Below are 131,515 nucleotides of genomic sequence, written 5' to 3'. Positions count from 1 at the left end.
GCTGTCCATGATCCTACCAGAGCAGGTCTGCTAGTGTCATATAGTTACCTTTTTATGTGCTAATAATTCCATTACGTTTGACAAAATGGAAAAAATGCACACAAGGACATAGAGTGAGAGACAAAGGAAAAAAGTCATATATTCTGGGCTAGCGGCTTGTTCTTTGTGAGTGCCTCCTTTTGATTTGATTGGCACTTCAAAGTAACTCTGTGACTAGAAGGGAGGGACACCGTGGTGGGAACAAAAGACACCTGAGGGGTGGGAGTGCAGAGATCTAGACTATAGACTGCTCCAGCATCCGGGAGACCATATGGGCAGATCAGTTCGGTCCGTTATGCTTCATGATGCATAGACACACACACACACACCAGCCAGGGTGTTTTCAGAGAGATTTAAGAGCTGTTCTGTTGACACATCAAAGGACTCGCGGTCTTGTTCATCTCTCTCAATGGAATATCTGTAACTGTACCATGTTAACATGTGCTTCTCTGATCTGTCATTAAATCACATACTAAAACCATTTCTACGCCATTTGCACTCCTCTTCTATCATTTATGTCCGAAACGCTGCATCCATAACATTGTCTAACTGCCGGTAAGCCTTGCATGAAAATAATGCACTTAAGTGTTTCCAGCCTTTTTGACCATTGACTTTTCCCTGACTTTGCGATTGTCTTTCTGGGAATTTGCGAAATGTTTATTTAAATAATTAAAAATCAAGATTTGGTTTGCTAATGAATCATTTAGATGGATTTGTGAACTGGCTCAACAGAACCAATCTTTTCAGTTAATCTGCTGAATCACTTAAGAAATCATTCTAAATGATTCACAAAACAAATCCGACATCACTTTACTCTGCATGAGTGATTTATGCAATTTAGAGCAGAGTTGCAAATAGAAAAATGTATATCATCACAAATTTGTTTATCATTTCATTTATTCAACAAATCCTGGAAAACAATTTATAATTCCCTGATATTTCAAGGTTTTAATGACAGTGGTAATCCTGATGACTTGTAAATGACCTTACACTTTTTAAAATATTATCTACAGCTTTTTCATATCCTGTCTTGATCATTTTCCTTCATTATCTCAAATGCAAATGTTTTCAACGTAATGTTCCTCTGACATCTAAGGCAATTTAAATGTTTAATTTACCCATTTGTATCAGTAAATTCTTACAGCATTATGAGTGACTCGGATAACAGATGACAGCAAAGCAGTCTGTGCCCTCATTAGCTGCTGTCTTCAGCAGGAGCACAAACAGCACAACAGGAAGAGCAGATTCCAGTGACGCTAATGATAGGCTCATTAACTATGCAGAAAAGCAGATCAACACACTGCTCAGGGTCCTTAAGTCACGCTCCAGAGTAATTTGCTCAGGCTAAGACTGTTTTAAATGTCTATAAATTCTCACCAGCCTACTGAACTTCTGTCTTATCTCCTTCTCTGAGGTCCAAGTCTGCATGGATTTCAGGGCATTATCCTTTAGAGACAGCTTTATTCAGCTATTCTGTCCTTCTGTTGCCACTGGCAAATGTTATAAAGCAAAAGGCCACTTAATCATTTAAGCTTAGAGGCTCTTCAGCAGGATTGTGTGTTCAGTGTCTTTGACCTCTGACTTCTGCCCCAGTTCTCTTTCTCAGAGACTTAACGACGACTCTATCAGCCCTAACGACCCACGTCTCCATGAACTTTATAATGCAAAACATTGATACCACAAATAGATAGACAGACAGACAGACAGACAGACAAAGACAGATCGATAGATGGAGACAGACAGAGCGATAGAGCGATAGATAGATAGTGAGAGATAGACAGACAGAGCAACAGATTGACACAAACAGACAGAGCGATGTATAGACAGGCAGACAGACAGACAGAGCAATAGATAGAGTGAGAGATAGACAGAGTAACAGATTGACACACAGACAGAGAGCGATCTACAGATAGAGTTATCTATAGACAGACATACAGAGCAATAGATAGATATATAGATAGACAAACAAAGTGGTTGATATATAGATAAACAGGAAGACAGAGTGATATATAGAGAGACAGACACACAGATAGACAGAGCGATAGATAGATAGACAGACAGATAGACAGCAGTAGAGCAACAGACAGACAGATAGACAAACAGACAGAGCAGTAGACAGACAGAGTGATAGATAGAGACAGACAGAGCGATCTACAGATAGAGCGATCTATAGACAGGCAGACAGACAGAGCAATAGATAGAGTGAGAGTACAGAGACAGAGAGACAGAGTAACAGACTAACACACAGACAGAGAGCGATCTACAGATAGAGCGATCTATAGACAGACAGACAGAGTGATAGATAGACAGTGATAGACAGACAGAACAACAGACAGACAGAGCGATAGATAGACAGACAGACAGACAGACAGACAGACAGAGTGATAGATAGACAGTGATAGACAGACAGAACAACAGACAGACAGAGTGATAGATAGACAGACAGACAGACAGACAGACAGACAGAGTGATAGACAGATAGACAGATAGATAGAGCGACAGACAGAGTGATAGATAGAGACAGACAGAATGACAGAGATAGACAGAGCGAGAGCAACAGACAGACAAACAGACAGAGCAGTAGACAGACAGAGCGATAGATAGATAGAGACAGACAGACAGAGAACGATGGAGCGACAGATAGACAGTGATAGACAGACAGAGCAACAGACTGACACAAAGACAGACAGAGCGATCTACAGACAGAGCAATCTATAGACAGACAGACAGACAGAGCAATAGATAGAGTGAGAGTTAGACAGAATAACAGATTGACACAGACAGAGAGCGATCTAAAGATAGAGTGATCTATAGACAGACAGAGTGATAGATAGACAGTGATAGACAGACATAACAGACAGATAGAGAGACAGAGTGATAGATAGACAGATAGAGCGACAGACAGACAGAGCGATTGACAGTGATAGACAGACAGAGCAACAAATAGACAGACAGACAGACAGAGCGATAGATAGATAGATAGATAGATAGATAGATAGATAGATAGATAGATAGATAGATAGATAGATAGATAGAGATAGATATAGATAGATAGTTGAGTGGAGTTTTTTCAGTCAACTTCCAGTTTACAATGAACCACAATCAGTCTCAATAACCATTGTGAAGAAGTCCAGATGTAATTCATCTACTTGATGTGACAGGGTTGATTTAGCAACACAGGCTAAATACAGAACCCAAACACGTCTCAAAACCGATGTTTTTATGCACTTTAGGGTTGCAAGTAAACATTATTTTATCAAGGCATTTATATTCAAACAACATGTCTGGATAGCTTGATATTATTTGTTTAATGTCATATTTTTCCCAAATAAGGGAAAATTAACAGTAACCGACTGTGGGGATCTTTTTAAAAACATTATTTCTGTAAAGCTTCCTTGGAATAAAAAGGCATTTGCTTCACTAATGAGGGTTAATGACCAATTCCTTTATACAAAAAAAAGCCATTAAAATGCTGTAGTTTAAAACACAGAAACTGATCAGTGATCTTATCCAACTCTTAATGCTGTACAGATCTTACAGTATTCAAACAAAGCCCTAAATAACTTCAAACTCTGAGGCGTTTTCAGAACTTTCAGACAATTCTTTGCCAAGCCAGCATTATAGTTTGTCTTGGCACACCTTACTTTTTTAGTTTTCATTGGTTGTTTTGCAACTGTTCTCTGTTCGCTAAGACTGCGATGAATCCTGGGATGAGTTTGACTGTTTTGGAAATGTTGTTGAGAAATAGCTCAGCAAAAGTTGTGCCAAACTGCTTCAGGAAACTGATCAGGATGTAGAGCATAATTTTGATGTTGAACAGCCTGTCTGCACAAGAGACATTCCCTGCCAGGAAATTAGGCATCTGGGTGAAAGATACTGAGGGGCTGGGGTGAAGGGGTTGGGGGAAGGGGACCCTAAACGGCCCACATTATGCAAGTTACATTATCATACCTATAATGAACTGGTGAAATGTTCAAATGCAAAAATATAGGTGTCTTCAGTGCGTGGAGTTTCCGGTGAGTTCCCTCACAGTCGTGACCCACCAACAGCAATCAATAGAGCGGAATAATATTGTTCCAAAATAATCAGTGTTGAAGTCTGGCATCAGAATCACAGTGCATTTCCAATTCCAATGATTATGACTGATTGCATTAATTATTCAAACTCTTCCAGGATTCTTTACTGACTTTCTTTCTGTGACTTTACTTTTTTCAGACGAATACAATCGGAGTTATATTAAAAATGTCCTGGCTCTTCTTTATAATGGCAGTGAATGGCTGTTGAGATTTTGAAGCCCAAAAAGTGCGTCCATCCATCATAAAAAGTACTCCACGTGGCTCTGCGGGGTTAATAAAAACCTTCTGAGGTGAATCCATACATTTGTGTAAGACAAATATCCATAACTAAAACTTTATAAACCATAATTTCTAGCTTCCGCTAACTGTCATATGCACTTTCTAAAAACAAGGATTTGATTTAAAAAATGATATGAGCCAAGAGGAGACTGGTTTTCCACTATTTATGATGGATGCACTTTTTCGTGCTTCAAAATCTCCAATTTACTGCCATTATAAAGCTTGGAAGAGCCAGGACATTTTTTATTATAACTCAGATTGTATTCGTCTGAAAGAAGAGACTCATAAACGCCTAGGATGGCTTGAGGTTGAGTAAATCATGGAGTAATTTTCATTTTTGGGTGAACTATCCCTTTAACTTCACCAGAGGCTAAGACTATTGTTCTCTTTGATCTGGACGGAGAAGAGAATCCTGTGAGGTCCCTCACCTTAAGCACTCAGCTGTCCCCAGTCAAAACATGACGAAAGTGAGGCTGAGGGACACATACAGATACATAAAACCTCTCTTCTTCCAGGACCGTCAAATATAGACATCTGTTTAAAGACATCTGCCATCGATTTCCATTGCAAACATGATATTAGACTCAGTTCACAGTGTTCTCTTTAGCATTTACCCCTGCTGACATATCATAGCCTGAAGTTTGTGACTGTCAGTGAACCGTATGTCCCCTCAGGTCGGAAAGAGAGAGAAATGATAAGAGGCTTCCTTAAATTACAGACTGCAGTCTCATCTAAATGGAGTTCAACCAGAGGCTGAGGGAAACAAGGTCATCCATTAAAGCAACGCAATTAAGCTGCAGCCTGCATTCTTCATGACAAATTTCTGCATGAATAAAGCCAGATTATTACTAGCATTCAAGAGCCTTCCAGCAGGAGATCTTTCATCTTGAGGTTTTTTTTAAAAAAGACGCTTTGAGTAGGTACAGCAGAGCTGGGTTATTGTGGTAAGTAATATTTCTGGTATACTGTAAAGCTGAAGGATTCAGTCCAAACATCACCTGGAGTCAACAATGACCTTTTTAACCGTAAACAGAATATTAGAAGAGAGAAGCAAACAGAAGTCTCTAAAATGCACATTTTACTTTGATGAAATTAAATGTATACACTGTCACATATGGTTTGGACACATCTACCTATTCTTAAAGGGATAGCTCACCTAAAAATGAAAATTCTGTGCACAGTGACTGTAAAATATGTCTTTTAAGTATGGGAGTGGCGTATTTTTGATATAGGGTCATTATTTTGATTGGCTGCTGGACTAGTTTTGTTTGCAGATCTGGCAACACTGGTCCACTGTAGAATAAAAAAAACTGGCTTATGCTCTGTTCTAGGGGTGAAACTTGCATTTGGATCTTCACAGTGACCTTGGCAAATTTGTTTCCATAGTTTAGTCTAAACACTGAGCCTGACCGTTACTAGTGAGTGTAGGCCAGGGTTGCCAGATTTGCATAACAAAACCAGCCTAATCACATTTAGGGGAAAATGGCTATCAAAATGGCTTCAAAATTGCATTCTGGGGGTCAAAACCTTCTTCCAGGTGGTTTTGGAGAGGCGTGTTCACTTCAACCAGCACACTAAAAGTAGCCCAACCTGGCAACTCTGGTGTAGGCATTCATTTTATGAAAAAAAAAAATAAATAATAATAAAATAAATAAATAAATAAAAATAAATCATTTTTTTAAGTATGGGAGTGGCATATTTTTGATGTAGGGTCACTAGTTTTGATTGACCACTGCAGGCTAGTTTTGTTTAAAAGTAGCCCAACTGGGCAACACTGTTGTAGGCTTTCATTTTATGAAAAATAAAAAAATAAAAAAATAAATTGTTTTAAGTATGGGAGTGGCATATTTTTGATATAGGGTCACTATTTTGATTGGCCACTGCAGGCTAGTTTTGTTTGCTATCAAAATTGCTGGGGGGGGTCAAAACCTTCTTCCAGGTGGTTTTGGAGAGGCGGTTTTACTTCAACCAGCAGACTAAACGTAGCCCAACTTGGGAACACTGGTGTAGGCTTTCATGAAAAAAAACAAAACAAAACAAAAACAAAAAAAAAACGTTACCAGTTACTAGTGAGTGTAGGCTGGGGTTGCCAGACTTGCACAGCAAAATCAGCCAAACTGGTACTCAAAACTAGCCCAATTGCATTTTAGGGGAAAATGGCTAAAAATAGCTCAAAAATTGCATTCAGAGGGTGGTCAAAATCTTCTTCCAGGTAGTTCCACCTCGGTCGAAATCACGTTTTGCGTCAACCTGTGGCAACAGTTTAAAAGTAGCCCCACTTGGCAACACTGGTATTTGCTTTCATTTTATGAAAAAAAAAAAAAAAGAGAAAAAAATCTTGTTTCAGTCTAAATCTTGTTTAAAATATCTTTATAGGCAGTACCTGTCCATCTATCATCAGTGTGGCCAGGATATGCTTCATAAATTCATCTTTTGTCTACCATAGAAGAAAAAAGGTAAGTGAATGTTAATTTTTTGAGACTATACCTTTAAAATGCAGATCTAAGAAAGCTCCAGATACACTGGAAAAGCTATCAAATCACTTCATCCATCTTTCGTTCATCTAATCAAGCATGATCCGAACACCTCTTTAATCTGTCAAGCCAAAAGCAGAGCAGATGTCTGGCACCCATCATTGGTACTGTGGTCAATCTGGTCTCAAACTATCTTATGTAGTTTAATGAATAGCCTCAGTTAATGTCATCATTAAACAGCCAAACAAAGAGGGCTTTACTTTGGTTTTCGTTTGCTCTCCTCTATGTCAACATGACGCTAATGTTTTCTCCTGAGCAGCTGCCCTATGTCACTGTTTTACACTTACAAACCACACACACACACACACACACAGTGCCGTACACCTTTGGTCATTTCTCCTCAGGTGTGTGTTAAGGTGTGCTCTAGACACTGCTAATTTAAGACAATGTTAAACTGCATGGGTGGGCCTTGCCTGAGGATAGTACTTGTCACCTACAACCTGACTTTGGCAGCCTCAGACGGTTTAAATTGCTTCTCAGGAGGCCTAAGTGACAACAGTGTTAAATGTCTGAAATAGATAAATAGAGACGTCACGATAATATCTTTCTTTGTCTGAGAACTCAAGGTTAGTGATTCATTTGACTGCAGGCATGCAGTATTTTGGTAAATATTTTGTGGCATGAACTGTAACCATAAAGAGATTGATTTTTCTTCCTGACCTGAGCTAAGATAGATTACTCAAATATAAAAAGGGTGTTACTTACCCTCAAACCCATATGATTTTTCTTCTTTCAATAACAACAAAAAAAGATATTTTAAAGAATGTCCCAGCTGCACTTTTCTTATACTGTAGCATCCTATAACTTTTCCTATAATCTGCTGCAGCTCTCAGACATAATATTCATTCTCATATTTTGAGTTTCCTTGTCAGATGAGACGTTTTTGTCTTAGTTTTGCATATTCACCCCCACAGATATTCTGTGCTCATTACAAGCAGAAAAAGCTGATAAATATATGTCTAGAGAGACACCAAAAGCAAATGAAGAGGTCACTTGTCTCGCTGGCTTATCAGGTCCATCGTCCTGCCCTGCATTTAGCGTCTCAAAGCAGTGGAGATAGCCATCATTTTCTGTCACCCAATCCGTCTAGAAACAACCTTTCCAGTTTAGACTTGCAAATTCTTAACGCTTCTAATTTCACAGCGTTTTCATTAGCCAAGGTGTGAGGGATAGTCATGACCCCAGCAACCTTTAAAGATTGGTCTCTGCACTTCTCTGGAAGACTGGAAGAGCATTTTAACCCTAGTATTCTTGTTTAAAAGCATGTTTTGTGCACAGACAGGTTGGTAATAACAGTGCTTTTGGCCTCTAACATTACTAGCTTTAGAAGTCAGTCTATGAAGCAACACACTGTTAATGAAGTTCTTAATTGACGGTAAAAGGCGCAGCTTCAAACACAACCTCTTTTCAATAGAGGGTAAAATGACACTCTTTGTGAAGAAGTCTTGGTCTAGGCTGATCACACATGTTGTGTATAAACTTCCCCTGCAGACAGTAGGAGGGTGCAGCTACAGGTCACAACCTGGACTTGATACCTTTAACATCAACTGTGCCTGTTAGCCCCAGTTAGCTTTGTTCTTAACCAATCCTAACAGAATGAAAAGGGTTTCAGATAACAACATTTGCATTTCAAAAAGCCACTTCATAAAGAGAAGTGGTGATTTATGGTGTAAATACGAGGATTAAAGACTTTTCAGTTAAGTATTTTGCATTCCCTCCCACCTGTGCTTTACTGTATTGAAGGTCCACTTTAACTATAGAGGGTTTGCACTTACGTCACGGTTTAGTCAGTTAGCCAGATGTGCTGCCATTTTGGCGATACTCGGATGTCTAAACCATGCTAAAAACAAGTGGAAGCTGCTAAATCATATAGAGAAAGACTTAGTAAGCAGGTAAGGGCAAAATATTTTGACAAACTAAAGTTAACAGGTGGTAAAGATACATACGAGTGGTATTAATTAAGATATTAGCCTAACATTTCACCTACCTGACTGGAAATGATAAAAACAAACACGAATGTTGTCAAAATTCTTGCCCTGAAAATCCTGGTTCAGTTTGGCCAACCACAAACACCTTTTGTTCCTCAGTTTTTTGCACTCTTCTTTTTGATTTGTTATAACTTTTGTCAGTCTATAGTACTCCAAATGTTTTTCCCGGTCCAACCGATTATTACAGCCCAAAACATAACAATAATTGACCATTTTCAGCAGCAATAACCAGCTAAATATGTGAGTTTTATTTATTTAACCCTCTATACTTGCAGATAATATATTAATGAAATAAAGGACACTTTCATGACATTCTTAAACACTTACAAATTGCACTGTAATAATGCAGACTTAGAAGTTTTTTTATCTATAATTCATTTTCATTTGTGACCCTGGACCACAAAACCAGTCATAAGTATTTGTAGCAATAGCCAATAATACATTGTATGGGTCAAAATTATAGATTTTTCTTTTCATTAGGATATCATTAGGATATTAAGGAAAGATCATGTTGCATGAGGATTTTTTTTTTTTTTTTTTTTTTTTTGTGACAGGACAGATCAGAGTTGACAGGGAATGAGTTGACAGAGTTGACAGATCAGAGTTGACAAGAGGGGGGTGGGATCAGGAAAGGTCTTTAAGTCAGGATTGAAACATGGGACGCCCGAAGCGCAACGGCGCTGTATGACAGTGCGCTGCCCACAAGGCTGTCGGTGCCATCCGTGAAGATATTTTGTAAATTTGCTACTGTAAATATATGAAAACTTAATTTTTGATTAATAATATGCATTGCTAAGAACTTCATTTGGACAACATTAAAGACAATTTTCTCATTATTTTGATGTTCTTGTTTTTTTGCACCCTCAGATTCCAGATTTTTAAATGGTTGTATCTCAGCCAAATATTGTCCAATCCTAACAAACCATTCATCAATGGAAAGCTTATTTATTACATTATCAGATGAATCTCAATTTCAAAAAAATTACCCTTATGACTGGTTTTGTGGTCCAGGATCACATTTATACTATGGTCTGTCTGAATACTTGATTCTGATTGGCTGGCAGATATGCATTAAAACCGTTTAATGTACAGTATATTAATGCGCTGGTATTGTCAATGCTGCCCTGTGTCTTTTATTAATAAAATAGCTTAGATACTGGATCGCTACATTATATTCCTCAGCAACGAGAAAGTAAAACCACTGTTTTTGAAGTAACCAAACTCACAGCTTCATTGTTTATAAAAAGGGAGATGCACAGACGCAGGTAATTTTCTCCTTTTCTCTCTCTCTCCTCCTCAATCGATAAAATTCTAAAATTTTAAACAAATGTTAGAATACATTCATTCAAATAAATGCAATCTTACCGCACTATTTCATCTGGCAGCTCTAACCAGTCGTAACTGACAAAAATAACTGCCATTTTTATCCTTCCAATCAAAATGCGCTGCAAACATCATTAACAGCTTTAACTTATCAGTGCTGGCAAATGACTATGATATAAACACGGCTAGCTGCAAATTAAATGATTTTAATGCACTCTGCTGAGGCAAACGCTTCATATCAGGTGTTTTTTTTTGCCTTCACTCCATGCATTAAAATTCACAGCTAGCCACACATTATCCCTTACTAAATAATGTTTTCACAACGCATCATCAAACTTGCATATTTTGCTGATTACTGCAGCAGAAAATGGTCAATTTATTGTCATGTTTTAGACTGTACTAATCGCTCGGACTGGGAAAAACATTTGGAGCACTATAGACTGCCAAATGTTATAACAAATCAAGGAGAAGAGTGCAAAAAACTGTCTGAGGAATAAAATGCATTTGTGGCTGGCCAAACTGAAGTAGGATTTCCAAGAATCTTGACAACATTTGTGTTTGTTCTTATCATTTCCAATCAGGTAGGTGAAATATTATATATATATAAAAGGATAATATCTTAATGAATACACTGTAAAAAATAAAAAACACAATTTGTTGAGTCAGCTTAAAATAATTTGTTACCCTGCTGCCTTAAAATTTTAAGTTCAGTCAACTAAAATAAGTTTATTCAACTTGAAATGTTAAGTTGTACTAAGTAACAACTTAGATATTTGTGTTTGCTAAACTTAACAGATGGGTAAGTAACCCAGCTGCCTTAAAACTTTAAGTTGATTCAATTCAAATATCTAAGTTGTCACTTAGTATAATTGAACATTTCAAGTTGAATAAACTTTTTTTGAGTTGACTGAACTTAAAATTTTAAGGCAGCCAGGTTACAAATTATTTTAAGTTGACTCAACAAATTGTTTTTTACAGTGTACTGCTGGTATGTATCTTTACCACCTATTAATTTTAGTTTGTCAAAATATAGTGCCTTTTCCTGCTTACTAAGTTCTTCTCTATATGATTTAGCAGCTGCCACATGTTTTTTTTTTCGTAGTTTAGACAACATAAATTAGCAGAACAACATATTCAGTAGTACATTAACCATGCAATCCATGCTGTTGTTTACATTCGAGTAACTCCAGTATAGCCACGCATCTAGGTAACTGACCAAATCTTGACATTAGTGCAAAACATATAGCAATTAACATGCAAATAAATGTCCAAAAACATCATCATAGTCAACATAGTTACATCATCTTTTTAATGTCAGGAACACCTTTTTGTGGTTAGAAGTCGGCAGTATATTAATATATTGTACATGGAAGATCAAATGGAAAGCAGAACATCGTAGTACAATTAACAGCAAAGGTCAGAAGCACTATAGGTCATGAACTTTGTGGAAACAGCTTTATTAGCTCAATAACACCTGTGCTTTTAAGACAATCACTAGTCACCAGATAGCAAAGTCAAATGAAGACACAACAACTTGATTTTAAGGTTTTTATTTACGTGCAAATGAAATTTTAATTGTGTTGTTTTAATGAGCTTCATGATTTTAGTAACATCTTCACTATGCCTTTTCTCCTTCGACCTTTTCCCCTCTTACATTCTTGTCTCTTCTCAGTATGACAAGAGCATGATGAAGTGAGCTTCGGAAGGAAATTCAGAGGCAGGGGTCTTTTTGGGGAATGTACATGCTTGGAAGCCCCTTTCATATTGATTTAAGATAGCCAGGAGAGCATCCAAAGCGGCTTGTTGACTTGTTGGCTGGTCCACGGTTCCCGCTCAGGTCTGGCAGCACTAAAAGATTCGTCAATGCTTAGATGTGATTAACATTTGACTCCAGACTAATAAAAACAAATGACAGAGTTGGGGTCAGAGGGTCGAGATCAAGGCTCATAGGATGTCCTCTCAATTTCCAGCCATCCAGATTAATGGGGCCCCTGTGGTAGGAGCAGCGAGTGGCTATTTTTCAGTATCACTTACTCAGTGAGGCCTCTGAACCCTTAGGCCTCCGTGCACTGCCCACCTGTTGCCCCATTAACTACTAATGGACTGCACAACCGCCGGTTTGCAGAGGAGGGGTGACGCAGGGGTGAGTTCATTTTGTAGGTTCTTTGAAAACTTTGATTGTTCTATTTGTAGTTGACAAATAACATGATAAATGTTCATGAGCCTTCTTCAACATGGAGATTTTAGGCTAAAATGGGTATGAGTTGTATCTGGAAAATTTTAATAACCTTTTAGTTGTTTTGCAGTTTATTCAAGCAGGCCTGTAGTATGATCAATGCATTGTTAAAAGTGCACATATATTGTTTCTAAATTTGAGAGGTCAATTTTAAAAAAATTTGGCCAAACACTGAGGAGTTACATATCACAATTTTTGCACTTAAACATGTACAATAAACCGAATTTGTAGTTTTGTGGCTTCTAATAATCTAAAATGGTAACACTTTACAATAAGCTTTCATTTGTTAACATTAGATAACTACAACTACTTCTAAAGCATGTTGATTCCAACATTTGCTATTACATTTTCATATAAAGGTGTATCTGTTAATGGTATTTAATGGACCTAAGCTAACATGGACTAACAATGAATAGTTTTATTTTTATTAAATAATGTTTACAAAGATTAATAAATACTCTAACAAATGTATTGTTCATTAGTTAATGTTAATGCATTAAATATGTGATCCTGGACCACAAAACCAGTCTTGAGTAGCACGGTCATATTTGTAGCAATAGTCAACAATACATTGTATGGGTCAAGATTATCGATTTTTTTTTTATGCCAAAAATCATTAGAATATTAGGAAAAAATCATGTTCCATGAAGATATTTTGTTAATTTCCTACTGTAAATATATCAAAAATTATTTTTTGGTTTAGTAATATGCATTGCTAAGAACTTAATTTGACAACTTTAACCCTTTAACCCTCCCTCTGTGGGGCGCCCAAGATTACTTCACCATATTACAAATAAATCCTAATCTAATCATGACAAACTATACATCGTTGGAAAGGTCTAAGACATAGATATTATACAATATTATATTAAATATAGATATTTTACAATATTTTTGTGTTAGAAATTATGTAGGAAAAGTAATAGATTAATATATGTCAAGAGTGCAACTTAAAAAATCTACATCATAACATGAGTTCTGACATGAGTTTTAGAAATCGTAAGAAATTTATCAGTACAAAACTTCAAAAATCTCAAAATTCATCCTTTGAAAGGCATTTTAAAATCAGACATCAGACAAAATTCTATTACAAAATAGTTTCATTCATGAATTATAAAAATTTAAGTCTGGATAGTGCATTTTTATGTCTGTGTTCAAAAATGGGAGTGACAGTTAAAGGGTTAAAGGCAATTTTCTTAATATTTTTATGTATTTTATTTATTTATTATTATTTATTTATTTATTTTTTTTGCACCTTCAGATTCCAGATTTTCAAATAGTTGTATCTTGACCAAATATTGTCCAATACATCCGTACATCAAAGGAAAGATCTTCTTATTAGAGATATTTCCTGCAATCAATAAGGAATAGAAAGTGAAAAAAAATGGCTTTGGCTGTTTCTTTTTTTTTTTTTTTTTTAGTAAAAGCTATTTCACAAAAAGAGACAAGCCTTTTTATGTGTGCTGCACAACCTTCCTGTTTCTATAATCATTTTCTGTTTTTAACTGTCTTAAATTTATTTTAAATCAATTTTTAAATCATTTTTAAATCATTATATCAATCAGTTTTTTACATTTTACATTTTTTGTTTTATTGTTGTGATCATTGTTTTTATGATTGTTCTACTTCCTTTTTTGTGATTATTGTTTTTATGATTATTCTACTTCCTTTTATGTAAACCACTTTGAATTACCTCTGTGTATGAAATGTGCTATATAAATAAACTTGCCTTGCCTTGCCTTTCTACAGACTGCATGTTAAAGCAGGAAAGAAAATTGTCAAACCGTTTCAGTTTTGTTGACCTTATGCTGCTGTAGGTGCTGTTGGATTATTTCATTTGTTTCATCAAATAACAAACACTATGCTGCTGTTTCAGATGTGTGAATCACAATCATCTTAGCCTTTAGTACATTGTTAAAATGATACCATATGGTAGCCTGTCATCACCATTTCAACCGCTTTCTATTTTTAAACTAGTATTTTCAGAATCTAGCAAGTTTGATTTCTCATCTCCCCCATCTTCATATTGTGTTACGCAGCTCATGAACAGTTTAATTGTTTTCATGTTTAATTGAATTCATCTTAGAATCAAAAAAAGTCAAAATGATGTACGTTTTTTTGGAAGGACAAATTAATATGAACAGTTCATTATTATGTATTACTCAAAATTCACAAGATCAAAGAACTAGGGCCTACATATTCTTACTCTCATAACAAATGCTTTTTGTTTGTTTGTTTTTGTTTCACAGCATCTTTTTATTGTACTGTGTGAAAATATTTCGCTGTTCAGTTGCAACAAAGTTGCCAAAAGATTTATGAATATAAATCACACCAAGCTTTTAAAAAAATCACTGAAATTTACCTAAGATTAAATCTGTTGTCTCAATGGACAATAATACAAGTGCTGACTGTCAGGAGTCTGTGGAAATCCTTTCAGTACAGGTCAAACTACATGAAAACGGCCACAAGATGGCAGTGTCTTCTTCACAAAGCCCCAGATTTAATCTCGTGTTCGGTTCCCAGTGGAAATAAAAAGGCTAAGATTCGCAAAACTGTGGCTGGTGTTTGTTCAGTTCCCAGTGGAAATAACCTTCGTAAAACTAATATCTGGTGTGTTTTTTTCGCCTGGCACCCTAATATTATGATTTTACAGCATCTAACTGACGTGGTTACTACTATGGTCATTTTGAGTGGCATTTTGGAGAACAGGGTTTTGGTAATTAGGTTATCTGTTACATGTTTCATAAAGCTAATACTTTTTCCTGGGTTAGTAATTAATTAGCCTAATCCTTGTTACTGTGTTTACATTCTCGTTTTTTATATAGAGGGTTTGCACTTACCTTACGGTTTGGTCAGTTACCCAGACTGACTATATGCTAGATCATATAGAGAAGGACTAGTAAGCAGGAAATAATGCATTATTAAGATCATACTGCATACAGGCAGTATTAATTACTAAAAGGTGCTAAAAGATATTAGCCTAATATTTCACTTACCTGACCAGAAATGATAAGAACAATCACAAATGTTGTCAAGATTCTTGCCCTGGAAATCCTGCTTCAGTTTGACTAATTACAAACGCCTTTTGTTCCTCAAACAGTTTTTTGCACTCTTCTCCAAATGTTTTTCTCCGATTAATACAGCCCTAAACAAGACAATAATTGATCATTTTCAGCAGCAATAATCAACAAAATATGCGAGTTTTTTTTCGGTTCAGTGGCATTGTTTACAATCAGTGCCGCCAATATGGCCGATTGATGGTGCCTCGTGAAAACACTCTATTTATAATGTCATCGTCACTGATTGGAGACATCCAGCATCCGACTTGTTATAATAACTGCCATCCACATTATTGCAGGCACCTAAACTGGAAAAAAAGCATAAAATGATGCTTCCTAGTTTGATACTTATGCACTACTCCATTTTTAGCTATAAATAGTGTGATGAGCGTATTCACCACAATTCCTTAAAGGGGTCATGGGATGCAAAGTTCACTTTTTCATGTTGTTTGAACATTAATGTGTGTTGGCAGTGTATGTACAAATCTACCCTATAATGATAAAAATCCATGCAGTGGTTTTTAATTAATCTGTAAAAATAATATCCCCTTTTTCAAATCGAGCCATTCTCAGGCCGCTCCCGTGATAGTTGATTGACATGAGCGTCTTACCTCAGACCCGCCTTACATCACCTGTAACAGTCCGACCTCCATTGTTTCGATGCCGGAGCAGGGATGTAAGTTAGACAAGAATATCTCCGATTGCGCGATTGAGGTGTTCTGTTGCTGAATGTAATAATGAACATAGTGGTTGTCATTTACTCCCGACATCTGAGCCGCTGAAGTGCAGTGGATTACGTTTGTATGTGAAGAGAATGCGCCTCCTGATCTACATATATCCGTCTATGTTGGCGCAAATCATTCGTGATCCAGCTTCACTTACAGCAGAAGTGAGTATAAGGGTTTTTTTATGAATCTTTGCGATCGCCTTTCCTAATAACGAGCTAGTTAGCAAGTTTAGCGGCTAAACATGGCTAAATGTGGCTAAAGTAAACAGGCTCGTCACTCAACAGAGAGAAGAGAGGGGCGGGGCGAGCAGAGCTCATTAACATTTAAAGCAACCTTGACCAGAATGAGATGATTCTTGCAGAGCTGATTTTGGCAAGGTAAAAAGTGTGTTGTTTTACACTACCACTGAGAATTTTTAACCAAAGTATATTATAGACTTTTCATTAAGACCCTAAAGAATCATATCAACTTGTGGAAAATGGGCATCCGATGACCCCTTTAAAGAAAAAGTGCAATTCACATGCCTGGATGATGGAGGGGGATGGGCAATTAGCCACCAATGTTGGATGACAAAACAATCTTATATAATAATTCCACTATGGCTGAGTGCATAGTAAGGGCACAGCATAGTACGTCATTAGGGACACTGTCACTTAGTCACTGAGCGCATTAAGGTGTGTTTTCACGCAATATTTTTCACCAGTTGTGCTTAACTCATAGACTATGTCATATAAAAGGATTCAACTGTGTGTGTTTAGTCTGAGAAGGTCAAAATCTGAATACCACTACTAATGATAATAATTAAAACAATATTTTTTGTCCATTAACCTGCATTCACTCTGCATGTGGGCTTCTCAAAAATGGAAAAATAAGCTTAATTTTAAATTTCATGTAAGCACAGTTTTCTTGCCTTGTGCTAATTTTTAAGTTATTATTGTGCATGTCAACGCACCTACTCTTTTACAGTTTCCCTCAGATACCGCGGCAAACTTGCTGCTAGTGTACAAAGTCATGAATATTTAATAAGGTGAGAACCCAGGCTGTTTATGATTGGTCTGTTGCTAAACAACTGTGCATCCTTGGGGTTAACTCCGATAAAAGCGTTCTTTATGCAACGCGTGAACTGCACTGCAGTGCAAACTAAACGCCACCCGCTCCACTGCATACCAGTCTGTCCACCGAACTAAATAAAAAGCGCTCAGCACATGGATCGCATGTAATAAGACTACACTTCCCATGCTGCACCGCGGCCGCGTCGTTCCGCTGCTGTCACTTTGCCGATGTGAGAATCGCCCAGCAGCATCTCAGCCGAGCAGCAGCGCAAAAATGCACTGAAATACGCATCTTAGGACATTTCCACCCTCTTTCGTTTTGCAATGAGGGCGTGTGATGGGAATAACGGGGATGTTCGCACCGGATTACGTCCCTTTATTTTGAGAGAAATGCGGATTGTTTTGCGCTCGAGGTGTTAACGCAGAAAAAAAGAAATATACAAAAATGAAGAAGCAATTCAATCGGATGCGACAGCTCGCCAACCAGACTGTTGGCAGGTGAGCGGCTATGATCTTAAACACGATCGTTTTACACCATGACGAAGTTTATTTATTATTTATTTACTGATTTATTTGCAGGAAACAATCCCTAACTGCAGTACCAGTTCACATGTATTTTCCCATTCAAACTTTCGCTGTTTTCGAAATATATGAATGCATATTTAAACATTTTTTAGTGGGCATTACTATTCATAATGATTGCGCAATGCATCTTAAAATAGCGTTATGCATTATCACACCCATGCAATATTAGCCAGTATTATAAAGGCATAATTGAAGGTTGTGCATCCGTGTGTTGTGCGTAACGGGTTCACTGCAGAGGCATTTCTTCTAGCAAAATGCCTTTCGGAGGTTCCCCATGCCATGGCACTGACACTACACCCCCTGCACAAGCCTCCCGGATGCATTTCCATCAAATGTAGCACTGCTGTATCAGCTCACGTTGATTTGAATGAGAGGTGTGAGAATGACATGTATCCAGTGCCAGCTGATGCAGATGGATGCGGTGGATGGATGCGGATGAGAGGAAAATGGCAAAGGCGCAATGTTTTCATCGCACACTGATCTCTGGAAAAAAAAAAAAAGAGGAGGAGTTGGGTGCAGTACATCAGCAAGAACTGTCAGTGATGGAGAAGGTCATCATTTCTTCAGAAAGCACAGCTTCAAATTTCTAAACCCAGTGCATTATAGTGCGGATTGCGAAAAAGTTGCTGCATTTTTTTTTTTTTTTTTATGCTTGCCCCATTTATCTTGTTTATGCTGGAGTGGGTGTGTGATGCTTGACCTTTCACATGTTTGGATTGTTCTTTACGTTCTTCGCTCACCCATCTCTCTTTTCAGGAGGGCTAGCTTGTCATGCACAGGGCGTTGTGAAAGGCCAGAAGGTGTGTGTCGCTATCTGGCAGCTACTTGCTGGGTGATTATGCCACAGCGTTGTGGGTCATCATTTCAAATACATTCTCTGTGGGTGGTTGGACGGGAAGCTTCTCTTTTACCGCCTCTGGCTGGCATCAGCAGGCCAGTGGAAAATGGCAAGCCAAGCTCCTCCAACCCGGTTCCAGCATTGCTCAGGCCATGAGATTGTGTGTGTATGTGTGTTTGTGCGTAAGCCCTGCATTAGTATTCTCTACCTTTCCCTGGTAATGTCCAGGGAACTGTGGCAGCGGCCCACTGTGGCATTCTGTCTGTAGCTGTGCAGTAATGAGAAACAACATGTTTCCTAAACAACATAGTGTCCTGACTCATTAATAATATGTTCCAGGGTCTGGGAGGGCACGCTGGACTGATGTTTGCTTTAGAAAATAGATTTACATGTTCCTGTCATGTACTATTAGAAGTGCAGAGACTCATCTCACAATATCAACTGAGAGTTGCACTTAGACACCGTTTTCATGACCTTGACAGGCTTGTGCAGAGGAAATGCAGTGTAAGAGATGATCCATGACTCTTGTTACGTCACTGACTTGTTATCCATTATTAACATCATTTTTCTTTTCTTTGCGATTATTTAGAGTCAGCATGAAATCAAAATAGACTTTTCTTAATGTGTTACTGATCTTATTGTAAACTGTTTTTAACACATACTTTAACCATATTTGAATCCAGTTGTGTATGCACTCAAGCCAATCACATTCAGATCTGTCTTCATTTCTGCTAATAATTATGATCTATGGAAATTATAATTGTTGTTCCTTCCGTATTGTTATGCGTTTTTAGCCATTTGATTCTTTTTGTTTATGTATGCACTCAAGCCAATCACATTCAGATCATTTTGGGCTAGTTTTGAGTAGCAGTTGGATGGGTTTTGTTGTGAAAACCTGGCAACCCTGGCCGAGATACAGTACAGCTAATTGAAAATCTGGAATCTGAGGGTGCAAAATATTGAGAAAATCGCCTTTAAAGTTATCCAAATGAAGTTCTTAGTAATGCATATCACTATTAAAAAATTAAGTTTTAATATATTTATGGTAGGAAATTTACAAAATATCTGCATGGAACATGATCTTTACTTAATATCCTAATGATTTTTGGCATAAAAGAAAAATCGATACTTTTGACCCATACAATGTATTTTTGGCTACATACCCGTGCTACTTATGACTGGTTTTGTGGTCCAGGGTCACATATGAATGATAAGTCTTTCATTATATAACAGCAGACTCAGACTAAAAATAAAAACCAACATTTAAACAAATAGCTTACCATTCAGAAGTTTGGTGGTGGTTAGTATTTTTATTAAGCGATTACACATCAAATGAGTCAAAAAAGTAACAGTAAAGACATTTATAATGTTACAAATGATTTCTATTTAAATAAATGCTGTTTTTAAACTTTATGTTCATCAAAGAATCCTAAAAAATATGAAACTCTTTTCAATATAAAAAGAAATACGCAGCAAATCAACATTTGAATGATTTCTGAAGGATCATGTGACACTAAAAAATCCTGAAAGTTCAACTTTGCATCAAAGGAATTAATGAGATTTTAAAATATATTTAAATAGAAGCCAGTTATTTGTAATACTATTGTAATTCTACTGTATTTTTGATCAAATAAATGCACTGTAAAAAAAAAATTGTGGCTTCAATTTAAAATAATTTGTTACCTGTCTGCCTTAAAATTGTAAGTTTAGTCACTAAGTTGTCACTTAGTACAACTTAACATTTCAAGCTGACTAAACTTAAAATTTTAAGGCAGCCAGGTAACAAATTATTTTAAGTTGACTCCATTTTTTTTTTTTTAACAGTGGCATGCAGCTTTGGAGATACTTTCAAAAACATTACAAAATCTTACTGAACCCAAACGTTTAAATGAGTGTTATTCAAACCAAATTTAGTCTGGACGAGCCATGTTTAAAACGATTGTGAAACAGCTCATACACAAACTAGTTGATAATCTAAATAAATGGGTAGCAGCCATAAACAACTAAACTCTTCACGTTGTATCTAACAAACATTTCTATAATTAATCTATGCACTGCAATACAGCACAGCCCTAGTCTATATATTTATATTGATGCATTTGACATTTGTCCAGATGCTTTTATAGCTGTGTCACCCAGCCTCCCCGCTGTTTTAATTTCTCATCATTTGTAAATCACATTTCCTCTTGCCCACTGTGATGAAAATGACAACCCCCTGCTCTGTGTTTATGTGTGTTTGTGTTTGTCTAGCTCAGGGGCCAGTATTTGTGCTCTTTCTCCATGTTCTCTTTGTGACTATATTTATAGTCTTCTCATTCATGTTTTTGTGGCAGTGAGTGTTTGTGAGGGTTTTGGTGGGGTTGTGCACTGCCTGTAGTGTTTTCTCTCTCTCAGGAAGTATGGCAGCCTCCCTCTTCCTTCAGAACTGCCAGCTCGTTGTTACTGGGAACAGTACGTCGTACTAGCTTATAGAGTTGCGTGTGTTTTTCGCCGTCAGCAGAGAGGTTGGAAACAGTGTATATGTTGATTAATGGCCCTGCGTAATAAACGTGCTCCCACAACAGGGAGTGCCCACATGTTGCAGGGGAATCCTTTCCTATATATACACAACAAACACTTATGTTATATATATATATATATATATATATATATGGTATATATAACCACTTACTGATGGTCGCATTCTTAAAATAAAGGTGCTTCACGATGCCATAGAAGAACCTTTTTTGTCTAAATGATTCCATAAATAACTTTCAACACTTTTCTGTTTCACAAAAGGTTCTTTGTGGCGAAAGAAGGTTTCTTTAAAGAAACCAAAAATGGTTCTTCTATGGCATCGCTGTAAAGAACAAAGCACCTTTATTTTTATGACTGTATTTATACAACAGTTCCTTCTGGTCCTTGAATCTGATTGGCTGATAGGGGTGTGATATTCTAGTGATATCGGAACTCCAACTGTTTCACCATTTTTATCACTCCGCTTGTGGGATTTCTCACAGTGAGTGTCATAGCGCACACAAATCCACTATAATTTTATAAATAATATTGTTTGTGTGTCACGGAATGTTGTTTTAAGAATTTTTAGGTGAGGATGTGCTTGTTTAGACTTCAAATATGTGGTTTGTTAATAAAGATAAACGTAAATTTGAAAATTTGCTTCGATGTTTTTGGAGATGTGAGCTCCAGGGCATCAGCAGCCATTTAGCACTCATGAACCTGCCGAAAGCATCCTTACCTCGGCCCGATCTTCTGGAATTTGCCACTGGTTCTGATGTCTCTGTAGTGGTTAAACATGAGATATAATTCATTTTGGGTAAATCTAATGGGCAATCTTTGGTCTCATTAATCGATTATTTGTTCCAAAACAAACACTTTTGGCAGAGGGCAAAATCTATATATAGTTTATGCAACACCATTTTCAACTAAAAGCTTTTTAACTAACATTTTCACCTAAACTTTTAATGCTTTTTGATAGTTCCTTCACACAGATACAGTGTTTTGGGGGACTGAAAATGCAAACTTTCGAAAACGGGTTTTGAAGTGCAAGTTTTTGAAAATGATACTGCTATCGTTTCTGTGTAAACTACAAAAACGAATTTGTGAAAACGGTGTGTATTATGTGTTCGTTTAATGTTTCTTTACAAAGTTACATTGCCAGCTAATGCATATTGCCATGTACGTATTGCTAATGCATGTGGCCTGGCATGCATAATACAGTGTCTGCAGGCCGAAGTATACTTTATTTTTACGCGAAGATCCTTATACAGTTCATGTGATGTATGCGCACTCTCCGTTTTGCACTAATCATTTGTTCCTGAAGGTGGCAGCACTGACCTGAGCCGTTGTTTAACAATAGAAAATGAAACTAAAGAGACAGAACAACAACAACAAAATAGCGGAGACTGCAACAACAACAAACAACTGTAGCTTCAAAGAGTCCAAAAACATTTTTATTGGTTATAACTTCTGGAGAAACATAGCGCAGATGCTGGACAAAGATGAAGCTTTCTGGAATACATGTGTTGACTGCCTGTGTTCGTGTACACTTAAAATAGACCATATTTTAAAAGGCTACACTGTGCACGTATGCTTGCATATGTGTAAAAAAGTTTTTACTATACTTGGGCCTTGAATCCATGTGAATGTTGATAGTTTTGACAACATTATCTGTATGTGAAAAACGCAAAGTAAAACCTTTTCTGTTTTTTTAGTAATGTGTTGTCGTGTAAATGTACCCTTAGTTGACCACACTGGAGTAAACCGAGGTCTGAAGTGTAGTTCGAAGGCTAGAGTTTGAAGGCTAGAATCATTACCTTGTGGTAAACAGATGTCACTAGTAGTACTCATGGTGGTTCTTTTGTTGATCATTTAAACATACTGCAGTTTGGAGGCAAATAATATGTCAAGGCCTGTGAGGACATAGTGAGGAGTTTAAACAAAGCAATCAAACAGGGCTTCCCTGTAGCATACAGAAAAGCAAACTAGGTAGTAAAATCTTGTGATCAGATTGAGACTTGGATTCATTATTCATACTAAAGTTTTCATTATTTGTTAGCTTCTGGATTCTGCTGAATTGTCTCTGCAGAGAACGTAGGCATTTTCCACTGTGGCTTAATATGCATCATGCACAAAAGTGTAATTGATTTAAAATTTGAACAGTTTGAAACAGATAAACCTAAATCTGACAATGTTTTGTTATGTGCTGTGTGTGCTGAGGCAGAAAATGAAAAGGTCCGGTGAGTGACGCTAAAAGGTTAATGCTCTTCATCTGCCAATGTAATTATGATTTCTGTAAAAAAAAAACAACAAAAAAAAAACAATGAAAGTTGCCGGTGTTTAACTGCCACTAGAGTCAAGCTGGCAGAGGCATGTTTTTTGTTTGTTTGTTTTTTTTCCAGTGAGCCTGAGCATGCAACCAAAAATTCCAAGCTACAAAAATGTTTAAAAAGCCATAGTCAAAGTAATTAATATGATTCAAGCTTAATACGTATATATATATGATTCGTTTAATCCATTTCTTCTGTAGAAACATGATTGCTTTATATGACAAACTGAATGATCAATTTACATCAAACAGCCACTGAAAAAAAGAATTGTGTAGAAACAATTTTAAGCAATTTTAAACAAATCTGTTTAAAAAACAAGCACAACTAGTGCTGGGCAACGATTAATTGCATACAAAATAAAAGTTTTTGTTTATATATGTGTGTGTACTTTGTATATTTATATATTTGTATATTTATTATGCATATATAAAGCAAATCCATATATATATATTTTGTAATTACATGTATATATTTATATTAATATAATTTATATATAAATATATTTAATATATAAACATTTATATATTAATATATAAACTGTAACGAAGCGGAGATGAGACGAGGATCTATGTGCAGGAGTTTATTGAACATCCAAGGAAAACAACAAATAATCCAGAACGGGGAACACTGAGAAACCAGGCAAGAACAGGGAGCAACCATCACAGACATTAAACAACTGACAAAATACAGGGGAAAGACAAGGACTATTTATACACAGGGTGAGGTAATGATCTAATTGGTAACCGGGGTAACTGATGAGGGAGTGGGTGTGGTTCAATGAAGATCCATGGCAACAAACAAGGGAACAGAGGTACAGGGAAGCAGGGAACAATAAGACACAAAAACTACAAAATAAAAGTCCTTAAACACGAATACAGAAGACAAAGACCAGGCACATGACATAACCCCCCCTCAAAAGAGTGGCTTCCAGACGCTCCAAACAGAAATACCAGTCCAGGAAGGGGAGGAGCTCAGGCAGAACTGGGGAAGGGATGGAGGGCCAGGTCCATGTAAGGGGAGATAAACAAGGGACTGAAGCAGAGCAAGAGGCCAGGGTGGAGTCGGCCAGATGGGAGGAGCTGAGGACCACCAGATCATGAGAGAAGACCTCCACGGCGGAGCAGGCGGTACCCAGCAGGGCGGAGCAGGAGGCTCAGGAGCCCTCCAGGGCGGAGCCGGAGGCAGAGCAGGTGGCACTAGAGCCCTCCAGGGTGGAGCCGGAGGCAGAGCAGGCGGCGCTAGAGCCCTCCAGGGCGGAGCCGGAGGCAGAACAGGTGGCACTAGAGCCCTCCAGGGCGGAGCCGGAGGCAGAACAGACGGCGCTACAGCCCTCCAGGTCGGAGCCGGAGGCAGAGCCAGCGACACTAGAGCCCCCAAGGGCAGAGCCGGAGGCACAACAGCCCTCCCAGGCGGAACAGGAGGCGGAACAGGAGGCGGAGCAGGAGGCGGGAGGCGGAGCAGGTTTAATCCATTTCTTCTGGAGGCGCAGCAGCCCTGCGGGGCGGAACAGGAATCTGCATCACGCTCTGGGACCTGGGGAGAGCAGGGACAGAGGAGGCAGACAGAATAGAGGGAGAAGGCGCAGCAGCCCTCCAGGGCGGAACAGGAGGCGGAGCAACCCTCCGGGGCGGAACAGGAGGCGGAGCAGCCCGGAGCCGGGGCGGAACAGGAGGCGGAGCAGCCTCCGGGGCGGAACAGGAGGCGGAGCAGCCCTCCGGGCGGAACAGGAGGCGGAGCAGCCCTCCGGGCGGAACAGGAGGCTGCGTCATCGACTGGGACCTGGGGAGAACAGTGACAGAGGATGTAGACAGGGAAAAGGGAGAAGCAGAGAGTTTGGTGGTTAACGCCCCCTCCGTAAGAGGTTCTACGGCTGGCGCCGACACCTCTGGAGGCATTGGCGCAGCTTCTCCGACGGGGAAGGCCTCTGGAGCAGACTTGAGACCAGACGGGGCCTCTGGGGCAGACTTGAGACCAGACGAGAGCTCTGGTGCAGGCTTGTGATCAGACGAGAGCTCAGAGGCTGACCTGTGAACAGGCGTGACCTCAGGAGCACAGTGTGTAGCCCACACACACCACATGGCCACTGCCATTAAGGGAAGAGCAGCAGCGATAACGTCACTTGGCTTGTGAAGATCTGCTGTAACGTGGCTTGACTCGGGAACAACATGGCTTGACTTGACTCGGAACAACATGGCTTGACTCGGGAACAACATGGCTTGACTCGGGAACAGCATTGACTTGGCTTGACTCGTGGGGAACAGCTGCTGTAGCTTGACTCGGCCCTGTAGCTTGACTTGAATCAGGGGTAGCTGCCGCAACAAGAGGGAGCGCCATCTTAGCTGTCCGTACAGCCATTAGGGGTGAGTCCAACACGTGGGTCATCATGTGGCGTGACTTGGAGACAGCGACCATCTTGTGGACTGGCTTTGGCGTGGCGGCCATCTTTGCGACAGGCTCTGGCGTGGCGGCCATCTTTGCGACAGGCTCTGGCGTGGCGGCCATCTTTGCGACAGGCTCTGGCGTGGCGGCCATCTTTGCGACAGGCTCTGGCGTGGCGGCCATCTTTGCGACAGGCTCTGGCGTGGCGGCCATCTTTGCGACAGGCTCTGGCGTGGCGGCCATCTTTGCGACTGGCTCTGGCGTGGCGGCCATCTTTGCGACTGGCTCTGGCGTGGCGGCCATCTTTGCGACAGGCTCTGGCGTGGCGGCCATCTTTGCGACAGGCTCTGGCGTGGCGGCCATCTTTGCGACTGGCTCTGGCGTGGCGGCCATCTTTGCGACTGGCTCTGGCGTGGCGGCCATCTTGTGCAGTGGGTCTGGGCTGGCGGCCATCTTGCAAGGAGACTCAGGAGTGGCGACCATGCTGTGAATTACCCTTTCTACTTCCTTAACAGAAAAAGGGGATTCACAGAACAGCAAAACAAAGTCTATATACTGTGACAGGGTCCAGCTGGGGTCCTCATCCGGTAAGTTTAAACTAACCTCTGGATCGAGTCCACTCCAGAAACAGTCCTTTATTTTGGTGTCATCTCCAGGCACTAGCTGGCTGTAATAAAGGAACTCCTCCACATAATATTCGATCGGTCGGCCGTTTTGAAAAATTGAGCAAAGAGTGCTCAGAGGGTCGCGATAAACTCCTGCTAGATCCATAGTTGGTCAGTTGTTCTGTAACGAAGCGGAGATGAGACGAGGATCTATGTGCAGGAGTTTATTGAACATCCAAGGAAAACAACAAATAATCCAGAACGGGGAACACTGAGAAACCAGGCAAGAACAGGGAGCAACCATCACAGACATTAAACAACTGACAAAATACAGGGGAAAGACAAGGACTATTTATACACAGGGTGAGGTAATGATCTAATTGGTAACCGGGGTAACTGATGAGGGAGTGGGTGTGGTTCAATGAAGATCCATGGCAACAAACAAGGGAACAGAGGTACAGGGAAGCAGGGAACAATAAGACACAAAAACTACAAAATAAAAGTCCTTAAACACGAATACAGAAGACAAAGACCAGGCACATGACATAAACATTTTTCTTAATAAAATAAAATTATATATATATATATATATATACAAAAGAAATGTACACAGTACACACAAATATATAATGTACACAAAATAATTTATTTTGGATGCGATTAATCACAATTAATCATTGCCCAGCACCAATTGAAACATTACATTTTTTTTAAGTATTTTTTTAAAAAAGTATTCAAAAATAATATTCTTGTACAATTACTGTATTTTTTAGCAAAACGTACTGTAGCATCACATTCTTTTGAAAAAAAAATGTGGGCGGAGTTGAGAAACTAATTAATAAAAAAAATTCATTCAATACAGACAAGTGACCAAAAGGACATTATACTGTATCTAATTGAAAAGTAGTTGTTTCACCCAAGTATATTTATGATAATCATAGTTTTATGTATTATTTTCCATTCGGTTAGGATGCTGAATTAGAATTAGGCGGTAGACCAGAAGGCAGCTCACTAACAGAGCAATTATCTTCTTCTAGGATTGACGGCTAGTTGGATGAACATTGTTCTATACCAACATAGTCTCTTTCCAATATATTTCTCATCTCTATAGTACAGTGAATAAGTTTATATACTCCTTGACGTCATCATTCTTTGCATTGAAGACAATGTGACGCCTCCTTGAAAGTATTTCCAGTTTCAAAACTTGTCCTAAAACACAGGCAGGGTCAGTGTGTGCCAGCCTGGGCTCAGAAGCTGAGTCTTTAGCCCCGCTACTGTAGCTCTATCATTAGCCTAGCCTATATTTGATGTAAGTCACAGGGACAGTGTCTTTTTTCAGACATCATGGCGTCTCTTCGTCTATGTATCCGCAGTGGCCTAGTTTTTAATTAGATGGGAAACGCTTCTATAAAGAGGTCCTCCTGCCTTCTCTTCTCTCCTCCAGCCTCCACTCCAGTGTCTCTGGGGGCGTGCAGGTGTGCAATGTCAGCAGCAGTGAGACTAAACTTACGTTAGCTTCTGGTGTGTGTTCACTGGTTACTAGTGATCACTCCCTGCAGTGAGAGAGAGTGGATGACTGATAGGAGCTTTCACTGCCAATAAAGCACAGCAGCCTTTTGGTCTTCCGGAATTTTTTATTTTATTTCATTTTATATTGGAATTTCAAAAACACACTATAAAGTTTCAGGCCTTTAATTTGAACCTGCTCCAACCAAGATGACATTAATGTATGTTGTTTGAGATGTACTGCAGAGTTACTCATATAACTACTTATTTGAGTCAGACCTTCCGAATGATTCCTGTCATGATGTCAGAAAGCAATTTTGAAGTAAATACAGCACATCATGATTCTTTCTACAGATTCCAGAACATTCCAGAACAGAATATATTAGCTGAGACCTCTAGTGTCAGATCCTTGTAGCCACCAGCACACTTTCCACTTATGTCTTTCTCTCTCTTGCCCATTTTTCACTCTCTCTCCCTGCTCTTATTCCAAAGCCCAGGCCTTTTGAAATAATACTCGTTGCTGTGCAGTAATAGATGTCTGTAGAGCAATTAAGGGCAGGCGGCCCCTCTCTAATGCACGGTCCAATTACCCGAACAATCCACTGTTTGGAATGGACAGTCCTCTTTCGCACTCATTGTCTCTGTCAATCTGTCTCGCCCCTCTGCCTGGCTCAGAAAACACACACTCTCAAGCCGGAATACATTACCGCTGAGTTGGCACATGGGCTTCTCATGACGTCCTTCTGACCACAAGCAGGCATTTGCAGTCGCAAATCGAACCCAGATTGACTAGGGTTACTGAGTAGAGACTGTTGCTTTCTGTGATGGGTTTGTTCATGGGAATGTGTGACTTCTCAAAGCTGTGTGTCAGAATGCATGCCCTTTGAAAGAGAACTACTGAAACGAGGTAAAACTAAAGACAGTATAATGAAGATTGGACAGAGCACTTGGATAAAAGATGATTGGGAAAAAGGGCAACATTCAGTATGGCAGCCGTAAGAAAGATTAATGCCCATTTCTGTCATGAAAATCTAGATGGCGCAAGCTGATGGGTCGTTAAAGGAGAACTCCACTTCCAGAACAACAATTTACAAATAATGTACTCACCCCCTTGTCATCCAAGATGGTCATGTCTTTCTGTCTTCAGTCGTGAAGAAATTATGGTTTTTGAGGAAAGTGTTTCAGGATTTTTCTCCGTATAATGGACTTCATTGGTGCCCCGATTTTGAACTTCCAAAATGCAGTTTAAATGCAGCTTCAAAAGGCTCTAAATGATCCCAGCCGAGGAAGAAGGGTCTTATCTAGCGAAACGATCGGTCAGTTTTTTAGAAAAATAACATATTTTATACTTTTTAAGCCCAAAAGCTTGTGTAGCACAGGCTCTGGGATGTGTTTTCACGATGCTACAAATTAGTGATGGGTCGTTCTTAACGATTCGTTCATTTTGAAGGAATCTTTAATGTGACTCGGGAAGAACGAGTCGTCTCGGGAAGTGATTTGTTCAGTCGTGAATGCGCAACATCCTGTTAGGTTCTGTACTGGAATTAGTTCACCTGTTTTGAGTCTTTGGGTTTTTCGAGTCATTCGTCATGAAGGAACGACTCAAACCTGAAGACTTGAGAGATGAACTAATCAATTCTCTTTCCGGCTCGCACTGCTTTGGTTGAGCTTATGGGGCTGTCACGTGATGAACGAATGACTCAAACCCGAAAACTTGTCAGATAATAGGTGAGGTGAGCTAATCATAGTCTAAAGACCGGTAAAGACAGGTAAACAATGAATTAATCTCTTCTGTTTCTTATAGCGTTATAGTTTTGTCTTGTTTGTAGTGTAATCAACATTTGTGTAAGCAGTAGTGTTTAGCATTTTGTTCAAATGAACGAAATGAGCAAAATTACTCGAAAAAAGCTTGGTAGCTCACCTGGTATAGCATTGTACTAGTGAAGCTCCTGTGAATCACGACATAAGAGCTTGTAGAAGCAAGCTACAATGGCATGGTTGATGCAGTAAATGCATTTATTTATGTTTTGATTTTGTTAACAATATCAAACGTAATAGATAGTTAACTTTCAGTGCCACTTAGCAGATATTTCTATGCCAAACTGCCACGATACATACAACAACAAACATTGAGATTGATAGTTTCTCGTTCGTCTGTTTCAGTTAAAGCTGAACACATTTTTGGCACCACTCACTGAACATTTTACTTTCAAAGTGTCATAAAAAGCAAGCAAGAAACAAAGTAATACCATTTTGAAGAAATGTCAACATAGGCACTTTTTTTTTTGTTGCCAATGAACCTGGGTTGTTTAAATTAGCTTTTTACCTGACTTCAGCTAGAACTACAGGTTATGTTACCATCATTTTCAAATGTGATGTTATTGTAAGCTTAATCAGTATTTTGTGAGCATCTACCCCATTCAGATTGACAGGGGTTGTAGGCTGATACCTAATACCTACAGTATATAGAAAATAGCTGCTAAGGGAGTTTCCAAAGGGGACGCAAAATGGACTAACATTAAAGGGACTTTGGTTGTACCGTCTTGTGGTATTAAATATTTTAAATCAGTTCTGCTGAAAAATGATCATAGCTGGTCACCAGTGTATGTTGTGTTTTAGATGCTGGTCCCCAGTATGAGAAACTAAAGTACTGGCTTAAAGGCATGGTAGATGATTTGTTTCAATAGCATTTTATGTTACTGGCTGAAAGTCCGTTCACATCCCAATAGAAATCACTAAGTCAAGTGGTCTAAATGTATTTATGTCATCTGTGGAAGGCGTAGTTCAATTCAGAAACACTCATAGGGAAAGTGAACAATTGCATGGTGTTTATTCCGTAAAGTATTAACAGATGGTAGTGAGTTACAATGATTTATGTGTAGTTGTATAGAAAAGTTCTTTGGCATAGACCTGCAGCAGATTCGGCAGATCCTGCCTGAAAATGAAGTCAGGGGCGGAGCCTACCCCCTTATGGATGGACAGGGGCCAACCTGGTGAGGTGGGGAGAATATAGACGAATTCAGTGTTTGCAAACAGTGATAATATTTTTGTGGAGGCAGAAAATAACAGTTTTCAGGAAGCTTATGGAAACCATGGAATAAAAGGCAAATTTGAGTTTATATTTAAAAAATCTTACTTTATTCTTGCAATTGTATCTCACAAAAATTATATCTCACAATTCTAATAAGAAAAATCAATTTTAAGTTTTTATCCCACATTTCTGCCATTTTTCCCCCTCAGAATTGTGTTATAATGTCTAAAGTACGAGATATAAACTTACATTTGTGAGACAAAAAAGTCAGAATTGTGAGATAAAATAACTGTAGAGCTGATGTAATATGTTTCCTATGTATATATTATGTAGACCTATTGTTTAAATCAAAATTATGCTTTAAAAGTAAAGTAATCATAGGGTTCATCTATTAATCTGTCCATTTAAACATCTGTGTTTAGCTTCAAAAGGCATTTTTGACGTTGGTATTTTATAAAAATTATGGCACAACAATACATTTTATCTCTTATTCAGTGGATTTTTCCTGTTTCAGTGGATTTTTCCTGTGTTCATCATGCTATTGCAGACCGAGCGAGAATGGAAGGCGTTTTTATTGTAATATTATGCGCTTTGTTTTCTCACCGGTGAATGAGACATGAGGTAATCTGACAGTGTTGCATTCGTCCCTCCACCAACGCCGTCTCTCATCGTGTCACTGGTTAGTCTTCTCGCTTAGTCGTGGCTTTTCAGAGTGATTATGCAGGAGGGTTGGATCTTATGTTTTCAAAGCTAGCTTTCTATTGCTAGCCTCTGCGAAATCCAACACTACCTTGGACGACCAGCATCACCAGAGAGACTATGTCTTTTGTCCATCTTTACCATCCAAGCTGTGAATGTGATTACAGATTACAGATTATCCAATGATTCAGTGTATCATCAGCAGCATAGCAGTGCAAAGCTTTTGCGATTAGACATGCAATATACCTAGTAATTCACATGCTTAGATCTTTTCTGGTTGGCAGCTCCAACAACAGGATGTTGTTCCTAAAGCTCCGGGTGGATGCATCCAATTTGATCTGGAATGTTAAACCGGCTTTGGTTTGCCAGTTTAAGGTGGATCAGTGCCACCTCCATATTGTAAAGATGTGTTCCTAAAGACTAACAACGTCAAGTAAATGGGTTTGATCCCCAGAGAATGCATGAACTGAACTGAAAATTGTTTTCACTTCTCATTTTCATGGCCATGCGTAAGAAGTTTGTTCAACTTTGTGCATTGACTTTGAGCATGTGATTCATTTTTTTCTTGTGGTGATGAGCTGTGTAGAAACAGCAAAGGTGAGATCACTCGGTTCTTGAGACTTAACAAGGCTTCCTCAGGACGTCTTGCATGATTGGTTGAATCAGGGAGATTACTGCTCAAAACTCTGCAGGACTTTTCTTACCTGCATTAAGCAGCGCTCATTATTAGACTGACTCATACATTTCTCATTCACTCATTCGGACCACTTACAAAGCATATGATTTAGATAACTGCAAAATTGCCCTCCTCCGGTAGCTAACTGGTCCTGAGGGCTTCAGGATCATGCAGGCCACTATGGGGGCAGTTTTTGTCAGTAATAAAATTGTTCACAAGGTTGAACCTCATCCATTAAAGTCCCCATGAAATCAAACGTTTTTTGGCTTTTAGTATGAATCAAATTCCCTCTAGAATCCGAAGCAATTCTTACATATTTTACAAGGTGGCTAATTTAAATTGCATGTATTTTAAGAGGTGGCAAATTCATAGGAATTCCTATGAATGACCACCCCAACCACTCCCCTACAAACGTACAAAATAAAGTTGTACAAATTTGTACAAATTCATATGAACTAGCCACCTCATAACATACGTACCTATACGTAACCTATGAGATAGTGTTGGTCTGCTCCGGGCTAGAGACACAATAGCATGTAGCAGATCGTATGCATGAATTTATTTCAAAATTCGTACTTTATTCTCGCAATTCTGAGATTATATCTCACAATTCTAATAAGGAAGATCAAGTCCTCATTCTCTGTTTTGAATTTATATCCCACACTTCTGGTATTTTTTTTCCTCAAAATGGACAAACCTGCTATTGTTGCATTAAATCGAGTTATAAGGTCCAAAATATGAGATATAAACTTGCGTTTGTGCGAAAAAAAGCGCCTTTGACATCAGTATTTTATAAAAATGATTTGCATTCCGATTCTAACATTTAAAAGCACAACAATACATTTTATCTCTTATTTGGTGGATTTTTCCTGCTTCACTCCATTTGTTACCAGTGTTTTTCTGCCACCGCAATGTACGTGCAGCTGCAAATGAGGTGACTGTGACGTCTACTACAAATTGGTCTATAGGGGATCGTCAGCATCATCGACTGTAAAATATATAACAGATTTCAGTGCTTATATACTCCAGGTATTCTTACATTCTTGCAATTCTTACGTATTTTACAACGTGGCTAATTTGTATGAATCTGTATGACATGGCTCGTAGGAATGCATACATTTTGTGAAAAATCGCATGTATTTTAAGAGGTGGCAAATTCATAGGAATATGTATGAATGACCACCCCAACAACTCCCCTACACCTACCCCTCACAGAAAATGTACAAAATCGTACAAGTTGTACAAATTCATATAAATTGGCCACCTCGTAATATACGTACAAATTGGTTGTGAGATAGAGTTGGTCTGCTCCGGGCTAGAGACACAATGGCACGTAGAATATCGTATGCATGAATCGGCGTAGACCACAAAACATATCAGACCCATTTGAATTCTACACAGAATGCTATATTTTCTAGAGATGTGGATGAGATTGTGGCTTAAATACACTGCCAAATGTGGCTTTAGTGAGACTGATGGCTCTGGCCCAAGCTGTGATATAATCATAACAGCTATTGGCTATTTTAAAAAGGGGGTGGGACTGCTTGATATCCCTCGCCCTGTCTTCTTGTTTCAGTTGAAATTACAATAACACACAGATTAACTCCACGTGTTTCAAAGCACTTCAGTGGACCATTAACCTTAGTGTAGTTTACATGCCTCAAGTTGCATGTACACAAATTGGATTTATTTGCATCACAGTAAATTTTGAGAAGGGAAAAGCATGCATACAATTTCTTTGTGTTTTTGAACATGCACAAGCATTTTGGAAACACCTTGGTTTCCTGAAGTGACCGTGAATGGTTTTTAAGATGGCGTTTTAAATTATTAACGTTCTTATATGCATAAAACATGGCCATGTTTTTCAATGAGCAGATATAGAAGCAATGGACGAACCAAGAAGAAAGGCAAAGTAAAAACTTTGCATACTGCAGAATCGAGGTATTACCTACTCATAGATGTAAAGGCTTGATAAAAGTGTTCTTTTTGCTGGTCTTTGCAGGGGTTTCTAATAAAAGGTATATTGCTGAGTGGCAGAAAGTTACAGTGGCTGTCAGTGTAGCTGCTTCAGTATATTATACAGTTACTGAAATGGAAATAGTTCATTTGTACAGCTGCTGGCTGATTAGTGCTGCCAATACAAAAAGATTTTACCATCTTGCAATTACAAACGTTTATCCAAAGTAGACCAAGTTTAAATGATCTTAGTTTCACAATCCACACTCATTTTAAAGACTCTATATCCCTACAATATTTACTTTTTTGACAGTTCTTGTTTTATTTGGCCTGAAATAGAGGTTTATCTACTGTATAATTCAGCAATAAGTTAGTCTGTTTCCTCCTGGCTTGTTAAATGCTAGAGATCTGGCTAATCCTTCTTCATTTAGAGCTCCATTTTGTTTATTCCTCGGGCCAGATTCCCCCTCCAGATCTGTATTCATCTCAGTCACTGTCCATTTTTTTTCAGAACTTCGTCTTGGCTGTTAATGATATAGGAATCTCACATTTGGTTGCCTAGTAACCATGCATCTCGGTTTTTAAAGCCTGCTCATCTAAAGCATGCTGCCTACTTGATATTGGTAATTACATCCTGTTATTTCAGGAAGGTGAAAAGACAAAGCAGAGCCCTGTGCTTCTAGCATTCGAGGTCCAAATGCACTCCACAGAAATATGCTGTAATTAAATAGCCGCATATTATTTGTTAGGGGACTTAATTTGTATAATGTGCAGCTTGGCGTTCTAATCAACTTGTACAGTTGTGTTACCCACAGGAAAGAAAAGTCACTTAGAAGATGTTTTTTAATGTCTCAGTAGTTGTTTTTCTTTCTTTATTTGAAATGATATTAAGGTTTTTGAGGAAAATATTCCAGGACTTTTCTCTATATAGTGGACTTCAATGGGGATCAATGGGTTGAAGGTTTCAATGCAGCTTCAGAGGGCTCTACATGATCCCAGCCAAGGAATAATGGTCTTGTCTAGCGAAACGCTCAGCCTTCTTATAAATATTAATTAACATTTATATGCTTTTTAACCACAAATGCTCATCTTGCACTAGCTCTGCGATGCGTGTCTACAATTCCACGCATTAAGTGTTCACATAAGGAAAGGGCACTCATGGTTAGTTCTTCATCTGTGTACTTCGGTTCAAAAAGGTAGGGTGAAAAACCATCTTATTTTCTCTTCCAACTTCAAAATCCCACAACATCGTTGTATTACCTTTTTGGAAATATGCTGTAATTAGATGGCCACATATTATTTGTTAGGGGACTTAATTTGTTTATAACGTGCAGCATGGCCTCATAATCTACTTTTATAGTTGTGTGACCCACAGGATTGAAAAGTCACTTAGATGATTTTTTAATGTCTGAATTGTTTAAACATTTATTCATGCAAAAGTTTAATTTGTCAAAAAATTGACTTTGTAATGTTTAATCAACATAACTCATAACTGGATCTTCCAGTTTAAAGTTCACCCAAAAAAGAAAATTCTGTCATCATTTACCCTCAAGTTTTACAAAATAAGATATTTTGAAGAAAGTTGGTAAACAGTTGACGGTACCCATTGACATCCATAGTATTTTTTTTTTTTTTTCCATACTATGGAAGTCAATGGCTACCAGCATTCTTCCCACATTCTTTGAAACATCTTTTGTGTTCAGCAGAATATAGAAACCTATACAGGTTTGGAACAACTTGAGGATGAATAAATGATGACGGAATTTTCATTTTTGGATGAACTATTCCTTTAAACTCTACCAATTATCATATAATCAACCACAAAGTCGAATTAAGATCTCCAATGAATTGGACCAAGTCCTTGTACTTTTTTTTTCAATAAGCCATTCTGCTTAGATGTACGGAATCATAATACGAAAGAAAATATCTGTTATTTTTTAGAAACATCAATGAGATTGAATGGAATTCTTGTTTGTTTCCTTTGGAAAATCAGAAGATATCTCAGAACTTCTGAAATGGTGCTCAGATACAAAATGATTTCAATATGAACTCAACTCAGATTCTTCTAAATTTAAATGATCTGCGTTACGCTATTCCTATTGATTTTATAGCTCTGTATCCCTGTAATATTGCCTTTGTGTCTTTTTTTCATAAAGAATTTTAGGACAAACATCTAAGATTAAGATGATGCTTAAACGTAAAATGATGCTTAGTTCACTTCCAGAATTAAAATTTCCTGATAATTTTTTTACACTCTTAAAAATAAAGGTGCTTTAAAAGGTTCTTCACAGCAATGCAATAGAAGAACCATTTTTCGTTCCACAAAGAGCCATTCAGCCAAAGGTTCTTCAAAGAACCATCTCTTTCTTACCTTTTTATAATCTGAAGAATCTTCTTTCGCCACAAAGAAAATTTTGTAGATCAGAAAGGTTCTTCAGATATTAAAGGTTCTGTATGGAACCATTTAGACAAAAAAGGTTCTTCTATGGCATCGTGAAGCACCTTTATTTTTAAGAGTGTACTCCCATGTCATCCAACATGTTAATGCCTTTCTGACTTCAATTGAAAAAAAATTAAGGTTTTTGAGGAAAACATTCCAGGATTTTTCTCCATATAGTGAACTTCAATGTATTGAAGGTCCAAATAGTAGTTTCAGTGCAGCTTCAAAGGTCTCTACATAATCCCAGATGAGGAATAAGGGTTTTATTTAGCGATGCGATCAGTCATTTTCTAAAAAATATAAAAATGTGTATACTTAACCACACATGCTTGTTTTGCACTAGCTCTTCGATGGGTATCTACAATTTCACGTTACGTAATCAAGTTGGAAAAGTCACGTGCGGTTTGTTTTTCGTCTGTGTACTTCGGTTCAAAAAGGTAGGGCAAAAAACTCCAACTTTCTCCATCCAACTCCATCTGACATTGTTTTTTACATTTTTTTGTAAAGGGCGTTTGACTTTCTTTGCATGTTTGCTTTGTAAACACTGGGTTGGTACTTCTACGTAATGCGTGAAGTCGAGCTAGTGCATGATGAGCATTTATGGTTAAAAAGTATAGATTTTTTTTTAGAAAATTGTTTCACTAGATAAGACTCTTATTCCTCAACTGAGATCAAAGTAGAGCCCTTTGAAGCTGCATTGAAACCACTATATGGAGTAAAATCCTGGTATGTTTTTCTCAAAAACCTTAATTTCTTTACGACTGAGGAAAGAAAGACATGAACATCTTGGATGTCATATGGGTAAGTAAATTATCAGAAAATGTTTTATTCTGGAAGTGAACTAATCCTTTAAGGGAACTCCAATACATATTCTGAACTGTGAAAGAGCAACAGAACATTTGCGCTTCAATTGACGTTGTACCTTTAGGTCAGACATCTGGGCATATGTGCTGCGCTGCAGGGATATGAGGGTTCAATGCTATTTTTATAAATCAGATTTTACACTCCCTGAATGAATGATGTTTAGAATGTGTGTGTGTGTGTCTTCCTTGCAGTTATTCTTGCATATTTAACAGAGCGGTGACCTAGTTCATCACACGGCCCCAGTAAGTGGGTTTCTCTGTTTTACTCGTCTTCTGTCATTCCCCGTCCTTCAGTCTTATCATCTTTGGATCGCATTTATGTCTCTCGCTGCATTTTGATGTAGACATTTTCATAAATATACTCTGTAGAGCTCCTCCAAAAGCAGGTCTCGCATGGAAATGCAGTTCACCGCCAACGCTCCAGGCCTCCTCCTGCTCCTCTTTCTCACACTCTCTTTCTCTCCGTTTCCCAGTTATTAAAATGTAGCATCTCTTGTGTGAGAGGGAGAGTGGGCGGCACAGTGGGATAGGAGTGTATTACTCTCTCTAGATCAGATATACTCATCTTAGGTGCAGAGTGAGGAGGAGGAGGAGGAGGAAGAATTTGAGCAGCCGGTTTCCTCTGCACCATTTTTCTTACATGCTTAAAAAAGCTTTAAAAAAAAGTGTTTTTCACAGAGATGCCATAGAAGAACCATCTTTCAGTGAACAGTTCTAAAAAGAACCGTTTTTAATAAAGAACCATGGAAAGATTCCATAGATGTTAAAGGTTCTCCACAGAAGCATCAATTCCAATAAGCAACTGCTTCATAACTTCACTGTGCTGGAAGGTAAAATGCCAGCCTGGTCGAATACAGACAAATTGCAAGTGTGACCTCTAGCAAGAAATATTCCCCTGAGCCACATCATCTCATATTCAGTTATGAAGCCGAACCGTCTTAAGGCTGAAGTCTTAAAATCACCCCTGGGGTTAAAGGCTGGAGCTTGATAAAGGGGACATGTCATGGAAAATAGGATTTTCTTTGCTCTTTTGAAATATGAGTTTGATGTACTATGCAGACATACTCTGACATTCGAAATGCAAAGCTGCTTTCCCACTCCACACACATTTTTATGGAAAATAAGCCACAAAAAAATAAAAAACGGGATAGTATTGCCTTGACAACCATCAGCGTGTGAACATACAGTATGACCGCCCACGTTCACATATCAGTGCCTATTCAGTATTCAATACTTGGCCTGGCTTGATGAACAACAGTGTGAACTATGTTGGTGAGCAGAGATTAGCCAATCATAACAGAGGTCATTTACATAAAAGTTTTAAAGGTGCATGACAAACATGCAGTTTATTTCAAAAAGTCAGAGATGCTGGAAAATGGTTGTATGGAGCTAAATTATTGTACATAATGGGAGTATAGAATATGATGGAGTGTAGAAAATTCTCTATATTCTTCAGTTGTATCTGCTCGTGATTTGATTTATGCAAAGGAGTGTTTTGAATAGTTCTATTGCATCCCAATATATTTTAGCAAATTCTAGCTATGATATACATGTTTCATCTCTCTCTTTTGAAGAGATTGCTTTGAATCCTGTGCATGTTTTGGCGGTTTTGTTTGACTGTTATTACTAAAACTCACCTTTTTTCTGACCATTAGTCAATATATTTTCTGTGAATACCAAAGGATGCAGACACGTAGGTGTATCTTTCATTTGACAGAGGGGTTGTGATTTAAATAATTAGTTTGTAATTAATTAGTCTGTCCATTTTCACCAGTTCGGGTTGGTTTGCAGACCGTTTGCAAACATGAGAGGTTGGCATTATGATGTTGAGAGGGTAATGAGCCAATCACAGCACTGCCTCCCTTTATGTGACTTTTTATATGTAAATTGTCATTTCCCCCACATTAAACACCATGCTTTGTAAACTCAGTGCAAACACTGAGGGAAAGAAGATCTGCTAGTGTCACAGTTAAACAGTATTACTTTAGAAAAATGAGTGCTTTACGCACAATTTGATCTTGAATTTTGTTATATTGCTCATATTTTAATGTTCTCATACATAGGTTCTCATTTGAAGAGTCATTGCCTCCTTTGGCCTTCTCAGAGGAAACCCTGCATCAGGTGTTCTGATGTAAATTTCATTCAGCAAAGATAATAAAAAAAAAACATCGATAAAACTGATGTCATATGGACCATTTTTACAATGTCCTTACTACCTTTCTTGACTTTGAATGTGGTAGTTGCGTTGCTGTCTAGGCAGGGTCAGAATGCTTTTGGATTTCAAATTAATCATCTTAATTTGTGTTCTGAAGATGAATGAAGGTCTTGCAGGTTTGGAACGACATGAGGGCGAGTAATTAGACAGAATTTTCATTTTTTGGTGAACTATCCCTTTAAGGCTTCAGGTTCAGGCATCTCAATTCTGTAAGTAAAGTACAGAGAGATGGTGACAGATGGCAGTCTCAAACTGCTATTTATCTACTTCTAATAAAGTTGATATGTAGGCCACGTCATGCAGATTATGCAAGTTACAAATAATCACGCATACAAACTACATTCTTCCTTCCACATCCTGCCTATGTTTGAGGTCAATAAGTAGTTTACATACACCTTGTAAAATCTGCAAAATGTTATTTTTTACTTAGTACTGACCTGAATAAGATATTTCACATAAAAGATGTTTACATATAGTCCACAAGAGAAAATAATAGTTGAATTTATAAAAATGACCCTGTTCACAAGTTTACATATGCTTACTGATGCTTCAGAAGGAAACACAATGCATTAAGAGCAGGGGGGTGAAAACTTTTTGAATTTGAAGATCAACGTAAATTTGACTTATTTCATCTTCTGGGAAACATGTAAGTATCTTCTGTAGCTTCTGAAGGGCAGTACTAAATGGAAAAAAATATGATATTTAGGCAAAATAAGAAAAATGTACACATTTTCATTCTGTTCAAAAGTTTTCACCCCCTGGCTCTTAATGCATTGTGTTTCATTCTGAAGCATCATTGAGCATTTGAACCTTCTCTAATAGTTGCATATGAGTTCCTCAGTTGTCCTCAGTGTGAAAAGATGGATCTCAAAATCATACAGTCATTGTTGGAAAGGGTTTAAATACACAAAAATGCTGGAAAACCAAAGCAATTGTGGGACCTAAAGGATTTTTCATAAGAACAGCGGGCAATTTAACTGTTCAGGACAAACAAGGGACTCATGAACAACGATCACTAAACAAAAAACACACAACTGTGGATCATTCAGGTAACAACACAGTATTAAGAGTCACAGTATCAAGTGTATGTTAATTTTTAAACAGGGTTTTTTTTTATTAATTCAACTATTATTTCCTCTTGTGGACTAAATGTCTTTTATTTGAAATATCTTATTCAGGTCAGTACTAAATAAAAAAATAACATGCATTTAGTATGATCCCTCTTATTTTGGTAAAATAATAACATTTTGCAGATTCTGCAAGGTGTGTGTAAACTTTACCTCAACTGTATATCCTGTCCTATCCAAAATGCAATTTGCTTTTGGCACTTGACATGATAGGCAGACCAAATGCATGTCAGATATCCCAGGAGGAAACTCCTCCCTCTGAAAATAAACAGTGTAAAGTCTGTGTCTGTAAAGATCCACACTGATACAGACCCCTGGCTTTGATCTTGTTCCTGGTAACAATCCCCTCTGGCTTCCTGTGTCAGAGGCTGCGGGAGACACTCAAGTGTCCTCTTAAACATATGCTTCTGTCATCTTGCTGGCTCTCTGGGGCTCATCTTCTGTCCAAGACATGGCAGCAGGGGAATGACTACCTGTCGGGCTCAAATGGCTCTTTGAAGCAGAGTCGGTAGACAAGTGTAGCCGCCCAGTGAGTAGGATGGCTTCACTTGGATGGATATATCTGCCTGCTAGAGTCCTCCGGGTCCTCACCACTTTAGGGTGTCTGCACACCATTGATGCAGAGGAAGAATGTGAGAGCTTGTCATATGAACAAAAGGAGAAAATTCAACATGGACTATTTTAACGATGTCCTTACTACCTTCTGGGCCTCTCAGATTTCATCAAAAATATCTTAATTTGTGTTCCGAAGATGAACGAATGTCTAATGGGTTTGGAACGACATGAGGGTGAATAATTAATGACAGAATTTTCATTTTCGGGTGAGCTATCTCTTTAATGTTGTGGCTGATTTCTTTCCATCAGAGGCTCCAGCAGAGCTTTCTCTAGTGTGTAGGCACCCTTACTCTGCCTTACTGCCAAGGGCTGTTTGAACACATGCAGGATGACAGACCCACAGCTGCTCTGCTCTCTGTATCATGTTGTGTGTAGATCTGTGGAGGAAATATAACAGTGTAGAATACTAGTAAACAGAGATATTTTTGTTTGCGTGTGTTCATAGTACTCACCTGTTAATTTCCATATTTGGTATTTTGGTCCTTTGCCAGGCAAACAAAATTACTTCTTTTTGCTCACAGTCTCTCCATATTATATTGTCTGGCTGCATGTAGAACATCCTTAAGAAAGAGATGGTCCACTTCTCTGTGTGATGCCCCAGATAACTGTCCTCATATCCCACTATATGAGACTTTTAGAGACTGCTTGGATGCAATATTCAGTCAGAAACACACAAATGTAACCTTTCTCTCTTGCCTAAGTACATTATTAGTATATTGTCCTTTTGCTGCTCTTTAAAAAGATACCTAAAGCTTCAGATAGCACTTTTCGCAAATGCAGATCACTGGCTCCATTACTTCTTTTTGAAGCATTAATCAATCCAGTATTTAAAGCTTCTTGTTGTTGGAGCTATTAAATATGTTTGATAAATTGTTATTAGGGGCCAAGCACCGAATGTGCGAAGGCACCTCTTGTATTCATTAGATTTCTTCTTCTTCTACTTCTGCTTCTTCCATTTCTTCTCTCATGTCTATGGCAGGCCATAAAACCGCTTGCGGGAAAGTTATGAAATTTGTCAAACTGATGGAGGAAAGTCTCAACATTAACCATAGCAAGTTTGGAGTCTCTAACTCAAACTCTCTAGCGCCACCACTTGTCCAAAGCTTCTCATACATGTGCTGAATAAACACCAAATTTTAAAAATCAAAAGGCTGAGTTTTTTTCTGTTTTTAATAGTTTGAAAAACCTTTAGACCATGTTAGCAAAAAGTTATGGAATTCAATTTGATTAGTCAAACCGTTCTCGAATAACGCGTGAACGAATTCTACGAAGAGCACGCAAAATGGATGTGAGGCTATATCTCCACAACGGTTTGGCGTATTGAGGCCGAACTTGGTGTGTGTTATAACATTCGGAGCAGTACCACCTAGTGGTCAGGAGATATGAAAAAGGGCTTTTTTTGCGACTAACTTCGCAAAACTGATATCTTTAGATCCGGTGGATGCCAAATCGAACCATACCCAATTTTTCCAGCCATTTTGGTTGTTGGCCATTTTGAGTTTTGTCCTAAAATGCTATATTTTACAAACGCATTGCCGTATCATTCGAAATCTCACTATGTGTCTTCAGCATCATGCCATGATGGTATTCAGAAAGTTTCATTTAGCGTCATGTCCTGATGGTACTCAAAACGTTATGAAGATTTAAAAAAAAAAATGCCAAAAAAAACCCTACTTTTTCAAACTCCTCCTAGACCGTTGATCCAGTTTTCACCAAATTTGTGGATCATCTTTAGACCATGCTGGCAAAAAGTTGTGGATTTCATGTCGAAGCAGTTTTCGTTTAACATATCCACAAATTTGCTGTAAATATGTCAAACTGCATCTGAGGCTGTATCTCTGCAAAGCTTTGACATATTGACACCAATCTTTGTGTGTGTCATTGTCACCTCACACTGAACTTTAAATCATATTACTAGTGGTTGTTTTTATGATTTTTCACCCATTTTAACCATCTTAAAATGGCTTCAATTACTCATTGCTTCAGCTATATTTTATCGTTAAATTCATTTAAGATCGATAGTAGATAACATTTTTCACCCAAAAACGAAGATTCTGTCATTAATTACTCAACCACATGTCATTCCAAACCCGTAAGACCTTCGTTCATCTTCAGAACACAAATTAAGATATTTTTAATGACATCTTTCTGACCCTGCATAGACAGCAATGCAAATACCACATTTAAGGCCCAGAAAAGTAGTAAGGACATTGTTAAAATAGTTCTTTGATAACCCACCTCTTGATAATTCAGCCTAACAAGCACGGCAGCCAAACAAACTATTCTAGCATCTTTTTGTCACAGGAAAGTGCATCCATACACCTGTTTACCTGTTGTAGTTTATCTTTGAAAGCTTCAAAAGCTTCGAAAGCTCTTATTTTTTTACAGACATAGATTTTACAGATTTGGGTTGCCAGAAACACTATTTAATATTAAAAAAATCATATTATTTAAAATATAACCTCACCACCTTATTATGTTTATTTCCACCATTGCACTTAATAGCCACTGGACTGGAATTAAGGTCAATATAAGTTTATTAATTACTAGTACAAACCAGCATTTTGTCTTATGCCAAATTTACACAGCAAAGATGACACACTTCCGAAATGGCATTTTGGTATCTCTACACACTATTTAATGCAGGGTTGAAAAATGAATAAGTAACAGCTCATATAATATTTAGCTTGAGCACCTCTTTTCACTGACCAATTGAAAAAAGGTCTTAATTTTTTAAGAGTTTCAGGCCCTATTTTGCACCCTATTCTTGGAAAGTGCCAACTGTTGTAGGCCTGACGAAGTGCTTGAAATAAGATGGAGGAAGAAGTGGAGCCAAGGAACAGATGGCGAAAACAATCCCTCCACCACAGGGCTGTTGGCATCAGATAAGAGCCCCGATAGCAGCACTATTCTTCTCTGCGGTGATAAAGTCTCATTCTGTCTTTAAATAAAAGCTGTAGAATGGCTATTATGCGGATCGGCGTGGCTCTGCTCGAGTCACAATTGCAGGAAGAGGTTTTGCAGACAGGACAGGAAGTGGGTAGGAGAAAGGGTGTGAGTCTGTGTGGCCGTTGTCTTGACTGGTCTGAGGTCTGTGATTAGGGCCGTCCGTACACACATTGTTCCTGCGGTCCCCTCGGTGTCAGGCACCAGCCCGCTCACACAGGAAGTGCCGTGTGCACAGACCGAGTTTGGAATTCTTTGGCTGGGATCGGACTGTGCTCATAATAGTCCTCAATGGCAGGGATTTCATTCAAGTTTTCCAGGAATTAGAGAGACGTGCATGAAAGATGGTCATAGATGGGTGTCACTGAGGACTCCTCAGGTCTGAAAATTTGTATCTGACTCAGATCATTTTTTACCTGTCTACACTTGTACCATGTACTTAATGTGCTCTATTTCCACACACTAATTTTGTACTTAATATGCCAAAAATTATTTATATATTATATACTTGAACCTGCTAGTGTATGAAAAATGGGTTTACTAAATACTAAATACTAAATACATTTTTTTTTTAAAATACAGAGTTAGTATGTTAAAGCACATTGTAGTTCATATTCCTACTGTCCAAAATGAAGCATTTAAGTACACTTAGATATTCTTAAAATTATCTTAAGAAGTACTAAAGAGTAATCTTTAGTATATTAATTACAAAATTAGTGCGTGAAAATTTTAAGTACACTTAAAAGCACTTTAAGTACATTATGGAAGCACACTTGTTTTTCACTTGGGTAAACCCAGCATGCATAAATTCATTTTTAATAAAGGAGTTTTTCTGACCCCAACTGGACCTGAATATAAAAGGCAGCACTTCTTTCAAAGCCTGTGACAAGGAGTGTCTTTTTCAGTATCACACAGACCAAAAATAGAGATGACAAATAAGAAACACCATGACAGGTGTAGATATAAAAATATGCTCATTTTTTTTTTGCCTACATTCTTTGGTATTTCATAACACCTCCTGTTATCTATGTTTTGTTAACCCATGTTGCCAGATCGTGTGTTGTTTGTGTATGTCACAAATGTTGGAGAATTTTTTTGCATGGATTTTTGAGAGAAGACAACATGAAATATACTTTTTTTTGTTATTTTAATTTAGTTGAGCTAGGCTGGCATTGCATTCAGGTGGTTTTCTGTAATAGAATATATATATGGCAACGATTAGGGCTGCATTTATTATTTTTGTAATTGAATTACATTTATCTGCCAAGTATGTTTTGATTAACCAGTAAATTAGAAAAAATGATGCACAATAAACCTGTTGTTTAGTATATTTGATATATAATTGCTTAGGATAATTGATGAATGGCAACGATTAGAGCTGCAAGTAACGAAATAAGTATTTCATTGATTAATCAAGCAATTCGGATGCAGCTTTCCATGATTTCCATGAAATCCAAGAACAGAGAGGCGGGGATATAGTAATGTTGTAGCATTATTGGGCTAAATATGTGTGTGTTTTATTAAAATATTGTTAAAGGGATAGTTTACCGTAGTGTACCATGGTCGTGTACTCTCGTGAACGTGTGTCAAAGACTGACATGGAAGAAAAGAAATTGAATACATTTTTTTTTTCTTTTTGTGCACAAAAAGTTCTATCAGAGCTTCATAACATTACAGTTGAACCACTGATGTCACATGGACTATTTTAACAATGCATTTACTACCTTTCTGGGCCTTGAACATAGTAGTTGCGTTGCTGTCTATGCAGGGTCAGAAAGCTCTCGGATTTGATCAAAAATATCTTAATTTGTGTTTCGAAGATGAACGAAGGCTTTGGAACGACATTAGTGTGAGTAATTAATAACAGAAGTTTTTTGGGGGGTGAACTATCCCCTTAAAAGCCCCAAAATAATAATGAAAGTTTGCCATATTTTATAGGAAATCAGAGCTTTTCTGGTCCATTCGGTAAAATGCCTTTATTTGAAATTACCTGAGGCTATAAATATAAATTTTAAGCAACCGGGTCTCATGAGGAAACAACTATTTTATGGCATTTTTTAATGTAAATCCATACAATGTGATTTAAATGAAAATTAAGATATTTTTTTTAGGAAAACATGCTTCCGATCTCTAAACTGTCAGTGTGGCGTAAGCAGGTTGTATGAAAACATATGAAAGGAATCTGAAAAATTCATACGAATCAAACACTGTTTTGCCAAAATGTGAAATAGTTACAAATTACATTAAGAATTTGTTTTTCTTGACCAGTGGCTGAGGCACTTGTCAATGTTCTGGATCCAAACCCGTGTGGGTCTTAGGCAGTTTTTTTCAGATCCAAGCAAACCAGATCGTGAAGACCTCTAGTGTTAATCAAGGGTTTAAAGCTTCAAACCCAAGCTCGTTGGAAATATGTGCCTCTATATACGTTTTTGCAACACTGTAAGTACATAACTTACAGTTTCAAAGTGAAATGTCTAGAAAGTGGCACTAAAACACAGGTTCAATACGTGAGCGTGGCACAGGCACATATTGCTGCGTTTTTATTATGCTGCTTGAGGTACGTATTGTGGCTGTTAAGAATTCAAATATACGTGTTGAATACATGTTGAAAATACTGTATCCCCTACACCAAACCCAACCCTAAACCTACCCGATAGTGTTAACAAATAAAAAATAGCCATGCTATTTTAACATCCTTATGTGGATTTAAGCTGTTTTGTTGAACTGTAGTTTCACAAGGTTCATACCGAAGTTCATCACTCAAGTGCAACGTCGTATCGCATGAGCTACTGAGGAAACTTACTGAATTAGAAAACTTATGCATATGAAGCTGTGTATGTGACGACAGCGTTCAAAAGTATCAATTTTCAAATCAAGCAGATAGTTGTGTGAAAATTAGGCTTTATTAATCAAATCTCTCTATGTAAATCATACTTTGTGTGAAAAGGAATAAAATCTGTCGGAGTTTTACTGCCTCTAGTGTTCATTTCAGCTGAAAACTGCAGTGATTTGTATGTACATATAGGTACTTTTTTCAGTTTTGCAGAAATGCATACAGAGGCACGTATTTCCAGTGAGCCTATGATGACACTATCAGAAAGCAAAAAGGAATCTATATCCAATGAAAGCTTTAAAAAAAATTCCCAGTGTTTTCTTGTGATGGCTTGAATGTCATGACATCATTTCCCTGCAGAAATTCTGAATGGCAAACATTCCATCAATCCAATAGACGCTTTGAATTTTACATTTTTAAAGGTCTTTAAAAGTTTCCAAAGAGCACAGCCCAGTAGGTAGAAATTATATATGTTAAGCACTGAATTAATTTCAGAAGTTTAATTCTCATGAATAGGAAATATCAACGCAGTGCGGCTTTGCAACCACCGTTATAAAAAGAACCATCTCTTCAAGATGTCTGCAAACTAATTGGCATCTTTGAGAGTTCTCCTGCTCCCCATGAGTCATGTCGAAGAGTGATTGGAGTAGAGCCTTCGTGAGTCTCCTGACTGGCCGAGTAGATGTGTGTGGGACTGTCTAGGCTCTAAAGTCCCCGGTCAGTGCCTCATCTCTGGCCCGGCCCCAGCAGGCCCGTCTCAGTGAGCGCTAGGTCATTCACATGCATCATCTGTTCTCCTCTGCCAGGCCGCTTGTTTGTTTTTGTCTTTGCCTTGGGAAATTTGCAGTGTAGGAGAGCGGTTCAGCTTGAAGCATCTGTTGTAGGCAGCCTGGGTTTCGGAAACTTTTTTTTAATCAATCGACCTGAAACAGGAGGATACTGCTGCTCGAAAGCAGGGGAGGGGGAGTTTCGTAACTCTGTGGATTACAGTCATTTTAAGGGGAACAAAAACACCTTTGTTTAGTAAACAGAGTAATTTGTGAAATATGATAACTGAATTAACTGTAGCTTGTTTGTGATTGGCATGAGGTGTAGCATCTTGTCTCATTCATGTAATACGTCTGCTCACATACTAGCTTGGCTGAATGTGGCTCATCTAATTACAATAGTTTATTTTTCTCACATGGACTTGGTTATGTCAGTAGAAGAGACATAGACATTGCGGAAACTTTTGAAGAAAGATTATATTCAAACACTTTTTGTCTATATAATAATGTGCAATGATGAATCATACACAATAAGACTGGGTACATTTCTATGGCAAGTCAATAGGGTCTGTTTCATGTCGTCTTCAAAGCAAACAGGCAGACTGAGTGATGAGTCACCGACAGAAGGAAAACCAGCATACTGATTTTAGTAAGGGCAAAAATGAAAACTGTTATTTAGGATGATATTCTTTTTAATTATTAATTACTAAAGTGTGTAAAATGGGAGAGGAGGGAATGTTTCAAGGCTTTAGACTTTCAAAAGTAATGAATGAAAATGTAAAAAACCCCAAAATAAAATACAATAAAATAATTAAATATGGCTTAAATTTAATTTAATTAAATATTACATTTGTATTAAAATTTTTAATATAAGTGTCATTAATTATTTACTTTAAATAAGTAATTTAATTAATTTTGGATCAAATTCTTTAAATATCTTAATAACTTATAGTATTGCCAAACAATATGAAATACTGTAAATATGTTTGGTTTTTTTTTCACAGTTGCAGAAATGCAAGATTATTTTGAGGGTTAATTTGACCAATTTTGGATTTTGAGTACTGCTTAACCTATGATGCTTTTCTTGAAATTTTGTGTCTGATGTGTTGTGTAATGTACGTATAAAATTTTAATATAATATAATTAATATGATATAATAATTTCTTATATTTTGAGTTATTTTCATATTTCTCGTTTTCATTTTACTTAAAGTTTTAACAATTTTGTTGTATGTTTTTGTAATTTCTATTAGTTATTGTTTATTATTATTATTATGTTTATATAGTGTTTACTGCAGGTATTTTAGTATAGTAACTAAGTTTTGCTTTGGCAACTAGCTAAATTAAATTAATAAAAAAAAAAAAAAAAAAAAATATATATATATATATATATATATATATACCAGACATATATATTCAATTTTACATTATGGGGAAAAATGTTTAAAAAAACTGTTGTTATATAACCAGGGGTGCACAAGTTTTTTAGCCTGGTTCTCATAAGAGTACCTGGAGATTTGGTTTGGTCCTCACACTACACATAGTGTGACCCATTAAATATAACTCTAACAAAATTAAATAATTAATTAATTAATAATAAAATTGGAATTTATTTATTTATTTAGTTATTTTTTTAATAAAGTAAAAAAACAAAATAATATAGTGTTGTTATACTATTATGTTTTAAAATATAAAGGCAGTATTACATAAAAATACAATTATTTTATTGTAAACTTAAAAATAAAATGATAATATTTACTTTTTTATGTGAATTTGCATCATTTTCAAACCTAAATTAACAGGCTTTTATTTTGGCGGGCTGCCAGCGAGTATCTATACGTGCTTCCATCGGGTGTGAAGAGTGTCAGTGAATAAAATGTCACATTTTTGCATTGTGCTTTGAAAACGGCAGTGAATAGCCTAGAATTATGCTTTCTGTTCGAATAGAAATCTTATGCAGTATTACAGTTTGACAATCTAAAATGGTAATTGTGCATTAACAGCTGCAATCATGTCGGTACGCAAATGCGCGCTCTGAACTTATTTACACAGCGCAAAAAAATAAAAAATAAATAAAATATCAAGACCACAGTAAATCATACAGTAGGTGAACTACTTTAAATTTTGTTCAGTGCAGCTTAAAGGAGAAGTCCACTTCCAGAACAACAATTTTCAGATAATGTACTCACCCCCTTGTCATCCAAGATGTTCATGTCTTTCTTTCTTCATTCGTAAGAAATTGTGTTTTTTGAGGAAAATATTTCAGGATTTTTTTCTATATAATGGACTGATATGGTGCCCCGAGTTTGAACTTCCAAAATGCTGTTTAAATGCAGCTTCAAACAATCCCAAATGCGGTTGTAAACGATCCCAGCCGAGGAAGAAGGGTCTTATCTAGCGAAACGATTATTTTATTTGGTTATTTTCATTTTAAAAAATACAATTTAAATACTTTTTAATCTCAAACGCTCTTCTTGTCTTTCTCTCCCTGAACTCTGTGTATTCTGGGTCAAGACAGTTAGGGTATGTCAAAAAACTATGATAGTATTTTCTCCCTCAGATTCAAAAATCATTTCAAAATCATCCTGCATCGCTGCAGAAGTGCTGACCCAGTGTTTGCAAAGTGAACATGCAAAGAAGATCAAACACCCTCAACAAAAAAGGGAAAACAGCGATAGGATGATTTTGAAGTTGAGGAAGAACATGAGATGGGAGTTTTTCGACATACTCTAACTGACATGAACCGGGAAAAAAACAGAGGTCGGGAAGAGTAAGACAAGACGAGCGTTTGACATTAAAAAGTATATAAACTGTATTATTTTTATGAAAATAACTGATCGATTTGCTAGATAAGACCCTTCTTCTTCAGCTGGGATTGTTTACAACCGCATTTGGGATCGTTTGAAGCCGCATTTAAACTGCATTTTGGAAGTTCAAAATCGGGGCACCATATCAGTCCATTATATGGAGAAAAATCCTGAAATGTTTTCCTCAGAAAACACAATTTCTTCACAATTACGACTGAAGAAAGAAAGACGTGAAAATCTTGTATGTCAAAGGGGTTGAGTACATTATCTGTAAATTGTTGTTCTGGAAGTGGACTTCTCCTTTAAAAAAATGTTAGTGTCATTTATTATTTATTGTCAGGCTTCTTAGAAAAGTCAAAGCATATGTGCAGTACTTATATACCTAATTATAACCACGATTCAGTTTTTAACCTTGTGGATTCTTGCAAATTACATCATTGTTCTAAAATTCCCTATTTCCTTTATTCGCGCACGCTGCTGTCTATGACTTAGACATAAAATGCTCCTCTTTCTACATCAAGACCCTCTTTTACACTTTAACAAGTCGCAGTCATCGTGGATGGGAAGGAGATGTGCTGGTGTCTATTTTCATTCGCATTCGGCATTTGCTGCCATGGCAACCCGCTCTTCTGTATGTATGTGAGCGCCATATGGGTCATGCTGCTTATCTGAGGCTCAGCAGAAGCAGAACCCGCTCTGCATCCTCGCTGTGATTCATTATGAATATGCAACGGCCAGAGTTCAATATGGCGCATTCATAGGGGATTGTTAAAGTTGTTTTTATTGATCTTCATAGCTCATGAATGTATGTGAGCTGGAGAGGGTGAAGTCGACCCTCCACTCATTTGTGAAAAGTTTATCTCCCAAGCTTGAATTGCTTAAAGACGTTGCCTCTCAGTCAGCCAGTTATATGGGGACTGTTGATTTGTTATTCTTATGATATTCTCAGTATTCAAGGCGAGATTATTTTTATGGCCTGGTATCAAATGACAGAATATTAATAAGGAAACAACCAGTGATAATCTTATTTCGGTAGCTGATGCTTAGTAGTTCGTTGTTTTTTTAAGAAGTTCAAGATGTATTAAGTTACTTACTCATCTGGCTTGCTTGTTTGTTTTTAATATAAATAAAGTTATATTTTTGGGCAAATGTAAAAGCTCTTTCACACTAAAAGTGAAATGAATTAGCCTCAGGCTGAAGGAAATGTAAATCCAAAAAGCTCAGACAAACCTTTTAGCTGTGCTGCGTGAAGAACAGGATGCAAGAGAAGAAAGTACAATAATTACGTTCTCACAAATGTGATGTTTATCAAAAGTCATTTTTGCTTCTTTGTATGGTTGAATTGGATCATTAAAGGTCAGCAGCAAAGACACTGTTTATAAAATGAGATTACTTGTTTGAAAAAGTAAATTCGTTACTTTATAAAAAAAGTAATGTGTTACTTTACTAGTTACTTGAAAAAGTAATCTGATTACGTAACTCGCATTACTTGTAATATATCTATATAACCAAGCAAAATTAAAGTTTTGTTGACATTTGTGTGAAAAAATTGTATGTTTTAAGCCAGTGGTTTTCAATCCTGGTCCTGGGGACCCACTGCTCTGCACATTTTGTATGTCTCCCTTATCTGACACACTCAGTTCAGTACATGGATCGCTCTCCTAACAAGCTGATAATCTGAATCAGGTGTGTTACATAAGGGAGACACACAAAATGTGCAGAGCAGTCGGTCCCCAGGACTAGGATTGAAAACGACTGTTTTAAGCAATGTGAAGGTGCTCAGATGATGAATTTCAGAGTCAGTTGGACAAAGAAAATGCATATGTACTTTTTACATTATACATACGATTTTTAAAATGTTTTTTTAAAGAAGTCTCTTATGGTTGTTATGCTTTATTTGATCACAATATACAGTAAAACAGTAAAATTGTGAAATATTATTACAATTTAAATTTTTTCTTTTTGAATATATTTTAAAATGTAATTTATTCCTGTGATGCAAAGCTGAATTTTCATCATCATTACTCCAATCTTCAGTGTCACATGATCCTTCAGAAATTATTCTAATATGCTGATTTGCTGCTCAAGAAATGTTTCATATTATTGTCAATGTTGAAAACATGATAGATATTTTAGGATTTTTTTGATTAATAGAAAGTTCAAAAGGAGGATTTATTTGAAATAGAAAATTTTGTAACATTATAAATGTCTTTACTGTTTTTTTTTTTTTTAATCAATTTATTGTATCCTTGTTGAATAAAAGTATTAATGTCTTAATGAAAAAGACATACTGAGCCTGTAGTTTATGATAATGTTATTTAGCTTACAATTAGGGGTGGCCGATATACCAGCAGAAATTTGCCAACCTGTAGAGATTTGGGTCTATCGCCTAGGGGTCGCGATATTAAGCATTTTTATGGTTATCAGTATTTGCCGATAAAATAATTTAAAGGGTTAGTTTACCCAAATATGAAAATTCTGCCATTAATTATTCACCCTCATGTTGTTCCAAACCCGTAAGACCTTTGTTCGTCTTGGGAACACAAATTAAGATATATTTGATGAAATCCAAGAGTTTTCTGAATTGTGATTTTATCAAGCTACAAGAATACTTTTTGTGCACAAAGAAAACAAAAATAACGACTTTATTCAACAAGTCGTCTCCTCTGCGTCAGCCTAGCACCATTTTAGAGAGTATCATGGCACATATGCCAGAGAGCTCTTGGATTTCATCAAAAATATCTTAATTTGTGTTCCGAAGACGAATGAAGGTCTTACAGGTTTGGGACGCCATGAGGGTGAGTAATGACAGAATTTTCATTTTTGGGTGAACTATCCCTTAAAGCATTTGAAGAAAGTTTTTTAGTCAGAGCCTTTGTTATTCTTAATTTTGAGTTTAATTAAAATTTTTACACCAGACATATTGGTTCAGAATATCAGTTATCGGTCTACTTGTAATAATCTGTAATAATTGGTATCTGTAATAATTGGTATCAAATACACATATTAGTCGATCCCTACTGTCATCTCTATCGCGTTACACGCTCACGTGACGTTGCTGTGCTACGTGGTCGTGAAAACGTACCTTTTGCACGGGTTTATAAGCATTGTAGTTTAAAAACAAGTGATTTTAAGCCATTGAAACAACCAGCAGTGAAAGAGAACTCATTTCACTGACTGAGTTATTTTTGCTATTCTATAAGCCTTGAACAGTTAAATACACACACTTTTATGTGTCAAAATGCTTGTCTTTGCAAGTATCTTTGAAAACACAGTAATTTAGGTCTTAAGTGAAAGCAAACAGATGAGAAAGAAAGCACGTTTAACAGTATATTGGATCCGGGCAGCTCTTAAAGTGACAGCAGTCTAATATTCCTGCTGTCTGTCATTCATGTTAAAGGAACGCTCCACTTTTTTTTTTTGAAAATAGGCTCATTTTCCAACTCCCCTAGAGTTAAACACTTGAGTTTTACCATTTTCGAATCTATCCAGCTGATCTCCGGGTCTGGCGGTAGCACTTTTAGCGTAGCTTAGTATAGATCATTGAATCTGATTAGACCGTTCTAGGCTGATATGGAACTATAGGAACTCTCATTCTGGTGTAATAATCAAGGAACTTTACTGCCGTACCATGGGTGCAGCAGGCGCAATGATATTAGGCAGCACCTGAAAATAGTCTCCCTGTGCAAGCAGGTGGTCACGTTGGTTATGATGACGGAAGTTAGCCTATTTTCAGGCGCTGCGTAATATTATTGCACCTGCTGCACCCGTGGTACGACCCATGGTATCAGCCTAGAAAATCGCAACTTTTCATTTTCCATTTCATTGGTTATTTTTAAACAAGATGCTAATGGTCTAATCAGATTCAATGATCTATGCTAAGCTTTTTCTAAAAGTGCCACTGCCAGACCGGGAGATCGGCTGAATGGTTTTGAAAACGGTAAAACTCAACTGTTTAACTCTAGGGGGAGTTGGAAAATGAGCCTATTTAAAAAAAAAGTGTGTTCCTTTAATCAAACAACAAAAGAGAGGAAATCTCTTACTCCCCTTGATTAAATCACTTTTGTAACTTTAATAAGAAGAAATATATATTTGATTTACACTGAAGAATATGCAGTAATTTCATACATGTATGTGGCTTTTATTTATTTCTTTTTTTGTTCTACTGTAGTATTTTTGTCCTGTTGCTTGTAATTAGTTTTTTTATTCTTATTTAATCACTGACTGTTTATTTGTCTTCAGTGAGCTTGATCTTTTTTTTTTTTAGGCTAGTATTAGCTTTTTTGTGATATTGACACTGTTGACAAGAATTATGAAATGTCTGTGGTATCAAAATGTTCGATATCATAAAGACCTTATTTTAAAGCAAAAATAACTATATTGTGAAATATATTGTCACCAAGAAATAAAATTACTCATTTCGAAGATTTTGGTCATATCACCTACCCCATACAACTTTTTTCAACCTTTTATATTTTTAACTGACTTTACAACTCAAGTTAATTATCAGATTTTATGAGGTTGCATTCAAAAATCTGCAGAGCATGTGTTTTTGCCTATAAGTTTTAAATACCTTGTGTTTAATTAATTACTGAAGGGATTTGAAGTAATTCCCTTGGTAGAGATGCCCTCACAGAGTGTGTTTAGCAAAATTATCCCGCCTCTTGCTTGTGCAACACCTAAATGCCTATTTTTCTCTGATATTACAGGGCAGAAAAAACAGAGGTACTAAGTGAAGACCTGCTGCAGGTGAGATCAAATCAGATCAGTGTGAACACAACACTGTATATTTTCATCTACTGCTCTAATCTACTCTGATTTATACTACACTGCTCATATGATTCACATGTGTTTTGTGTTCAGGTGGAGAAGCGTTTAGACCTGGTAAAGCAGGTCTCTCATAGCACACATAAGAAGCTGACCGCCTGTCTGCAGGGACAGCAAGGCACCGATTTAGACAAGAGATCAGTCAAATCTCCCTCGGTACGTCAGCTCTCACACCTACACCAGATACTTCTGTTTTCTGCACTGCAATTAATTACACTCAACAACTTGATTGTGATTTTCCCTAAATAGAAAAAGTTGCCCCTGACAATACTTGCTCAATGTATGGTGGAGGGAGCGGCTGTGTTAGGAGACGACTCTCTTCTTGGGTGAGTTTGTCTTTGTATTTTGATGTATAACCAGATGTTTCAGACTGTTTCCCTTCGGCTGCTTTCTAATTTGCAGTCGAATGGGCATCAGTGAAGAATTATGCTTTTAAACCCACACTGGTAAAAGGGATTTTCTCAGTATTTGTTTTGTCTCGTTTTCCAGTACAAATATCTGAACATTCTTAAATCAAGATACATTTACTTGAAAAAGAAAATGACATAAGATATTAAGTCTTGTTTACTGGAATAAATGAAAAAAATCTGCCTGAGGAATAAGAAAAATAGTTGTTTTTACTTTTAATTAAGTTTTGTTTCTTACAACACTGGCAGATATTTTTTCTTTTTTTAAACAAATTTAATTTTGACAGTTTTTTAGAAAACAAGACTTAGGCAGATGCTTTTTCTGGTCTTCCAGAATGTGATTTTGCTTCTTAAGTAAATTAAAAATTTAAATAAACTTACAATTTAAAAAGAGAAAATGTAGGAAAATAACAGATGGAACATCAGTTGGAAAAAAAGGTAGCAATACAAATGGCTCCAGGATGAGCTGAGGAAATGATGCCAAAAAATGTTGTGAAATAATCAGATTCAGTGATATCACTACACTCATTTCACACATACTGATGTAATATTTAAGCAAAAATACTGATTGTATTTTAATACTGACATCAGACAGAAAAGAAAAGGCAGACAAAATTTGGGCAAACCACTTAGATTGGGTAAGACAAATTTAACAGAATGGAAGCACGTAATTTTAGCTTGCAATATATGTAAAAATGTGCTTTTATTTTTATATTTTTATTTTTTATTTTAGTTTTTGTTTTATGATATGATTTTGTCATTTGTATTAGTTTTTTATATTTATATATTTGTATGTTTTACATAATTATTTTTTATTTTACATTTATTTATTTATTTATTTCAGTTTAGATAATTAGATGAAAGCCTTTTCTCTAATATTTATATTTAATTTTATTTAAGGTTTAGTTTAATTTTTAATTATTTTAGTTTTATTTTAGTTAACAATAACACCACTGTCAGACTGGACAATTTCTACTTAAAGTACAAAATATTGCACAGAATTACTAGATGTTATTAGAGTTATTAAAAACATTGAACTTCAGTTGTAACCTAGACTCAGTTGTCATCCAGCACAATTGGTGGCAGTAATATGCATCTACTTAAAATGGTTTGTAACCTGCTACTAAACCCAGTGAAGAAGAATAAAGACCCTTATTGCAGCCAGGTGATGTAATTACTACAACCTACCAGCAGGGGCTAATGAGGTTATAACTTGACAAACCTTGACTTCTTGGGTTTGTCTTCTAAATATGTTTTGTCGTGCAACCTGTATTGGTTTTCATTTAAATATTTTGGATAGTTTCTGCCAAGGAGCAGATGAAATGAGAGTTTGAATAAACATACCGCTTGACATCAACATTAAAGGATATGAGTTTGTTTTCTGCTTGAAATCTTTTGTGGCATTCACTGAGAAGTTTGTAAATTAGGATGCAGTCCTGGTTTTGGTTGACTGCTTTGACTAACCAGTGGTCTCCTTCTGCAGTAAGATGCTGAAGCTCTGTGGTGATACAGAGGAGAAGTTGGCCCAGGAGCTGCTCGTCTTTGAGTTTCAGATAGAAAGAGATGTTGTGGAGCCTCTGTATGTGCTGGCTGAGGTGAGCGTGTTCTTCCTGTCAAAGTAAGATGTAATACACATAAAACATCCTTTATCATGTGCATGCTACCATGTAGTACCTAACATATGAAATTATAGTATAATAATGAAAAAGATTATTGGACCTTTAATATAATTTTTTTTTTTTGTAAAGTATCAGCTGTATTCAAAGTGACCCACATTTGGCTTTTGAACACTGAAATTGTATACGATTGTTCAGTTTATTTATGGAGCTGCATTAAAATCTCTATATCTCTGGGACTGAACTATCAAATGCCTTTAGAATTAAGATGCCAAAAGGAACATTTGTTAAGAACCAGTATCTAAAAGCATATTAAGATATCCTTAATACTTCTGGAGTTACAGGAATGCAAACTTGAGGCAAAAAACACAAGACGTGCTTGTGATAAAACAAAGATTGCTCAACAGATTTTACTAATAGAGGGTTTTGCACTTACGATTTGGTCAGTTACCGGATTGGCGATACTCGGATGTAAACAACAACATGGATTGCATGGTTAATGTACTACTGAATACGTTGTTCTGCTAATTTATGCTGTCTAAACTATGGAAAAAAAACGTATAGAGAAGGACGTAGTAACCAGGAAAGGGCACAATAATCTGACAAACTGATACGTACGAGCAGTATTAATGAAGACATTAGCCTAATATTTTACCTACCTGACTGGAAATGATGAGAAAAAACACAAATGTTGTCAAGATTCTTGCCCTGGAAATCCTGGTTCAGTTTGGCCAACCACAAACGCCTTTTGTTCCTCAGACAGTTTGGTGCACCCTTCTTCTTGATTTGTTATAACTTTTGGCAGCCTATAGTACTCCAAATGTTTTTTTTCCCACTCTAACCGATTAGTACAGCCCAAAATATGACAATAATTGACCATTTTCAGCAGCAATAATCAGCAAAATATGCGAGTTTTGTTCAGTTCAATGGCACTGTTTACATTCAGTTCTGCCAATATGGCTGATTGATGGAGCGTCATGAAAACACTCTATTGACCTACCAATCTCTGTGTAGAAATAAAATTACAAGGCTGCCAATTTTCTAAAGCCATTTATACACCCCGTAAATTGGCTCCAAATCTCAGGTGAAAATTGTCTTTTTGAACACTGCTTTACAAAATAGTGGTATATAGTATACATCTTTAATATTTTGGCTTTTGTCGCTATTTATGTTGTCTTTCTACAGAAAAAAAATATTATCAAAATAAAAAATATAAGCTGGGGAAGTTCCGAAATTTGGTTGATTTGACACAGAGTGACCCTCTGTTGTTTTTATTATGGGGAAAACAATTTGACGGAAAACAATTTGACGTAAAACAATTGACGTTATAAATATGATACAGTGCGTTTTATATGGGTTAGAAGCTAAGCCATAAATGCTTGCAGTTTTTCTGCATGAAAGTTGTATTGCTTCATTTTTCTCATACTGTATGGTTTGCTGTTTAGGTGGAAATTCCAAACATTCAGAAACAGCGAAAACATTTAGCCAAACTCGTCCTGGACATGGATTCTGCAAGGACACGGTATGGACAACAAACAATATTACTATTCATTCCTTGATCTTTATCGCGCACATTGAGCTCTGAAAGTTTCATTGGTCCTCCTGGAGTGTAGGTGGCAACAGTCATCCAAGTCTTCAAGTCACCCTAGTAATGTGCAGCAGGGCGGAGCCAAGGCGGATTCCCTGAGAGAGGAAATGGAGGAGACGGCCAATCGGATGGAGATTTGCAGGGTGATGATTCCCTTTACTCTTTAATTAGTAACCAAATGCGAAGCTTAACTAGCATATTACTCTTACTTATTAGTCTCCATCTCAAAATGTTTGTCTTTTTGAATTAGAAATTTGACATATTTATGATGCTGGACATGTCTTCCTCTTTGTAGGACCAGTTATCAGCAGACATGTACAACTTTGTGGCCAAAGAAATAGACTATGCAAACTACTTTCAAACGGCAAGTACCTCTGGGCACTAAAGGTGCAGTGTGTAATTTTGGTTGGGATACCTAACAACGTGTATGTTCTCTCATTCGTCTCGCTGTAGCTCATAGAGGTTCAGGCGGAGTATCACAGGAAGTCTTTGGAGATTCTGCAGAGTGTGCTGCCTCAGATCAAAGCTCACCAGGGTGAGACTCTCCACTTCCACTTTAATGTCTGAGCGTATAAGTTTGGTTAAGTGCCAGATTTCAAGTGCGTGTGTGGGTCTGTCAGTAAACTTGGGCTTTGAGGAGACTGCGTTTTAACGTCCGAAATGATGTATTTCAGAGGCCTGGATAGAGAAGCCATCGTACGGAAAGGCCTTAGAGGAACATCTAGCCATCAGTGGCAGGGAGATTGCGTTTCCTATCGAGGCGTGCGTCACCATGCTGCTCGAATGTGGCATGCAGGAAGAGGTGCGAGACTATGAGAAATAACACAGTGTGGCTTATTTATACCTGGAAACGCAGTTTGTTTCTACAAACTGAGGGACGAGCCGAAACTGTTGTTTGTGGCAATCAACAGCATGTCATGTATGCCATTCATAGACATTATGCTGTAGATAACCTGAAATATTCTGGAAAGATCCCTGTGATTTCACCTTGACAGATGATTAAGTACCTTTATAGTATCATTGACCAGGACTTTTATAGTTTCAGCATCATGTGGAACATCCACAGAACACCTACAGTCTGTTCACTAAACAAATGGTTGTATTAATATTTTAATATTGTTGAAAACTTCCCCTGTGTAGATTTATTGATTTATTTATTTAAATGCCTATAAATGACACATTAAAGAAAAAATTGTGCTTGGCTGCTTTAAATGTCATTCATTAAGCTTGTATTAAATATTTAAAGTGATTAAATTACCCACTTTTTAAAAAAAAAATTCAGAAATGATGAAATTTGTGAAATGTGTATTTTACATATATTATATAAATTGATCTAATTTAGTTTATATTAATTCATTTGATCTAATTTATTTTATTTAATTATTTTAATATATGTATAATAATTTTCTTAATTAAGAGGCTGAGTTGCATCTCTTCTTATACACTTTTCTGTAAACTTTTGTCATCTAATTGATCTATTGAATTTTTACACTTTCAGTATAAAAAATACATTTGTTATATTTATTATAATTTTTATAAATAGTACAGTATGCTGTTAGTACAGTGCATTGTTATTAAAATACTTACACCATAAAACATACATTTAAAATATACTTTAACTTGACTTTAACTGATAAAATTAATTGCTCATTATTCATTTAAATACATTTTAGTTATCTTGCGGCTCCATTGAAAATTTGCTGAGATTTTCTGCCCAAAAAGGTCTAACTTAACTGTTAGTCACACGTGAAAATGTTGAAAATTCATATAAATAATAAAAAATAAAAAACATAAAAAAGTCAAAAAGAAAGAAAAAAACACGAAAAAGTAAATATTAGCTTTGTATTTTTTTGAAGTGTACTATAAAATAATTGTATTTAATACTCATTTTTTTATTTTAAAATGTAATATATAGTATTATCACATTTTGTTTATTTTGTTCATTATTTATTTAAATAAATTATATTATTTTTACTATTATTTATTTTTACTTTTATTACTATTTTTATTTCCCCAAAAAGGTTAAACTTAACTCTTCCTGTCTCTTTAGGGTTTATTTCGGGTGGCTCCCTCGGCCTCCAAGCTGAAGAAGCTTAAGGCGTCACTGGACTGCGGGGTTCTGGATGTGCAGGAGTACTCAGCCGACCCACATGCCATCGCAGGTGAGCATGCCTCTCTCCTGTGAGCTTTTAAAATGTTCACTGATCTACCCACACTGTCCTTTTAGTGGCTCGCAGCTACAAAGTCTCAGACCCCTCGGCAGTTCGCATTAAATTCTATTTCAGGTTAATTTGATCTCATTATACTGGGCTTGAAGTGTGACCTAGTAGCCGTCAGGTAGGGGGGCCGCAGCTGACAGGCGGTATGTGCTGATTGTGGCTTTTGACAGCTCATTTGTCAGGCTTCCCTTTAGTATTTCATGCAGAGAATATCAGACCTCTAGTCACGTCCTATCACACGTGCTGTGCTTCCCCTCTTTCACCATGTCCCTGCCTCTCTCCTTTTTCTTCCCTCTGACCTCATTCCTTCCTCATCTGCTTCCCTCAGGAGCGTTGAAGTCTTATCTTCGTGAACTTCCTGAACCCTTAATGACCTTTGAACTCTATGATGAATGGATTCAAGCCTCAAAGTAAGTATCGCTGGTCACACACTTCATTACCCAGTACCATTTGCCATTTTCAAATACATTTGCTCGGTTCCAAAACATACCCTGATAGCAAACGTACATCACAAAGACGTCTATTTGATCTGCGTGTTTTCATCTGGAAGATGTATTTTTAGAGTGTTTTCTTATCTCCAGAATGTCTCTAAGATGTTTTCTGTGCTGACAAAAAAACCCAGCTTTGGTCCAGCTTTTTGGTCTCTCAGGCTGACCAAAATGGTGTTCAGCAGGTTTTAGCTGGTTAGTCAGTTGGTCTCCCAGTCTGACCAGCTAAACCAGCCTGAAAAGCTAAAGAAGTGGTCAAAACCACTCTAAAACTAGTCTGCTAAACCAGCTATAGACATAAGTGTTGTGCAGGTGCGCATACACTACCAAAATGTTAAAAAAAATGTGCAGGGTAAGTAACTTTGGCATGGTTGACGGCTGTTAATGCACAATAACCATTTTAGATCAACTAACTGTAATACTGTATAAGATTTCCATTCAAACTGAAAGCATAAATCTAAGTTACTCGCTGCCGGTTTCAGCGCAAAATGTAAAACTGTAACATTAAAGGGATGGAAAATTTGAAAAATTAGCCCATTATTTACTCACCCTCCAGGCATCCTACACTGTAAAAAATAAAAAACACAATTTGTTGAGTCATCTTAAAATAATTTGTTACCCTGCTGTCTTAAAATTTTAAGTTCAGTTAACTAAAATAAGTTTAGTCAACTTGAAATGTTAAGTTGTACGAAGTAACAACTTAGATATTTGTGTTTGCTAAACTTAACAGATGGGTAAGTAACCCAGCTGCCTTAAAATTTTAAGTTGATTCAACTCAAATATCGAAGGTGTCACTTAGTATAATTTAACATTTCAAGTTGAATAGACTTTTTTTGAGTTGACTGAACTTAAAATTTTAAGGAAGCCAGGTTACAGATTATTTTAAGTTGACTCAACAAATTTTTTACAGTGTAAGTGTATATGACTTTCTACTTTCAGATGAATCCAATCAGAGTTCAATTTAAAAATTATGCTGGTACTTCCAAGCTTTAGAATTGCAATAGATGGGTGTTTCTCTTCATCAGTCCAAACCAAGTCCAATAAAGTGCCTCCATCCATAATAAAAAAGTGCCTCACACAACTCCAGGGGGTGAATACATGCCTCCTGTAGTGAATCGATGCATTTTTGTAAGAAAAATATCCATATTCAAAACGTAAGAATCACTTTAATCAAGCTTGCACCAAGTAGTCATACACAGAAGCAGCTCCGGGCGGATGATGTAGGAAGACGGCGCTAGTGAGTCTCGCACAAACTATCGTTTGTTTACAGGAGCAAAGGAAGCAAAGTTTCATTACTTGGTTTATATCGAAATCCTCTGACATTTTTCTTTACAAATCCTCATTTTGAACTTGTAATTCATGACCAGTGCTGTGTTTACCTGTCTCCACGGTGCTTTCATGTTTGTCACGTCTGAGCGGCGCAACATTGACATCCTACGCCATGCGCCAAGAAAGGCTTCCGTGTACGACTGGTTGCCGCAAGCTAGATTAAAGTGATTCTTACGTTTTGAATATGGATATTTTTCTTACAAAAATGCATCGATTTGCAACAGGAGGCATTTATTTACCCCTCAGAGCCGTGTGAGGTACTTTTCATTATGGATGGATGCACTTTATTGGACTTGTTTTGGACTGATGAATAGAAACACCCACTCATTGCCATTCTAAAGCTTGGAAGAGCCAGGATAATTATTAATATAACTCAGATTGGATTTGTCTGAAAGAAGGAAGTCATATACACTTAAGATGCCTGGAGGGTGAGTAAATAATTGGCTAATAATTTGGGGGGGGCGGGGTTGTGAACTATCAATATTGGGGTCACTTTAACCCACGGACATGAAAAACAATCCATGGCAACAGTGTCCATGCTGCAAACTTGGCTACACTGCATGCTTACTTGCCGGCAACCAGCCAAAATAAAAGCTTGCTGATTTTACATTAGAAAATGTAGTATGTTGTGTGTGGAAAATGCTTGAAATTCATATAAATAGTAAAAAAAGAAACAAAGAAACAAAAAATTCAAAAAGAAGAAAGATGTAAAGTATTAGCATTGTATTTTTTATTTTTATTTAATACTCAATTTTTATTTTACAATATAATAGTGTTATCACACTTTATTTATCTTTTTTTTTATTTTAAAAATAGTTAAATAAAGCACAGTTATATTATTTTTACTATTAATTAGTTTTTTATAGTTATATTTAAGTGCACCAAACCAAATCTCTAGGTGCTCTCAAGAGAACCAAACCAAAAAAAAATTATGTACACCCCTGTGTATATGCTTTACAGATAATTGAATTGCAATATCTTACCCTAATATATTTCAGTAGTTCATAAGCATATTTTTAAGTATAACAAGTAAATGTTGAGTACACAATTTATTATTTACACTAATTTACAATTTTATTTTGTATTGTAACTATAGCATAAGTGAATGTGTAGGTGTGTAGTTTATTAGCGACTGTATATACAGTAGACAGTATACTCCCAATAAACTACTTATGTAATAGTTTTATAAAATCAGCCAAATGTTTATCTGTTTCTGTGTGGATTAATAGCCACAGTTAATACAACAGTATATTCATATACTGTATACATCTCTCCCTGTGTCCTTTCTCTAGTATTCAAGATATGGATAAAAGACTCCAAGCCCTTTTGTGTACATGTGAGAAACTACCAGCAGACAATCTGAACAACTTCAGGTATGTGGTGCTTGTTATTTACTTATTATTTGTTATTTCTGACAAGGCCTTTGTGTTTAAATGAGTCATGAATGCAAGAGCTCATTAGAAAAGAGGAGTGTCAAATCTTTGTCATATCATGAGCAATGTGGGCGGCACTTCTTTCACTGACAGGAAGTGGGCATGTTTCTGAAATAATCAGAGTTCATTAGTCCTACTCAGAATATTTTTGAGTTTGGAAATGTCCTTCAGTCTAACCTGTTTAGCGTGCCAACTATACAGACGCTGTCTCTGGCAAAAACAAATTCAGCCTTTCATTTCGCCCTGACTGATTTGGCCAAAGACTAAGAGCCACACAATAAATAATACATCATTAATCTAGAATTAAATTCAAACTAAGCTTCCGTTTAAGAAAATAAGGATGCCTGTTCATATCGTTTATGCATGTAAATATTTACCACATCTTTACCTCTAGCTTAGCCTTTTTCTTCAGCATGGAAATAAGCCTATGGGTGATACTTCCGGTTCATTATCCAATATTGGTGAAATAATGAGAACAATAACAACGTGCAGTAAACAGTAAAACTGTTTGCACTACAAACCATTGTACTCATAATTAAGATAATACAGTAAAATAATATGGCAAGACACACCAATTTGCAATATCAAGCAGCAAAATGAGCTGTTTTGGACAGCTGAAAATAGCTGGACGCCGATGAGACTGGAAGACAGACCCATAAAATTTACAAATGACTGCATTCACTCTTATGGGAAAAATAAGTTGGATATTGCAAGGTTTTTAGATATATGCTTGGGGTCTTAACTGTTTGAATGCACCTGCCTTCTGTCAGACCTAATGAAACACTGATAATATACAGCGACAGAAATCGCAAATGTAAGAGTGAATGCCAGGGCTAAACCCTTCGGTCAAACTGAGATTGAAACTGAAGATTTGTTTTGTTTTGTTTTCCAAACAGATATTTAATCAAGTTCTTAGCCAAACTCACAGAGCATCAAGACTCTAATAAAATGACACCAGGTAATATTGCAATAGTTCTTGGACCCAACCTGCTGTGGACACATTCAGAGGGGTGAGTGCATGTCTTCTGTTTGGATCATTTCTTACATTTATGTGGATAGCAGCAAATTCTCAAAGCAGTTTAAAGGGACAGTCACTGAAAAATGAAAATTCTGTCATTACTTAGAGTGGATATGATTTTATGGCTTTATTTTTCTTTTGTAGAGCACAGTCTTGTTACTATTAACAAAAACTATCACAAATCATTTTCTTAAAAAAATAAAATTACAATAAAATATAAATATTAAATTAAAAACTCAAATTCTGAGAAAAAAATAAAAGTTGAAGTGTTAAAATTGCTAAAACAGAAACAAAATATAAATTAATGCAAAATACAAATATTGACGAAAAATGTGCAAAGCACAAAATTATTTAAGCTAATTGAAATCTAAAAACTACCTGGTCTCTTGATGAAAACGTACCTCTGGAGACTTTTTCACAAGACGTAAAATACGTACCAATAAGTACATATCACTGCAGTTTCCAACAGAAATGAACTCTAGAAGCGGTAAAACAGTGAGCACTTGTAATCATTTTCGTACACAGTTATGATTACACCTCCATATGTTTGGCTTTCCGGATGCAACAAGCTTGCTCGGTAGCTCAGCCGGCATGAAATTAGACTGGATGTGGAATCCTTGGGTACGAATCTTGTGAAAAACATGAATCACAATGAAATAGCTGAAAAATGAGAGATGGAAAAACAAACTAAAACGGCATGCTTGTGATTGCGTTTTTACATCACATTCACTTTTGTTCATACTATTGGGTGGGTTTAGGTGTTGTGCAGATGGTACGTTATTTTAAAACATCACAGAGCATTAGAGTTATAGCGACACTCAATAGACACTTCAAGTCAGAGCTGCGGTGACATATTACAAATCCAACGCCACATTAAACGTACCATATGTACGTTCATATGTACTGGGAAAAAAAAACTAGCACTCTTTTCACATCGAATATGTGTGTGTTTTCATTATGAGACGAGGTTGTCCACAAATGTACAAATAAAAGCTAATTCAAAATAATAATGAATACTATACTAATAAATGAATAATACAAAAATAAGCATTTTTGAAGAATCCATACAACAACAGTTCATAGTGACAGTGTTTTTCAAGCTTCAAGAATGATAAAAAAAACAGTATAAAAGTAGTTCATATGACTTTTGTGCTATATTTCAAGTTGGCTGAAGTCATGCGAAGGCTGTCTGTGTAAAACTGTCTGACATTTAATGTTTTTGGAGCTCTACAGATGTGGTCACTGTGAATTGTTTCATTTTATGGAGAATAAGTGAATGTAACCTTAAAATGTAACCTTTTGTGTTCCACAAAACAAAGAAAGTCATACAGCTTTGGATCAATAAGTAATTTCACATTTTTGGTTAAAGGGGTCATGAACTGAGAAATCAAAACTCTCTTGATACTTTGACATCCTGTAAGTTTCAGAACTCAAAATTTTCTTGTTAGTCTAAAAACAGCTTATATTGAAGCCAATCTGCGACAGGTTGTGGAATGTTTTATGATGTAATAGTATGACTAAACTCCGCCTCCACAGAAGATGATCAATGCCTGCTTCTACATCACTGCCTATTTAGCCCCGCCCACCAATTTGTACATGTAGTGTAAATAATGAGAGAGGCAAACACAGGTCTATGCAAAAACCAAACGATAAACTTTATCTGATGAACTTTATTTTCAGTAAAATTCCAGACCATGTCAGTAAGAACTACATACTTTGTTCACTTCATTTTACCACAGATTCATTTACAAACAAGACACAATTTTCAGAAAAATTTTCAGGATTTTCAGAAAGATAGAAACTAAAAGATAATGCTGTGCAGACTATATTGGATCCGATAATAATGTTGCACCGCACACGTATAATAAACTGTTTTTATTATATGGTTACTATTGCTTTGTCTGTTATTATAGATCTAAATCACAGAAGCGTCCATCTATGAAGAATGTAGGCTGTCAAGCATACACAAGTGTTAGCCAATCATAGCAGTGGGCGTTTACTTTTGAGTCTACAATCAGCCACGCCTATTCAACCAGAGTGTTCTGATAAGGGGGTTCAAAACAGGACAGAAAATAGCCTATTACTTCTTAATTTTGATGTTTTTAATATAAAAATCTTGAGAACATTATAAGTAGACCTCAGCAGTACAGAATAAAAAAACAAAGGCAGTTCATGACCCCTTTAAACTGTTTCTCAAATGTATCTAGTGGTTTTATGTTTATGTGTTGATCAAATGGGTCATTGATCTTCACAGGAACATGACGGAAATGATGACCACCATGTCCCTGCAAATCGTTGGCATCATTGAGCCGATCATCCAGCATGCTGACTGGTTCTTCCCTGGAGGTTAGATAGAAAGAGTCGTGAAAACATATTCGCACATGCACACGAGCGTGTTCCCCTGCGAGATTTGGACTAATTTGTCTTTGCTATTCTTAGATATTGAGTTCAACCTGACAGGCAGTTACGGCAGCCCAGTCCACACCAACCACAACTCCAACTACAGCTCCATGCCCTCGCCCGATATGGACCAGTCAGATCGCAAACAGCAGCACGACCAGGGCCGACGCCCACTCAGCGTTGCTACTGACAACATGATGCTGGAATTCTACAAGAAGGATGGGTAGGTTGTTCTTCATTCTTGTCTCTGTCTGCCTCGTCCATCTTTCTTTTCCTATTCCCTCCCACACTCTTCCATTAGCTTCTCACACCATCCTTACTTCTTAAAGGGATAGTTCACCCAAAAATGAATATTCTGTCATTGTTTACTCATCCTCATCTCGTTCCAAACTGGTACAACTTTCTTTTTTTAATGAAACAAGTAGGTAGTAGGGATAGACAATTAATTGAAATAAAACCAAAATCACAATATGGCTTTATGTATATTTACACATGAGCTGCTCTTGATTCAGTGTTTTCAGTTTCTCAAAGCAGCTCTGTTCACAGTAAATTCATCTGCTCTTAGTTTGGGTTGCGTAGAACGTGCATTTGGGAACACAACATGCATCAACCATCTTGATGAAAAAAGATGCTTTATTAAGCCATTTTCTGCCAAAAAACATCATGAATATTAGTTATGCATATATATATATATATTTTTCTTTTATTAAATATTAATTTTTATTTAAGAGACAGCAGAAGAGACCAAAATTAATGCAGAAAAGCATTAAAAATCATACTGTTTTTTTGACTGTTAGTGTAGGTGACCAAAAGTCTCTCATTACTTCAGAAGACTTGCTTTTGAGTGGACCGTTTATGGTGCTTGTCCTTATCCTCATTCATCTTAATTATGTAGATAACAGTGGGCAGAATATTGGTCTTTAATGTTCAATAGAAGAAAAGCACATGGCGTTGGATCAACATGAGAAAATGATGAGAGAATTTTCAGTTTCCTATGAACTATCCTTTTAAATTAAACATCATTGCAGTAACTGCCTATTACTGACAGGGTTCGATAACGCTGCTTAACCAATTAGCAGTGGCGGAGGAGACAGCGGCAGATAGCTAATGTGTTCAACGACTAATTCACTTAGACTGGGACGTCAGTCGCATCGTTATCCAGTAACCTTTCAGTGTCATTTGCTCTCAATTGGAGTTGAGCTCTGGGAACATCTCAGCGACTCCCACAACCTGCCCTCATTTGAATAGAACTGGTCTCGGGCTGATGGGCTGCCACGGTCTCTATGGTAACGTGGATGGAGTGTCGAAGGAGGGCCGCAGCTCGCTTATCATTCACTGAGGGGGCTGGATTTCTGCTGCTATCGACAGAGACACGTGGCAGATGTGCCAGGCTCTGACTCATGCCACCTGCAATGCTCCAGCAGGTGGAAAAATACTGCATACGGAGGAGGAGATCCAGACTTCTGTTAGACAGAGTCCTACTCCAGACTAGCTTATGCCAAAAATTGCGTTCTGGCAAATATTTGGCAAACATTGCTGCCAGTTTATCACATTTTCAATGCAGGGCTGTGTGGAATAATTTTTGCAAGTGTTTTAATGAAATGGTTTATGGAAGGAGAATAGCAGCCATTAAAACTGGAGGGAACATGTCTACACTACTTTTTGTAAATTTAACTCCCCTCCACTGTAAAAAAAAGAAAAAAAATGGTGACTTTTTACCTACAATTCTACATAATTTAACTGCTAAAAATGTACACATTCATGTATTTAAGTTGATTTAGTAATATCAGTAATATTAAGTAATATTATTGACTTTTTTGGTAAACTTTTTAAAGTGTTGCCCTGTTTTTCAGTGTACACTTTTTGAAAGGTTTATTTTGCTTGACTGCATTGAAGAGGAAAGTCAGAAAATTATGGAAGCCTGTGTCCGCTATAGGATAAAAAAAAATGTAAATGTAAATAAGGAGGAAGGAAGGAGGAATTATCTCACAATTCAAACTATTGTCAGAGTTTTTCTTACAATTCTTAATTTTGTGTCAGAGAATTGAGTTATAAAGTTAGAACTGTGAAATACAAAAAAGTCAAAAGTATGTGATATAAAGTCAGAATTGTGAGATATAAAGTCAGAGCTGTGAGACATAAAGTCGGAATTGTAAGATATAAAGTCAAAATTGTGAGACAAAGTGAGAATTGTGAGATATAAAGTTGGAATTGTTTGATATAGTCAAAATTGTGAGATATAAAGTCGGATTTGTGAGACAAAGTTGGAATTGTGAGATATAGTCAAAATTGTGAGATATAAAGTCGGAATTGTGAGATATAGTCAAAATTGTGAGATATAAAGTCGGAATTGTGAGATATAAAGTCGGAATTGTGAGACATAAAGTCAGAATTGTGAGATATGAAGTCGGAATTGTGAGATATAAAGTCGGAATTGTGAGATATAAAGTCGGAATTGTGAGATACAAAGTTGGAATTGTGAGACATAAAGTCAGAATTGTGAGATATAAAGTCGGAATTGTGAGACATAAAGTCAGAATTGTGAGATATAAAGTCAGAATTGTGAGACATAAAGTCAGAATTGTGAGATATAAAGTTGGAATTGTGAGATATAGTCAAAATTGTGAGATATAAAGTCGGATTTGTGAGACAAAGTTGGAATTGTGAGATATAGTCAAAATTGTGAGATATAAAGTCAGAATTGTGAGACGTAAAGTTGGAATTGTGAGATATAAAGTCAAAATTTTGAGACAAAGTCAGAATTGTGAGATATAAAGTCGGAATTGTGAGATATAAAGTCGGAATTGTAAGATACAAAGTCAGAATTGTGAGATACAAAGTTGGAATTGTGAGACATAAAGTCAGAATTGTGATATATATGGGCAAAATTGTGAGATGTAAAGTCGGAATTGTGAGATACAAAGTCAGAATTGTGAGACATAAAGTCGGAATTGTGAGATACAAAGTTGGATTTATGAGATATAAATTCAGAATTGTGAGATACAAAGTTGGAATTATGAGATATAAAATTGAAATTGTGATATATATAGTCAAAATTGTGAGATATAAAGTCAGAATTGTGAGGTATAAAGTTGGAATTGTGAGGTATAAAGTCGGAATTGTGAGATATAAAGTTAAAATTGTTATGATATTTTCTGGAGTTATTTTTCTGGACTTTTTTTTTTTCTTGAAGCTTTAGCTTTTAAGTGTTCATATTTAATCTCATATGAATATTTCCATGACAACTAGCCATTTCTAATGTGTTTCCCTGCAGTTCCCTCACATTAAAATGCCTCTGATGTCTGCTGTCATTTCAAACACACAGTCAAGTTTTATAGATTACATAACAATTAGAGACTCTTATCCACTGTATTTTAGGACTGATCTGTTTTGTTAAAGGGGAGGCTAAGTGTCTAATTGTTTGTGTCCACAGCTCTTGGGGTAAAGGCAATTAGAGTAAATGAGGCTTAATGGTGTCACAGCAGGCAAGAGTGCCAGCTGCTCATTTAGGCTGACATGTTCTCACCTCTGGACTGCCCTGATCCTCCAAACACTGTCAAACTACATATGTCCCCCACTGCATGCTTCACAGCTCTCATTTAGCTGTCCTCCTCTGTCCTCATATCATTTACTTTTACTTACTCTACAAACACTACTGTTAAATGTAAACTAACTGTGTTTCCTCTAAACTCATTATTTTATCCACATTTAATGCAGCATTAGGAAAATTCAAAGGTACCGTCCACCTTTTCTGTTACACTGTGACTTTGCTTTTGGTAACACTTTTTAATAACTTAATTAACAGTCATTACATTTCTGTATTGTTTAACAGGACAGTCATGCATGTGTGTTTTAAATAATTTGTGTTTATTGTAATGATGCAAGTTAATATAAATTGTTTGTATAACCCTCTGACACACGAATGATTAAAAATCATGACAAAAATGTTTTCTTTTTATAAGAAAAGAAATCTTTTTATAATAATATAATCATTATTTAGAAAGTTACAAATCTGTCCTCAATTTCAAATGACCTTCACCACTTTTGACAGCTTTTTTGAAATGGTGATAACACACCATAACTAATAATAATTAAAAAAAAACACTTGAGATGTAGAGAACAGTCATATTTTTGGGGCAATTTTGGGTAATTTTCGAAGGTAACCACCCAATGTGGCAAGTTAGCATCATGCATCAGAGGTTAATGTTTCTGTAAAGTACATCTACTGTACATGTTGTGTTTTTTGTAGTGGTTGTGACTGATGGTTTGTGGGTTTTTATGTGGGCAGTGTGGGTGTCAGAGTAATGGACACATCGTGGGTGAAGGGCAAAAGTTCCTCTACACTGGCCCGCAAAGCTTCATCCACACCTCCGAGCGCACAACCGCCCGGCTCTCCTGCGGACACCCTGATCACTGAGCAGCCCGGTGAGCTGGCCACATCTCCAATCCCCACTCCCCCTCCTGGAGACAGGGGCAGGTAAAAAAAAAACACCAAATGATTAAAATCATCCTCTTCATGTTTTCCATTGTCATTTCAATGTACTGTATATGCATTCCACAGAAGAACTAGTTACATCAACTAACCTCTGACCTCATTGTTTTCCATTCAGCAATTAACTCTTGCTTTCCCTGCGTTTATGTATTAACAACATCATTTCTTCTGCTCTTCCATGCTTTCCTTGTTCTACCTAATGTTTTATTTTTTGCTTCACTGAGTCTTTATCTATAAATAGAAGTCTTTATTTATTTATTTCTTTTTTACATACAGTAGTGCAGTCAGTATGGCCACGTACACACTGCAGCTAAATACAATTGTCAGTCCTCTTGAGTTCTTCATTCTGTTTTGAACACAGACTTTAGCTGTATGACATCCACATTCTGCAACCAAATTAACCACATTTACATTAAACAAAACCAAACTCAACAGCTAGTTGGAACAGAAATAAAAGCCCTTGTAAGTTAAATTGATCAAAAGTGACAGTAAAGAAATTTATAATGTTACAAATTACTTCTATTTCAAATAAATTTCATTCTTTTGAAATTTGATCAAAGAATCCTGAAAAAATATTATTTTCAATGTTCAACAGCATATTAGATTTCTGAAGGATCACTGAAGACTTGAGAAACGGGTGCTGGAAATTCAGCTTTGCATCACAGGAATAAATTAGATGGCTAGATCAATTGTAATAATATTTCACAATATTACTGTTTTTGCTGTATTTTTGATAATATAAATGCCGGTTTGGTAAGCATAAGAGACCGCTAATACACCTCCAGGACACTTACAGCATGTTTCTCTGACATGTTTCTAATTTGCAAATCAGGAGTGACTCCTGTATTCTGTTCACACCCATAACGACAATTTAGAGGATTCACTACTGGATTTGATGATAATCGTGATATTTAAATAATGAAAAATCAGTATTGTGTTAATTGCGGGTGTCGCAATATACCGGTATTGGCGATATTTAAAAATAAATAGTACACATATGATATTATGACACATAATAATCCAACGTAAGGACCATAACGGTACATTCACACGGGGTGTCGACATTGGCGCCCTACTCGTTTACTCGTGACGTCAAGCGTTGCAGAACTGAATTGTGGGTCTGTTGCATTGCGTCACTGCGTTGCTCGCGGCAGAAGCTGAAAACTTTTTAACTTTTCAAGCACCAACTCAGGTGTAAGCCAATCAGATTGCCTTATGCAAATATACTAGTGCAGACGCTAGCCAGTCATGTTTGTCTTGTGTTCTAAGCTGGATTTGATTGGCTGTCGTCTCTATGACGTACACTTAAGCACGAAGCTTCAGACACGTCGATGGTGACTCCCTGTGTGAATGGGGCGTTATAAGTAGCGTTAAACACTCACATGTGATTTGTTTCGTTCATACTCGACACCAGAGGGCGCCCTCTTGCAGATACTCCACAAGCAAGACTCACAGAAGTAATAAAAAAAATGACTTTCCAGGAAATCCCTTATATGGACAAAGGCATCCAGCTGTTGCTGTAGCTGAATAAAATGCAGAAAGAAGTGTTTAATACGATGAAACATGATAAGAATCAGCACATGGTTATAACAGTGTATGGTTTATCTGTGTTCTTCAAGCCATCTCAGGTATTTTCATGTGGATAATGTATATTTATATTGCAATGCTAATTGACATAGCCTTTATTACTGTATAGAGTACTGTAAAATAAGAACCAGTTCACAGAAAGAAGTTATTTCAAATGCTCGATCAACACTATAATGCAAGTTTGGAATAAAAATATGTACTTATTCCCATATGTTGTCTTACTTTGACACTGTGCTAAACCAAAAACGGTTAGCATTTTAGTCTCTTTACTATCACATTATATCATTATTGTGAATTTTTGAGGCCAAGAAAAAATCTGATATCGTGACTCCTAATTTGAATGCATTTGTCCGTTTTGCAGTGTGTACAGGCCTATTTGATCATTCAGTGTGGTTAAACGGTCACAGTTTGGTAGGATTGGTCTCATGAATGTAAAACATTCTTGCTGTGGCTTCCTACTCATTCAGTTTCACTAATAATCAACCCATAAGCCCATGTGCAAATCATACATTAATGAAGCGAAGGTCACGCCATGGTTCAGTCATTGTATTTAGGGTTTGCAATGGCTGATGATTTGACTGGCTTACCTCCCCCCCCTCTGACACTCTTTCAGGCAATGAAAGGGTTTTTGTGTCTGTGTTTAACTGCTCTGGGTTTTCACCATATTTAGAGACCTTGGTTTTCAGCGCTAGCTCTTGTACAGCATATTCACCAAACTCCCTCTAATGTTTGGTTGTTCGAAGAGATTTTTTTCTTGCCTTGGTGCAGTGCGCAGACACAAGGTCATTTTCAGTGTAATTTTTTTTGTTTTCTTCTTTTAATTTCAATGCATCGCTATGCTTTTCCTCCCAGTGGAGTCGGATGGCGCCTGTTTTTTCGTTGCTAAGCTTGCTGTTTGCTAAACCTGTCGCTCATTGCCGTGCGCTAAACTGGCTAAATGCTCAAACATGCAGACCAAAGGATCCTGAGAGTATTTTCAGCATTGTGTAACGCTAGCGAGCCACAGCTGGAGCTAAACATCCACTTTCCTGTTGCGCTGTCATGCGTGTGCAGTTGACCAGAGCTCTCTCTCCTGTGTTTGCTCTTTATTGTTTTCAATATCTGCAGCTCAGACGACGTGTCGCCCAATCGGCCGGATTCCTCACATGTCTATTCGTCCCACGTGGAGGAGCGGCCACCCCCTCCGTACCCTTCCTCGTCCTTGTCCTCCCATCCCGGCCCTCACCACTTCTACCCCAAGCCCCCTCCCTGCGCTCGGCCTGTCGCCCCCGGCCCCGAGTCCCAGCCTCCCGGCTCCCCGCCTCCGCCCCTGCGCTGGGCCGGCTTCGGCCCACCCCTTCCCCAGCCCCAGCCACCCCCGTCCTCTTCCTCCTCTTCCTCCTCCTCCTCACTCGATATCAACTCCAACCCCAAGCCTAGCTGCCTGCACTTTCCCAAACACGGCCCCGTGTGTGACGCGCCGCATGCCGCTCCGCCTGACGCCAATGCCTCGCCCCTCTACATTAAAACCCCTCTCGTGCTGACCCGCCACGACGTGTCCCTCGGAAACCCCCCTAGCCTCCCCTCCTCCGCCCCCCCGCCGTGGGCTGCCTGTCCATGTGCCCGCGAGAGAGGACCCCCCAGGCTGACTAGGTAAATACCACCTGCCTGCGGCCACCCCGCCTTCGCAAAACACATTGTGACGGCCATCAGGGCTCCCCACACTGTCTGAGCGCTCACCTCAGATCACTCCATACTGGCTCCCACTTTTCCATCTTGTTTTTGGAACTTGCTTTGTAATGTTATTGCTTTTTCAGTCCCATCACGCAGATTCTGTAACATTCTCATTGTCGGGGGAAGCCTGAGGTTGCCTAGCAACTGAGGATGTTACTGGCATTTAGTGAAAGTGGATCCTTCAAGCAGAAATCAGTACTGTCATTGAGATTTTTAGTTTTTAGCAATATTTTAAATCAGTTCTTATTAATTGTGTTTTCATTTTCATTTTAGTTCAAGTTTTAGTCATCTTGTTGTGTTTTAACTAGATATTTTAATATGTCTGTGTATTTTTATTTCAGTTTTAGCTGTTTTAGTACATCAAGTTAAAGGAGTAGTTCACTTTCAGAACAAAAATTTGCAGATAATGTACTCACCCCCTTGTCATCCAAGATGTTCATGTCTTTCTTTCTTCAGTCGTAAAGAAATTATGTTTTTTGAGGAAAACATTTCGGGAGTTATCTCCATATAGTGGACCTCAATGGTGCCCGTGGGTTTGAACTTCCAAAATGCAGTTTAAATGCAGCTTCGAAGGGCTCTAAATGATCCCAGCTGAGTATCAAAACGATCTGTCATTTACTAAAAAAAATAAAAAAAAATTTAAAAAAATCGGTACTTCTGCAACGATGTAGGATGATTTTGAAGTTGGAGGAGAAAATAAGATTGGAGTTTTTCGACATACCCCAACTGAACCGGAATGCAAAGAGTACACACAGATTTAGACAAGACGAGCATTTAAGATTAAAACATATATAAATTATAATTTATCTTTAGGAAATAAGCAAACGTTTCGCCAGATAAGACCCTTCTTCCTTGGCTGGGATCCTTAAGAGTCCTTTGAAGCTGCATTTAAACTACATATTGGAAGTTCAGACTCGTGGGCACCATTGAGCTCCACTATATGGAGATAACTCCTGAAATGTTTTCCTCAAAAAACATAATTTCTTTACGACTGAAGAAAGAAAGACATGAACATCTTGGGTGACAACGGGGTGAGTACATTATCTGTAAAATTTTGTTTTGGAATTAAACCGTTGTACTGGCAGCTACCTCAAAAGTTGTTTTTGTTTGTTTAATTTTATTGAAGTTCAGTTAACATTTATTTTATTTCAACTTAACTTTTTTTTTTCTTTAGCTTAAGTTTCAGTTTTAGTTTTAACTATAATAACACTGGTTGAATTAAATACATTGATGGAGCTGCATATGGTGACATGAATGTATTATGCTTATGAATGTATTGATTGTGGCATTGAGTCTTGAGTTATGTTTGCTCACTGGGATAGTCATACTTAATGTGCATGAACATTAAAACACCAGCTCTGTTCCAAAACCTAATGAGCTCCCCACCTAGGCATCTATTTTAGTCATCATAGGTGCTTTCCCAACACAAAGACTCCTCAAAACAGTAGGAAACAGATTTATTACGGCCTTATAAGGTTAACAGGGATAGTTCACTCAAAAATGTATTACTCACCCTCATGTCTTTTCAAACCTTTTAGACCTTGATCTTGAGAACACAAATAATAAGATATTTTTGATGAAATCTGAGAGCTTTCTGACACATGCGTTGAGATAGTCTTGTGAACGTGTGTTGAAGACTGACACGGAAAAGAAGAAATTGTTGAATAAAGTTGTTATTTTATTTTAGCTTTGCACACAAAAGTATTTTTGTAGCTTTATAAAATTAAGGTTGACCCACTCGTGTCACATGGACTACTTTAACGAAGTCATTACTACCTTTCTGGGCCTTGAACGTGTCAGTTGTGTTGCTGCCTATGCAGGGTCAGAAAGCTGTCAGATTTCATAAAAAAAAAAAAACATCCTAATTTGTGTTCTGAAGATGAACGAAGGTCTTATGGGTTTGGAACAACATGAGGGTGAGTATTTATGACAGTATTTTCATTTTTGGGCAAACTAACCATTTAAGGACTTCCGAAAAAAAAAAACAATTGCAATGATATAATCTGATTGCCACTTACATTTACTCAGTTCTTAGATATTCCATCTAAGTAAAATGCATCCAGGCTGATAATTTCTAACATTATGGAGCGCGGCAGTGCTGACATATTTTTTGTAGGCCAACTCATAAGTTCGCATCACCCTGGTTCCCTTAACAAAACCCCAATAGGGTTTTTCCATTGGCTTTTGAATTATTGCAGAAAATAAGCTCTGTGACCGACAAAAGTTTATGATTTATACAGGATAATATTCACTAAGGAGTTATGAAACCTAAATTCTATCGTCAGAAGTAGAAAGCTTAAACATACACTAACCTATATAGGAACTGTGGGTTTTGACCTGCAAAAATTTAGCAAATGTTGCAAAAATATGATGAAACTGTGAATGTTGAGCATCTTAAGCACTATTCGAGGAGTGTTAGGTGTATGACAGTGTATGTTAGTGATTGTTTAAAGGTATAGTTCACCCAAAAAATGAAAATTCTGTCATTAATTACTCACCCTCGTGTCACTCCAACCCCTGTAAGACCTTCGTTCATCTATTTCAACATTGTCTTTACTACAGTACCTGTCTGGTCTTTGAACGTGACAGTTGTGTTGCTGTCTATGCAGGGTCAGAAAGCTTTTGGATTTCATTAAAATTATCTTAATTTGTGTTCAGAAGATGAACAAAGGTCTTAGAGGTTTGGAAAGACATGAGGGTGAGTAATTAATGACAAAATTGTCATTTTTGGGTGAACTATGTCTTTAAACAATCATTTACATACACTGCCATACAACCAACACACCTCACATAGTGCTTAAGAGGCTCAACATTCACAGTTTCATGAAACTTTTACACCATTCAACAATTTTTTGCAGGTCAAAACCCAGAGTTTCACAGTTTTTTGGATGAAATAACCCTTTAACTGGACAAACATTTGGATAGTGCAAATATTTTTAGTCCCTGAAGACAAAACCACATTTTAAACATGTATCTACTTTTTAGTAGTACACTAGCATATACAAAGCTAATGGTATGGTCACATTTACCATTGTTCAACAAAAAAATTCAACAAAATGTTGCTAATTTGAACGCATTTTAGTGGAACTGGGCGAAAAGCCACAAACTATAATTTCAGAGTTTGTGCCCATGAAGAGCATTTCGAAACGGTCACTTACGATGTTCATATCACTTACGATGCTGTCTTAATAGGTGGCTGCTGACAAAAGAACAACAAGGTAGCTCACTAGATTTTGGAACAAAGCAAGTAGAGTCTACACTCTTAAAAATGAAGGTTCTGTATTGGCATCAATCTTTTGAATGCAGAAAAGGTTCTCCATAGTCAAAAACGGTTCTTTAGATTTTTTAAATGTTCTTCAAAATGGTTCTTCTAGGAACTGAGAAAGGTTCTTTGGGGAACCAAAAATGGTTCTTCTATGGCATCACTACAAAAACACCCTTTTGGAACCTTCATTTTTAAGAGTGTAGTAAGGAGAACCATTTGTACAATATTAAAGTCTTCCCTACTTAACAGCCAGCTGAATTTGAGAACTCTAAAGCCAAATGCATTGGTAAATCATCATAAGGCTGAAACAATTACTGAAATCAAATTAGAATTCAGAGGTTTCACAGCAATGTAGGCCATAAATTTAATTGAGGTGGGAATTGTGTATACGAATGCTCTTTTTTTGGACCATCAGTCTCCCGGGTTGTTTGAAAGGTTGCAGGAATGTCAGTGGGATTATTTGAATTCCCATCGCTTGCTGCACATGCAGATACCATCAATGCAATAAAGATCAATCCAAGATCTTTATTAGAAGTGCTTAGCATCAGTAGAGCCAGTGTTAGCCATTCTACTAATGATGTTGACTGTATTGCAATGGCACAGGTTCCCCTCCCCATCAACCCTCATGAGCCTTCATTCAAAATTCGCAGGGAACTGCAGAGATTGAGTCATAGATGTGGCGGATTCATTCCAGTCGTAGTCACATAGATGCAGATATTGCAGCATCACTCTCTGCATGTCTGCACGGATATAGATGTAGAAGAGTCATGTGTCCATGTGTGCACGTAGATTTATCTTCCCCAGAGTTTAGCAAAGAGGCGCCTGAATAGAGCTGTCAGAGTGAAAAACAAGCTCCACATGCTCAGTCATATTAAAGATACATGCTGCGTGTGTGTGTGTGTGTGTGTGTGTTTGCTGGGCAAGGACACTCAATCCCCCTCCTGCTGACGCGTATGAGAAACACTCGGTGTAAATCCACCTTCACATGTCTTTGAAAAAAAAGTCACATCACACCAACATGAAAGCAGATTTTAGTTAGATGTTTAAGCAATAACAAAAATATAACATCTAGTTTGTCACCAATTTGTATATGTTCTTGTAGCTCATCTGGTAATCCACGATGCCAGCAACGCAGAGGTCATGGGTTCAATTCCCATGTCAGTAAAGTCAATAATGTTATGTTAAGATGCAATCAGACACAATCAGAACCAGCAGGACGTTATTTAGCACTGAAGTCACTTTTTTTAGTTTTGATGATGGGGGACGTGAGGGGTCCTTGCACGCTGTTAGTCATTAATGATACAGTAGGTGCAGATTGATGGCAGGCAGTCATGTTTGTCTCTCTCTCCAGCACTCTGAAGAGCAAGGAGCTCTCTCCTGTGATTGGCCACAAGGCTGTGCAGGCGTCAGGAGCAACAGTGCCCCCTGTCAGTGGTCAGCAGAGCAACAGCCAGTCTCCCCACTCTGCCGAGCACAGCCCCCACACCTTACGCAAAGGTCGGTCCCACTGGGATTTCTTTTAATTCACTCTACAGATAAAATCCTCTTTAAACCTGGTATAATGACTGTCTTGGGTGATCTGGTCACTGTATGTCATTTTGTGACAATATACAGTTGAAGTCAAAAGTTTACATTACAGAATCTGCAAAATGTGAATTATTTTACCAAAATAAGAGAGGTCATACAAAATGCATGTTATTTTTTTCATTTAGTACCAACCTGAATAAGATATTACACATAAAAGATGTTTACATGTAGTCCACAAGAAAAAATAATGAAATTATAAAAATGACCCTGTTCAAAAGTTTACATACACTTGATTCTTGATTCTCAGCTGTGGATCATTCAAGTAACAACACAGTATTGTTTTGTTTTGTTTTGTGATAGTTGTTCATGAGTCCCTTGTTTGTTCTGAACAGTTAAACTACCTGCTGTTCTTCAGAAAAGTCCTTCAGGTCCCACAGATTCTTTGATTTTTTTTCAGCGTTTTTGTGCATTTGAACCCTTTCCAACAACGACTCTATGATTTTGAGTTCCATCTTTTCACACTGAGGACAACTGAGGGACTCATATGCAACTATTACAGAAGGTTCAAACACTCGCTGATGCTCCAAAATGAAAAATGATGCATTAAGAGACGGGGTGAAAACTTTTTGAATTTGAAGATCAGGCTAAATTTAACTTATTTTGTCTTCTGGGAAGCATGTAAGTATCTTATGTAGCTTCTGAAAGGCAGTACGAAATAAAACAAATATGATACTTAGGCAAAATAAGAAAAATGTACACATCTTCATTCTTTTCAAAAGTTTTCATTCCATGGCTCTTAATGCATAATTTTTCCTTCTGACACATCAGTTAGAGTTTGAACCTTTTGTAATAGTTGCATATGAGTCTGTCAGTTGTCCTCAGTGTACTCATGAACAACTATCACTAAACAAAAAACCACAGCTGTGGATCAATCAGGTTACAACACAGCATTAAAAATTAAGTGTATGTAAACTTTTGAACGGGGTCAGTTTTATAAATTCAACTATTATTTTCTCTTGTGGACTATATGTAAACGTCTTTTATGTGAAATATCTTATTAAGGTCAGTACTAAATAAAAAATAACATGCATTTTGTATGATCCCTCTTATTTTGGTAAAATAATTAACATTTTGCAGATTCTGCAAGGTGCATGTGAACTTATGACCTCAAATATGCATCATTTGCTATATCAGTATGTGCTGTGTAATTGCACCCAATTTTCACCTTAGCACTTTGTATCTGTGATCTGATGACCCGAAACAAATGTTAATACCAGGTGTAAACAGGATCATAGAGTAAAGGTTACTTGAATGCATATTTGATTTTGTCTTCTCTCTCTCCTTACAGCCTCTAAGAAACTAGCCCCTGTGCCGCCCAAGGTTCCCTACGGCCAGTCTGGGGGGATGTCAGACCAATCCACAGGTCAGCCGTCTCCGGTTAGCCTGTCCCCCACTCCCCCAAGTACCCCCTCCCCATACGGTTTGGGCTGTCCCCCTGGACACGCGCCCACCTCTTCCCCTGGCCAGACCCCATTAGGGGGGCCCCATACGTTGTCCTCACCGCCCTCTCTGACTGGTACACTCACAAAGTCCCGACCCACCCCAAAGCCCAGGCAGAGACCCAGTCTACCCCCTCCCCAGCCACCCACCGTCCCCCCTACGGCCCCCCAGCCCCTGGAGCAGGGTCTACTTGACGGATTGTCCCCCGGGGAGAGCATGTCCACAGGTAAACATGCCTCAGTGGCAACATCACAAGTGGGAGTCCAGCGTCCCTCTCTCAAACTGTCTGTCTCTCCGTCCTACGCAGGCGATGGACTTTAAGGAGCCAGATCCCCTTATAAAATGTGAAGACATTTGTCTTAAATATGGAGTGCCCGTAGATTCAGTTGCCTTTGAGATGTATACTATGATAATTATTTTTGAATCCCTGAGATTATATTTTAGCGCTGCGATTTTTAAGAAAAATGGAGACAAAGGGAGTTCACTTTAAGCCCAGGGACATACTGTATATTTTTTACTACAAAGTGAAGTGTGTAATTTTTGCACCACCAGTGGAATTGTACAAATAATGACTTTCCGTACAGAGTTTTCACAGACTCTTCTGCTCCACCTCAAACAGGTAGTCTCGCACCAATTTCATGCCATTACTTGAGCCAGAAGTTGTTGGATGTGTCAGACCACTCTAACAAAGCAAGCAGTGTTTTAAAAGCGCCACTGACTTTACATTCTATAGTGTGTAAAAAATAAGGTACAAATTGGCAAGCACTTGCTGAAAATCATTAACTCCATTTAGATTAGAAAGCTTTACATTCAACTTTCTGGGACTGAAGATGCAGTCATATACATTGAATTTTCATAGGGAAATACAGTCATTTCAACAATAATCAAAGTGTTTGGGAATTACATGTGATTGTGAATTGTTTCTCCAAGCAGATTTCATAAGGAGCACAAACTAGTCGAATTGAAAAAAATTGCCAAGTACTTGCTGAAAATCGTCAACTCAAATTTGATTGATTATCTTTACTTTCAACTGTTAGGGATGCAGGTGCAGTCACATTTACGATTGTTCTGTGAATATTCACAGACAAAATCCATTTCAATAGCAGTCCAGATATCCAGATACAGATTTCACAAAGGGTTTAAACTGTTCACAAGGAAAAAAAATGGCAAAGTCAAATTTACCATTGTTCAGTGAATTTTCACAGGCAAAATCCAGGTGTTTCAATAGGAATCCATGCTATCAGGAATATCCAGAAAATATATATCCAGATGCAGATTTCGTAAAGAGTTTAAAAAATTGGCAAGCACCTACGGAAAATTGAAGGGTAGCTTTGCTTCCAATTTTTAGGAGTAAATGTGTGGTCACATTTACCATGGTTAGGCATACTTTGGCAGAGAGAAATCCAATTGTTTCAGTAGGAATCCATGCCATTAGGAATTATACAAAGTGAAAGGTGAAAGATTTTCCCACACAGATTACGTAAAGAATTCCAATTTGTCACCCTGAAAAAACTGGGAAGCACTTGCTGAAACCTCAACTGGATTTGCAAACTTCACATTCAACTTTCAGAACTGAAGGTGAAAGTGAAAGTCATGACATTTGCCAAGTATGGTAAACCATATTCGGAAGCACACACACATCAGTAAGTAGCGAACACACACCTGGACGGCCATTTGCTCCAGCACCTGTGGAGCAATTGGGCAAGAATTTGGTTAAAGAGAGGGTGGAAGAGAGCACTGTTCATTTACTTCCCCCACCTACAACTCCTGCTGGTACTGAGACTCAAACCTGCAACCTTCGGGATTTGTCACACTGATCAACAAAAAGCTTCTTGCTTTTTGGTCTTGGTTACTTTTTACATTTCTGCTATGATAGTTCTTCAGACAAGTAACACCTAACTGTAATAGCACATAATTAACACATAACAGTAACAGTGCATAAGTAACACGTAATAGTAACAGTGAATAAGTAATAAGTTATGGTAACAGCCTTAAGTAGCCTGTAACACCACATAAGGAATAAGTAATGTTACTTTTCTGTTATTTATCGGATACAATTGGAAACGTCTAATTACAATTAACTTACGTAAAGCATCTTTACACTGTTAAATAAAGGCTCTAAATTCTGTTGCGGATAAATGGCATACTAAAGCCACCTTAAAATGTTGTAACAAGCGTGTTACAAACAGACACGTGTAATGCATTATTTCCAGCAATTGTAATCTCTGTGTAAAAACACTTACACAGTCTTTGTGTGGCATTTAAACATCCTTAAATGCGGTTTTATGCTATATTTGTTGTTGTGGGAAAATCATGTCGGGGACAAATACTTTTTCACAGCAAAATGACCTAAAAACATCTATAAGAAAGTTCTGTTTATTTACTTCCCCCACCTACAACTCCTGCTGGTACTGAGACTCAAACCTGCAACATTCAGGTTAAAAGTCAGACTGTCACATTTACCATTGTTCTTCAAGTATTCTCATAAAGTTGCAAACATCAAAATATAAACAAAATGAACTTTTTCTCAAGTCAAAGGTCTGGCTAAATGAGACTGACCTAGAATGAAGCATTTTAACATGCAAAGAATTACACACTTCACCTTTAAAGTTCAGTATGAGCCCTAATTATTTTCCCAGCTTCAGTGTTTTTCTCTAAAGTAAGGTTCTGTGGTCTTTGTATCATTCTAGTGGCCCGCTGTATGGCACTGATTGTATGTTCTCTCATGTGAGGCGTGTCTGTCAGTCATTCTCCTGAGCACTGATTGATGTATGACTCTTTTATCCCCTGTCATCGTTGTGCACCTTGCAGCTGTGTGAGGCCAGGGACTGAGTGTGGGCTGAGTGTGAGGGGGACATTTAGGGTAAGCCAGAACCTGCTGTGCCCGTGCCATAGCCTCATCTCACACCGTCTGGCCTGGTGCTGTGGCTGAATCTGGGGCCTCTACCGCAGCCTTGCTCTCTGTCTCATACCGTAACACTTCCTTCTCCGGCTCTGTCATTCTCTCCCAGTCGCGGGGCTGTCCTTGGCTTCTTCATTCTGTCAGTGTAGTCTGTGCATGGTGTGAGACTGGTCTATGCATGGCTTACGGCCTTACTTTTCCCGGGCAACATCACACATTTGCCAACGTCGTCGCTTACGAAGTTCATCTCAACGCCTCCGGCCCTGACCTCACATCGTGATCCATTCCCCTTCCCAATATCCCCACCACCGCATAGGTGGGCCCAGGTAAACCCCAACCAAACTCTCTTTGAGTCGAGTCCATCGCAGGACGACAGTGCAACTCTCTGCCCCCCACCAGTCGTTACTACACCATCTGCGTCCATCTCATTCTTACACAGGGGAGGTCATCACAATCAGATACACCAATCCACATAGTCCACTGACAAGGTTCTTAATGTTACCACATCTTCAATTTGCACCCATCTTGTTGTCTATGTGTGGAGTATTTTGTTCATGGTCAGCGTTGGGGGGTAACACGCGTTACAAGTAACACGCGTTACAAGTAACATGCACTACAAGTAACATGCACTACAAGTAACATGCGTTACTAGTAACATAACGCTGTGCGCATATTTCTTGTAGAGTATCAAGTAAAGTAACGTGTTGCTTTTTACATTTATGTTGCGGTACTTTTTCAAACATGTAACATGTTTAGTGTTGCTTGGCAAATTTTGGCAGGTTTTCCCATAAATATTTCGCAATAGGTTAAAACTGGTTATGAGGATTTGTCACACTGATCAACAGAAAGCGTCTTGCTTTTTGGTATTGGTAATGTGTTACTTTTTAAATTTCCTTTATGATAGTTCTTCAAACAAGTAACAATGTTAACCGTACATAGGTAACACATAACAGTAACAGTGCATAAGTTACGTGTAACAGTAACAGTGCATAAGTAACGTAATAGTAACAGTGAATAAGTAACACATAATGGTAACAGTACATGTGTAACATGTAATGGTAACAGCGCATAAGTAACATGTAACGGCATATAATTAATAAGTAATGTTACTTTTCTGTTAATAAGCTGATTCATTTGGAAATGTCCAAGTAAAGTAACATGTTACTTTTTACATATATGCTGCGGTACTTTTTTATGTAACAGGTTTAGTGTTGTAACAGGTTTAGTGTTATAACATGTAACAGGTTTAGTGTTGCTTGGCACATTTTGGCAGGTTTTCCCATAAATATTTCACAATAGGTTAAAACTGGTTATGAGGATTTGTCACATTGATCAACAAAAAGCTTCTTGCTTTTTTGTCTTGGTAATGTGTTACTTTTTAAATTTCTGCTGTGATAGTTCTTCAAACAAGTAACATGTAACGGTAACAGCACATAAGTAACACAACAGTAGCAGTGCATAAATAACATGTAACAGTGCACAAGTAACACGTAATAGTAACTGCAAATAAGTAACAACGGTAACAGCGCATGAGTAACACATAATGGTAACAGCACATAAGTAACATATAACAGCACATAAGTAATGTTACTTTTCTGTTTTCTTATCTGATACATTTGAAAAGTCCAATTTCAAGTAACTTACATAAAGCGTCTTTACACTGTTAAATGGAGGCTTTAAATTCTGTTGCAGATAAATGGCATATTAAAGCCACCTTAAAATCTGTAACAAGCGTGTTACACATGTGTAATGCATTGTTTCCAGGAAGTGTCATCTTTGTGTAAAAACACTTACGCAGTCTTTGTGTGGCATTTAAACATCCATGAATGCCGTTTCATGCTATATTTGTTGTTATGGGGAAATCACGTCAGAGGCAAATACTTTTTCACAGGAAAAAATACCTAAAAACATCTACAAGCCAAGCAAGAAACCACCATTCTGGAAGACAGATACCCTTGGCTACTTTTCACCATATAAAAGTGTCACGTTACTTTCCATAAAAAGTAACAATGCAGTCGAATAAGCTATCTTTCAGGAGCATTGTACATGTAACGCGTTACTTTTTTGAAGTAACATTCCCCAGCACTGATTGTGGTAAACTGTTGATTCTATTGTTGTTACTTTTTGTAAAACTGCAATAAGTTTTATGTAGTACCTTATATTTCATATGAGCATAGCAGAGATTTTGCACTGAGGAAGGACAGGTTTAATTTCAAATGAAACAGATATTTCACCTTCCTCCCCAATGGCTCAGTGTGACCGAATCCCTGTGCAGAATGCCAGGAAACAGTCTGATGTGCCCCTCTCCTGCTGCAAAACACATTCAACACCCTTCGCTGACTTCGCCTCTAACAGTGGTCTGGAAACTGAAATTGCTTTTTGCTTTCTCTCTCCCTGTGTCGTTTTCAACATCCTCATCATCGCCATTTCCATCGTTTCTCTCTGTACTGTAAACTTGTCTTGTTGCTTCACTTTCGTGGCCATCGCTCTCATTTCCCATGATACTATAGCAGATCTCTTCAGTTTGGAAATTCCCTCCATCAATGTCAATCTGGACAGCCTGTTGGACGAGTTCAGGGTGGTCCCATGCCGGAGCTCCTTTGCCGCGGTCAGCTCTCCGGAGGGGGAGTCCGTGTCCGAGGAGGAGGGCCAAAGCACCACGCTATGACCCCTGAGCCCACCCAGCAGCATGCCAGCTTCACCCAGAATCCATCAACTCCTGCTGAGGCCCAACTGGAACCCCACCTTGGCCAAACCCTGAGTCACGGATACTACATGAGAGACTCGATGAGACGCCAACCACACAACAGGTGCCATAAAAAAAGCAACAGAATGGATTTCGTTCAAATTGCCACTGGAGGAACCTGGAGTTTTGTGTTACGATTCCTGTTTCTCTCTGAACGATTCTGTCTGTTTCGTTTTGTTGTTGTGTTGTTGGTTTTGTTTGATTGGGATGTTTTTATTTCTGCCTTATCAGAGCTGCAATTACAATACAATGCACATAGGAAGCAGTCTGCTGACTTTAAAGAAACCTCAAACACTTTGTCTTGCTGGAGGCTTCGAACTAAGACGCACCCTCATGGTATGAGAGTAGGCCGTCTTTGTTTTCCCTACAGGGTCCATGCTATGCTCTTTATAGATGACTTGGTGGCATATAGCATGTTTAAGTCTAATTTTGCAATGCTGAGGTCTTCTTTCTTGCTTTCTTTCTTTCTTTCTTTCTTTCTTTCTTTCTTACTTTCTCTCGAACCTACACTAATCACTGCTTTAGCAATCCAATCCAGTTGACCTTTCGCTAAGTCCCGCCTTAATGATCACTGACCAATCCGGTCTGTTGCCACCCATTAAATTATCAGACAAGTGCTCATTTCTCATTTAAAATGATTAGAAAATACACTAAACTCTTTGTTGCCTGTAGCTCAAACAGTAGAGCACAGCGCTAGCAATGCCAAGGTCATGGGTTCGATTCCCAGGGTGAACAAGATCTGATAAAATGTAAATGTGTACCTTGAATACAAGTTGCTTTGGATAAAAGTGTCTGCCAAATTTCATAAATATAAAAATAAATGTTGCCTCACAAAAGAGAGATAATGTTTTTCACCCTTTTCCAAATCTTGGAAGTTGGAATGCACATGAGGTGAATTGAATAATGTGTCCTTAACGCGAACCCTGGGTATTAAGACTTGTATGTCTTAATATAATATAAATGATGTCTCTTATTGAAATATGTAGTAGAAACCCATGAAAGACTTGCTTGATTTTAAAAAATCCACATCGTTTTATACATATTTTGGAATAATGGGGTGCACCATTATTTTGATGTGGTAAAATGGTTGCACTCGGTGAGCTACTGACACTACATGTTGCTATTTTTATGGCAGCACAGCTCGGAAAATAAAATACTGATACAATGACCACAGCTACTGAAAGAGCTTACAGGTGGCAATGGATAGAAGCGTAGGCTTAAACCCAGTGCCGTACCATAGATTTTTCCCCACAATGAGTCTTAATACCCTGGGAATTTGAGTGAAATTATCACTGAGAAACTCCTTCAGTGGCTGCGGTGTCATGGCAAGCGTCAGCATGTTTACATCCTGCCAGGATGGCATCTAGCGTTTCTTGTCTCTGCCATTTGTAAGTTCTTTCAGTAGCTGTGGTCTACTAAAAGCCTTAAAGGCATCAGGGCTAAAGTGGAAAGAACAAAGACGCAGGAAGTTTTATTCGTCCACAGGCATCTTCCCATTCTTTTCTCCTCTTCTAATCGCTAAGAAAGCAGTGAAGACTTGCATTGGTTCTCTTGTTGCCCTATGACTGAAAATGACAACAAAAAGCCACACAATGTGGCATTGTATTAGTATTTTATTTGCCGAGTTGTGTTGCAATAAAAATAGCAACAGGTAGCGGCAGTATCTCACTGAGTGCAACCATTTTACATCATCGAAAATAATGGCGACCCCCATAGTCCAAAATATGTATAAAATTATGTGGATTTTTCAAATAAACTACATCTTTCATGAGTTTCCTTCTACATATTTCAGTAATAGACATAATTTACGTTATATTAAGCAATACAAGTCTCTTTGTTTGAGTGAGCAACAGAAACTTTGGGGGCGGGGCTTAACAAAAGTTATTCAATTTAACATTTTGACTGATATGTGCATTTATCTGTGAGAGAACATTATCAGAACTTTCTGAAATGCACATAATACAGTAATAGAAACACAGCGACAACTGTTGCAGTAAAGTGTATTTTCTTAAAGAGCCAAAACAATATAATGCAGTACCTGAAAGCAAGGTAGGAAACCCAGGGTTCCCACAGTCATGGAAAATATCAGGGTATTTATAATAGCATCCCTCTAACAAATCATTGCATTTTCTCTAGCCTGTATTGTTTTTTTTTTTTTTTCTGTTCTGAAATATTTTTGCAATCTCTACACTGTAAAAAGTTTTCACCAGTTTCAACTTAAAAACTGAAGTTTAGCAGCTGCCTTAAAATTTTTAGTTAAATAAACTTAAAAGTACAAGTCATTTCAACTCTTAAGTTAAATCAGCTTCAAAGTATGTCATTTGAACTTTATGATGTTTTATTAACAAGGTTCGGGAGGAGCTCGGACAGCACACCAAATATGCATTACTGTACTCCGGCTAATTATATGTAAGTGTGAACTCGTGAAATTGTAGTGATTTGAATTGACTTGTAGTTTAAGACAGCTGTTGAACTTAAGTTTTTAAATTGAAACTGGTGAAAACTTTTTACAATGAAAATGATATTCAAAATCCTTATCTTGGAAATGTGTTTATAGAAGGTGTGGGAACCCTGGCAATCTCAATTCCTCTCCCTTTACCTGCAAAACAGAAACATTGCTTGTGTTAAAATGGGTCACTGCAAACACTTTCCTGCATAAAAAGCTTTTGGCAGCCACTGCTGAGATTCTGGTTCTGTTCTAACGCACTGCCTTGCATTTTCTGTTGTCTTTCCGCACCCATATGCCCTCCAAAGTGCTTCAAACGCAGTGCCACACTTTCCCTTCTGTATATACCAATACTGTATATAAAGATGTGTAGATAAGTGTCAACGAGAGGACAAATGTAAAGGCAAATATGAATTATATATTCATAAATGTGACATGCCATATTTATCTTGTATAGAAATAATGTTCTAAGTATTATTTTGTCCCTGAACACTTTTTGTCAGGTTCACATAGCAAGTGAGTTTTTTGCACTTTTGTAAGCCATGAACTAGATGTAGAAATACGAACGCAGACGTGGCAGAAGTTTAGCTAGAGTTACTCCCGAGAGAGATTTTATCCCTAAACCGACCTCATCGATAACAGCCTTAATCAACAGCATAAATCAACAACAAACTGTATAGCTACTTATTATTACTATTAGGAAATATATCAACAGATTACACTAAGCGTATAACATCGGTTCAGTCTTAGCATTGCGTAGAATCTGTTAGATTATATAAATGACAATACAATGGCCCCAGAAAGTTGTTATGTGTGGAATCTGTGAATAAATGACTAATTAACTAGTCATTTCTTCAGTTACCTTTAATCAACTGTATGTATGAGGTGATTTCTCCACTGATGTCATTCATCACATGAACATACTTTTTAGGGCCACTGTATAGCATATCTCACCATAAAATCAATGGAAAAATAACTTGGCAGGGATCCTTTCCAAAAAAGATATCAGGCCCTAAAGATCCTTCAAAGTCTCATTGCTTTTCCCCAGACACATGAGATGGCACATTGGTTTCATGGGTAGACAACACTGCGAGACTACTGGATGCTGCAATTTCTCTTGTCTGAACTTGTACAAAAATCGCAGGACTTTAAGGTCAAACAGACATTAGCTCACTTCTGTCCCGTGGAAGGAATGGGCACAACGAACCGTCTCCGTTCTCATACGAAGGACTCTACTTCCAACGGTGGATAGCCATGGCTCGTTTTTCTCTCTCTTTGAATAAGCATTAGTGTACGTCAGGGACAAAAGGACTTTTTTGCTGAAATCTGTGATATGCCTCAGTGTGTGTTCTTGATGAAATATAGTCTACTGATTATTGGTGACTGAGTTCTAGTTGTAGTGATTACACAATGATAATTGCAAGTGCCCTCACATTCAGTATTTATAACCTGAAGCTAACGGCGAGTTTCGTGCGTACGTGAGGTTCCGTCTGTGCCGTTTCCCGCGGTGTTCTGTGAGGAGGCAGTCGTGTCTGTTCGAGTGTGCTGACTGAATGTGATTTCGCCTTTACTTCGAAGTGCACTAGAGTAAAGGCCTTATAGCAGCTGCAATAGACGCATGGTTTATTTTCTGTATAAGCGTGACACTTTTGCTCATCTCTCTCTGTTAGCGCTCATAATGAATGCTTTTGTTGTTGTTAATGAAGACGTGAGAGGGTTTCATATTCCGGTTCAATACTGCATCTGTTATCACACGCTGAAAAGACACAGGTATATGTTATCATAATGTGATTTGTAAATTAAGATCATGAGATTAATGTCTTTAATTTACAGCAGGCTATGTTTAACATTTATATCCAGTAATTTGAAGTTCAAGAAATTGTGAATGGATGTAATAGCCATGATGGAACTTTTTTAACCTGATCAATTGTACATAACATAATTTTAACTGACATTTGACCCATACAGAATCAGCACAGGTTATATTTCACCCCAAAATCAGAAGAAATGACGATTAAATGATTAAATCAAATGATTTTCATGATGATTAAGCACAATATCATTCCCAAATGTCATAAAAAATATATATTCAAATTATGCCACACTATGTAGTACTTTACTTATAACAATAAAAAAAACTTTGTATATTAGTCATTTTTAATGTAATGAAAATGCAAAAAATCTTAAAAAGAGAACATTTTATTTTGTATTTTTCTTTTGATTTTGGAGTGAAATGCCCTGACCTAGACCTGTTGTCGTGATGCTTTTCATTGCATTTTATGCACTGATTATGGGAAATCAGTACAGAATTTGATTGGAAATGTGTTGAATTCTCATTGAGCACTGTAAGCATCATTATATAAGTCTAAATGTATGTTAAGCCCAACATGTAAAAGGCAGATATCTGCAGGTACAGATTCCATGCAGGCCTACCAATGAGTCAGATTTGATTCAAAAAATTTCTCTTATTACTTGCTTAATAGTACAATTACAGTACAATTTACCTTTTCAAAATAGGATTTGTTAAATAAAACAGTCATCTAAGGCACCATTACAAAGATATAATTTGTGCTGATACATTTATTTCTTAATCTATCAGACATTTTCAACATGAAAAGAATTAATTATACAAAGAAGCCACATTTTTTTTTTTTTTAAGCAGTTTTAACAGTGACAAACTGAACTTAAGACTTTTTCTCAATACACATAATCTGTTTTGAACATTTAGGTTGCTATATCACCCATTTACATCATCCTGTGAAAGCCAGCAAGTTGCAGTGACAGAGCATGCATTTAATTATTCCCTTTAGATATTCACACGTGTGTTCATTAAAACATTAATAGTTCATAAAGGGAGTCACGATGAACCAGGGATGTGTGAACAGGTGATTCAAAGGTGATAAGTTGATCAGTGCACATTGTCCAACAATGTACAGCCCTCTTCACCCCCGCTTACCGAACTAATGTACAAATCTGCCTGTAAATCACCCTCCTCAGCTTAGCATATCAGTGGAAGAACACAGTCTGTACTGTGAAGCCTGCCGCAGTCCTTATCAGAATGTCAGAAATACATAGATATATATTAAACTCTACATTTGTAATACTTCTGGTCTAAGTGCTTTTGTTTGCTTGTGTGTTGTTCACCTCAAACTGCTGCAGTAGCAATGTCTACATCCTAAAATGATGTAAATGAAGACAAGATTTGATTGTCATTATGTTTTTTTTTTTTTTTTTTTAAGTGAAAAGTTAGATGTTTGAAATTGTATCTCAGTATGAACTCAAACATTTTTAGTTCTTACTAATTCTGTTAAATATACACTCTTAAAAATAAAGGTGCTTTAAAAGATTCTTCGCAGCGATGCAATAGAAGAACCATTTCTGGTACCACAAGGAACCATTCAGCCAAAGGCCATCTGAAGAACCTTCTTTCACCAAACATTTTGTGGAACAGGTTCTTCAGATATTAAAGGTTCTGTATGGAACCATTTAGACAAAAAAGGTTCTTCTATGGCATCATGAAGCACCTTTATTTTTAAGAGTGTAGGCTGATGATCCACAGTAATTTTATAGTTTTATATTGTATGTCAGTAAAAGTCTTTGTCATGTAAAAGTCAGACATTTTATTATGAACACTTTTTTTTTCTCCATCTAATACTTCCAAAACCAAATAGCATGGGCTATGTAATTCATATTTAATTTTCTAGCTCTATACTTCTAAGGCCTGTTCACAATAAGGACAATAACTATAAAGATATCGATAGCGATATAGTTCTAAAAATCATTCTCAGTATCCACACCACAGCTATAACAATAAAGCCACAAACGAATATCGTCGGAATTGCCTTTGCTGTTTTAGGACCAATTTGTATGTATTTTACTTTTATATGATTGTCTAGACCTAGTGATGAGGAGGTTTAGGGACGGGGTTAGTGGTAGGTAATTCGTGCAAATTCATACTAATTGGGGAACTTGTAATACACATACGATTTAGCACAAGTCAGATTGTTCGAATTCGTATGAATTAGCCACCTCGTAAAATATGTACAAATTGTCTTGAGATCTGTTTGGAATCGCTTTTAGAATTATTTTTTTCCAGCTGATATACAATACATTTTTTTTATTATTGATATACAATAATAAAAATGTCACCCAATTAGAATCAATCCTGCTATCACGTGCTCGAGAATTTACGTTTTTTTTTCAGCTGATGAACGATAAAATAAATGACACCCAGACAGAATTAATCCTGCTATTGCGAGCTTGAGAATTTATGATTTTTTCAGCTGATGAACGATAAAAATGTTCAAGCTCAAGCGGCAGACAATATCGTCCGCTGGTGTGGACGCTAATATAGACGTTTTTCCTGAACCCGGAAGTCACACTTGACTTTTAACTTGAAGAATGCTTTGCATTTCCGGTCTCCAGCGTTTCTAGTCAAATTATGTATATTCCGTATATTCCGATTTTAGCCTATATCTAATGTTTTTTTGGGGGGAGGGATCAATTTTTTATTGGTTTTGCATAGAAAAGGTCATATACAATTGTATATAATTGCTTCTGTACAAAAACAACAGCTCAATCTGACCCTCTGAACCCCTCCAAACACTTTAGCCTATATCTAATGTTAAACCTGATAAAATGTTTTTAAAAAACACACGGCGCGTGCTTAGCGTGTGCAATGTCGCAACGACATTTTTCGGTGCCTCACTCCTCAAAGTTTAACGAGTGTGTAGATGACACGGAGCAGCCGATGTTAGAAACAGACAGATGCTATTTGAATGGGTTCCTATGGAAACCGGAACAAAAGAGCAATAAAATCGGAAGTTAGAATTTGTAATGGCGGCGCTTATCGTTTACTCAGAAAACAGGTCTATAGTTATGTTTATAGTTAACGTTCTTGGTGTGAACGGGTCTTTAAAGTGCAGTCACATTAGTGACATTTCAGCAGGCAAAAAGCTCACATGAAAGTCACTTTCAAACCAAGCAGGTTTCTGTTGGCCAATGCTGTGAACCTTCACAGAACGTCTCATTGGCGTGTGTTTCACCGAAAGACTAAGAAAAAAAATCTGGGACAAACTGATACTTCAAACATCACCTGAACCATGAAAGAGCAAACTCTGAGCAATAAAACTGTCCTCTGGGAGACGACACATTGGTCAATGGGGTGAACTAGTACTAACACGTGCACGAGTCTGAAATGGCATTTCTGTACAGGTACGTCACAGAAACACCCTCCAATCATGTAATGACTATTAACTTGCACAGAATGTGAGGTATTAATCATTTCGGGGCTGGAACTAGCTGAAGAAGTCTGATAGCCCGTGTGACAGGAATTTCTGGACAGACGAGGGCGTGTTTCATTCCGTAGAGTTAAAGCTCAAAGTAGAGCCTCATCACACCCTTCCCCATCCTCCATTCTCAAACTTGCTGTGTCCATGGTAGTTGTAACTGAATCCCACTGTGTTTCTAAGATCAGGTGACAACCAGACGACCAGCTCGTCTTTTCTTCTTCACGTTGAAATGACCCAGTCTCCTCACGGTAACTTGATGAGGGAAGCGTTTCAAGCTCAAGACCAACTCTACATTCAGATCCAGAACAAAACATTTGTGTATCTGTACAGTAACATTATATATCCCATTTGACTCTTCTGTAAGCAAGCTTTCTCCATAATGCCTCCCCACAAGACATGCCAGAACAAGCCTTGGAAAAGATCTCACAATAACCGTCTGTTTTTCATTAAACATTCAATGTGACTTTCAAACCAGTCAGTACATCTCTTTTTTGCGACAGTATGGCTTAATGATAAAAGCGATCGAGGTACCACATAGAAGCACTTTAAGCCAACAAAACCCATGGAAGTGTGGCAGCCACCAGTGCCAGTAAGGTGAAGGTGATCATTAGGATCAGAAGGCAGCAGGAGATGGTGCAAAGCCTCTGTCTATTGCCGCTATAGTCCTGCTGCATGGCTGAAGTTGTCCCAATGTCAATAACATCACCCTCTGTCATGGGTCGACCCAGCTCACTTATGATGAACACTTCTGAAGCATCTTTAGGACAGACGAGTCTTCGTCTACATAGTCTACATGAAATACTCCTTAGACACCTGCAGATACAGCCAAGACCTCCAGTATAAGACCCAACTGGCAATATAGGAGTGGGTATAGATGGTACTTCCAGTGTCTTTCCGATCTTTTTGGCTTCAACCGTTGAAACTGTCAATCCGTGAAACTTAGTGATGAAGGTCAGGTGTCTGCAGACGGGGCAGATGATATTATCCCGTTTAATGAATCCGTTCTGGCTGGTGTTCACCAGAGTTCGTACTAAGCAGTCATGGCAGAAGTGATGCCCGCAGCTGAGCGTCCTGGCGCTGTCCGAAAGACTGTCGTAACACACCGGACACTCGCTGTCCTGAGCCTCCTCGTCCATGTCTCTCCGGTTTTAAAGAGCCCCTCGACGAGGTAAACAGCAGCCGTCGGGAAAACGCACACTGGCGCAGGTAACTGATACTCCCGTGAAGATAACATGCGGATACCGTGACGACAGCCGTTGTCACGCGAGAAATGTTGAAAAACTAGATCCTTTGTTAACTGAAAAGAAGAAACTAGAACCAGTTTAATGTAAACACTGCAGCTGTGCAGTTTTCAAGTGTTAGTGTCGTTTGTTTGGTGTTTTTTTTTAAACATAACGTACATAAAAACATAAAAGCCTACTTAGCATTTAGACACAGCCCGCCATAATAATAATAATAATAATAATAGTAGTAGAATTATTATTAGTAGTAATCATAATAATAATACTTTCTATAGTTTCTAGAATGTATTATTATTATTAAATATAGAAAACGTAAAAAAAAACCGAATAAAATAAAATTATTAATAATAATAATACATTCTAGTTAATATAGATTTATTATTAAAACTATAAAATTAATAAATTATTATTATTATTATATGGATTAATATATATATATATATATATATATATTATTATTATTATTATATGGAAATATTTATAGAGAAAAATGAGGAACAAAATTAAACGCATAAAAATAAACACTTTATTATATGAAACATTTCCCATAATAATTTCTAGTAATTTATTGATTTACTATTACTAATTGTATTATTATTATTATTATTATTATTATTATATGGAAATATTTATAGAGGAAATTAAAAGAATACAAATAATTTCATTATTTTATTCAATATTTTCGATAATAATAATAATACATTCTATAATTTATAGAATTTAATATTATTAATAATAATATATTCTAGTTATTTATTACTGATTAATTATTACAACAAGAAAATTAATAAATGTAATAAATTATAATAAATAAATTATTATTATTATTATTATTATTATATGGAAATATTTATAGAGTAAAACAGAGAAATGTTACTTTCACTTACTTTCATACTTTAATTATTAGGCTATATTAAATAATTTTGATGATAGTAATAATAATAATAATAATAATAAACATTCATTATTTTATTAATTATTTTCGATGATTATTAATAAGAAGAATAATACAATTATTATTATTTGCAGTAGTAGTAGTATATGGAAATATTTATGGAGAAATTAAAAATATATTTAATGTATTTTATTTATTCATTATGAAATATATTCAATAATAATAATTTCTTATTCTCTAAAATTCTCTAAAATATTCTTATTATTATTGCTCTTGTTGTATATGAAACATTTATAGAGAGAAATAATAAGATTCATAAATGCACAAAATGTGACAAAAATGTATTATATGAAATAATTTTGACGCTAATAATAATAATAATAATAATATTAAAGTAGCTGTAGTAGTAGCATATGGAAATATTTATAGAGAAAAATGCAAAAATAAAAAGCATAACAAACATACTTTCATTATTTTATGAAATATTTTTGATGATTAATAATAATAATAATAATAATAATAAGTATTATTATCTTCTGTAGTAGTAGTAAATATTTGGAGAAAAATAAAAAATATATATTCATATATATATATATATATATATATATATATATATGGAGAAACATATACATACTGTTGTTCATACATGTTGTTCATACACAAGAAAAGAAAAGACACAACTGAACATCCCAAGAAAGGAAAACACATAAGGTTTTCTTGATTGAACTGACTGGTGAGACATTGAAGTTTTCCTGCAAATATTTAGCCGACTTTGGGATTACACAACAAATATCTCATTGCATTGACAAATTGCATAAGAAGACACATGACGTGTTATGATGCTGTGGTGAGCAGCATCATTCTTTTCGGTCGTGACTAGTTTCAAACTAAATAAGAAACCCAATATAAGTTACAGGTGTTTGTTTTTTTTAATCTTTTTTTATTGTTTTACTCCATTGCATTTGAAGAGAATGTAAAATAAATTAGTAAATTATATATATATATATATATATATATATATATATATATATATATATATATATATGTAAATTTACTAATTTATTTTACAAAATATGTTCAGTAATAATAATAATAATAAAAATGTTCTTCTTTTTCTTATTGTTGCTTTTGTTGTATAGAAAACATTTACAGAGAGAAATAATAAGATTCATAAATGCACAAAAATAAAAACGTTAACAATAGTAGTCACACAAAGACCTGTTTGAATAAACTAAATTGAGTGGGAAAACAGTTAGTTGAAAAAAATTAGTTGAAAAAAAAAACAAACAAACAAACAAACAAAAAACTAAGCATAATGTGTATATTTATTTATTTATGTATTTTTAATTACATTTATTAGATATATAGATATATATTCCATTTTTTAATTATAACGCGCCATCTTGTGGTGTGATTTCTACAGAGGTGGTCAGTTGTAAAATGAAATATGAATCACTCATTATTTCCCGTTTTATTACTCACCAATATCCGCATATCGTGTCCGTTTCAGATTCAGAGAGAACCCATTACTATGCATCATAAATAATAAAGTGCTTTGCATGCGTTTCACTGACGTTCAAATGACGCAAGGACGCGGTGTCGTCATCTTACCGGAAGCTGAAGAGGGAAATCAGTGGAGTCGCGTTGGCATTTCTATCAGCCGACGCTCGAGCGCAGGGGACACACCGAGCCTGTTCGCCGACTTCAGGAATAGGACATGATAAGGTAGATATTTATGATGTAATCAGTTAGAATTATACACACCGCGTTCGGTGGCACAGTAATGAAATGCGAGGATTTATAATTTAAATAGACTGTTGTGTTAAGCTGTCATTTTCTGGCCAGTGAAGACCAACAGTTGCCGAAACCTGATTTTTCATGTGCCGGTTTGTTGTGGCGTACAGCCAAAACGCCTTGATCGATTGATTCATATCGCTGGGATTCAAACCGTCGGTGTTTGGGTTCATATGGCAATTATTTAAATGATACACACTCGATATTGACTTTAATTTGTAAATGCTGGTCACATCCGCTGGCCTGCCGGGAGAAACGTCAACCTGAAAGATTCACGTAACGTTACGGTTTTATTCGATTCTCACCGAATCAAAATTATCCCGTTTCGGCCTCGCCTTCATTAAACTGTGCTAATGTTAAGTATTAAATTTCAGTCTCTTAATTGGTTTGAATCAAATGATGACCGCTAACAGTTAGTCGTCTTCTGATTTGCTCATCTGACGTCATCGGTCTTACGTCTTAGCTTTAGCAAACAAATTTAGCATTTGTTTCCTAAGTCATGTACGTCTTTACATAGATATTTATAATTAGTTACATGAACGTTGCTTTTGATTTATTTCATGTTTACATTATGTAATCAGGTTCTTATCTTATCTGCGCTGAAATATTAACGATAATACCGAAGTTGTTATACATTGTACGTCTATCCAAAGTAAAAGTGTGCTTTTAATGCACGACAGTAGTTGTGTTTGTGTGCTGTTTACATTTTGTGACATTAGTTTGTCATCTTATGTCATCATACCAATATACACTATAAATAGACACTATAAAGTTACATATAGACGGGTCAGATAACTCAGTTGGCTCATCCTATGATCTTTGAGGGCATGTCACATGTTTATAGTGTATTACTCAGCAGGAAGGTGTGTGCTGGATTGTGATTTTTGGAAATAATGTCATCCTTGGAAACAAAAAATCTGGCCTTTCCTCTGAACCCCTGACTGTGTGTAGTCACTGGCAAAGAGTGTAGGTTGCGGAAAGCATTGCGTTAGACAGGAACCATCCCACTGTCCTGTGGTGCGGGACAGGCGCTCTGTGGCCGGACAGATGGCCTCACTGTCAGGAGTCGGTTTGGGAGGGGTGAAGAACTCTGCATGGTGGCTTAAGACATTATAAATGACCACAATTGAAATGACATCCGTTTTGACGGCCCTCAGGAGAGCAAATCCCACTGGAGCCCCATTCTGCTCCAGAGTAGAAAATCACTGCTGCTTTTGTGTGTTGATGGCTTTATTATTATGTACACCTGTGATTTTTGTGTGTGATTTTAAGCATATGTTGTTCCTTTAATTAAGAGACCAATCTATATTCATTTTTGTGTTTTGTTTTAATTAATTTTAAGTTAATTTTTAAGCACAGTTTGTTGGGTCTTTAGTTCACATCTTAATACATATGTGATTTACCTTTTTAAATACTTGACTTTGTACTTACGGTTGAATTCAAAAGTTTACATACACCTTGCAGAATCTGCAAAATGTTAATTATTTTACCAAAATAAGAGGGATCATACAAAATGCATGTTATTTTTTAATTTACTACTGACCTGAGTGAGAGATTTCACATAAAATATATTTACATATAGTCCACAAGAGAACTTTTTGAGTTTGAAGATCAGGGTAAATGTAACTTATTTTGTCTTCTGGGAAACATATAAGTATCTTCTGTAGCTTCTGAAAGGCATTACTAAATAAAATAATGACATTTAGGCAAAATAAGAAAAATGTACACATCTTCATTCTGTTCAAAAGTTTACACCCCTGGCTCTTAATGCGTCGTTTTCTTTTTATAAATTCAACTATTATTTTCTCTTGTGGATTATATGTTATAATCTTTTATGCAAAATATCTTATTCATGCCAGCACTAAATAAGAAATAACATGCATTTTGTATGATCCATCTTATTTTGGTAAAATAATTCTGGAAGGTGTATGTAAACTTTTGACTGCAACTGTATGTATTACACTTATTCTTAATTAAATGGCATTTTGAACGTACAGACTTAACCTAATACAAAGAAAGTTATATATTGTGACATTCAAGTCCAAAATTATTTTGTACATTAGTAAGTATGATCACGTAAATCTTAATCCAGAAGTTTCAGACCTGAGGTAATTATGGATACACTATTCCAAATAAACAATAATGAGGGGTGTGTGATAGGTGTTTTAGTTTTTTTTCTATTGAAATGAGTCATTTGCTTTGGAAATCCCTTGTAGTCATTTAGAGCGGGAATCTAGAAGCGCTGGGTGCAACATGTGACACTCCTGAGAATCTGAAAAAGACTCTGGGGAAATTGCGGAGATGTCTGGAATATTTCTGACTGTTTTTAGAAGCCGAACAGGTTGGGTTGCTGATAGATTCATTGTGCTGAATGAAACTGATGGTTTCTGCTTGGAGTTCTTCATCATGTCAGATCTAATGAGTGATTGCATACAGGAAGACCTATGATAGGAATTAATTGAAAGTTTCAGAAAAACACTGGGTCTCTGTGCTGCTGGTCAAACAAATGGTGTCCCAAAACAAGGCAAGGATGAAGAATGTTAATGAGAGGTCATTCAGTCACATGTGAGTTACAGAGGCACAAATGTCCAAGTGCACGTAATGTTTTTAAAAGGACAATATCTGTGGCCATTCACTTTATTCTGAGCAAGCTTTTATGTGTGGAAGGACTACTCTGTTGTCCTTTTGTGATAAATGGCATCACATTTGATCTCTAAAAGGCTTATAATGTTTATGAACTGAAAATGCTGTGCTGTACTTACTTCAGTGTTATTCCAAATATGTTCGTTCTTCCATGGAACACAAAAGGACACTGGATATCCATGATTTAACCATAAAATAACTCATGTGAGGGTGAGGAAATGAGCAAAATCTTCATTTTTTTTTATTTTTACCTGCTGTTTCTTTAACATTATCAACTGAGAAATCAAGTGAAATCAGACAGTTGTGTTCTTGAAGGGACAGTTTGCCCTGAAATTATAATTATTATTTTACTCACCCTTGCTCATGTCATTTCCAGTCATAAACATACAAGACATTATTAATGCAACCTGAGATATTTCTGTCCCACCAACAAAAACAGATGTAATCCACATCAGTCCAGCAGTTTAATCCAAGGTTTCTGGAGAGATGCAAGTTAAACTAAAAGCTGTCCTTCATATAAAGTAATTTTGTTTTATCTGAAGACTAAAGTGCTGGATTAAAGTGCTAATTTACATGGCTTACTTTTACAATATATTCATAATTTTTTAAGTGTCCAAGTTTTAGTGGAATGGACTTTCTGTACAAGGACAGAAATCTCTCAGGTGTTGTTAAAAATACCTTCATGTGTGTTACTTGTTATTGTCATACATACTGCAACCTGTAAAACTGTGAGCTTTTAAAGGGCCAAGTAAGTCATGTGAGCCTGGTAGAGGGCCAAGTGAACAAAAAGTGTAATTGGACGTGTGTCAGATGAGGACACACACCATGGGCTCTCAGCCTGTGATCTGTTTGTAGGGTTGTACTGGGACAAAAGTGCAGTAGGAGGTGCAAATGAACAAGCTCTGTCTCTCTCTCAGGACTGCTCTAATTCCCATCTGTTTCCACAGGTCTCCACCATGGACACAGAGATGATGCCGAAATTCTCCTCGAAAGACGAGGAAATCGATTACTGGAAGTGCTTGTCTCTCAAATACAAAAAGAGGTAGGCTGAAGTCATTAACTACTAAATATAGCAACCAGCTGAGCTTTTAACAACACTGTGCAGTTTATAATCACATGAAAGCCACGGGGAGTCAACCGTTTATGTTCATACAGACAATGCTGATTGGTTTTTAAAAACTTGGCCACAGTATTTTAGTTAATCTTTGGCAAGCTTAGACAATAGTGATTGTTTCTGTGTTCATACCTGCAGTCACAAGCCCTGCGGGTGATGAATGGCTGTAAATATGACCACAGCACTTTTTTGTCATGGAAAACTGGAGAAAATGCCACAACACACTGAAAGCTTTTCACTGCCCTTGACAAAAGAGACTCTCTGTTAACCTGAGAAGATGCTCTATTATGCACATGATGCACAGTTATGTTTGGTGTCTCACAGTCTCATTTATTGAAAGAAGCTATGCTTGAAAAAATATGTTGTGTTTTTGGTTGCATTCAATGAAATGTTATGATATTTCTCATTCTCAAGAACAATGTTGTTGTTAGGAAGTCCATATTTTGTGTAGTTTCAGGCTCAATTGTCTGCGTAACCTTCTGTGTTCATCAGCTTAAACCTTGTTTATGACTTGTCCAAAGTGGTCTGAGAGTGTCTCTGATCTAAAACCGAGCTCACAGTTGGTGCTGGCACTAACGCTGACCGTATGTCTGCTGGTGGTCTCTGTCTGCGCCGCTCTGAACTCCTACACAGTTTCGGCATGTGCACGTGCTCCTCCTGAGCTGTGGTTTTGCTGCCCCAGAGCTTTGGTGGAGCACAGGAAGATCTCAAATCCCAGGAATTTCCTGCTGAGGAAGGAGCAAAACATGCTTTCCTGGAAATAGTCGCACAAATGAGTTGGCCCTTTAAAGCCCCTTTAACTCACTTGACAGAACATCAAGGCTTAAAGACATAAGCAACCACTCAGACATGCTTTAGAAAATGTAATACCACCGTTAATACATATTTTGCTATTCAAAAATTTGAGTCTGTAAGATTTTCTGAAAGGTCTCTTACGTTCACTAAGGCTGTATTTATTTGATCAAAAATACAGTAAAGAACAAGAATAGTGTGAAATAATATTACTATTTGTAAGAACTGTTTTCTGTTCTAATAAATTTTCTATTTTAACTAATTCCTGTGATGCAAAGCTGAATTTTCAGCATCATTACTCCAGTCTTCAGTGTCACATGATCCTTCATTCTAGCATGCTGATTTGGTGAACAGAGGCTCCTTTGATGAACAGAAAAAAGAAAACATCTTTATATCATTATACAGTTGAGGTCAAAAGTTTTACATACACCTTGCAGAATCTGCAAAATGTTAATTATTTTACCAAAATAAGAGGGATCATGCAAAATGCATGTTATTTTTAATTAGTACTGACCCGAATAAGATATTTTACATAAAAGATGTTTACATATAGTCCACAAGAGAAAATAGTTGAATTTATAAGAATTACCCCATTCAGAAGTTTACATACACTTGATTCGTACTTTAATACTTTAATTCTTGTTTGTTTGTTTTGTTTAGTGTAGTTTTGTTTTGTTTAGTGATAGTTGTTCATGAGTCCTTTGTTTGGGGACTGAGGGACTAATACACAACTATTACAGAAGGTTCAAGCGCTCACTGATGCTTCTGAAGGAAGCACAATGCATTAAGAGCCAGGGGGTGAAAACTTTTTCAATTTGAAGATCAGTGTAAATATAACTTATTTTATCTTCTGGGAAATGTGTAAGTATCTTCTGTAGCTTCTGAAGGGCAGATATTTAGGCAAAATAAGAAAAATGGACACATCTTGCATTGTTTTTTTTTCTTCTGGAGCATCAGTGAGCATTTGAACTTTCTGTAATAGTTGCATATGAGTCCCTCAGTTGTCCTCAGTGTCAAAAGATGGATCTCAAAATCATTGTCATTGTTGGAAAGGGTTCGAATACACAAAAATGCTGAAAAACCAAAGAATTTGTTGGACCTGAAGGATTTTTCTGAAGAAAGCAGGCAGTTTAACTGTTCATGACAAACAAGGGACTCATAAAGCTGTGGATTATTCAGGTAACAACACAGTATTAAGATTTAAGAGTATGTAAACTTTTGAAGGGCATTTTTATAAATTCAGCTATTATTCTCTCATGTAAACTGTATGTAAACTTCTTTTATATGACAAATCTTATTTAGATCAGTATGAGAAAAAATAAAAATAAAATATATATATATATATATATATACATATATCCATTTTGTATGATCCCTCTTTTTTTTGGTAAAATTAACATTTTGCTGCAAGGTGTATGTGAACTTTTGATCTCAACTGTAAATGTCTTTACTGTCACTTTTAAACAATTAAATGTATCCTTGCTGATTAAAAGTATTAATTTATTTTTTAAATAAGATACTCCCAATCTCATTAAGGACTGAAAATGTGCATGTGCATTTGAGCTGCTTCCTGTTGTTGAGTGAGTGTTTTAATGTTTTGTGCTGAGGAGGCAGGCCTGCACATGTCTGGTATTTCAGGGAAGGAGGGACGAGGTGACAGATTTAAGGTTCTGCACATGATAGCATGAGGCTGGGGGAAGTGACCGGGGTTAAAGGGACATGTCCTGTGTAACAGAGCTTTGGAAACACTGTCTAAAAACAGCCAAGACCGTGCATTCAGTCTGTTGAGCTCATTTCCTGCCAGACCTCACTATTCATCTCAGGCCTGCCTGTGACCCCCCTGACCCCTGACCTTCAAGGATTCAAAGTGAACATTTGGCTGATATTTTTCCATAACTACTCCATTTCTGGTTATGAGACATTTTGATATTCAGGAAGTGCTAAATTCTGCTGTGGTGTTATTGTTGGACATGGTTAGGTAACAGGGTGTCTTATTTTAAATTGGTCTTAGGACCTCCAGTGTGAAAGGCCACTGCCCTGAGTGACTGTAATTCATTATCTGCTATAGCACCAGCTGTCAAGGCCTAAATGCTTGGAGCATGTCAGCTCTTTTGTTGCAGTCTGGGTGTCAATTTGCATTGCATAGTTAATGTGATGAATGTGCCGCCGCTGTTCCAGATGGCTGGTGACGTGTTTTTTTTGATGTGTTTGCATATCTGCAGTTATCATGATGCTCAGGAGGAGCTGCAAGAGTTCCAGGAGGGCAGTCGAGAGCTGGAGGCCGAGCTGGAGGCTCAGCTGGGGCAGGCCGAACACCGCATCCGAGACCTGCAGTCAGAGAACCAGAGGCTGAAGAGTGAGGTTGACACACTCAAGGTGAGACAGGAGCAAAATTTCTTGGCTCTCTTGAAAAAACAGTAAAGCTCTCTCTTCAATCCCCCTAGACTATTTATGGAAATTAAGCTATGAATATCAGAAAATCAGCATAATATTGGGGTGAATCTCAAAATACCTCTCAAGCAATACAATACATGTCCAAGTCATATTTTATTCCACTATAAAAAGTATAAAAAATTTAAATTTCCCTAAAATAAAGTTTGTTTGGGATCATTTTTTTGTTTCAAATTAACACTACTGTTTAAAAACCAAATCAAAGTATTTTTATTTAGCAAGGATGCATTAAAGGATTAAAAAGACACAAGAAAGATTTCTATTTTAAATAGATGGAATTCTTTTGAATTCTTTTTTTTTTTTAATCCATCAAAGAATCCTAAAGAAAATGTATTGATGTTTTCACCAAAAATATTAAAGGGATAGTTCACCCAAAAATGAAAATTGTCATTAATTACTCACCCTTGTGTCGTTACAAACCTATATGACCTTCGTTTATCTTCAGAACACAAATTTATAGATATTTGACACATCCAAGGCCCAGAAAAGTAATAAGGACATTGCCAAAATAGTCCATATGGCATCAGTGGTTCAACTGTAATGTTATGAAGCTACAAGAATACTTGTTGTACAATAATAACAACTTTATTCAACAATTTCAACAAATTCAACGATTTTCTTTGCTACCTTTTTTGGGCCTTGAGTGTGTCAGTTGCATTGCTGTCTGTGCAGGGTCAGAAAACTCTCAGATTTTATCAAAAATATCTTAATTTGTGTTCTGACGATGAACGAAGGTCTTACGGGTTTGTAATGGAGTAATGACAATTTTCACTTTTGGGTGAAGTAAGCAGCATTACTGTTTTCAACATTGATATTGTTTCTTAGCTAGTAGCAAGTCAGCATATTAAAATAATTCCTGAAGATCATGTGACACTGAAGATTTGAGTAATGGTTGCTGAAAATTCAGCTTTGACATCTCACGAATATATGACGCTTTAAAATATACGTGGGTAAAATAAAAGTTATTTCAAATTGTTACAATATTTCACAATATTATTGTATCTCCTGTGGCAGCTTTATTGGTACATGTGGGTCAAAGGTCATGTTTTAGGTACTAGTTCCCTGATGAGCATGAAGAGTATGTATTAAGTGGACTGCAGGGAAATAAAATGCTGCGGAAGTGTACAGTTTGGCCCGTCTATGGGCACAAAAGCACCTAATGGCAGAGGTCTCTCCACACACCTTTAATCTGCTGATTTATCTGTAAAGGGTCAGTGGTGTAGCCGCTGTGCTCTTCTGTGATGCCGCATTGCCCAGTGTGAAAGCTGTCGAGGGTCTCTGTTAATCCCAAGTATGCTGTAATTGGATGTCAGGATGAAGAGGAAGAAAATAGAAGGCTAATGGCTCAGCAGAAAAAGCACAGTTATATCACAGTTATTCCTTTAAGACCCTTACAGAAATATCTTTTTAATGGTTTGGGTTTAGGTAGACCCAGCACAGAGACTCTGATTTATAATGCTGTTTATATTTGTGCAAGGTCTCCTTACACAAATTAAATTTGATCTTGTTGCTGTTCCAGAAAGCATGATCATTAAATGGTCACATTCTCAGAAAGCAAGACTAGTAGCCTTTACCCACTGACCTTGCGTTTGTTTTGGAGAATATGGGATGCTCATTATTTTGCCATGGGCCTAAACAATGCGCTTATTTAGAATAAAAGAAGTGAGGTGGATAAAGTAGGTTACCTACAGGGAAAGTCGGGAGGGTTGCCATGCGCACTGGTATCCCCTCCTTTTGCTGGTCCTCATTAAAGGGGCAACTGAACAAAAAATGAAGTAAAATGCAAGTAGAAATAAATAAAATGTTAGTTTTTTTTCACCTTAAGTAACTGTGAACAACTTTTCACTATATTGTGCCACTGTGAGAATAAGAGGTTTGAGCTTGTCCCAGAACGTCTCTTATTTAGATGGGATTGGGCTCTGTGTAGTTATAAAGTGGGGATGTCTGGATACAGTAGGTCATGTGGTCTTGTTACGGTTTTGACTCCAGGAACCCACAAGGACCAATAGTTCTTTCTGAATAGGAGTGTGGAATCCTTAGTAAAAATACATGCGTTTTCACCCGCCACTGGCATAAAGTTCAGGTTGTTTCTGATGGTGACTCAGACTGTGTCTCCCCTGTGTCCCTGACTGCAGGAGAAACTGGAGCAGCAGTACGCTCAGAGCTATAAGCAGATCTCCATGCTGGAGGACGACCTGGTCCAAACGCGCGGCATCAAGGAGCAGCTGCACAAATATGTCAGGGAGCTGGAGCAGGCCAACGACGACCTAGAGAGAGCAAAGAGGTACACAAGATCATCTTGTCATTCTAGACTAACTTAGCCTTGAGTTTCTCAGTTGCTAGACTACTTTTTGGTGAGACTAGCTTACGTGTTACCAATGCCTAGCAAATGCAGACCAAAATGCATGGTGCTAAAGATACATTTACAGGCCAGCCTGTTTAAAATGACAACCTGGATTGTGCAGGGCCACCATCACATCTTTGGAGGACTTTGAACAGAGGCTAAACCAGGCGATAGAACGGAACGCCTTCTTGGAGAGTGAACTGGATGAGAAGGAGTCTTTGCTGGTCTCAGTGCAGAGGCTGAAAGATGAAGCTAGAGGTAAACTTCATTTCATTTCGCAGCTCTGCCATTAAAGGAATGTAGCTCAGTTTTTTAATTTGACAATGTCACTACCATCTTTATTTAAAAAAAAACAAACAAACATTTTTGCTGAAAGTTTGAGTTAGAAAGATTTGCAAAAGAGTCATTGTAAACACAAGAAGGCTGTGAAAGTGGATTAGTGAGTAGATGAGTTTGTGATGACATCTAATTTCTCAACAACATCTAGTCCCATTTGGTCACTTGTTAACAGCCATCTCACTGAAGACAAGTAAAAGCTTTTTCTAAAAAAAAAAAAAAAAAAAAAAAAAAAAAAGTATCACAAGTGATAAGAAGCATACTGGAGATGCTGTCAAGTTTGTGCAGGTTTATCAATGCGAAATATGCATGTTGTTGTAGACTTGAGACAAGAGTTGGCGGTACGAGAGAGGACTTCAGATGTTGCCAGGATGTCGGCCCCCAGCTCTCCCACCCTAGACATTGATAAGACGGACTCAGCAGTGCAGGCCTCTCTGTCCCTCCCAGCTACACCTGTAGGGAAGAACATGGAGCATCCTTTCATTGCTTCTAAAGGTTGGTGCTGTATTTGGTCATTGAGATTATTAGTATTGATCAATAACCCTGTCTGCTTGGCCAATTTACACTAGAGATGATTTCCTTTGTGTCAGTTTAAAAATCTATTTATAGCCTTGTAAATGGATATTGTAAAATGAAAATGGGTTTTTTTGATATTTTACATTTGATTTAAATAGTACAAATTAAATAATCATTAAGTTTTGTTACATTTTGAGTATTGTGTGTTATGCATAAAATGCTGATACATATGTGTGACCCTGGACTACAAAACCAGTCGTAGCAAGTAGCACAGGTATTTTTGTAGCAATAGCCACCAATACATTGTATGGATCAATTTATTTATTTTTTTTTAATGCCAAAAATCATTAGGATATTATGTAAACATCATGTTCCATGAAAATATTTTGTAAATTTCCTAAACGTAAATATATCAAAACTTAATTTTTATTTGATTAGTAACATGAATTGCTAAGAACTTAATTTGGACAGCTTTAAAGTCGATTTTCTCAGTATTTGGATTTTTTTTTTTTTTTTTTGGCACCCTCAAAATCCATATTTTCAAATTGTTGTGTCTCGGCCAAATATTGTCCTATCCTAACAAATGCATATATCCAATGGAAAGTTAATTATTCAGCTTTCAGATCATGTATAAAACTCAATTTCAAAAAATTGACCCTTATGACTGGTTTTGTGGTCTAAGGTCACGTATTGTTATTATATTGATCACCTTGTTCTTTGATCATCATAACAGCACTGGCCATTGAAACTCATATTTTTCAGTCACACTCTAAACAGTCTGACTGCCAGCAGTTGCATCTATTTTACCTCAGTTTTTTTTCTCCACAGCGTTGACCAATGGCTGTGGAAGCTCCCCCCCTCACACCGTCTGCACGGATCTCAGCCCTTAACATTGTTGGTGATCTTCTGCGGAAAGTTGGGGTAATTTCCTGAATGCTTTCATTGTGAAACTAGCCCTACATGGGTTTCAGTTTAACACCTGGAAAGAAACACTTGAACTGAAACTAAAATTAGATGCACCTATTAATGGAAAAACATGGATTGTCTCTGTGTTTTCTTTTTTTTTTTTTTTTTTTGCAGGCTCTTGAGTCTAAACTAGCTGCCTGTAGAAACTTTGCCAAGGACCAGGCGGCAAGGAAAAATTACGCAACAGGAAATGGAAACCTCATTAATAGCAATGCAACCAAGTTCTCTCATTCGCTCCACACTACGTATTTTGACAAGACGTAAGTGCTTTGTTTTCTATGTTCACCAGGACCACAAAACTGCACTGCTTTCTGTGGAGGTTTGTGGAATGTATAAATAAGGATTAGTTCCATTCCAGAATAAAAATTTCCCGATAATTTACTTCCCTATGTCATCCAAGATGTTTTTCTTTTTTCAGTCGAAAAGAAATGAACGTTTTTGAGGAGAACATTCCAGGATTTTTCTCCATATAGTGGATCAACGGGTCGAAGGTCCAAATTGCAGTTTCCGTGCAGCTTCAAAGGGCTGTACACGATTCCAGCCGAAGAAATAAGGGTCTTATCTAGCGCAAAATATAATTTCTATACTTTTTAATCACAAATGCTTGTCTTGCTCTGGCTCAGCCTCATGAATTATGTAATCGCACTCGTGATACAAAAAAGGGTAAAACAATGATGTCGGATTATTTTGAAGTTGGAGGAGAAAATGAGATGGAGATTTTCACCCTACCTTTCTAAACCGAAATACACTGACTAAAAACTAACCGTGAGTGACTTTTCCAAAGTGATTACACAGTGTGCGAAGATCTAGTGCAAGACGACCATTTGTGGTTAAAAAGTATATTAATTTGCATTTATTTTTTTGAAAATTACTGATCGTTTTGGTAGACATGACTCTTATTCCTCTGCTGGGATCGTGTAGAGCCTTTTGGAGCTGCATTGAAACTGCAGTTTGGACCTTCAACTCATTGATTCCCACTGAAGCCCACTGTGGAGAAAAATCCTAGAATATCTATTTCAAAAATCTTAACTTTTTTTTTGACTGAAGAAAGACATTTATGTCTTGGATAACATGGAGGTGTGTAAATTTTCAGGACGTTTTTATTTGGGAAGTGAATTAATATTTTAATTATCATAGAGAAAGTGTTAGTGTTTTGTGTTAATTAAAATGAATTAGTGTTGAAAATTCTAATAACATCCCTCACAACCCCCAAGCAGTTTATCTGAATGCATTGTTTGTGGTACATAATTCAGTGTATTAATGTATTGTTCATCTGTTTGCTTCACAGGAATATGAATGGCTTGGATCCCGGTGCCCTGACGGCCATGGCTTCCCCGCGGACCGTGTCTCCTCCCGGCATGCTCCCTCTCAGCGTGTGAGAGACTTTCCCAGCGACCTCCACACAAGCTCGGACACAATGTGGAACCAGAGAGGACACTCGAAAGATTGTGTGAGTGTGTGCGTGAGTGTGTGAGAGAGAGACTGAGATGACGTGCCTCAAGCGTGTCTGACAGATACATGTCAGGCGTGAGGGTCCGTTCCTGTGACCGCGTGCTTCAGTTGACCTCACGAGGTCTCACCTAAAGCCAGCAAAACGACAAAGGTCTGAGTCAGGCCACAGCTTCTGAGAGAGTGTTTTAGTGTGTCGCACAGTTAAAGGGATTTTCTTTTGAGGTGAATGTCACTATATGCTTAATGCAAATGCGTGTGTGTGGGTTGTATGTGTGTTTTGGGGCATGTGTGGGGATCTAAGGAAGATCCCCTCAGCCTTGATTTACATGTTCACTGTTCAGTAAAGGGTCTTAATGTGGAGGTCAGCAGATGTTTTTACTGGAACGAATGCCAACAAAACATGTTAAATAGCATGGAAACATCACCTACCTTTAAAAGCGCTCTAATGAATTATTAACCCAGTTACATCAGCTGACTGGTCACCAGTTTGCACAATGCAACCACTATTTTAGGGCTTCATAAGGTTTGTGTGTATGTTTCCGAAGCTGCACTTCAAAATCCCACAGTTACGTAACATTTACTGTGTTGATTCACAAGCCGCAGTGGTCGAGATGGCATCACCCTATATTGACGCAAACCACAAATACTGTTTTACTTGTGCAAATGCAGTGTGACCTTCGTCACAGAGCTTCTCAGTGGTTGTATGAACCTCATTTCTATCCCATGTGCCTCTGCTGGATCTGCTGGTGAGTTTGATATTCACTGTTTATTTATTTCACACAAACAAGTGGAACGGAAGCCAACTTTTGTTTATCACAGTGTTGAAGTTCAGTTCATTTAAGCCAAACTTCAACATCAAGTATAGGAGCACTTGTTAGTGTTAATTTCCCCCTTTGAGTCTTTGATTTCAGAACACAGTTTTCACGCACTTTGTTGGATGTTTTGTTATATCTCATGTATATAGATTTGTAAACATTGCAGCGATGCCCAGTCTGTAGATACTAAAATTGGGCTGATGTGCTGTTTAATTTATTTCAGAATCTTTATGGCATGTTTTGACACAATGAGTGAATTTTACATACTGTGCATTGGTTTAAAATCATATATCAAGATGTAAAATTGGTTGTCTAATATGTGCAAATAAATAAAGGGAAAAAACAAGTGTGGAGTTATGGTTTCATTGAATGATGGTCATGAAAAATTTTGAGAAATAAAAGATTCATAATTTCAAATTCAGATTTCATAGAACATATTTGTAGAATGTTCATTAAAGGAGAAGTCCACTTCCAGAACAACAATTTACAAATAATGTACTCACCCCCTTTTCATCCACGATGTTCATGTCTTTCTTTCTTCAGTCGTAAAGAAATTGTTTTTGAAGGAAAACATTTCAGCATTTTTCCCCATATAATGGACTGATATGGTGCCCCGAGTTTGAACTTCCAAAATCCAGTTTAAATGCGGCTTCAAACCATCCCAAATGCAGCCGAGAAAGAAGGGTCTTATCTAGCTAAACGATCAGGTATTTTAATAAAAATAATACAATTTATATACTTTTTAATGCCAAACGTCTTGTCTTACTCTCCCTGGATTGTTTTTGTTCCTGTTCATGACAGTTAGGGTATGTCGAAAAAAAAACTCCTATCTCATGTTCTACCTCAACTTCAAAATCGTCCTATATCGCTGTTTTACCTTTTTTTTTTGTAAAGGTGTTTGATCCTTTTTGCATGTTCACTTTTCAAAGACTGGGTCGGTACTTCTGCAGTGATGTGGGATGATTTTGAAACGATTTTTGAAGTTGAGGGAGAAAATACAGTCGGAGTTTTTCGACATACCCTAACTGTCTTGACCCAGAATACACAGAGTTCAAGGAGAGCAAGGCAAGAGGAGCGTTTGAGAATAAAATGTTAAATTGTATTTTTTTTTTTTATTTAAATAACCGATCGTTTCGCTATATTAAGACCGACCCTTCTTCCTCGGCTGGGATAGTTTATGAAGAAAGAAAGACATGAACATCGTGGATGACAAAAGGTGACTAAATTATTTGTAAATGTTTGTTGTGGAAGTGGACTTCTCCTTTAATCACGCTGCACTGCCCATCTTATGCTATATTTAATCAAGCAGAGTTTAATTATGCCTTCAGAAAGGTAACTGTTTTTGTTGTTGTTGTTGTTGTTGTTGTTGTTGTTTACATGCGCCTAATGCAGAACTACAAGATGATGATTATTGTAGATTTTAAAGGGGTCTTAAACTGAGTAATAAAAAAATCCCTTGATTTGATTATTATTTTTTTATTTATTTATTTTTTTTTTTTTTTTTGGACATGTAAGCTTCAGAACTGAAAACTTCATTGTTAGTCTAAAAACAGTTTATACTGAAGCCAATCAAGCAAATCTGTGTTTCGCCACCTAGAGTCCATTTGTTTCTGTGAATTGCAGCAATTAATTTGCTTCTCTCTTCTGTAACGTTAGCTGTCGTCAGTCTGTAAAAATATGCCTCCGAATTCTCGTCAGATCTGTTGTACAGTCAATCGCAAAGCTCTTTCTCGTTTTCTCGTATTAACGCTGAAAACCAATCGGTTATTTTTATTAAAAAAAAAAAAAACAATTTATATACTTCTTTTTAATGCCAAACGCTCGTCTTGTTTTACTCTGCTTGGACTGTTTTTGTTCTGGTTCATGACAGTTATGGTATGTCGAAAAACTCCCATCTCATGTTCTCCCCCAACTTTGAAATCATCCTATATGGCTGTTTTACCTTTTTTGTTTTTCTTCTTTGCATGTTCACTTTGCAAAGACTGGGTCGGTACGTCTGCAGCGATGTAGGATGATTTTGTAATGATTTTTGAAGTTGAGGGAGAAAATACGATTTTTCCGACATACCCTGTCTTGAGTCAGAATTAACACAGTTCATGGAGAGAAAAGCAAGATTAGCGTTTGAGATTAAAAAGTATTTAATTTCTTTGTTTAAATGAAAATAACCGATCGTTTCGCTAGATAAGACCCTTCAGAATTTTTTTCCTCAAAAAACGTAATTCTTTATCATTGAAGGAAGAAAGAAAGACATGAACATGTTGGATGACAAGGGGGTGAGTACATTACATGTGAATCTTTGTTTTGGAAGTGGACTTTTCCTTTAAGGCCTCCTTCAACATCACTACCTGTTTTGCCCCACCCCCCAATTTGCGGACGTAGGTAAATAAGGAGAGAGGCAAACACAGGTGTACACAGAAACTAAACAACAAGACACTGTGCAGTGTCAAGTTGTGGAAAAACAGTCTTCGCATTACCTTCCTTCCCAATATTAGTAAGGAGTGGATTAACTTTATTTTAATTAAGTTCCAGACTGCTTCAATAAGCACTTGGTCCTTTGTTCACTTCATTTTACCGCGGATTTTTTTGACAAACAAGGTACAATTCGACGCGTGATTTTTAAAAAGACATTGAGACTAAAAGACGATGCTGTTCTGACTATATTGGATCAATGGCAACATAACTGTGAGTATCTGTTTTAATTACGTGTCGCTATTGCGTTGTCTGTTATGCTTTTTGGTGTTTTTTTTTTGTTTTTAACATAAATCAAATCCGTGTCCATCTGTGTTACTTCAGAGTTTACAATCCGCCACGTTCAGATGAGGGGGCTCAAAACGGGACACAGGCTTATTACTTTTAAATGATAGTGTATTTTGATGTAAAAATCTTGATAGCATTGTAAGTGGACCTCAGAGAGAGGCAGTTCATGGCCGTTTTCCAGAAACGCTGTAGTTACAAGTGGCAGGAGTTTAAGTTAAATGATATCAAAGACTATTGAAAGATGATATATGGGCCAAGACATATACAGCCTGTTATACAGCCACAACACAGCTGCCCTCTAGTGGTTGGTAGGAGCTAAGACAAATATGACTAGAAGGACAATGCTGAATCCTATAGACAGCAGAACTAAATTGTGTGCACTAAGTTCTCATTAAATGAATCTTTAATGAGAACGCACAAATACAAGACATTCAATGGGTCATGCTACAGAAATGTCCACTTTTGATATGGCTAAATGTCTTAAAATTGATTTCTTTTTCTAACATTAAACTGAGACCACATTATTAGATTACATTTTGACTTTATGAATACACAAATGACAGCTTAATGGTTTTTAAAAATCTTTTTGTGCAATTATTTAAAGACCACATGTACCATTTTTTGGCATTATTAAATGTATTTATGAAATATTATTTCTCAATATTTTTTTTTTCAGCACGTTGCCAGAGTTACAAAAACGTATATGGAAATTATGTTTTATTTATTTATTGTGACAGAAAAAAAAAACACTAACACCAGTGACATAAATAAGACCTGATACAGATCTTCACTTTGTTACCCATAAGGAAGGTGACACCATTAACAGTAACACCAGTGACAACTTTCATGAAAAATGCATTTTACAAAATGGCTGCTGCAAGGTATCAAACCACGTGTTACCAATCATGGTATACTCACTAAATTAAGTAGTTTAATCCATTTGTGTTCTAGTTCTTTACAATTCCCTAACAATAAAGTAGGTCACACCAGTGACGTGAAATCATGAGATAAATGAGAAAATTTCTGATAACTGAAAAGAGACAGTGGACTTAACATGGGCCTTATTTCATAAATCTTTAAGAAACAGGAAGAAGGAAGTCAAGTGACATCATCAGTGTGATATTTATAATATTTATTCTGCATTTAGTTTTTTATGCCATTTACATCATATATTTGAATACATTATTGTAATGGTAGAAAAACCTGTTTTTGACCTCAAAATAAAGCACTTTACCTCTGTACATGGCTGTGGGGACGAGCAGTTTTCTGGTGCTTGGAATTAATTAATTTAATAACAAATATTGCTACATTAATAGCTCAAGAAGGTGCAGTTGTTCAAATAACATAGTTTCATTTTAAAATATAGAGAAATTGTAACCCTGGAGTGTTTTAAGTGTAATGTTTCTGTAAAGACTAGGGACAGAAAAATGGACATTTCCATAGAATGAAACTCATCCCAAATGAGTTTGTATATTAACATGCAATTTATTCTTATTAAACTTAAAACAGAGTGAGGCGATTAAAACACTATCCTGAACAAACACCACACACATCAGAGCCTGATTCTGTGTGATGTGTGTACAAATTCAGCTGTTCGTTGGTTGGTAATGTTGGAACATCAGATAGTCCAGGCTGGCTGTTCCTGTCTTTAACCTATGTGGGAAAAGGCTTTGTATGATAAAATGAATAAACAAGTGCACGATAATACTGGGGGTTACGGAGATAAAGCCAGTAGTGTTCAGCTTGTCACATGATCTCTTCATCTCATTATTTAAAACCTGTTTTTCGTAGACTGTTTATTTGCTTATGTGCACAATATTTTGAACTAAGGACAAATTGCTGAGTGTACTTTTAAATAAAAATAAATCTTTTAAATAAATTAACAAAACTGGGCAAAAAAGGGCATGATTTGATTTTGTGACTACAGCACATTATTATCATTGGTCCCCAAGAATTGCTGAGACAATGAAACTGACAGACAACACACAAAGCAACAATTTTCTTTAATACATACAAATATATAAATAAGTTACTGATTTTAAAATCAATCTACACAAAACTAAAAAAAAAAAAAAAAAAAAAAAAAAAATCATATATGAGATAGAACATTTATAATTTAAGGCATCTAGAAATAATAATAATAATAAATCATTCATTGCACATTCTCAGTTTTCTACATTCATTTGTTCCCAGAAGAATCTACAGTAATGAGAATGTCAATTACAACTGGCTTTGTTAGCAATCCTGAAGTAATAAGTGAAATTAGATTTTCAAAATGTTTCGTGAGATGATTTGAAGTGATTAATGTTCCCGTGTGGCACCATGTAATAGAAAAAAAGCTATTAAAAATGCAATTCTGGTCCCATCTGTTTTTATAGCAGTCCAAGAACCTTCCTTCACTATTGTGTACATAAGCTATACAAATACATGTGATTGTCCACTAACAAGATAAGGATGGGAAAAGACTAGCTGTGCACTGAATGCACAAAACGAGTATGGTGAAATACACACAAGGACACAAATCACACATCAGTCTCCATGTCTCTGATATTGTTATTTTGTAAAGGCACTGGAGTGTAATCACAGTCTATGGTCATCTTAAGGCTGGGCTTCAGTGCGTTAGTGTCTTTATGAGCGAAGGAGCTCTTGACCTCTCTGTTCTTCTGTCTGTCCAACCAGTAGAAGGACAACATGATGAAGAGACCAGCCGTGGAGCCGGTTACGCTGCAGGCGAAGAACACATAGGCGTATTGCCCAGTGCTGTCAACAAGGATTCCTAGGGGAAAATAAAGTCACAAGACATTAACTGAAGTAAGTGACCACAACGTTAAATGTCTTCACTGTCACTTCGTATTTTTTGTCCATACAGTGTCAGTCAATGGGAACCAAAATTGTTTGTTTACCAGCATTCTCCAAAATATCTATTTATGTTCCACCAAAGAAAGAAAGTCACACAGTTTTGGATCAGTATGAAGGTGAGTAAATGATGACAGAATTTTCTAACTATTACTTTAAAGGTCATATTAAAAAAAGGTTAAGTAAATGAATGGGACATTTATTCTGGGAGCCTGCTGTTATAATGAAGAGCTCATGTCATAAACTGAGAGTCTGATTCTGCTGTCAGCTGTGACAGCAGGCATTGCCATGTGCCTTGACATTTAAGTTTCCTTGGTAATGGTAACTGGAGAGGATCCCCAGTGCTTGATGTTTTGCTCACCTATTAACGTCTTTCTGGAAATCAGGCTGCAAATTAACTGACAGTCTCATCACCTAATATAGTGTCATAAGTGATGTGCTACCAACGACATCACATGACCCCTACAGAATCAGGCAACTTTGTAACACACATACACATACCCACAACCCTAAATCTACCCCTCGCATTTTTAGATTAAAAAAAAACATGTATGTATGATTTGTAAGCTGTTTTCCTCATGGGGACCAAAATATGACTAAACACACACTGACCAAACTTTTTTCTTCCTTCTATAAAGGGATTCAAATTCATCATTTACTCATACTTCCCTGGAACACATGCAAAAAATGTTTGGCAAAAAATGCTGAGCTAATCTTTGTTGAGAGCATACAGGTGCATCTCAATAAATTAGAATGTCGTGGAAAAGTTCATTTATTTCAGTAATTCATCTCAAATTGTGAAACTGGTGTATTAAATAAATTCAGTGCACACAGACTGAAGTAGTTTAAGTCTTTGGTTCTTTTAACTGTGAGGATTTTGGCTCACATTTAAAAAAAAAACACCAATTCACTATCTCAACAAATTAGAATACTTCATAAAACCAATAAAAAAAAACTTTTAGTGAATTGTTGGCCTTCTGGAAAGTATGTTCATGTATATGTACTCAATACTTGGTAGGGGCTCCTTTTGCTTTAATTACTGCCTCAATTTGGTGTGGCATGGAGGTGATCAGTCTGTGGCACTGCTGAGGTGGTGTGGAAGCCCAGGTTTCTTTGACAGTGGCCTTCAGCTCATCTGCATTTTTTGGTCTCTTGTTTCTCATATCATAGATTCTCTGTGGGGTTCAGGTCTGTTAACATGTTTGGATACAGCACTCTGTGAACAGCCAGCTTCTTTGGCAATGCATGTTTGTGGATCACCCTCCTTGTGAAGGGTGTCAATGATTGTCTTCTGGACAACTGTCAGATCAGCAGTCTTCCCCATGATTGTGTAGCCTAGTGAACCAAACTGAGAGACCATTTTGAAGGCTCAGGAAACCTTTCCAGGTGTTTTGAGTTGTTTAGCTGATTGGCATGTCACCATATTCTAATTTGTTGAGATGGTGAATTGGTGGGTTTTGTTAAATGTGAGCCAAAATCATCACAGTTAAAAGAACCAAAGACTTAAACTACTTCAGTCTGTGTGTATTGAATTTATTTAATATACAGGTTTCACAATTTGAGTTGAATTACTGAAATAAAACGATCCCAGCTGAGGAATAAGGATCTTATCTAGTGAAACAATTGATATATATATATATATATATATATATATATATATATAGTATATATATAAGTATATAAGTATATATATATATATATATATACACTTTTTAACCTCAAATGCTCATCTTGTCTAGCTCTGCCATGCACATCTAGTTTCACTAGATAAGACCCTTATTCCTCAGCTGGGAATGTTTAGAGCTTTTTAAGACTGCAAAAAACAGCTCAAAAACAATTTTTTTTACGACTGAAGAAAGAAAGGCATGAACATCTTGGATGACAAGGGGGCGAGTACATCATCTGTAAATTTTTGTTCTAAAAGTGAACTGCTCCTTTAGTAAATAAATCAAATAATTCAAAAGTTTGTTCCAACTACATATGAGACTAATCATTTACAAAAAATAAATAAATGAAAATAAATAAATAAGACAAGGAAAAATCAGTCACAAGCCAAAACTTTGTTCAGTTCTCCTGATGGCCAGTCTGGTGGAAGGGAAAACATTTGAAGAAAAACTGACTTAAACTGTGGTTTGTTTATATCAAAGCTATTTTTGACTTCAGTTGTTGAATATTGTACATAAACTGGCTATCTACTGCTACTAACTACTTTTATGGTGCTTTTATGATGCTTTTTTTGTTTGTTTTGGAGCTTGAGAACCACGTGTCATTGCTGTATGGAAAAGTGCATCGTACTTCCACAAAATAAAGTCACATGGGTTTAGAATGACAAATACAAGCAAGCATGCTATTTTATCCCACTAATATAGTACTAAAGCATATGCAAACTGTAGAAAAAACATTACATCACCTGCTAATGGCGGGCCAAGCAGCAGCATGATGCTCTCCATAATGCTGATGAGGCCCAGGGCGGATGGGAAGCGGCTCATCTCGACTGTGTCCATCAGTACGGTGAACAACAAGGAGCCGATGAGGCTCATGGAAAACCCGAACACTATAACATACACCAGCAGCACTGGGAAACTCGTCGCCATGCCGCAGACGCAGTTGCTCAATCCGTTGATCAGCACCGCTGTGGCAAACAGGTAGGCGAAGTTATGGCTTCCACGGAAGCGAGGCAGCCCAAAAACCAGCGCCGTCGCGGGCCGAACGGTGATGTTGACTAACCCCAGGATGGCCATCAGTAGAGCAGCTCGGTCTTGCTCCATACCGTACGCGGTGGCATAGGGAACCAGGTAAACTAGGGGCACCACGAAGCCCAGCATCATCCAGGACACCCCAAGAGCATAGGCACAGAAGTACGGGTGACTGCACAGCAGGTCGAAGGCCATGTGCCTGCGCAGGAAAGGCATAACGGTGGAGAGAGTGGTCCGTAGACGGCCTTTCAGACCCTCTCGTTCCTGAGAAATTGAAAGGCAATTGGTTTTCAGTTGCCGATTGTCCATCTCTCCGGTTCTGGCTTCCGTCTTTGGTTTGGCTCCAAGTGGGCGCATTACGGACCCACAAACGCAGCAGTTCAGCAGAACCCCTCCCAGAACCAGAAAGCTGCCCCGCCAACCAAAGCTGCTGAGGAGATAGTTGGCTAGCAATGGTAGGGTGCTCAACCCAAGTGCGGTGCCAATGGAAGACAAGGCGTTGGCGAACGCCCTGCGCCGCACAAAGTAGTGGCCCACCATGGTGATCGATGGCTGGAAAGACAAAGAGAATCCCATTCCTGAGAAGGAAAGATGGTAATTCAGTGCATGCGGCCTACTGAGCAATCAATTGAACACCACTGTTTCTGAAGAAGGTACCAAGGCCTACCTACCTGTGATAATGCCAGCAGTGATATACAGCTCCACTATTGTCTGTGCAAATGAGCTGGCTGCCATTCCCAGTCCGCTCAGGATCCCGCCAATAATTATTGTTACACGGCAACCCAGGCTCTCCACGAGAACACTACATATTGGGCCTACGGAAAGACAATGGCATTGTAATGTGAACAATAATGAACACGGTTGAGCGTGAATACACAGTGTCACGGTGTGCACACAATAGCTGCATCTGACTTACAGATGATCCCATTTAATGTCCGCACACATATGCAAATGATGACAAACAATAGCTTTTTCCCCAAACACTGGCTATTTGATATTGAAACACTCTATAGCTGCAAATTAAAGTCTGTTTGCTGCATCTGATACGCTTTCACAGAAAGGCCTTGAATTTGATTATAGGGTCAGGCTGCCATTTCCATACAGTAATATGATGCTGGAAACAAAGACTAGATTTACACAAAACACTCAAATGTATGGAGCCACATGACATGCAGGGGGAAAAAAATAGACAAATTAAGAATTTGTCCCATAAGTTATTTATTCAGACCTCCTTTTTTGTAAACATTGGCGCTTTGTGCTAATTTGTTCCCTAGTTTTGATTTTGCCTAAACAAGGTAATAGATTAGTACAATTGACCCTTCGCAACAGCTTGATTGACATGCGATCTGACAAATCATAACACTGAATCCGCCATTATGTCCGACAAACAAATCAGGAGAGTAGATTAACTTTGGTGGACTTAAACCTGAAAAACTGTGTATTGATGTCTTTTTGCGGTTGAAATAAAATACGTTCTGATATCCATTCATTTTTATTTCGTGTTTTAAGTGAATAACAAAAGACGATCACTTCACATGTCAATTGATCTAATAAGGCAATACACTGATCTGTCACAACACATTAAAGAGCCGTTATATGGTATCTATTGTTTGAATTTCCTGGAAAATTACAACATTTTAAAGCTTAGACCTTGTTTCATACCAGAAGTAACCTGCTGTCTTGTCTGTCGGCGTGTTGTGTTACCTTTTTTTTCCGCTATGTATTTTTCACTGCGTGAGAACATGTGTAGTGTAAAAGTGGCATTGTTTGTTGGACGTAGCAACAGTAACTAAGAGTTTTTGTGAAGGGTCAGTTTGGTCAAGATTTACTGAAAGGGAGAGAATTAATAAAATATGACCACATATTAATAAGTTGTGGGAACAGATTCTTAGTTTGTGGCCTCAATACGTTTATTTTTTCCTTTAATTTGGACTCTTAAGCATAGCTGGGCAACTCTGACCCTTGAGATCGCGTTTCCTGAAGAGTTTAGCTCCAACTCTTATCAAGTTCAGTCAGGTGGATTGGAAGCTTGGCGCGGATCTCTAGGAACAGGCTGTATCCAAAATCACCCCTGTACCCTTCAATAAGGCACTATTTGAGGGGACAGTGTCTGAAATCATAGAGGAGGTTATTAAGTGCACTCATTCAATCCGATAATGTAGTGTAATAACGAGTGTACAACCTCTCGGTTGGTTGTGCATCTTTTTCTCTTCGACACTTTTTCCTTCCACTCAACTTTCTGTTAACATGTTTGGATACAGCACTCTGTGAACAGCCAGCTTCTTTGGCAATTAATGTTTGTGGCTTACCCTCCTTGTGAAGGGTGTCAATGACTGTCTTCTGGACAACTGTCAGATCAGCAGTCTTCCCCATGATTGTGTAGCCTAGTGAACCAAACTGAGAGACCATTTTGAAAGCTCAGGAAACATTTGCAGGTGTTTTGAGTTGATTAGCTGATTGACATGTCACCATATTCTAATTTGTTGAGATAGTGAATTGGTGGGTTTTTGTTAAATGTGAGCCAAAATCATCACAATTAAAAGAACCAAAGACTTAAAACTACTTCAGTCTGTGTGCATTGAATTTATTTAATACACAAGTTTCACAATTTGAGTTTTAAGAATTTAAGAAATTAAGAATTTGTCCCATGAGTTATTTATTCAGACCTTCTTTTTAGTAAACATTGTACAACAGTGTACAACCAATGTACACTGAATGGCTAGAGAATACCCATAATGCGCTGTGAGGGCTGAATGAATTCTCGCATCTTTTTTTTTTTTGCACCTTCAGATTCCAAATTTTCAAATAGTTGTATTTCGGCCAAATATTGTCATATCCTAACAAACATAAATGGAAAGCTTATTTATTCAGCTTTCAGATTATGTATAATTGTCAAGTTTAAGGTTGATACCTTAAAAACTAAAAATGAATTTTAGTTGAGTATTGCAGTAGGGGAGATATAAATATCACTCATGTTAAAATTTTATAAATTTATGCAGATTTAAGAATTTTGTCTCGTTGTCAAAGTTTGTCTTGAAATTGTCCAAGTCATGGGGAAAAAAATGATGTTAATTATAATTTCATATTAAACAACTAACACTATATGAAAAGAAGTGTCTAACAATGAAGGTAAATCTCTCTCATGCTATTTGTATATTATTAAGAGTTTTTTTTTTTTTTTTTTTAATATTTGCTATGTCACACCATAGGACAAATTAATGGTACAATTGAAGAATTGACAAAGTTAGGGACTTAAAGATCAGACTTGACACTACATAAATGTATGCATTTCTTCAAAAATAGTCTTTTACATTTTTACTGCCTATTTGTCAACTACCCATATATTTTTAAAAATAATCCTGCTAACTCTGATCTTGTCCCAAACGCCATTGGTTAAATATCTGACTGTTTGAACAAATGTCTCGAAAACAATTCCTGAAATTGTTTATACTTTTCAGGAAATCGGCCTATTAGGCTTATTTATAGCTGTGTTTGCATATTAGTTCGAAAAAAAAATTACATGCCTTTAAAAAGTAATTTTATCGATTGAGTCTGAGAAGGTATCATATCCCAAGACACCAAGAGTGAAAACGAGTGTCGAAGAATATAATCATCACTTTACAACCTTTTCATTTTTGTGTGTTAAATAAGAAACGTGATTTGATGTGACACTTTGCACCCAATGAGTTCAGCAGTTAGTGTAGTGCAAATTACTTCAAGCTCTTTAAAACCTCGAGGGAGATTGAACATTTGCCCTGCTTAAATGAATGCTTCAGGCGTCACGGCACTGCGTGAAAACAAACTCGCAGGATCACCTTAACATTGTCTTTGGCACTAACTTGTCCAGCTGACAGAAAGGAGAAAGGGCTGGAAAGATAAATAAACCTTTCTCAAAGAAGAACAATGGTATCTTGGCTGTTCCAGAGCCTCCTGTCTGACTCAGAGCTGTCTGGCCAAACTTAAGCATTTCTGTTTACATTTTATGAACTAACTCTTATTAGATGATCAGTAATTTTAGGATAGGGTTGAAAGGACAGTTCACCCAAAAATGAAAATTCTGTCATTAATTACTCACTCTCATGTCGTTCCAAACACGTAAGACCTTCGTTAATCTTTGGAAAACAAATTAGGATATTACTGATGATATCCGAGAGCTTTCTGACTCTGCGTTGACAGCAACGCAACTGATATATTCAAAGCCAATGTGATTTTTTTTAAATATGAAAATAAAAGTGATTTGAATCAAATACAGTATGTATAATTTGTGTGTTTACTGTTATGTAACAATGGTAATGCATTGTAATGGTTGCATATCTGGTGTACTTTGTCCTCAAGCACAGCTGCCTAGTAACGATGAATAAGCAGCATTAAGCTGAATAAAAATGCTGCCCCCCCAAATCCTTTTCACCAAATTAGCTATTCTTTGAGTTAGTACTGACTGGGATGGTGTGCAATAACTGGATAAAATTCCCTGTGAAGTGCACACTCCTTACAATTTAGAATCTCTCACATAAGATCCCCAAAACTCCCACTGTCATCCTCTGGCCTCTATGCGTGTTTATATTTCATGTTATGAAACAGATCAGTGTTGCACAAACAATTAATAACAGTAACTTGATAGAAGTGTTTTTCAGATACTGTATGTGTCCCTGTGGTGCGGGTGAATGCGGGAGCACCGTGATGATTGCGTTACAAAGTGTAGATGAGCTAATGCATCAAACACATGAATCAGTAAAATTAGAGATCCCTCCTACCGCCTGCATGCAGCACTGCCATCATGATGGCTGGCACCCATGACGTTTCAGTGTTGCTGGCTTGGAAGTCGTTCTGCAAGTCTGTGTAAAATATTCCGATGCAAGAAGGGAAGGCCAGAGTCATCGCTAAGACCAAAATGGTAGCTGCAACGACCACCCAGCCCCAGCCACCATCAGGCGCAACCGGGACACCGCTGCTGTCATCCGCTCCTACTTTGGAATGGTGCTGGACTTCCAGAAAACTGGAGGATTCCTCTTCCTGTTGGTCCGGCTCTTCAGAACCAGGATCTGTTTCTACTGCCTGCAGAGAGGACGTCCTGCTCCGCGTTACAGCGGTTGTGGCAGCATCAGTGCTGTTTGGCTGGGCCTGATGAACCTCCACACCCTCCGTCATTGTGTCTCCTCACTGAAGTGCCTACAGGGATGAGACAACAAGCAAATTATCATTGATTTTACAGTAGTTTCTAAACACATGGTTTTACATACTGGATGTTTTTGGAACATATACCAATATTACAAAACATTGCTTTAAAAAAGTGTATAAATCACTTGTTTTTCTAAAGAAAAATTGTCCAGTAGTGACAGCAGCAGATAAAGTTACAGCGGGAGTCCACATCTCTCTCGCCTCCCCTGACCTCATTGAGTTTTAACAGACCCCCTAAAGCATGCGGTGAGTTTGGCTGATGACTGGTTATGTTTGGCTGTGATCGGTTCATGCAATAAATCCCACCTCTTGTGTGCGTGCACACTCCGCCTTCGCAAATCGGTCTGATTGAACAATATAAAGGCGTTAATACGAAGCAGTGTTGCCAAGTCTGTGGTTTTCCCATGAAATTGGGTTACTTTAACACTGATGCCGTGGGTTGTTTTTCATGTCCATAATGTTTAGCCCCTGGAATGCTTATTTTACCAGGGGAACCCCGCCAAAAAACATGCATTTTACCTCCCGGTACGCAATTTTTAACAGGGGACCCACCTGAAAACGCAGTTGGGCTACTTTTGGGCTAGTTTTGAGTTGCAATTGGGTGGGTTTTGTTGCGAAAACCTGGCAACGCTGATAGGAAGACTACTTTTAAAAAGTAAACAAACAGATATAACCACTTTGTTACTTCAAAATAAGACTTAAAGTGGCATGAGAACATGATCTGTGTGAGTTTTTAGTGAGTAATCAGCTTGGTGAAACTTAAAGTAAATCTCTGTGTCTGTGACCAATATTTACAGAGGTACCTGATGATCTGAAAAATTCAAAAATAGATAACAGTTAACTGTTAAAAAAGAATAGCTGTACATAAGTTCACACATAAAATATATTGTTTAAACTGTTACTGCCTTGTTATTACTTTGGAATAAATGTAAATGCTGTATGCAAAAGTGAGTGCTTAAATTCAACACATGTGTGTATTGTGGGATTGAGTGGTGGGTAACCTGATATCTTTTAGATCCTTGTTTGTGCCACTTAAAGCCATATTGTCCCGTGACCAAGCAAAAAAAAAAAAAAAAAAAAAATTACAATATATATTAATAATTTTAAAATATAATAGTAGTTAAAGAATTAGGGGTTATATTATATTATATTATATTACATTATATTATATTATACATTTTGGCTGTGTAAATATGTATATTTTAATTTGCACTTAGATTTAAGATTAGACAGTTTTTAATGTTAAATTCACACTCCTCATTCTTTAAAAAATATTATTACATTAGATTTTATCATATTTGCCACATCCTCAAAACTTAACAGTTACTTAACTTATACACGGTTATATTTAAATGCATAATTAAATAATCACAGTTATTTATCTTTAATACAAGAAGACAAAAAATAAAAAGCTGTTTGATACCTAAAACATCATTGCTGTCTAGCCTACAAGAATGACTGATGACAATTTAATTTGACTTGATTTGATTGATAAATTTAACGCAGCGTCTGTTTGACAGTACAAAGTAGCGTTACAAGAAAGTTTTATAATTCCCAACTTTTCTTTTCTGCTCCATTGTAACCAACGTTCACCGGCAGCAAAACGCGCATATAACGCAATCGGTTCTTGAAAAGCACCGGTAATCCACACAGACCGGGTTGTGAGTAACAGTCTCAAAAAAAAAAAAAACGAAAATGATTTGTATTCATGTATAGCCTAACGTTTAATACTTTGTTCACCTGTTTCCACGACAGCGGTTGTTTCATATTGGCACAGCGCAAGTTATCAATTTTATCATAACACAATTAAAAGTGTCTTGATTCTTCGAAACACGACATAAAGTATCTATCTCACCGTTATATCACAAAACCTAATAAGCTGAGGTCAAAAGATTAAGACACCACACCTGCTTCATTTACAGTCAGTCATCACAGCTTCCCACAGCTCACCATAAACTCCAGTAGAGCCGCCAGCAGATTATTATGTCCGACTGAATGTAACAAAATAACCACCAATACCCTATGTTTTTTTCTCACCTTTAGGACGTAGATGACATCTGTATTTGACGTTTAGTGGTCCTCCGTGTGTGTTGCTGTTCAGGGGCGTGTCTACGTGGTGGCCAGGGGTGGCACTGGCGCCCACTGAAATCTGGCTAGCCACCCCGGGTGCCCCTCCTACCAGATATCTAGCTATAGGCTTGCTTTTAGTAAATTTCAAACTGCATCTGGCAGTGGCGGATCCTGCCATAATCTAGACTGCTGCCTAGACCGGCTTTCTTCTCTTGTTTATACTTAATTTTAGGCGGTTTCTGTTGCGTAATCTTAATGCCAAATGTCGAGAGCGCAATAATGTAACACGATAGCGCATCCATGGAACACGAATCTCTCCACTCGCAAGCATATTTACTTTCTTCCTCACACAAAACTGGACGTGTGCTTTTAAATATACATTGTTCTTTTATGAATTGACTCTGCTGTCGCTCAGATACTGTGTGTACATGCTCAAACGTTGTCCTCGCTGAAGACAAGAAGAGTTGTTTTTTCTTCTTCTAATTCAGGCAAGCTGATTGTAGTCAGCCTTCTCTATTTATTTATTTATTTATTTATTTAATTACCTAATACTTATTTGAGTTAAATGCTAAACCAGCATGTACATTCATGAGGATGATGAAAGTGTTTTCACTTGAGTAAAGAATTGAAGTCCCTTTTGCTTCATTAAATATGTACAATTTCTCATGTGGTAACATATAATTTATTTGATTTTATTCAACCCAAAAATATTAACTTAATCACCCTATACACTGGGTTACAGTGATAAAATGAAATTTAAAGGCTAAACAGGTAGAAATAACTCACTACCTAGGTAGCACGCGTACGTTTGCAAGATGTCTGTTAAAGATCACTTGATCTGGAAAGCGTCTGCTGTGTACAAACATCTGACAGATGTCTGTAAGATGTCAGTTTTACATGCATTCTAAATCATGAACATCTAAAAGACATCTAATGGACGTCTATTTGACATCTAGTATGAATCGTCCTATATATGTATTGCAGATGAGCAAACACTCTAATAAATCTTGCAGATGTAATGCAGACCTCTAACTGATGTCTCCGAGATGTACGTATGCTATCAGGGTAAGAACCCCGCCATAACCTGCTCATTTTGTGGCCGTGCTCTTTTGAGGCTGTGCCCCAGCCCGGCCTCCCAATTTAAAATGCTGTTGATCACACGCCCGCCCCCTGCCCTAGCGTGACCCCAGCGACCGAACGGCACGCACCGTACTGAGTGAGAGCTGCGGGGAAGCCCGAGACTCCCTGCGGGCAGCTGCGCGATGCAGACGGGATTAGAGAGAGCTTGTGGCTTAACTTTATATTCCATTATGATTTCTTAATTACTGCCCCGTTGCCACGCTATTGAACTCTGATGTAATATAATAACAGTGTCGCTAGACACTACAGTATCTCATCATGCTAAGATACTGTATGAGGTTTTTCTTTTTTTATATACAATATTTTTGTTGATGTATGGTAGTTATACTATTCCTAGTGGCCACTATTAAGGGGTTAAAGTAAAACTGTAAAAGTACACGTAGCCTAGTCATTTCTTTCCATTCAACAAAGTATATTATTTTAATGTTTATTTATGAGAATCTGTTTTTGATTGGCATAAAAAAAATTCAATATTGCTGTCTGGAAGAATTTCCATATTGGGTGACATAATTGACTATATGCTATTTTTGGGTTCAGTTTGATTTATTTATTTATTAGCAATATTTAGTAACATATTTCTATACAGTAAGGACACATTAAATTAAATCAAAAGTGTTTTTGTTTTTGTTTCTGCTAAAATATTAAGCAGCTCAGCTGTATTAAACATTGATAAGAAATGTTTCTTGAGTATCACATCAGCATATTAGGATGATTTCAGAAGGATCATGTGAGACTAAAGACTGGAGTAATGATGCTGAAAATTCAGCTTTGAAAACAGGAATAAATTAAATTTCAAAACATATTCAAATAGAAAACAGCTATTTTAAACTATAATATTCAACTATATATATATATATATATATATATATATATATATATATATATATACTGTTTATCTGGAAATAAGAATTTTATAGTATCAGATCATTTCAAGTCACTGTGTGATCAAAAAGACAGTTTCTTTTAATTTATGGAATGTTGCCATTTTTATATTTTATAAATGATTTATCTGTGCATACTATTATTATTATTATTATTATTATTATTATTATTATTATTATTATTTAAAGACACGTGCACTCTTAATATTTTATCAAAAACATTTTAGCATTATATTACTTCATTAAATAAGCAAATAATTCATTTACTAACTAGATTTTATGTTACAAAATACATGCATTTCATAGTTGCATCATTAATTTAATGTTAAGGTGGCTTCATATGAGAATATAGAGTTTCTAACATAACAATTGTGCCTGAATGGGTTAATACATGTTTAGATATGTTACAGTTAAGAGATCAATACATTAATATAATTTTTCAATATTCAAATATTAATCATGAATGATACTGACGATTGTCCTTTATACAGTTTGTGGTGTCGGAGGTCAGCATTAAGTACTCTAGCATCGGATGGCTGTCAGGTAAACCTTTTAAACGGGTGTTCTCTTTAACTGGTTTTTACCTGTATATTTTCAGGCATGGAAATGTAACAAAATAAATATTATAAAGTGCAAGCCTGTAGGCTAATATAAAATGTACCTTTTTGAAGACATAATCTCAGTACAGTATGAAAAAAAAAAAAACATACTAAAAGTTACTTCACTTTTTCAAAGTGAAAAGGGGACCTGTTTCATA

The 131,515-nt window shown here is 37.1% G+C and overlaps 4 protein-coding genes across 18 annotated transcripts; 2 read left to right on the top strand and 2 right to left on the bottom strand.

The window, feature by feature from the left end:
- The first annotated feature begins 17,536 nt into the window (after window positions 1-17,536).
- On the top strand, window positions 17,537-93,633 carry arhgap44a (Rho GTPase activating protein 44a). Of its 13 annotated transcripts, none has more exons than XM_051102100.1 (23): window positions 17,537-17,812; window positions 55,737-55,776; window positions 55,891-56,010; window positions 56,104-56,180; window positions 57,745-57,856; window positions 59,323-59,399; window positions 59,491-59,608; window positions 59,761-59,829; window positions 59,919-60,000; window positions 60,140-60,267; window positions 61,516-61,627; window positions 62,013-62,094; window positions 64,794-64,874; window positions 65,831-65,944; window positions 68,207-68,298; window positions 68,392-68,575; window positions 72,070-72,087; window positions 72,641-72,829; window positions 75,539-76,063; window positions 80,761-80,906; window positions 82,285-82,359; window positions 85,248-85,299; window positions 87,849-87,946. In XM_051102100.1, exons 1-22 carry the CDS (start codon window positions 17,760-17,762, stop codon window positions 85,253-85,255), a joined length of 2,502 nt encoding a protein of 833 aa, XP_050958057.1. In that variant the 5' UTR covers window positions 17,537-17,759; the 3' UTR covers window positions 85,256-85,299; window positions 87,849-87,946. The 13 variants fall into 13 exon arrangements, 12 of the variants coding, with proteins under 12 accessions (XP_050958057.1, XP_050958027.1, XP_050958047.1 ...); XM_051102070.1 differs by having other exon boundaries at window positions 82,285-82,662; XR_007826370.1 differs by having other exon boundaries at window positions 82,285-85,299.
- On the bottom strand, window positions 93,535-97,015 carry LOC127159224 (RING finger protein 222). Its single transcript, XM_051102117.1, has one exon. The coding sequence runs from the start codon at window positions 96,955-96,957 to the stop codon at window positions 96,367-96,369; it is 591 nt and encodes a 196-aa protein (XP_050958074.1). The 5' UTR covers window positions 96,958-97,015; the 3' UTR covers window positions 93,535-96,366.
- A 2,534-nt stretch (window positions 97,016-99,549) lies between these two features.
- On the top strand, window positions 99,550-113,526 carry ndel1b (nudE neurodevelopment protein 1-like 1b). The gene is given in 10 exon segments (XM_051105992.1): window positions 99,550-99,682; window positions 103,342-103,436; window positions 106,523-106,676; window positions 108,887-109,035; window positions 109,217-109,353; window positions 109,753-109,926; window positions 110,776-110,800; window positions 110,802-110,868; window positions 111,028-111,173; window positions 112,202-113,526. Coding segments are annotated over 9 exon segments (1,029 nt in total). The 5' UTR covers window positions 99,550-99,682; window positions 103,342-103,350; the 3' UTR covers window positions 112,293-113,526.
- A 4,395-nt stretch (window positions 113,527-117,921) lies between these two features.
- slc16a5b (solute carrier family 16 member 5b) lies at window positions 117,922-129,041 on the bottom strand. Of its 3 annotated transcripts, none has more exons than XM_051106156.1 (5): window positions 128,705-129,041; window positions 126,244-126,658; window positions 122,161-122,304; window positions 121,204-122,067; window positions 117,922-118,713 (listed from the first exon to the last, which is right to left on the bottom strand). In XM_051106156.1, exons 2-5 carry the CDS (start codon window positions 126,635-126,637, stop codon window positions 118,460-118,462), a joined length of 1,656 nt encoding a protein of 551 aa, XP_050962113.1. In that variant the 5' UTR covers window positions 126,638-126,658; window positions 128,705-129,041; the 3' UTR covers window positions 117,922-118,459. The 3 variants fall into 3 exon arrangements, with proteins under 3 accessions (XP_050962113.1, XP_050962115.1, XP_050962116.1); XM_051106158.1 differs by lacking the exon at window positions 128,705-129,041 and adding an exon at window positions 128,575-128,698; XM_051106159.1 differs by lacking the exon at window positions 128,705-129,041 and adding an exon at window positions 128,618-128,688.
- Window positions 129,042-131,515: the final 2,474 nt, after the last annotated feature.

This window comes from Labeo rohita, chromosome 3 (assembly GCF_022985175.1).
Source record: "Labeo rohita strain BAU-BD-2019 chromosome 3, IGBB_LRoh.1.0, whole genome shotgun sequence".
Taxonomy (NCBI): Eukaryota; Metazoa; Chordata; class Actinopteri; order Cypriniformes; family Cyprinidae; genus Labeo; species Labeo rohita.
The sequence above is the reverse complement of the archived record's forward strand: the minus strand, read 5'-3'. Positions and strand labels throughout refer to the sequence as shown.

Bases quoted from the DNA above. Each gene is read 5' to 3' on its own strand.
- arhgap44a (XM_051102047.1), top strand. From the start codon at position 17,760: ATGAAGAAGCAATTCAATCGGATGCGACAGCTCGCCAACCAGACTGTT. The intron at 61,628-62,012 runs GTGAGCATGCCT...TGCTTCCCTCAG, and splicing joins CGACCCACATGCCATCGCAG to GAGCGTTGAAGTCTTATCTT. The intron at 64,875-65,830 runs GTATGTGGTGCT...TTTTCCAAACAG, and splicing joins GACAATCTGAACAACTTCAG to ATATTTAATCAAGTTCTTAG.
- LOC127159224 (XM_051102117.1), bottom strand. From the start codon at position 96,957: ATGGACGAGGAGGCTCAGGACAGCGAGTGTCCGGTGTGTTACGACAGT.
- slc16a5b (XM_051106156.1), bottom strand. From the start codon at position 126,637: ATGACGGAGGGTGTGGAGGTTCATCAGGCCCAGCCAAACAGCACTGAT. The intron at 122,068-122,160 runs GTAGGTAGGCCT...TTTCCTTCTCAG, and splicing joins CACTGCTGGCATTATCACAG to GAATGGGATTCTCTTTGTCT. The intron at 118,714-121,203 runs GTGATGTAATGT...ATTTTCCCCTAG, and splicing joins GCTTGGCCCGCCATTAGCAG to GAATCCTTGTTGACAGCACT.